The sequence below is a fragment of the Anas acuta genome, chromosome 1, assembly GCF_963932015.1.
Source record: "Anas acuta chromosome 1, bAnaAcu1.1, whole genome shotgun sequence".
NCBI lineage: Eukaryota > Metazoa > Chordata > Aves > Anseriformes > Anatidae > Anas > Anas acuta.
Window position 1 is genome coordinate 112876270 of NC_088979.1, and position 144179 is coordinate 113020448.

A 144179-nucleotide genomic window follows, 5' to 3' on the forward strand; every position below is an offset into this window, starting at 1 on the left:
AGTTTTGGTTTTCTCCCTTACCCCTTTTCTTGTCCTTTGGCACAAAACATGCCAGTATCTTCACAAAAATAAATAAATAAATAAATAAATAAATAAATGAATCAGGTAAACCAGTAAGTGCAAATCAACTGTCATCCCAAAGTCAATGGTTACCATGCACCCAATCAAGAATCAGCAAGTGATTTACACACACACATTATCCCACTTAAATGCATAGAACAAATGCAATTGTAAAATGCACAGATACACAGATAATTCAGAGCTCAGTAAATGGACTGCAGGCTCAAACTTCAGTTCTCATCAAGTACCATAAGCCTCCTGTTAAATAAAATAACTGTTGGCAGGACATCTCGCTTCAGCATCCAACACCACAGGTATTCAAAAGTAGTACTGCTAGAAAAAGTCATATGCTCCACATACAGAACCAGAGAATGAAACATGAAGAAATACATCGTGCCAAGAAAATGGGTAAATTTAATCTTAAATCTAAACAACATATAAAAACTTATATTTCATATGTTTATTCAAATCAAAATCCAAAGACATTTAAAGATATACAAAAATAAAAAGACATTTTCTACACCTTAAAAAAGCTGATCAAACTCACTTCTATGTGAGCAATCTTTTGTGCAATCCTAATTAGCATTCTCCTGTTATCTTCAGAGAATTCTACACAAAAATACCCTCCCCCCAACATCTAGCCACACTGAAGACTGTAGGCAACATTTCAGAAGAGTTAATACTCTAAATGTCCCTGAATATATTACAAAGAAATCCTCTCACAGGTAATAATTACGATAATACACTGCATTAACTACTTTAGGGCAAAGTACATGCTGATGGAGAGCTTACAATTCAAACTTTTACTTAGACAAACATTTTGTTGTTTTGAACAACATAGGAAGACTATATTTTTCTTTAAGCTAATCTTACATTTTTAGAAATAATTTTTAGAAATAACTAGAAAATGTACTTTTTTGCCAACATTCTCCCTCCCTTCCCCCTTTCTCCCCCATCTCAACTCCTCAAAACAAAATGCATCTGCAATTAAGAAAAGAAAGTAGAATAATGGTGTCTAAACTCACAAGTTTTTTTTTTTTTCATGTCATCATAATAGGAAGTTACTAGCTTTTCAGTATTAAACTTTTTAGTATTAAACTAATGAATTTACTGTAAGCATTACTACAACAGCAGTTTTGAACCTCCCTGTAAAGCACTTTCAACATATTTTTTGCATTAAGTCTCGCTCAATAATATTGGTCTAATTACCAGAAGCCAGCTTACATTGTAAACAGTTTTGGGGTGTACAAGCCCTTCTTCAGGTCTCAAATACAGCAGCAGGCCTCAAAATTGAAAACAGTTGCTCAGAATTTAAGTGAACATGCTCATCAGTCCACAAGAGAACAGACAAAGAAAGCTCCCAAGAAACAAGTTCTTCCCAAAATTTTGCTTTGTCATAACTTCAGCTGTCAGCTTCATCCACACATAAAAGCAAGTTGCTTAGCAAGATACCAGTTAACGCTGGATTTGTGCCCAAAAAATGGGCATCTAAACCATCAGCTTCTAGCTATTGCCTGTGCCAAACTGCAAGTGTTTACCTAACCCTACTGTAGTGATGTCATTAATTTTACTACAATTGAGATGAATACATGTTTTCCTAAAAGCATTCTGCCTGCAGCATATTTAACTGTACAAGGTTTCAATTCTATTGCTTCTGCAATGGGGAGTCTTCTGTCTCAAAAATCAAATCATGTCTGCAGGAAAAAAACACACTGATATTACAGGTGTTATATTCAATCTGTAACAAGTTAGTTCAGTGTGAAATAGCCATACTTCACGTTTTGTCTTAAAGTCATCTGACAAAGTCCTTACTCTGTACATACGTGTAAGTTTCTCCAAAACAATTTCAGTCAGCATCTTATTTCTTGCTGTCTTAAACCTCAAGATTGTCCCATGAGGTCATTTTGGCATTGGTAAACATATTTTTTTTTTTACTTGAAGAGTATTTTACTCTGAAAGAAAATTTACTTTAAGAAGCTCCTGAGCATGTTTTTCAACCATTACTCACACTCCTAAGACTTGATCTGGAACACCCCGTGCTGGTAACATCAGTATATTCACCAGTTATTTCACAGTACTGTTTAAGATGAAAGAACAGCACTGAAAGCTACTTGAAGACTACTGAAGCTTTCTTTTTCTTGTCAAGACGTAAGAATTTGTCATGGCAATAGTTTTATCACAAATTGAGAGGAAACCAAAGAACATGAAATATATTTATTGACAAACAAGAGCGAACTCTGAAACACTTAACTGAGAAAATGGCTAAATAGTCATGAGCTTTAACAGTCTACTTCCTGTAACTAAATTTCATGTAGACCTACTCTGAAACTATAACCAGAAAGTACACCAACTGACAGCCCGGGTGCAAATAACAAGGAACACAAAATTCCTGTTATAACAAAATTATGTCTGTTTTTGCAAGGTGGGAAGACACCCAACATGTTATGAAGCAGTAAATCAGTACTTGAGAGGTAGTCTAGTTGCTCATTTGACTGGGAGAGGTAGAGGTAGTGGAGAAACCAATTGCTAAGGCCAGTCAAAATGGTAATTACCCCAGGCTTTCCAATATGCAAAAAAACCTGACTGATAGCCTATTACTACTTAGGTCACCTGGAATTCAGTTGCTGGCCTTTTACTCATTTTTACATAGGCAATTTTATAACATCTGTTTAGGGAGAGAATATGCACTGATAACTGGGGCAACAGCCTAACCGCACTCGGTCATGGGTCAAACTAATGAACTGTAGTATATACATCTTAAGGCTATGAAGGTTAATAAGGCTACATCGCGCTCCTCATTTGGCAGGCTGAGGTTGTACTGTTAACTGCTAAAAGAAATACATTCCAAATGCTAGAATCAAGTTAAGTCAGAAATTCCATAGGGTTCACTTACACAAAATTGCTATGCAATTTCTTTCCACGAGAAAAAAAAAAATCTTTTAGAGATCAAAGCCAACAAACCATATTGGTTGTATGGTCAACAAGTACGAAAAAACTCATATCTTAAAGTTATCATCTGCATGTGGAATCATACGTAATGCTCCCTTGGATTGATGTAAACTTTCCCAGGTCCAAAGCTTTGAGGGTGTCTGCTGCTCCAATTTTTGTAATATGTGTGCTGATAAACAGGATATATATGCTGAAGACTCTGTTCTTCCTGTAGCTCTTCAGCTTCGCAGGTAAGTTGCCTTCCATTCATGGCTTTCTAAGCACATACAAGAAATAAACAGTTTCATATTTCATGTATAGAGCCCACTATTTCTGTTCTTGTTAAACCTTTGATGAAAATGAAAGATCTATGATCTCCAAAATAATCTTAGGTATAAAGAAACATGAACTTGAAAATTCCTATCACTAAGACTATTATATGGCAAATGTTAATAACTACTCAAAGTTGACCTTCTAACTTCTGTTTCAAAGTTAGAATTTAACTCAAATCTAAAAATCAAAACAGACTATCTAAGTGTCTGTTAGAATTTCTGTTCTTTGTTATTTTATTCAACAAGAACTTTAAAGTTCTAGTGATTATATGATTAAATTCGCCAGCAAAACTACTTGGCAAATACAGTATTTTGAAGTCCTATTGACTCATTTAACTTAATGGACAGCAAACCCACACATGCAACAGTTATTGCCTTGGACAGACAAGTATTTTGTTCTTCATGCCATAAAACATCCTCACACTTATTTTAAGAAACTAGAGGAAATCAGTTTTGCTTAGGAATTTGAGCCATTTTATTTACCATGTGCTGCAAGCTCCCAGTATCTCTTTCTCCACACTGGCTTTGCAAAGCAAAATGTTCTTTCTGAAAGAAAAGTTAGTGGAAGCAAGTCAAAACTGCAGAACAGGTTTATTTTACACAAATACATTACTCATCACAAAAACGTATTTGTCATTTTCAATTGTCTTAACCGACCACCTTTTACAGCACTCCTTACAAGCTAATCTCTAGTGGGAAGAAAAATGCTGTTGTCAACATACCAGTGTTATTTTCATGAATTTGACTTTAAATACAAGCATATTTGAGTGAGATTAAGAATCTTTTTAAATTTATGACCTTAACTTTAGACAAGACACAGTTAAAATGAAGTCAAATCCAACATACAGTACAAGTCTTCACAATAATCACTATCATCATATGGATAAATACAGTTTGATATTGCACAGAAGTATTTAACTGAGAAGGAATTTAATTGGATACTACTAACAGTAGAAAGGGATAACATGTTGGCTTCTCCATTTGATGAAATAAAATATTTTTTGATTTGATAAAATTAAATAAAGCTGTTCCTTCTGAAAAAAATATAAATTTCTAAAGGCAATATCCAATGCAAAAGTGCTTTTTTATTGTTAATTAAAGGAGATATATTTATATCTCATCTACTTAAGTTTGTTTTGCTGACTAGTTTTGCTATTGATTTTCCATGCTGCCTAGATCTATCTTCTGCTGTCAACTTCTTCTGTGGAGCCTAAACTTCTTCCTCAAAGTATGTCTCCGAAGTAGTACTTTAGACTCCTTGCAAGGCCCAATAGCTAGATGCATGTTAGGAGCTGTGGGATGTTCTATTCACAGAAAAGGACAATAACTAACAGCCATCAGAATTTCACAAAACACATATAGCATGAACATCTTACAATCTCAGTGTTAACTATGTCTGCTCCTATTGTTAAGTGTGGCTTGCTAATAAAAATACAGCCATATACAGCAGTAAAACTTGGGTAATCCAAACAGGAGTCCACTGCTCTTTTTATTAAGCCTATCAATCCTTTGGAATATTGGCTATGTTGTAACAGAAGAAAAGCCGTAATTAATTCATCTGATTGCATCTTGTTATTTGATGCCTTCTCCTACTTACATTAGTCAATTCACTTATTCCGTTATTTGCCTTTCATTGGATTCCAAAAAACAGTTCCATGACCAGAATCAATGTAGTTCTTACAGATCTCTTAATTTTCTAAACTTATGGCCCTAACGGCATATCCATAGTCTACTTCTTCATGTCTTTAAGAAACTCAATAATGAACACAGAGGTTCTCTGATAGCAGATAGAGAACAAGGACTATCTGCATCTACTACATTTCATAACAGAACTGAAACTCTATGTACCTGGGCTCTGTGTCAGCTCTGTTCACCAATACATTTAGCACTAACATAAATAGCAAACACCAACATTCCCAAGCGTATGACTGACGCTGCCTTGTTCTAATCTAAGTGCTCGTGCTAGCCCTCAGAGAACAGAAGCATATCAATAAAATTAGAAGTACATAAAAAGCTAAAACACAGATGTTATTCCTGTCCATCAGAATATTCAGTAAGGATCAAATAACAGTGGATTAAGTTCAAGACTGCAGAAAAAAACTTAGTGATACATAAAAAAAAGGATTTTAGATAGTTTCTGTATCTTATCAACTTGTCAACTCTATTGCTTTTGGAACATCTATGACTATTAGTACTACTAATACTGTAAGAAAGATATTGTGGCTTATTTAGGGTATGCATTACATATTGATGGCAACCAGAACCCATACTGAAGTACACAAATACACCATAACCAACTATGCTGAAATGATCTAACTTCAATGAAGTAATACCAAATGGAAATCCTCCTCACTGCAAACACTTGAAGAAAAATGAGCTAACTACAACTAACTTGTCTATGATTAGTTTATTGTTAAGACAGAAATAGATAAAGTAATATATATTGCTTTATTCTAAGAAAATCAGCATTGCTGGTATATACAGCAGCACACATACTGTGCTCTTGAAAATAAGCTAGAAAAGTATGGCAGGAAGGCACTTCCAGAGTTCATACAGACTTTTGCTTTAAGTATAATCACCCTTCCAGCCTGAACTGTGGTTGTAAATGCTATTCAGAGATATGCTGGACAACAAGCAAGATGATATGCTGCCTGGGAAAAATATTTCTCTTCTTTTGTATTAGCAAGCTTTTCTAATACCTCACAGGAAAGCCTCATTTTGGTAGATTTTTGTCTTAACCAAAGGGGAGAGAACAGATTTTTCTATTCTTCAAAATTGTTCTTCACTTGGTAGGTAAACACTTGTTCTTCAATATTTCTTTCAGAATGGCCAACTGTTTCCTTCAGTCATGACTTACATGTATGTTGTTCCAAATACCTATTTTAAACATGACTAAAGCACCCTGCATAACTTCTGATATTCTCAGTGTTTGAAGTAAGTTTGTTCCAATCTCAGAAAACAAACTTTCAGCAGCTGCTAAAAGACAAGAACAGATTTTATCTGAGCAATTTAACACACCAATCCAACAGGAGAAAACAGGCATCTGCATTTTGCTCGGGTCTCACTTAAGCAGGATCTTGGGACTTGTACCACTCAAATCACGATTCAGTATCAGCATTTCAAGTAGTTAGTTCACCAAAACTTCATCCCCAAATTTAAACCTTACTCAGTCAAGCTCAAGATCTCCAATCCATTCTATTCTGTCAGTCAGTTTCTATCCAAACAAAGAATCAACTCACTAAAAATAATGTAATAATGTGATTTTTTTTTTTTTATATTAGTTCCTGATAGCACTGTGGGAAGAATACAGAAGAACAGTAACTATCTGTCTACTCCAGATCTTCAGGCATGTGAGAGAGTCATTCTCCCATTTCTTTGTCAGTAGTGAAAAAAAGTTTGATTAAGTAACAGTTTAAAGCCCTGTTCAATAGAAATATATATTTTTCCTCAATACTAAATGCAATGTCTAAAAAGTGTATTGGTTAAATCTGTAATTTCAGCTTCTTTTTTTTTTTTTTTTTTCCATTTTGTTTTCCAATTCAGGAGCTACTGCCTCAAAGTACAATACTAACAATCACTCCATCTCTATGTTAAAAAGGAAGCTATGGTAAAAGTTGCCAGTTTTACATTTAAGGACTTTTCTTAAATAACACAGAGGACAGTCAAGCATAAGAACATTCCACTCCTGTAAAGAACAAGTCAAAATCTTGTTTTACTCAAACAGTCTACTCTAACACATCATGAACAAGAATATGAAAACATGAGGTTCCAGCACAGAACCATATAGCAAAGTAACAGCTTGCAATCATTTAAGATGACCTCTACGCTAATTGGACATTTACATTTTAAACTGGAGGCAAGTAAAGGACCTCAGGAAACCAATGTTTCCTAAAGAACAACCACGTCTTCAAACTGACAAACAAAAGTGAGGAGTGTTATTCTGCCAGTTAAAACTTCCTAACTTGAATGTCAACTTATTCCAGTGCCATAAATCTTCATAATGTCTTGTTTCATTGTTTTTCGCTGCAAACTTGGTATTTCCAAGTGTTGCTTTTCTTCTTGTATCTCCTTCCTAATGCTTTAATTTACGTATTTCAGTGTTTCCTAAGAGCACTGCATTTTACTTTCAATATGCTTCTTCTCAAACAGTCCTTTAAAAGGCTCAACCAATTATCTCATCATCATCTTATATTTTCTCATCCTTTCCAATTCACAAATCCCATTATAAATATGTCCTATCTACTCCCCATGTCTAAGAGATCTTATTCATAGGAATCCATCCCACAGAGTATATCATTGTCTACATACATTCAAGGTCCATTAATAAAAAGTCATGCCTCATTCTAGTCCCTATCAAGTTAATGTTTCCTTCCCGTTTTAAGATCCTTCATCAATATGGATGAGTTTATCTGCACACATTTTATGCTTCTTTCTATTCAATCCTGTTTGCCTAAACAACTTTGCAGTCTAAAGCAGTTTATAATAACACTTCCTTTTCCATCAAGGAAGAGAAATTCCTACCTTTATAAAGATCATTAGAGAAACAAGTAGAAGAGTGCAGGAGCGCCATGAAATAATCAATATCAAATGCCATAAATGAAGCAATATTTTCCTCTATTTAAGACTACTTTTTGCATATGGTCCAGAAATATCATTCAATAAAGGGGTGTTGCATAGCCTTATGTTTTTAACTAAGCTACAACAAGTTCACTTTTTTCCTATTTTGGAAAGGAATACTTGTATTACCACTGAAGAGCTTTACCATTTGACAGGATAGTTTGGTTATAGATGTTAGGTGTTTGAAGTTTCAAGACTCAAGTCAGCCTTTTCAGGGCTAGAATTACCTACTTGACTGTATTTCCTTTCTTTGCTTTTCTTTCTGCTGCTACAAAAGAAAATACAAAAGCAGCCCAAATAATTCCTGACTGTTTCAAGAATCCTGAATATTGATGCAATGCATTATATGAAATCACAGTTGAAGTATTATTTTTTTTTTTCTATTTCCTTTCAAAAGGCTTGTCAAGCACAACATAATTCCATTTTTTCCCATAATGTCACGGAGTTCCTGTCTCAGTCATGTTTCTAAATAAGTCAACTTGGCTTCTTAGAAATATATTCCTTTGCAATATATTCTATGAAATAGTTAACTAACTTGAATAATCAAATCATTTGTCTGGATTAGTGCTCCCTCTCCCACTCTTTTTATTAATATTATGCTACAGAGAAATTTATCTTCAAGCTACTGGAACTCTTCTATTGCTCAGCTTCTTGACTTGCCTCAAAACTCAGTTGCCAAGCAAAGATTGTGCCCTCACCAAGAATATAACCTTCAGGCTGCTTACTGCTCTTTCACATTGCACGTAAAAAGCCGTTCTGAGTAAACAAATAGTATTTCCGTGACAATGATTAGGAAAAAAAAGCACAAAAGCAAGACCTCAGAGATAGACGGTTTTCACAGTAAAAGCTATTTACATGGTCATTTTTAAATTTGTTCTGTTTACTGTCTCTTTGATTTAGCCTACTCCCTCACTCTTTTAGGGCCTTTTTTCCTCTGAATTTCTACATGAGTCACAGGAAAATACCAATTGGTATCCACAAACATCAGTATAAAAAATTAGGAGTGTTCACTTAAAACGTACTTCCACTTATGTGTTGAATTTTCAACATCAGTACAAACACTAACTACACATAAAGCTTCCAAGTCTGAAAGAGTTACTATTAAACCATTTGTTTTCAACTATTATCAAATGTGTATAACACTCCCCTTTCTTTTAATACCAACACTCATATGCTTAAATATGCATTAAGATCTACTTAAAAATCGACTACTGCACACAAATGGGAGCATTTCAGCTTATTCAGCTTTATCTGAAATAATTCACATGACCCTAAAAACTACTGTACTCTACCTGAGCACTAACTGTATCAACGATTAAAAATATTGCACACTACGTGTATCAACAGAATCAGCTTAAATTGCATTGCTCCTCAGCTACTCTAGACATGTAGAAGGTACCATTTAAGTTCATTCTCCTTCAGCTTTACTTTGCACTTTTGTGCAGCTTATTTTTGCTCAGATTTATGTGATCATCTGTTGCTGTTGTCAATACAGCAATGCTTCACCTGCTTTTCTTTTCAGCATAGCTATAAGCTTGTATCTGAGCTATATGGAAAGAAACCTACCAACAAGGTTCTCACTTCTGTCTAGACACTGCAGTTCAAACGGCATTTAGAACATAATTTACACGGCCACTGCAGACACGGCCAAACAGGACAAGGCAGACACACTAAGCCACTTCTCCTTCCCTATAGCTATTCAAGCGTTGGCTTATTATGACAAAACAATACAACCAATCACTTCTTGACTAAAGGTAGTATTTTGACATTTATGTCTATTAGATTAAGCAGAAGCACTTGCCTCAAGCATAACAGACAGTACATGTGTATGGATAGTATCATTAGCAGATAGGAAGACAGCCTCCAGCTCCATTTCTTTTAAATTTTACGAAATTCCACAGAAGAAAAACAAAACAGGTATACTAACAATGTTATGCCAACATCCATTAGTTCTAAATAAAGAATAGTGAACATGTAGCGTGAAAGAGAATTTGATGTCTTCTCCCTTTCCCAAAACAACTTAGGAAGTATTTATCCAGCTTGAGGGAAATGAGTATTCAATTGAATCTGGTTTTGGTATTCAGTTTGTAAAATGCATTTAGATAAAACATTTTCTTCTTTGTTCAACAAAGATTACAGCCAACTTCAGCTTTTCTTAGTTCTTAAGTAGTCGCTAACAAAAGCCACAGCAAGCAAAACCAGAGAGAATTCAAAGACAGTTCAGAAAAAGAAACCATGAACTTCAACACTGGATACTTGGAAAGCAGACTTCAGGCTGCTCAGTGAATAGTTAGTAAGGCCTCCTGCAAAACTGCTTTTGAAGATAATGGTGTCCAGCAGTGCTGGTCATTTTTCAAGTACCACCTCCTAAGAGGACAGGCAATGGAAATTCTAAAACATCACAAGTCAAGCAGGCACGGCAGAAGGATGGTTTGGCTTAGCAGGGATCTTCTAGAACTTAGGCAGAAAAAGCATATGGCTGCTGGAAGCGAGGTCAGGTGATGTGGGAGGAACTGCAGGGATGCTGTTTGCCTTAGTAGGGAGAAATTTTGTGTGGCCAAAGCTCAACTAGAGTTGAAGATGGACAGTACCGTGGTGGATAATAAAAAGGTCTTGTTAAAAATATCTGAAGAGCAAAAGAAAAGCAAAAGAATGGAGAAAACACAGGCCTGTCACTTTATGCAGACAGTCACCTCACAAACAGGAACATAAACAAAGCAGAGACATTTCATGCCTTCTTTTCCTCTGTCTTCAACACTAGCCATAGGCTCTAGGACTCCAGGTGCCCTGAGTTTGAGGACTGACTGCAGAACAATACATTCCCAGCCAACCCCAATGTTGTGTGGGATTTGCTGTTCCACCTGGATGCATACAAGTCTGGGTGGCCCCTTGGGATTCAGCCCAGGGTACTCAGAGCTGCCTGATGTCATCATGAGACCTCTTAATTCCTCTTCTGTGGTCTCGGCAATCTGGAGAGGTCCCAGTTGACTAGAAGCTGACAAATACTGTTCCAATTTTCAAGGACAAGAAAGATGACCCTGGTAATTACAGGCATCTCAGTCTCACTTCAGTGCCTGTTAAAATTACAGAGAAGATTATTTTGGGAGCTACTGAAAAAACACCTGAAGGACAATGCAGTCACTGAACTTAGCCAAAATGAGTTCATGACAGGGAAGGTCCTAACAAACTTAGTTTCCTTTTAAGAAAAGGTTACCCATCTAGCTGACCAAGGGAAGCCAGTTGATGTAACTGGGTTTTGGTGAAACTTTCAATATTGTTTATCACAGTATCCTTCTGGAGAAAATGTCCAGCATACAGCTACATAAAAACGCAACACGAAGGATGAACAATTGTCTGAGGGGTCAAACTCAGTAAATTATAGAAAATGGGGTTACATGAGGCTGATGGCCAGTCACTAGTGTTGTTCTGCAGGGCCCCATTTTAGGATCAGTTCTCTAATGTTTTCACAAATGACCGGGATGTAGGATTGGAAGGTGCTTTGACCAATTTTGCAGATGATGCTAAATTGGGAGGAGCTGCTGAGATTCAAGATGCCTTGCAAAAACATCTTTACAAATTAGAGGGATGGGCAATCAGCAACAGCATTAAGTTCAAGAGCAAGTGCCAGATTCTGCACCTGGAAAAGGGGAACCCTGTGTATACGTACAGACTAGGGGGTGAGGCTGGAGAACAGTCCCAATAGAAAGGGATCTGAGGATTTTGGTCAACAGCAAGGTAAACATGAGCCAGCAGTGCTCCCTGGCAGCCAGGAGAACCAACTTTATCCTGGGGTGCATCAAGCACTGCTGCTAGCTGGTCAAGGGAGTGATTGTTACACTCAACTCTGCACTGGTGTGGCATCACTTTGACCACTGTGTGTGGTTTTGGACACCATAGTATAAGGAAAACATAGAACTATTAGTGTCCAAAGGAGGGCTACAGAGATGGGAGGGGTCTAGAGGAGTGGCTGAGACCCCTTGGTTTGTTCAGCGCAGAGCAGGCTGAGGGGAGGCCTCATGGTGGCCCGCAGCTCCCTCACGAGGGGAGCAGAGGGGCAGGCACTGAGCTCTGCTCTCTGGGGACAGCGACAGGACCCGAGGGCACGGCATGGAGCTGGGACAGGGGAGGGTCAGGCTGGGGGTTAGGGAAAGGTTCTGCACCCAGAAGGTGGTCGGACACTGGAACAGGCTCCTCAGGGGTCATGGCACGGAGCCTGCTGCATTTCAATAAATATTGGGACAACGCTCTGAGATACGTGGTCTGATTTTTGGGTGGTCCTGTGTGAAGCCAAGAGTTGGACTTGATCTTTGCATGGTCCCTTCCAACTTAAGATATTCTGTGACTCTAAGATGCTTCTGAATATCCCTGTAAAGGATAACAAGTCACATTTCTTTCTGTTGTCATTTTGATATTTGACAGCATTGTAGATGTACAACTAACTTACAATAGTACATACCTTCTGATTCAGTAAGCAAGATAATATTTTTTAACATAATATTTCAAGCATAGGACTGTATTAGCAGAAGTATTCTCCATCACTATTGCATTCACTAACTATGGTAATGCCAGAAGAGTTACTCCATAGTTAGCACAGGTGTCAAACCCGAGGAACAAAAAACATTGTTTACTTTGTATCATCTTAGGTGTTACACTGCCTTCAAAAGCAGAAGACAAAAATCTATTACACTTTTTGTCAAATACATTTTTTGTACATTCATAATATTAGAATCATCTGGCTTCTACTAATAATAGCAGTGAGTCTTCGTTTCCTACTTCACTCAGGAACAAAACTAGCAACTGTTACTCAACACAATACCTGTAACACAATAATATTTTCATGCACTAATTGCTTTAAGAAGAGAAAAGGTTTTATTGTCAGCTTATCTTTGGTGAGCTTTAGTAGCCAACAACCCCCTGAAGAAAATCTACAGAAGTATCTTCAGTGCTTTTAAGAAAATCTGTAACTAAGATCTCCACATCAGGTTACAACTGAACAACCACTAAACACCTAGCAGAAAACACATGCCAATATTGCCTGGACAGCGTTATTTTAGATCACATTAAGCTACCCATGCAAATGCACTAAAAATTCAAGTAATTGTCACAGAGCTAGTATAGAATCTTTTGGTGCTGATGAAGGTATACTATATAAAAAATATATTTAAAAAGTTAGAATCTAGATAATTGCAGACAATTATTTAGCAACCCTCACTAAGAATGAAAAAAGCATACTAAGTAAACCACAGAGCCAGAATTTCCATGTATTCCAATCAGTCCAAACACAAAAACTTAAAAGAATGGCAATTGTTACCAGCAAAGATCACTACGTTAAAGTCTCTTGTTAAGTGTACCAAATATATCTGTTCCGTATCTGTTCCCCAGATTAAAAGCCTCTTATGAAGCTATGTATATTCTCTTAATCACCACAATTTCATACACAGCTTCAACATCAAGAACAGCTGACTGTCAAACACTATTAAAGATACAAAAGAGATCTATCCACTAGCTGTCCAACCTTTAAGTTTAAGGATCCCATTAACACCAAGAACATAAGATTCAGGTATCACATAGGCAGAGAAACCTTTTGGTTGTGAGTTAACAAACAAAAGCCTCGGTACTTTATCAGGAAGGCAAAATGAGACTGAAGTAATTCAATAGTTAGCACTTCTACCTCTGCTTATATATAACCCTTTACTCACCTGAAGCATAGCTTCTTTCTGTGGTACAGAGAATGCTCTCTCCTCACAAGAAGATGGTTTTTGAGTGGGTGGAAGATCAATCCTATATTAAAATAGAACAAAGTATGACATACCATGTTTATGAAGTCCAACTGAAGGGTCATAATATGTTTCTCCAGCTGCAAAGTCACACAGTGCTCACTTTAATGAACACACATTTCAGTCAGCAATAACCCAATTGTGGAACGTGGTAATAACCTATCCATCACTGGAAGTAACTCAACCATGCACTTTTTGTAGGAGAGAACTGCCCTCCTACCCTCCAACTAAGTAGAATAGGGACTACTGTAAGCAATAGGTAACCATCATTTATATGTTATGAAACAGCCTGAACAATGTTTTACCAGTACAAGCTTTCTTTGAAAAGCCTTACAAAGAATTACATGCAAGACTTCAGTTATGAGCTCAGTGAAAGCAAATGGCTATAGAATACAAATGTCTCAATCTTTTCATATAAATATGCTTCAGCTATTGAATTTGAGAAGCCAACATGAAAACAGTATTACTTCTACTTATGTTAGAAATTACTTAGTTCTACAAAAACACCTGACTTATTTTCCTAACTCAAGAGATTCAAGTCCTATAAGTTACTTTATGCTAAATACTTTATTTTATCCAACTCTTCATTAAGCATTCAGGGAGATGACAGACATTTTCATTTCTTATTCAGTTTAAGTGTTAATTGTATATAGGGACTTTTGTATATGAAGGGACTTATATTTGCAAATATTCTAAACCACCGTCACTTTTTATGCATGCTGTACGCACGCTCCGAACAGGGTCTAGACATCAGCTACATTAACTGACAAAATCTGTTTAGACTGTTCGCTTGTTTCTGTTTGACCATATCAGAAGCTTAAAACTCAAGTGCATGTCAGCATCAGAAATGTGAACAGCCAACCAACATGCCAGAAAGCACATTAAGTCACTTGTTTCTAACCATACAAATCAGAGTGCTTCATTTCACACACACAGCAGGATAAATCCTACTGGACCTTTACTTCTGCAAAGCATGGCTAGTTTACTTCCATATTAAACCTACGGTTATGATAAACTAGTAGTAACAAAGTTGAGATGGTCCTCTCCCTATCCTCCTGTTTCAACTACAAGCAAATACAACGAAAAGCATAAAGCTAATATCAACATGTTAAGAATATATACCACCTTTGAGCCCCCTCTTAGCTTCCTCATTTATTTTTCAGAAAGGCAAGTGATAACACATTTGAATACCTTGCAAATATAACTCTGAAATTATGACAGCTGTACAGCTGTTAAGGCAATTCAGTCATGTGAATTCCAATAAAACAAGTATTTTCTGTGAATTGCTTTCAAGTTTAAGAAATGCAGTGCATACTTACACTTTATCAAGATAAGATGGCCTTTTTTTCCTTGGGGTCAGCAGCACTGTCACAAAGATGGTAATGATAAAAAGAGCAAGGACTGCTCCAATCACAGCCCCTGCTACAGCAACAGAAGATGTCTGCTTAAATGGCACATCTGCAATGTGATAGCACAGATTACACCTTTATGAAGTTTATGCACTCTCTATAGTCAAGTAAGCTATTTCACTGTCGCTCTGAGATGTGTCTCTTCCATCACCGAACAACAGAAAGCCTCTTCTTGCACTAGCACTCGTTATCTTGGCTCCAGCCATCCATTTAAAAAATTGGTTAAATTAAGACAGTTCATAAATCATTAATATCAATTCAAACATTCCATTGGATTCCATTGGCTACATTTAATGAATTTTAACTGCATGCTCTAATTTTCGTTTTTAAGACAAAATGAAGTTACAAAACACATACTTTGCACTTACATGAAAGAACAGAGTGTTAATTCAAAAAAACTAGAAAACTATGGCTTTACCGGCAATCTGTCTTTAAAGTCACTTAAGTCTGCACAAAAGAAAAATATGGATCAAGGAAAGATATGCTATATGGAGCAATGAACACACAAAACGTACTAATACATGGCTTGCATAAAGCAACTCTTAAGACTACCTATCATCTCTAGCCCTTAAAGCTAATGAGAACCACTAATTTTGAAGTAAACTTTAACAAAGAAGAAAAACTGTTCTGTGAAAGAGGCATTTTTCATTTGAGCTTACTGGTGTCAAATCCTACATTTATCAACTCCCATATTGGATTAACACACTTGTCAGCTTTCTAAGATCACCTATTTCACTATGCTAGGAACCTTGTAAGTTTTAAATCTGTTATAAGGCTAAGCATGAAACACAGTAGCATACTTTAATTCAGTATTTGTCTGTTTCAAACTTGCATCAGGCTTATCGAGATGTTGCTGTTGCACAACAGGAGTAATTCACATCAGCTTCACTAAGACTGTTAATGCAGGTAACAAACAAAAGTGTTGTGGTGTATACTCATTATTATGCCAGAAAACTAACAGCATCAGAGCTTGAAGTTAACACAGCTCTATGCTTGTAACATATTTTTAAACACAGCATACTTTAGTTATGTCCCCTCAGAAAAAATCATACCGTTTCTCTGAACACTGTATACCCCTCCTCCGTTTAGTCTCATACCACAAGAAATTTTAGGAGCCTTTCAGCTATACATCCTACTCAAGTGTCCAGAAACAAAGCAACTAACCAAGCTGTTTTATTAATTACTCTTACTTCAAATACCTTTTTCTGCCTATAAGCTAGACTAATTTTTTTTCCATCCCTCACTTTTTAAAGAGTACTTCATTCCCAATCTGAAAAAGGGATTCCTATCCTCTTCTGATATAAGAAAGACTCTGTAGCAACACTCCCTTGATGTTCAAGTAGCAGGAAAAATCTGTATTGAACAGCTTTTTTTTTTTTTTTTAAGTAGCTCTATTAATTGATGACTTTATCCCTTAGTTTTAACGGACTTGTTCCAGAAGGTCAGCGTAACATAAAATAGTTGTCACCTAAAATGGTGTTTTTATCATACATCTTTCCTGATATGAGCTCAATTTGTTAACTTGCCCATAAGATACCAGCCTGTACACAGATAAACCATAATTCCACTCTTCTCATGAGGAATAGGCATGTCAAATAATTAGCAGGGCAATTAACTACTGCATTTTAATTGGCTTAGGGTTAATTTATATTGGGTTCCATCTTGCTTAGGTAAGAAAGCTGCTGGTAACTAATACACAGCACTAGGTCTAGAATTCATAAAGGTGCCTTGAAGATCCTGCTTTTGTCTTTCAGTTGTATTTGTCAGCAGAGGTACCTGCCTGTTTACAGGAACTAAAGTGCAATTATCAGATTGCTCACTTAAATTACTTTCGGAATTGCTCTAGCAACGAAGCAGGTACACAGATTTTTCACTCTAACTGGAAGAACAAGCAGAAACACAGACCAGTATGCCACATTTAACAAGCTAGAAAGTACCTAAGCTGTATGGAGCACACAACACAGCTATTTAATGACCAATTGGTTGTAAACAGATAAAAATTGATTCACTAAATGTATGTGGTTCAATCAGAACTACAGCAGCTGAGAACAAGGATTTTTTAATATTTGGTATTCTAGATAGCGTAACCTTTGTGCTTAAACTGCATTTGTTTGGATAGCAACTATCCCTGTTCATGACTTCTAAAGTACACAGACTTGAATCATTTCTGAAGCAACTCATAAGATAAGTATCTTCAGGAAGAGATGTTCAGAAGCCCATTTTAACAGCTTCATTATGGCAGCTCCTTCTAGCCATTTTCTTATGCTTGTTTACCTTCACTTTTAACAAAGTCTGTCAAACTTTAGTTTTTAACACTGCCTACATTTGAGAACGTAACAAAAATTTTATTCACACAAGAGCCATTTGTAGTTACAATCATTTCTTTTTACAGCAGACATGACCATGTACAAAACATTGCAACACTTGTAAGCCCTATATCTATTATCAACTTCAACTCAAACATTTCAACTTGTTAACCCATTGGAATTAAATATATATATATAATGTATTTATTTCTTAAAAAAACAAAAACTAACTCCACAGAGACAAGCAAGATATCCCATGTGGATAACAGGTTTATGGTTGTTTGTTTCTAAGTAACACCATCTTTTAAAGATGATACATCAAGTATTTTTATTTGAAGAGAGGTATAATATCTTTATTCTAGAAAGAATTTGGATCAGAACTTTCAGCTAGAAACTTCACTCTTTTCCTCAAATTTTGCTCTCAAGCTACTGATACACTGTCATTTACTTAAAAGTTTGAGACTTTGGTTAGTAATGTATCAGTAACCAATTAATCCAAATGTGAACTTAAGTTCTTTAGGGAAGTTATTTTCCATTTGAATTTCAAATAAGGCTGTTGTTTTCATCTTTTTTAAAGACATGCAGTCATATGCAATCACAGTGTATTGTCTACAACACTTAATACAACTACTTTTGTCAAGCTCTAAATGCTGTAAGCTATTGAAAATGATGAGGATAGAAGGAACTCCAGCAAGAAATTCCACTGATGAAGCAGTCATAAATACACAGCCCATTTCATTGTGAATGTAGTAAAGGTTTTGCCCTTCTCAGGTTCCAAATCTTTATAGGCCGATCCATTTCTTTTCTTCATGCTTAGCATTTGAAGATAGCACTTGAACACCATTCTTTTTAAATTTGAGTTTATCATTTCTGTACAATTCATCTTATCGTATTTCAGCCCAATTTGTCTTTGTAGTCAGACTTAGTTTGGTGCAACTACTCAAGACGAAATAGAACTACTTTGGATGTCAAATGATATGTCCTACATATGATGTATTTTTAAAGAACAACCACATTGATAAAACACAGAATTATTTGCAGGCAAAACAAATCCACTGCTGTACAGAGACTGTGAAGTTTACTGAAACTGCTGTTTCTTACATTCTGTAGTTGCATCATTGCATAGTAGGCTTTCAGCACATGAAGTAGCAATGTACACATCCACTTCCCTATTAATCTCAAATTCTCGTTACCCTCCTCAGAGCAACCATGTAACTTATGCAGAAGTAGGGTAGAACATCTGTTTTGACTTCTGGTCGTAGAAACTCAAGCAAGTGTTTTGACACCTCTTAGCACACTTCATGTTTAATGGCATTCTGGTAAATGTTTAAGTTGGCTTTTGCCTTCAGCTTCGAAATTCATTGGCGTTTTCTTCCTAGTTATGTCTAGTTCTCCAGCTTTCAAATTCAACGTTGTGATCCCTATAACACCTCAGAAAGTGGTCTTAAATTGTACTGTACTTGCAAAAAGGAGCCTGAAGTTTACTAATGAGTTGACATCCTGCCAAGTACAGGCCTAACAAAATACCGTACTGTTTATGTACACACAACCTTTTGGAAATCAATAACTAAAAAAATAGTTTCTTATTTAAAGACAAGCCTTTTACCGGTTTATACTTACTCCTCAAAATCTTCCTCATAGATAAGTTACTTTCAGTGCAATGACTTTTTAAATACATAGTTAAAAGAAGGCTCATTAAAATGCTAAGAGGTATTAATTTTTGTGCAGGAGAACTGAAAATAAAGCTTTGACTCCCCTCTAACTCATTTGAACTGGTACAGCATTTGCTATGTAGAAGCATTAGGTTTACCATAGATGGTATCTAGATGTGGCTATTTGATTTACTAGATCTGCAAAGCAACTGTCCCAAAATACTATATCACTACCTTATGTAAACTTTTTTTTTTTCCAATCACAGACCCAAGACAGTCACTTTTTATTCTTAAACAATTGTGAGTGGTAAGTTTAATTTATCTTTTCTTTAACCTGTGACATAAACCGATATAAGCATTCTGCATTTAAAAAAATCTTAAACAGTAGTACAGCATTGGGAAAATAAGCAGCTCAAATACATTTTCCCGAGACTGAATATTTGCATGTCAAGTCACAATATAAAAACCTTCAAAAAAATCAGTTTCAAAAAGTTTATTCCTCCTTATGCTTAAGTATAAACAATCTGAAAGTGATCAGCCAATGAAATGAATTGTAGATACAAGTTTAGCTTTCAGTGGTTACTACACATACCACTCCCTCCGGGATATTACCGAACCATCTATGTGAGAAACAAAGTCTTCTTCATTGTCATCATAACATTCACCACCCATGTATTTCATCCCCAATGTTCCACCTTCATAGTAATCCATTGGTCTTTCATAACGTTCCTGGTACCTGTTAATATTGTCTAGATTGTTCCACTCTGGTTTTTCAGGGTCTTCTAAATAATCTTTAGATATTAAGCTGTTCATTGGATGCTTTATTTCCTTTTTTATACTGTCAGGGTAAGAATCCACATCATCTGACTGAAGAACATCTATTTGAGACTCTTTCTGCATATCTGATGGTGGAATGTAGTTCTTAGCAAAGTAGTCACCACGGAACGTCCGTCTTCTCCTATAGCAGATAATTCCAACCAGAACACTGACAAGTATGAGGAAGAGGGCCCCACCCACCGCACTACCGATGACGGTACCCCAAGTGTCTTCCTGCATTGCTGGCAAGGTTGATGTTGGGAAATGTATTATTCTAGGTTCTGTTGCTAAACCTGTGATGCCATCAGTCGAAGGATGCCAGGGAACCGTGGGCAGTCGAGTGGTAGTAGTAGGAGGATCTAATGAAAAGAGCAAAGAGGTAGACAAGACACAGAAAAGGCACAGAATGTCAATGCAAGCTAAATCAGTTAAGGGTTTATAAGAAAGCAAAGTTGATGGGTACGTCCTACAATAGTTTTTCATTCTCAAGTTCACGTTACTAGAAAAAAAGGTCTTATAGTTCAAACGGTCTTTGAACCAGCTTCAGTATGATTTGTTTTTAGTTATGTTGCAACAGCATAGGAAAGTTCCTTGATGAATTTCAAAAAAGGTCATGTATAAGTAGTCATCTGGCCCTCCTCAAAGTAAGCAGATGCCACTTATCTGATTGTGCATGTTCACCATCATATTTAGCTCCCTCTTGGAGAAATGCTCTCTATTAAATATAGTCAAAGCAGCCTCCTACCTTTCCAGACAACAGTTTGGAATACCAGATCAAATTGATTCATTATGCCATAGAGGAAATTACTCTGCATCAAACTCCCCCTTCAGAAATTGTTTATGGCACTGAGTATTATAAGAATGAAAAACTATGTGTCGTGTGCTCAGTCAGCAGGACATGAATGACTGATTTTAAGCTATTCTCTCCAAAAACATGTTGCATTAATACATCTTACTCAGCTTTGCATTAGTTTTAGTGGATGAAGCATAACTAAAAATACAATGTATTAATTTGAAAATAACATTATTACTAAGCAAGGAGCTTTCAGGGTTTAAAATTAAAACTGGAACATTTTGAGCAAAAAATGGTATCTTGCACTCCCCTAAAGGCAATTTGATCCCTCATGCACAAAGAAAATTCCATATTACTTCCATGAAACAGAATATCAATTGATTTCATGTCAGATTATGCAAGTAAGCAAGAGATTGCCAGATACCGAGCTTGTCCATTACTCAGCATTCTCCTTCGTTCTTTAGATCTACTGGGGAAGATGCATGCATCTATATTGAAGACAAGGTTGCAAGTGATGGGCTGATGACAGACGCTTCCTGAGATTATCCCAGTCAACTTCAATGTGACATGCAACACCAGTTTCTATGTCAGCGCTGCACTGACTATGAAGATCTTCACTTTGCCCAATGCAAGGTAGTTGTTAAATTAAATCAGTGAATCAACAAACTCTAAGCATGTTATTATAGTTTGAATCTTTTAGAGAGAATATTACAGACAGCCAGGTAGATCACTAAGTCATGTTATTTAAATGCCTATAAGCAAGATTGATTGAAATACTACTATCATATTAGAGAGCAGAGAGTCACCCTGAATTTACCACCACAGAATAAAACAGGTCGAACTGGAGATTTGTTATGCTTCCAGTTACGTGACAAATCTTAAGATGAAAAAATTCATGGATATTTTTTGTAATCTTACTATCCAAAGACAGTCATGCAGTTCTCTCAAACTAGACAGAATTGCCACATTTGTCATGATCACTGCAAATCACACTTCGGACTGCAACTCATTTGAATTTAATATTTTAAGCCTGGCAAGTTCTATACAGGTTTCAAAGCACAAAATTTTATTATCTGATTATGTAAAAGAAGTGGTGATTTGTTAGGAAGGTATACATAAATGAAATTAATTTGACAGAAGACAGGAAACTGAACAAGGAAGATGCACTACCAAAATGAACAAGAGGAATTCAGATTATGATTTTAGTAAAATGGATTTAAAGTGAATTTTGTAATTTAACCAAGAAGTAGAGATTAAGAAATCCAAATTTACCAGGGTTCCCATGTCCTATAAATCCAAAGGTCAAGAAGTTATGCAAACCTCTCTTCCTAGAAAATGTACTTGCTTTAGATACAAGATTTGTTTGCTTAGCATACAATTTCAGGCAGCACCACCAATACATGTATTTATTTCCAGGATATAGATACACACACAGATACATACACTTGCTTCTAACTGGCTTTTTATTTCTTTATCTACCTTCCTTTGGTACCAAGGTTTTAGGTCTTACCCTCCACATTCTCAGCATAAAATACACATGCACAATTCAGTAGCGGTATCACCTTGCGAAGTTCAATTGCCACATGCGAAATAACAGCAGCAATTACACTTATAATAAATACCAGTTTAAGAAAGCCTTTCCTTTAAAATACAGTTCATCCACTAGTTGTCAGGTTGGACAACTGCATGATCTATGAACACTAATTCATCTTCAACTCACTACATATATACAATACATTCAGCGTTTATATGCATTCCTAAAGCATATAATTATTAATACTTGTCATTTGTGTCAGTCTTTTATTGTTGGAGAATAACATTAAAACCAGCTCTCCTTGCTTATAAAGCTAATCAGAAGTAAGAACAGGTGAAGTTACCTGCTTATTTCAACCAGAGCTTTCTGAGGGAAGAATTACATCCCCTCCACCTCAAATCCCCCCTCACTTCCTGTACCAAGGAAGTTTCCAAAATAGAAAATGCAATGAACCTTGCTATTCCTTTTCCCTAAATCTACTCCATAACATTAGCGAAACATGTCTTCATTTGGAGATAGCATTTCAGACAATTCCCCTCTGCATTAAACAATATTCGAAACAGACTACGTCTTCTGAAACCAGCCAACCAGCTGTTTTCATTATGGTAACATTTCAGGTCATCACCAGTATTTGTTTCTTAGCATTCTGATTTGTTGTAGAAAACATGAAGAAAGCACCAAATTGACTTGAATTTAACTGTTTTAGATAGTGATTTGTTCAAAAGCATCATTTGCTATCCATTTTTTCCCCCTTAACCTCTTAACTTATGACATAATGTTCAATATTCATCTTTTCTCTTTCACTGATGGAAGCTTCTGTTATTGTGCAAAGCATAACAACATACCAAATTAAACATGCAGGCCAGGCAGCTGAAAGCAGAAATTCTGAGAGAAGTTATCTTTAGGTTAAGCCTGTCTTGATTTTTGATTGTCCCTTACTGTGGGGCCCTATTCATATCCCTAAAATAGGCATGCTGTACTAATAAGGATAAATGAAGAAGCACAGAAATATTCTTCCACGATTTTATAGGTACTACCCTCATTAAAGTAAAATAAGAGTCATAAGTGATTTAACTAGAAGAACACAAAAGCTTTCCGCTATGGTAGAATAAATCCACCCATTCCCTTGGCACATAAACCAGAGCTGTTTGTCTTTTCATTTCAAAGCCTTGGTTCATTTTCTACTATGGAAAGTGAGATTGAGATTTGTTCTTCGCAAAAAGTGAAGCTCTGGTAGCTTTGCAAAAACACGTAGCGGTACAGTGTACTTGGTTCTTACTCTATTACTTCTTTCCCCCAGGTATTTTCTATGACAATCAGTACCAGCTTTCAATAGTAGTTTTACTCTACCTCAGTCTTTTACTCCTTATTTAACTTCTCCCTTCAGTGAAGGTTCTTGATACAGTTCTCCCAGCTCTTGAAGTACAAGCAAATTACCCTAGGTGGATTAAATCCACAATTAAGTCCACTAGAAATATCCAACTGCATGATTTACCTCATATCCCCCCATTGACATCTGCTCTTCTCAATCCCCCTGCAATATTTCCTTGTTCAGATGTTCAAGACCTATCCTTTCCTCGCCAGAAGTTCAAAGCCAGTCTAAATTCAGCCTCAAACACATAAGTAAATGGATGGGCCGTCTTTAGAATCAGACAGAGAACAATCTTCAAGTTCAGTTAAGCCTTATCTCAGTACCAACAAGGCTACCACTGTAAAAGTCAGCTATAGAACACAGTATTTTTGGACTGCAAACCATTTCATATTTTGTACTATCCGAACTCCTTCAGGACTACAGTGACCAACTCTATAATAAGGATAAGGTAAAATTGAATTCAATACTGGCAGAACTATCTTTCAGCTAAAAGTTGTCACTTAAGCATTCTTGAAAACATGTTTTCAAGTGCAACATATTTTGGCCTAACTGTGTGTTAACAGTAACAGTTATAGGCTGCATAGTTTCAAATAGCACAATGAAGTCTAGCTCTCCTTGTTAAAAAGAAACCCTATACAATTCAAGGCCCCACACTTGCACTCACACACCCCTTTCTTAGCCTTGGACACCCTGGACAAGAGGATGACTTGGTCTCAATTATAATTGCATGTCAGTTGTCTTGAGATATTCCATGTAAGAGAACAAGAAGCTCATGATTTCCAGTTAACAATGCATTTCATTTCTGTCTGAGGAATTAAGAGCAACAAATTCACTAGTCTTCATTCCACATTAGTGGAATCAGGCAGGATCAGTGCCACATCTTCATGCAGTGTGCCAGTGACTACCTTAGTCTCTATCTGCTATGGTGGTGTTTGTTATCTGCCTGCTGTTGTGAACACGGAACTCTAAATGTGTTGGTTAACTCTTCCCACTTTTAAATATTTATTTTTACAGAACACAAGAATATTTGTATTCCTAACACTCCCTCAAAGAAGAGGTGCATATAGGAAGAAGGAAGTCATAACAATGAACAAGCTCTGTTATGTTAATCCTTACAATATCCATCTTACAACAAGGCAGCTCTGAATTTACCAGTTGGATCATCTTACAACTGCTAGGATTGCCAGCTAACCCAGTCTGGCTTGACTTTCAACAAAAACAGTCTTGGCTGAAGGCAGAGATGACGACAAAGGAAGCAAATATGATTCTATATCAATGGAAGTCTCACAGGTCACTTCTCTCTCCCAGGTGTAGAAGAACGAGGCCACAGCAGCAAAAGTAAGGCAGCAGAGAGCCAGGACAACACAGAATTTTATTCCTTGTGTAAACCACTGAACAAACCTGTATTACAAGGTTTGTCTGCCTGGCAAATCCATCTGACAACTAATTTTGGAGACCTTCAACACTTGGAACACCTCTCAGGAGATTCAGACGTGATCTTCATGTCGTTGAGTAAGTAACTTGACATCACCGATTAAGGTATCTGTGCTTCCAAACAGTTATTACAACACCTGTAGCTTTAACATTTTACTATTTCCCTATCCATCTAAAGACTTACTACTAACTTGAATTAAACTTGGTCAATCATTTAATCCCTGTGAACTACTGTTATAGCTAACCATTTGACTTGGAGTATTAAGATAATTAAGATGAAGGTCAAAAGGAAAACAGGATTTTAGAATACCTTTTTTGGTCTCAACACGTATTAGCACTATACTTTTGCTCAGGTTTTACTGCAATCCTGACACATTTCTAAGTAGCTACTTATTTTCCGAAGCATTTAAATAGCTTTACAGCTATCAACACCATGACTCGCCAGTAATGCTGGCTTCCTAAGTTTTCTTAGACAGGTTTGTAATTAAGATTTAGAAGATGGTGTGATCACATAGCTTGCCTGATAGTTTCCAAATTTCATTTAATGTTTTTGCAAAATATTTTAAGTAAGTTTTTGTGGAGTGGGAGACAGCTAAGATACAAAAATAAACCAATGAAATCATTGCTGTAGTCTTACATGGTTTGAGTAAGATGGGTAACACTCACACGAGTACCATGTTCACCATTACTAGACAATACCTGATCAGTGAAGTTGAGAATAAAGTTGCTAAGCAGTTTAAGTTTTCTATTTGCCTTACTTTCTTATACTCTTAGCATCAGTCTGTTCCTTTAAGAGGAGCAAAAATTATAATTATGAAAAATGGATATTTCATATTCATTTACCTGTTCTACACCATTTTAAGTAGATGTCATTTATTTAATGAGACAGTCAACACTGAACAGCTATAGCCTTAGAGTCACAGTTAAATGGGTTTTTTAATGGGTTTAATATTAATTTCTGAAAACAATAGAGGTGCTATACTTTGTGAATGCCTCAACTCATTTCAATCATGTTTCCCATATACTGGCATTTAACAGTGCTTTTTATCAGTTTATTACTCTACATAGCTTAGGGAAAACTGCCAAGTGCTAGATACTTGGTATTAAACTGATGTGTATGACTCACACAAGCACTAGTTACACTGGTGTGGTGCCAGATTGTCTCAAAGTCACCCATATTTTCTTAGATGTTCATGATGATATACACACACCAAGATTAACATGATGAAGCTTTCAAAACAAAAGTTGATTTCAAGTGATAAGCTGTTATTATCCATTCCTTTAACTTGCAGAGCCATAGCCCTTTATGGTCTATCTAGCTACAGTTCAGTTTTGGTTCTCCCTAAGAACAGCTAAGTATTTGCAATGAAGTTACTCCAACAAAATAAAGTTACTGAACAAAGATGAAAAGCATGCATACCAACAACATCCATAAATCCACATCAGCAATTACTGCATCTTAATCATCTTTGCTGCAAACTAGTCTAAAGTTAGATTTTATTTACCATAACCTAGAACGTAAGCTTTCAACTGGCATGTATTTCTACTTTTTCAAAAACTCAATCGTTTTATGAAACCGAGAATTCAGACTTGGCCCATTTTAGTCTGTTAGCCAAGGCTGCAAACGTAATTTGAATGATAGCCTTACATTTTCATGCATAACTATCATACGACTGACAGCAAATCATATTCATAGAACTGACAACCTCAAGTATCATTTATTTGAAATAACCTTCTTTAAGGTTAGAACAGGGCTGAGGACATACCTAAACTTGAGAAATACACTAAGTATTTGAATGTTACACACAAGAAGGATATTGCACCAGAACTAATGATGCTTTTCTAGTTTTTGTCTGACTCAGTACTTCTTACAGTGTAACTGTCTTTATTTGCTTTCAGACCATTACACACCTGTGAGTTAAAGTTTATATAACTTTAATTCTGTTTACAACTAATTCTACTGCTTCATAGTACTTAAAAGTTTCCAGTACACTAACTCATTAGATACTTAATTGGAACATACTGGTTTTCTGCAATGGCTCTCAGCATAGTTACGTCACTATGAGAAAATGAAACCATCCCTTCTGTGCATACAGGCATCTACCAAATAGGAATTGTGATTGACACTGCTTCAAGCGTCCCTCCAGTTTCAGTCTTAAGTTTCCATTCTCATATCCATCTGACTTTCCTACTTAGTTTTACATGTAGGTGTCTTCAGAGTAAGATCACAGGATTGCTTTCATGTATCATGTAACTGGTCAACTTGCACTCTGATGCTATTCTATATTGTAGGACTAACATCAAATTATTGAACAACTTCAAAGCCCACACAAGAGAATGAACATTAATTTGTGTCTTAAATCCTTGGGAAGTACTGCTGTATTAGCACTTGATGATTTAGCTAGGTAGTAGTTAATTTAGGCAGTCTCTCATGGAAATTTGGAGAGTTTTTTTCTTTACACATTTGTACAACAGTATTCACGTACACCCTGCTACATTAGTTTTCTTTCTCAACAGAACTACCATGGTAAAACATTATTATATAGATGCACAGATGTTTTCCAACAGCACAGGTGCTAAACAGATGCACAAGTTTGCCATACTATACGGAGCTCATCAAATAGATGTTCTGTATGAGATACTTAACTTTATGATTATTGGATACCTGTACCCTGAGAAAAGCAAACAACCAGTTAAGGCACTGCAATGAACACATAACTTAAACTTCCTTGAAGGAAATCTCTGACTTTGCTAAAGCTGGTCACTCCTCTCCCCCTAATAACTGTTGTTTTGATTATAATATACAAGGTACTGTTGGTTGTAGTACATCTTGCCAAAACAGGTTAAGATTGGCAAAACAAAGTTCACCTACCAAGAAGTAGGTAGCATTTTCAAAAGCTCTACGGAGACAACCTCAACCACAATAACTTGTGCGGTATGCTGCCATTATGAAGAGTCAGTTTATTCCCAAGTTCTGCTGTAGGTGTTCACTCTGTATTTCTACTTCACTTCCATACTATGGAAAGGCTCATTCCATGCAACAGCTGGCTCTTCAGTTGTCTATTTCAACTACTGACAGAAGTCAGAGTTAACATACTGATGTTACCAAGATATAAGACTTACCTGATATGTAGATAGTCTTCTGATCAGTTCTCTGACCAAGTGCATTAGTCACCTTACAGATATAAGTCCCAGTGTAGTTGTAAGTCAATGGGCTGGTGAACTGCAGCGTGTTGTTGACAGACAGCAGTCCTTCAGGCCATTGTCCATCCAACCTAAAATGAAACAGTTGGCCATACTTGAGCTGCGAATCTTCAAGACTGAATTATTAATTTAACTGGGTTAAATATTATACAAAGGAGGCTGAAGTGAACTTGCACTGAACACTGATTCTCAATGGGCCTTCACTGGATGTTCTCAGTCTCTAACTGAATATTTAGCATTTTAAGTTCCGCATCAAATCCTTTAAGCATCAAATCTGCTGGCAATAGTAAAACATCTATTAACACTGCTTGAATTAAGTTTCTTCAAGTTCTTTTTGAGATTATTTTTTTTATCCAAATCAAGTTGTGAAGACTATTAGTTCAACAAGGTGAATTTAAATTACTGTCAGGATTATCTGACTATCTTCCAGACAGTTCAGCAGTCACAAATAATATTTCTGGCAGTGCAAGATGAAGTTACAGGATAATTTCACTAGCATTTGTCAGCAGGAGTTCAAGCAGTTTCTTACCCCTCAACCTGTCTTTTCTTTACACCACCTCCATAACTTACCTTCTAAATTACAGCACTGTAACTGGATTTGATGCTTAGCAATGCAATTAGGGAAACAACTGATTATAAAAAAAAAATTGTTCCCAACGTTTTCTAAACCTACTACTTACCTGAAACATTTTGTATATGGTAGCAGTAACAACTGTGTAAGGACAATAGAAAAGAAAGGGCAGAGGGACTGGAACTATTTTAACACAGCTGCCAACTACATACTAAAACACCTGTATAGTTTAATGCCTATACCACCACATTTTACTTAGCTTTCATCTAGTGATCTGTTAGAAGCTAACAAGGACTAACTTAATATTCAAACACGTGATCACCAGGTCTCCATACCATGGAAGCAGATGGTATTTGCTAAATATTAAGTTGTATCAAAACACAAGAGCCACTCTAACACTACACTAGATATTCCATCAGCTTTAGAGCCTTCCTTAACTTCCTTGATGATTACTGCCCAGAATTGCTGGACATCAGCCATATGAAGCTGATACACAAATGATTCACCTTATGATACCAGTGATGTATTTCAAAGAAGATTATAGAACAGTCTTTGAACGTTACATTGTCATGCTTATATTTCCATATCAACAGCAGTTTTAAATCTTGTTTACCAAGAGCATTTTACAATCCTAGCAAGTACAGTCCAGTTCCACCAGATAGAGCTTCTAGAACTACTACAACAGAAAAAGAATGGTTATTGTTTTTAAGTCAGTGAGATAGTACACAGTCTCAATATTATCTTAATATTCTTTCCTTTTTTCACATGGATTTCCTCTCCTCCCCTCATAGTTCCTCATTCATCAGTATTATAACTGCTTGGGTGGATTTTGTTTAAGCAAAGAGGTACACCCACTTGACTCCAGAAGGTTAAACTTCTCTTGTAAAATTCGGTTCACATGAGCTTTAGGAAGTTCAATAGTGACATCCAAAGCTTCAAGTGTTTAAGCATTGGGTGCATTGTTACTGAAGTTAGAATTGTATTGATTAGTTCCCATATATATCTCAAGCTCAAATAAAAGTGAGAGGCTGTAGTTCAGCTGAATAAACCAGCTGTATTGCTTTTTATAACCTGGCATATTTCTTTTAACACAAATCTTTGTCATCATTTCCACCGCATTAAATTTCAAATTAAGTAATGGAATGGCAGACTACTGTAGCATATAGGTAAAACATGTATTTTCGTTTTCCTGTTTTAGGTGTAACCCTACCATTACCTTTAGTGTTAACTGCAGTACTGACTTAAGATTCCTATGCCTGCATCTAGGATGGAGTTATTATAGCAATATTTTGGTTTCCTGTCAGACTGCCATCCAGTAGTTCTCATCTTATCAATACCACATTTTCAAACCATGTTATGAGTGCTCCTGTAGGCTATTATAACTACCATTGGGCAAGCAGGAAAATGGATTACAACTTTAGACCAGTAAGTGTTCCTGTGATTTTAACTACAAGATCACTGTGATGTTGTGACTTACAAATTCATAACGCTGAAATTCATAACCAAAGTTATTCCCTTGGTGCCAACAGTGGTACCACATCAACTTCAAGTAGCTGGCTTTATTTTATTTTCATAGTACAGATTGATTTGTTTGCTTTTGTCATCTTGTGTCTCTTGCCCCACATACATACGTGACTTCAAAAAGCTACACAGAAAGTTTCAGAGTAGAGCCATCCAACCTTACATTCGTGTAATGAAGCTGTTATTTAAGAATTTCTATGCAACTTTATTTACTCATTTGAGACATTCAAAGCCTAGTTTACATTAAGCTGAACACTGCTTGAAAAACATAAAAAGTTGCATAATTCACTAAGTAGGAGTTGCCATCTCAACTGTAGTTTACAGATTTTAAAATGCAGATATTGTGAAGTGTCTATAATCTTGAAGTAATAATAGGACACAGCTAATGAGGTAATTGGATGTATCATGCTTTGTATTATACTGCAACATAGTTTATTCTGAAGCACTCATAAGATAAAATCTTTCCAAGTTAATGATAAACTGTTCCAGGCTGGTAAACTTAAAAGATATCCACCCACCAATATTCATACATAAACATCTTGTACTCCCTTTTTAAAAGAGACTTGGTAAGACAATTACATCTCAATAGAAGTTACATAAAAAAATCCATGAAGAAATAAAGTTATTAACTAGGATTTTATACCACCACTATTATGTGGCATGGCCCTTTTTAGAAATATTTACCTGGTCCACATCAATTCCATAGGTAATGGATTTGCATCAGCATTACACCTGAGCTGAACATTCTCTCTTCCAACGAACCAGTTTCCATCATAGCCAGTTACTGAAACTTCTGGGGCATCTGCCAAAAGGTAAAACCCATTAATAACCACAGTATTTTCTTTAAACAAGCTCTGTGTAACAACCGGTTTGGTGCAGAAGGTAGTTGTGTTAGTTTTTAAATAAAAAAGCAGAAACAGTTCCGAGCTATAGCACGATATGCAGCAGTAGATAAAATGGGAAACAGTTGTTAGAACTGGTCCAACTGTCCCACTGCATTTTCCATGAACAGCATTTGAATGCTGTCAAAGACCTTCAGAAGAGAAGAATCAGTTTAATATTCTGTGTTAATTTAGAGCTAGTTCTCACTAACAAGATACAAGTAAGAGATCAGAATACTGTTTTGAGAAGCAAAGTGAAGTAATTAAGAAACCAATAAGGTCACAGATGCCAACTGAAAAGGTTAGCAGTCAGCCACTGGCATTGTGATGTGGCAGGATGTTATTAGGGCTCTTAAGAACAAGAAGGCCACTTCAGATTAGTCAGAGACCTATCTGAAATATTCAGAAAACACTGTGAAGAACCACCACTAGGACTATGTATAGTTGGTATAAGCTCCTACAGCCAAGGCACAGGAATATTCCCAACAGCTGTGAGTAGAAAGGAAGAATCAAGACCAGAAGAAGAAGAATTATATGCTCTGCTCACTTGCTGCTGTGTTGCTTAGCATACAATAGTGTTACAAGTTCTGAAACATGACCTAGCACTGCATCTCATGTATTTTAGTATCAACCTGACTAATTTTCATATATATAACTTGAGTCTCGTTCAGTGTCAGAAACAGAGGAAACCAGACATCTATAACTTCAATTCAATACTGAAAAGAGAAACCAGTACTAATAACTGTTTAGTACCCAAATAACTGATTTCTCAATTGTGCTAAGAGAAGTTTGTACATACTTGGCAATAACAAAAAGTTGATCCTTTAGAAATTCAAATGTATTAATCTTTCAAGTATTAATGTTCACATGCAGCAAAGTTGTCTTAAGTCCTAACCAGCATCATTTCCAAAAGGAGAGAAATGAAGTACAGCTCCAAAGGCCATCTCAGTTCAAAGTAGTACGCTTAGATGAACGAAGCTTCACTAAACAGTGAGAGTAACAAATCCACAACAGGTTTTCACCACACTAAAATAACAAGGTTTGTTTTTTCTATGCATTCTATTTCTTGTAATTGAATTGACAAGCTTATGTGATTTAGGAACTTTAAAGCATCACAAAGCTGAAACAAAAGACTATCAAAGGAAGAAATTGAACATAGCTCATCTTGGTCACACATTCATTGCTTAACAAAATACTGATCACATACCTGAAGCTTACTTGCCCTAACATGTTTTTATCAAAGAAGAGTTATAAGCCATTTTGCTTCATATTCAGGTGTTTTCAAGATACAAGTTCATTAAACAAGCCTGGTACACAAGTTTGAGTTGTATGATCAACAACTGTTAACACTGCATATTATATTTACATAGCATTATGTAAATTAGACTGGAAAAAGCTTAACATCTAATTTGAAAGTAACTTAATCCCCATAAGCCATGCTTTCCATTTGTCTTCAAAAACACACATCCTCATTAGAACTCTTTTTAACACTACTGAAATCATAGGACTCCAAATAGTTTATAGATAACTTAGTTTTGTCTGTAATCTTTGTTATATTAAATATAAACAGGGATAGTAAGTTCACCCATGAGTCAGTATCCAAAACAAACAGTGGAAATGTAACAGTATTCTAGTTTTCTGATGAGACTTATTTAAAATTAAAACAGACTCTAGACTCCTACTCTTTGCTGATCTACCTATTGTCACATTGTTTTCTTCAGTTTTCTTTTTTCCTGAAGCTGTAAATGCTCATCTCCCTGTGGAAGGTATGCATTGATAAAGAATGCAATCATAATAAATAGATACCCTGAAGTATACTTACACTGTATATCCAACACATGAGAGTATCTTATCTCCTTTTCCAAAGCTGGGTGCTTCACAATACAAGTTATACGTCTTCCTCTTGCAAATCGTGTAGGTACAATATTATACTGACTTACAACTGTCACTGTTTCATTTGGAAACAAAGTAGAGCTGGATTCCATTTCACCAAGACCTCCTTCCCAGTCGATCTCTGCAGCAGGTTTTCCAGTGGCTGCTGTACAAATTGCTGCTGTTGTTTGATTTGCACCATCTATTAGAGGGTTTGGTCCTTTTGTTAAGCTCACAACAGGTTCAACTAAGGAAGGGATAAAATTAAGTTTAATCAACAACATTTTCAAAAGTCTCTGTATATAGAAGAATTAAGCAGACATCTAAACCATTTGAAAAGCCCATGCTAATCAGTTATCCTGGCAACAAATAATGTGAGCTACTAAGGGTGAAAGCTGTACACTGGAGTTTAAGGTTGTTCACTCACTATGTTTAATGTGCTGACAGTGAATTCCTGAGCGGTTAGGTTCAAAACATCACCTACAGTGCTTCATTTCCAGTGTCTGACAGATTAGTATATTAGATTGAGAATATGCTGTTAATTTATAGAACGCTTGGGTTCTGCTGCACTTTGAAGTTTTGTACTTAAGCTATGAATCTATACTGCCGGTTCCTATCATTTTAAAGTTAGTGCTTGGGGGTTAGAAAACTGACTTAAGAGTTTAAGCTTCATTCAGTTAGTCATTGCAACAATACAGACGGATTCCAAGCTAAAAAAAGCAGTAAGGAATTACCCTTAAAAATCATTTTAACATATGTATATACACAATCATTATGTTAATTATAAACAAAAGTATACATGTACAACAACTTATGCATTTAAGTTAAATGAAAAGTTTCCATCTATGTAAAATACTTGGAGGCATAAATTTGAGATATAGACTGTCAATAGCTATAGAGGTAAAAAACTTGACCCCAATACCTTTGGCAACACGAAGAAAATTCTACTTGAAGAACTTAACTTCCTTTTAAGCCTATTGCTTACCCCCAGGTTTAGAGCATGCTTGTTTCTCAAGGTTAGGTTCATTATGCACAGACCACTGCATTCTGTAAAGCCTTTAAAAAGGACTCCTTCCTGTTTCAGTAGTCTCTTCCAGCCCCATAAGACTCATCCACCAGTAACTGCCTAAGTCAGCCAGACCATCTGCTGTTTCTGACGCAAACTAAGATTTTGGTGTTTCGGATGGTCTGTTTCAATATCCAATACTGGAACATATGGGTTTCCCTGTAGCATACTAGCTTATTTCAAAACCCTTGTCTTGTGATGCAATTAAGCTATCTGAGCCCTCTGAAGTGAAGCCATCAGTATGTACTACAATGCTTTGCAATCTACTACAACGGAGCAGCCTTCAATAATAACAGGCCACTAGCAACTCCTGCCCACTTGCATATTTTAATATCCTTTAAGAACACCAGTGAATTAGACCTCTGCTTCTTACAAAAAAGCTAGCCTGCATGTTTTAAAACATGACAGAGCAGAGTTCACAATACCTCCCAAGATACTTCTCCAAATAACAATACCTGTAAGACGCAACTAATACGTTATTTCAGCTAGATTGAGTTCATTTTTAGAATCAGTTTGTCTGCCTTCTGCTCACTCTATACCACTCTTCAGTCACTGAATTTGGTTTATATGTTCAATTACATTAAAAAGAAAGGCAACTATTCAATAGAAAACCATATAAAAATCTGTTCTCTCCTATGCTTAAGATATATCTGGTGCTTGAAGAATATACCTCCTAAGTTCAAAGTTAGGTGTTGTGGGGACAAAACATTTAGAACAAATTGCTTTCTGCCGTTTTTCTGAATGCCTACCCCTTTGTGATTTGTTAGTGACCCTACCATAAGTAAGCCAACAGCAGAGTTATTCCATCAAGTCCTACATTTACTGTTTTCAATTTGAACCATCTACAACAGAGCATCATCTTTCAGAGTTTGATACTGTATACTCCAACACTACCAACAACTGAAGCGTTCTGTAATAAGCTCGGATATTCAAACTGACGTGTATACAAAACATCCCATTGTCTGAAATAGCTTTCAAAACCTAGCATACGTAACTGGACATTTTTACAGTTTTACTATTTGGCAAACAATTTAATTTCCCTGATTTTACTTAAGTATTACTCCCTCATTCTCCCCAAATAAGCCTCTTCAATAGCTTTTGTAGAGGCTTTATCAGCAGCATTACTGAAACACAGAAGTAAACACCCGAAGTTACACTTCGGTCTCACAAGCATAAGGATACTTACTTCTATTGTACCACCCACTAACCTCCCCAACCTCCAAGATCTCCATCACTACAAAAAGATCCAAGCAACTTAGCAGCTAGCATTAGCTTTTCAGATCAGAACTTCCAGATGTATTTTGAGCTAGAAGTAAAACCTTCATATATTTTGTTTCTTTGAACTTTCCTCAAAGATACCAATACACAGCTCCCAAGTTGTCCCCTCTACCCATTTATGAGAGAACACAAGGCTCAATTACAAGTTTTAACAAGCATAATTGGGACCTCCAGATGCAAAAGAGACTACTCAGTATGCTGTTTCACTGACCATGCTTGTTAAAAGAAGCATGCTTCCTTTAAGCTTCAAATATTAGGTGCCAGAAGTTAGGATACGTGCTTGTTTTAAAAGCTTAGTTTCTCCTCATTTTTATCGTCAATTGAAAGAAGAGGTTAATTTAACATGCTCAAGTAACATCCAATATTTGTGAGGTGGCCCAGCTTCAGTTGATCATTAGTCTGACATTCATCAGAACAACACCAACTTCTACTATTCACGAACTAGTCAACTACGTATAACACCCATTTCTAGACTAGAGTGTTTTAGTGCTTTAGTGTTTTATACTTAATATTTAGGCTTCCACTGTCACATCTTCCTATAATTCATGGTTCTTGGACTACAACCAACTGAAAGATAACCAAATAACCACCTAACTTACTTTTATATCCTTCACAATTGCTTTGTCCCAGCAACTGAAGCGAAAACCAGCAACAGACAACTGAATACTCATTCTGTAACTTTTCGGGTTGTTTTATTCATGGATTAAGGAAAATATATTTTGAATGAATCCTTACTCACAAGTGTTTGCTATCATTGCCCAACCCTGAATTTCACTGAAAGTTTTTTTTCCTCCAGTATAGCTTTTATATGCACAAGCAGCAGTCCACTTATGCCCCAGGAGCGTTAAGTGTGCACTACATGAGTACAGAAATGGCATTCCTTTCATTGCTCAGTGCTAACAGCAAAGAGGATATGACACGGAATAGATTGGGATAACATCACAGAAGCTGCTTCAACGATCAGTTAAAACATTACATCCCAATCAAATGAAAACATTGTTAGTGGGTAAAATGGAACCACACCAGTCCTACAAATATCCAAAAGCAGAACAGATCTGCTTCCTCAGTGTAAGAGTGGAAGGACAGTGGCAGCTTCCCCCAACCCCCGTGAGTAATCAGGAGAATAGGTAATAACAGAACAGCAGTTTGACATTCTTATTTTTGGCCCTAGTTTACCAAGTTAAGTTTGAAAACACAGTGTTTTAGACAAGATTAATATACCTGTTTGACCCAAAAAGCGTTTGCATTTCTTCATCATCCTAGCCTCTGCTTCTAAATGTGCACTTCTTAACGTGACATGAAATACTAAGGTAAGCAAACTGTGACTAGGAAAGTCAGCACATGTGGTAACTCTTTAAACTTAGAATGCAAGATATGTCCTAAAATACCATCAATATCCTGTGGTAAAACATGACATTTTATGTTTGTTTTCCCTTTATTTGTTTTCTGTGTCTCTTCTATACAGCATACAAGCACCTTCTACACCATGGAGTTCAATGTACTTAAATGTACCAACTGTGCATATTAAGGCAACTGCTTGCTAAATAGATACCAAAAACCTAAGAAGGAGATTGATTGGATAGCAAATAAACCGTTTCAGCCCCAGGACATGAACTTTCCTCACTTAAGGGAGAGATTTTTAGAACAAGGGAAAACCACAGTCCAGATAAAGCTGAGTAAGTCACATTAGGTTTTTAGGTTTTGATTGGAGCTATTCCATGCCCTAAGATTAAGCTTGTGGTTGCTGAGCTCAGGCTATGAAAGCTGAAGAATTTGTTACACACATATTCTGAAGACCAGTCTGAATAGCATTACTCTCCTACTACTTTTAGTACTTAACTCTAGATGTCAGTGCAGGGACAAGTTCCCAGAAGGGAAAAACACTGAGACTGAGCAAGCCCCACAGCATTACCCAGCTCTACATGCAAGCCAAGCACCTGCTAACCAGGATGGAAAGGCAAGTTGCTTTAAGAATGATGATTAGAGGAGGAAAAACACCTATAAAGACTGTTTTGTGTCAGGAAGCACTAGCACTCTCATCCCTTCCTACTCCTATCCACTTAGAGAGCTGTACCTAGTCTTTTGTGGTAGAGGTACTACTCTCAAACATGCTTATTTGGCACTAACTTTTCCAAGTATGAGATGCATCCTTGCCAAGAACTGGAAAGTCTTTAAAATTCAGAGGTAGGTACCATGTTACTAACAAGCTTACAGCTATCAGCATCTATATCAACTACAAAAAAAAAGCTACTGATGAGATGACTGCATACCTGCCAGATTACTCCATCTATTCTAACAAACATTTCATAGTAGATGGCTCAAATGCATTGCAGTGCTATTCTGAAATGCTGAACAAGGAACACACAGGTATTTGCTTTCCAAGTTCCAGAGTCTTATCTTTTTTTTTTTTTTTTTTACAAACTTTAGATTTGGAAGACAATGTCCAACTATTAGGAAGGTTTGAAAATATCCCAGAAAGGAGGACTGACAAGAAAAAATGAGGGATAGCAATAATAACCTCCCATTGTATACCAATGGGATTGAACCCTAAAGCACAGAGATTTTTCAAGTAGCCATGGTCATTACTGCTTGTAATGCAGATGGGAAAGAGGTGGAAGAGAGAACCACAAGGCTACATACTTTGTATCACACAGCACTTCTTTGAAGTTAGTTGTTTCAAATTGCATCAAGTCACTTGCTTTGATGCATTTATTTTGCCCCACCTTGTGGTGAAAAATACAGTTCACGTATCACACTAAAGCCATATAACTTATGTTATATGGGATTCTACTATCGTGGAAGAGATCAGAGACCAAGAATATCCTAAAACACACATTTACTTATGAAAATAGAAGGCCAGCTCTACTGAACAAAATAGCACTTACCTACTTGCAGTAGATGCAGAAACAACTGATTTGATTACTTTAAAATAATCAAATATTATCCAGAACAGGTAAGTAATATGCTTTTAAAGTTTTAAAGTCATCATTTCATACTGTACAACTACGTAAGTCAGCCTAGAATTCAGTACTAGTCCTTCTGATAGCATTCCAATACAAAAACATCACGGGGGACAAAAAGTAGTTTAAATGAAATAAAGCGTGTTATTTAAGCTTCGCATTATAGCTACCCGTAACTAGACAAGGGTTTCAATTACCTCTCTTCCAACAGTACAACAGCAGTTTAGACAGCTCTGCTTTTATACTGCATAGGTAACAGTTTACATCACCAACCCAAAGCAACTACATTAGCTTACCATATTAGCAGCAAAGTCACAAGGGCATGTAGGCCAAGCAGTGGCTAACACTGCCTTCAACACCTTCACAGCACACATGCAAGTCCCTAGCAACAGCACGGCCAGGATTAAGTTCTGAAGACCTATACAAGATGTCTAAAAAGGATTTTCTCCTAAAAAGCATTAGGACAATCAAAGAATAAGTTCTAAAAAAGCAAGGCCCTAAAGAAGCCTTCTCAATGAAGCTGTTAATATCAAGATATCCGTTCTGAATGAGTATCAAGTATATTTTTGCATTTTCTTCTTTAACCTCCTGGCAACGCAACATCCAAGCCTGCAGAGTCTTGCTACCAAGTTAATGCTATTAATTCCATTTCCTTTCATGAAGATTACTTACCCAGTACTGTTACAGTTATCGATGACTGTGCATTTCCAAGTGGGAATGTAACTGCCTTGCAAATATATTCTCCTGCATCAGAAAAGCTTACATTTTTCAGGACAATTGTTGCATCGGTGAGCGAGTAGTTTTTAAATGACACTCTTCCTTGGTATTTTCCTTGAATAGAAATTCCATATTCAGGGTGATGAACAGCAATAGTCTCTGAATTTTTACCGTGCATCTTCTCCCACGAAACTTGTGTTATTGTTTCATTTACATCAATTATGCATTTCAGTGCAACCTTCTTCCCCCAAACTGCTGTCACATGTGGATCAACAATTGGTCCAGCTAAGGTACCTAAAAACAAAGCAATCATTAGTTTGTATACAAAAATGTTACACCTCCAAGACTTCATATTAAGCCTCCTTTATTAGTCAGCTTGCCTTTTACAAAGAGAAGTCCTACTTCTACTGAGGAACCATATTCTAGCTGATTCACAGCAAAATACAAACACGTATTTTGCTCTTACGAAAGACATGCTTTAAGTAGAAGCCAAACTAGATGTAGATCTGTAATTCTTCAGAGAACACTAGCATAACTGTGTAACGACCTACCATGACAACCTGATGATCATATAACTGGTGTATCCGTCTTTTATCAAGCCAACTAGATATGATATGACATCTAGATCCAGAGCAACAGGTTAAAAAAAGATAACTGCAGTTATTTCTCAACTTCAGAAGACTCCTAGGAGACCATTTAGTGCAAAATATATGTTAAGCCTTCTACCACTCATAAATTAATTTGATTTTTAAGTGTCTACAGGTAAAAAGCTGCCCCTTACACTACTTCATCTCCAACATTCACCATCAACTTAAGAAGACAATTTTAGCTTGAATACTCTAGTTTCCAGTGAAGACACACCGTCACATAAACTTCCCGCTAAACTATAGCACTCTCTTCGTACTACGTCTTTCCTCTGTATTAACACAGTAAAAACACAACAGTAGGGATGCTTACCATTCTCTTAAGATTCAATTTACTTCTATTCAAGACCTAAAATATTTCCCACAGTAGAAGTCTTATTCTAAGTCAGCATTTTGCACTACCTCCTTTCAAGACAGGAAACCCACTAAACAAAGTAGTTTGTACCTGTTCATTAAACTACAAGTCCCCAACTTCCTCTGCCAAAGATATGTTCCAGTAACTTCAATCATTCATTCTCCAATTAAACTAACACAACAAAAAAAAAAAATCAAGGTCTTAATCCACGCTGCGTTTATTTTTACTGTGCTTAAATTTTCAAGGTACTATTTCAACTGCTCTAATTTTCCCTTCAGTAGTCGAATTGGTACTTGAGCTGTTACTTAAAGAAGTCGCATGGGAACAAGACATGGGTCCAAATTTTTAGTAGCACAGCTTTCACATATATGAAGAGGTCATTCAACTGGAGACATGAACCATATTATTGGTCACAAAGTCTCAAGAGGAAAAAAATGTTTTCAGGAGAAATTCTCTATACAACTTTACATGAATCCCTTGTTGAAAACTCTGAATTTCCCATCAATTGATTTTTCAGTGCTCAATGCATAACTAAGTCAAAGAAGTCACATGAACAAGTAATTTAAAGACTCAGGAGATTCCATCTGTACAGAACTCCTGACTAAAAGCAGTACTTTGAAAATACAAAGTACCAGAAGTAAACCCAACTAAGGAGAACTTTACACAAAGACAGCTGACAGGCCAGTAGGGGCTGTTAAGGGGAAAAAGGTCAGGAAACTCAAAAAAAAAAACAACAACCACACAACAGGTGTAATCAAAGAACACTTGCTAGCCTCTTCACACTTCCACAACTAGTACACATTGAGACAGACACTCTAAACAAGGCAGCTGTCTAAACACTTGATTAAAGCAGGCTGAGTTCTGCCCAAACTTGGGTCTCCACTTGCCATTGCAGTTTACATTCAAGGACAAGTTTGGGTGTTCCTTGGAAAAGCTAACTATTGTTTTCTACTTCACATGTAAATAAGGCTCACAAGTTTTATTTCTGTGACACATCTCCGATTATACCATGTTGCATGTTTCACAATGTCCACAATGTATGTATTCTATGATGTCATGGACTCCACAAAGTGATTTTTGTTCTGGAAGCACCAATTCAGAATGTCAGGCCTATACAAAGTCTCCATCTGCACCAAACATAGAAAGATCAGCTGTATTAAGTGCAACCAGCTACTACTAAGTACAGAAAAGCCCTGCTATCTGACAACAGCAACTTGGACTTCTGGGAAGGCAACAAACTGAATAGGAAAATCATTCTGCTTTACAGCACAGCAATTAATTTGTTTCCTTTTAAATTACATCTTAGCTTTTTAAGAGTCCAATTGCAATAGTTACAGGCATTAGCTACATAAAGATGACGCAAGCACATTGAAAAAAATCATTACTGAACTAACAATTATTCCTGTTTTCTTCAGTTGTGAGAAATCTGATCTTTTTCACTATGGAATACATTTAACAGCTCATTTGTGCTTTGAGACCTTTGTGTTATTTCTTACATGGACTGCATGGATATTTTCAGCAGTCCAACTTCACCACTGCTACTTTTAAAGATGTACAAGCTGGAGCAAAGAGGCCTCAAATACACCTGCTTGCAGCTATGTAACATTCACCAGCTACATTTTGTTCTTCATTTACCTTTGACAATACAGGAAATAGAGCTAACAGAATATTAAACCAAGTTTTACAAATGTGTCTTGTCTTCTGATACATTCAAATTCCAAAGAAAAGATCAGCTCACCTATGTTAGTCATTTAACTTGCAATTACACATCCTTTGCATATAAGGAAATGAAAGAGGCAGGGGATGCACAAAGAAAATTAATCTGTTAGCAAAGGATTAGCAGAATGATCCTTAGTAATTTTGGGGTAACTAAGTATTGGCTGTGTTTAATATAGACTCTGAAGAGCCTCCCTCAAGTACACAGCAAGGCTTGTGAGAAGTCAGGTAAAACTAGTTGCTTCTCTAAAAATTAAAAGGAGTGCAGCTAAATATGTAGTGGGAAAAAAAGTTTCTGAAGAAGATGCCAGCATCTAGCACAATTAGAAGCAGCAATGTTCAAGAAAGCACTTGTCAACTGTGACCATTAACTTACATCAAGTCTAGGAGCAAACATCTGCACTACTTTACTATCACACAAAACAAGAAACATTGCAGTTCCAAATGTTTGTATACATTACTCCCAAGTGTACAGATTATTATACAGGCACATGAAAAACAGAAGGTACAGACTCTCGTAAATATAAGCTATTCTTTCCTGGTGTTCCATCAGTTTAGTATTTTCTCCTCACCACTCTGGAATTACCTGTGCACCTCACCTTTCCATCTCCAACTCAGAGCTGTTTTTCCTATCTACACAGCTATAAATTTGGGGGAATTTGTGTAGCTTTGTTTTGTCAAAGCGGATAGAAGTTTGTTACCTACACGATGAATATAACTTCAGAAGCACTACTATCCTTAAGTATCCTTTCAAACAGCCTTTGAGTAGCAACCAGAGAATTTCATGATTCTGTCAGTGTACACAACCACCTTCTCAGGAGCTCTTCCAAAAGTGCGAACTGCTTGCTGCAGATGTATCTTCCATTATACAGCTGCTAGAAACCTTATTGGAAGGTTACTCACTCGTTCTTTGTATTTATTACAACTTTTTCAGCATTGACATGAAGCTTAAACCATAATTCATCTCAAACCAATCCAAAATAAGCACACATGCAGACAGCATATACTAGACAGAACTTTAAAAGATCAAAATAGTAGTATGAGGCAATCATGGAAGACAAGTTGTCCTGGTTTGGGCTGGGATAATTTTCTTCCGAGTTGCTGATATGATGCCCTATTCTAGATTTAAGATAAAAATAAACTTCATAGATCTTTCAGTTGTTGCTGAGCATTGTTATTCTTTACAGAATAATTTTGGCTTGATGGGACCTCTGAAAGCCATTTTGTCAACTAAAGCAAAGGCAATTTTGATCAGCTTACTCACAACTGTCTGGTCATTTTCAATGTTTCCATTAAGAGAGATTTTACATGATACACCTGAGATTTTGTTTTTCCAGATTCTCTTTAACATTATGCTCAAGAGTCATCTAATACTGAGTCTTTCCTGCACATTTCCATGCACATTAACAAACACTACAGTGTTCTATCACTGCAGATACAGTTGAAATGAGAATGAGCAACCACACATCTTACAATCAAATACCAACAGATAAGACCATTTTGGCCACACGTGTTTTCACAACTGGGAATCCTGAGCTGGCCAACAGGCTCTCTTCCTTTATAAGATGTGGTTCGTTGCAAACCAGCAATCTAAAACTCCTATTTTGCATGATTTTAGGAACATATCTAGGAACTAGTACTGCATGAACAAAATGTAGTTGCACTGAATGTTTTGAACCTATTACTGGAAATGATAAAAATATTTAATGATCTTGTTAGGCTTCAAGTCCTAGGTCAGAGCAGAGCAAGACAGACAAGCTATGACTGCGTAAAATTTGTTGCTCCAAACTAAAATAACTCACGTAGGAAAGCAAGACTTAAGTTACTTCATGGGGAGGATGTTACGTACAGGCAAGTCTATATTTCTACCACAGATAGTTTCATCAAACAATGGTACACTTATCATCTACTTGCCAAGATTAAAATTCTTACAGTAGCTTTTAGAAAGCACTCATGTTTGCAAACATTACGTTGTATCATGCAGAACTTCTCCAAAGGCAGTGACTGTGGATGACTTAACTGCAAGTCCATACATCAAACACCTTTCTTCATTTCCTACTTGGTTCCATAAAGCAGTAATGATCCATTCATGATATGGTAGACATATATTTAATGCTTAGTACTGACAATTAGTAGTGGATAGAAACATGAAATAAAAGCTTCTGTCCTTGCTATTCAGTAACTTAAAGTTCTGGTCCTCCTCACCTCTACTTGTTGGTGTCTTTATGAAAGATGGTATGTCTACACCCTCCTGCCAACAGTACTCACCTTCCTGCTACTTCCTCCCCACCCCCAAACCAGAAAAGCTCGCATTATTTTCACAATGTGGCTTTAGTCTAGAGAAGCCTTTTCTGAACCTCATTGTTCTGCAGCTCCTGCAGTTAGTTCCTATGTCCATTTGGTGTTTGAAGGCAAAACCACCTTCAATTACACTTGTTGCTTTTCCAAGAAGTTCTGGTTGTAATGCTACCTCTATGCTACTACCATTCAGGTCATTAACCTGAACGCTACCAGAAATTAAACACTTTCTACAACAAAATCTGTTTTATTCAAATAAGCTGTACCTTGAAAGATCTCTTGAGCTCATGTTCTGATCCAAGGTCTTTTTTTTTTTTTTTTTTTTTTTACATTTAGCTCTACTTAGCCGAACACACATACTAAGTTGAACTACTACAGTTTGATTAACCTAAGGTAGTTACGTCATGAGATTTTAGTTGAGTAAGTTCTACTGCATGCTAACAAGCAACTTGTGTTCACTAAAAGAGCTCAGGCTTGTTGCTGCCTCAAGGATTTCTTCACACTTCTGACTCCCGTTGAAGTCACCTGTTCCTCAATTTTAAGTCATTCTAAGGAGGACTGTTTTACATACGTTATTGCTGAGGAGAGCACTTCAAACTCTCAGGGGCTCTTATTGTTCCCCTTAAATGGTTCTTGAAGGAATTAAAACAAAGCACAAATAATGAAAACAGTTTATTGAAGACATCTGAAAGATCCTCATGTTTAAAATGTCATGCTTAAACTATAGAGTTCATTAAATATTATGAGTAGGCTGCTTTTCCAAATAACCCAGGTAAACGTACCATAAGCCACAACTTAAAGCCTATCAAAATTGATTCATCTGCTCTGTTTCAGTTCCTTCTACACCCAGAAGACTTCTCAGCAAAAATCACTTAGAAAGCTCTTCACTCCATCCTGTAACATTCACATCTCTGTGCTTACTTTGTCCCTCCTAAAGCCTAGTGGAAACAACATCTTCCATTTGCACAACTCTCTGGTTTTAGCCTTCAGCTAGTTTCTATTATTTAACTACTTGTGGTTGCTGAACTAACTGTTCAAACTATTAAGTTAATGACTCAACTGATACTCAGAGCTCTCTATTAAAGGAACCGGGAGTCATGAGGACTATTTCCTTTGACACAAGTATTTCCATTCAAGAGCTTATTTTGCTCAACGACTATAATGAATAATAATAAAGTCAAAGCTGTTGCAGATCCATCTTTTCTGTTTGCTTGCTTACAAATTACCTAAAGGTAGTTGACACTACCAGGCATCTTCTACTGGTGAGTTACAATAATTACTGAGTTAATACAATGCGAAGTCATACCCAATCCCATTATCTTTAGATCTTTCAACTTAACTATTATCCTCCAGTTTGGACAGATGTTTTAGAACTCCTTGTCTCTACCGGTCAGCTACAACACCTCTCAGCCTGTTTCATAGACAGCTATGTTAGTTGCATGTAGACACCAACAGTTTCTCAAATTGGTACAGTCCCTCTCTATTTCCAATTTCACGAGTATAGACAACTTAAAAAAAAGCGCATTCATTTAGTACTCTTGGCTCCACACTTGCTCCAAGACGTCTCAAAATAAAATAGCATCACAGAGCTAGGGACTTAACTCCGTTGTGGATGCAGGGATGGAAAGGATGAGCAGCTTGTTCTAATACCTCAGCTGAAATACCTTCTAGGGGAACACGTTTTTTGGCCCTTTGAGTTGACGCACCTCTTTGTTCAAATGAACTGTATCTCTTCATCCTTCCAATTATCTTTTGCATTACCACAGTTGAAATGGAGATCAAATTTCAAGGCCTGGTATTGCAAATACATTTCAGTCCAAGCTAGTTGCATTTGTTTATTTTGAGGTGAAGACTAAAGTTTCACCTTGGTTTAAACAATGAACGTTTTATTTTTAAAGTAACATTTACATTGGGCTCTCTAACTCGCCAGTTTCAGACTGCTCCAAGAATCTGATTTGAAACAGCAAGGCACTTAGCATTATCATTTCACTCGTCAGAAAGCACTTCAAAGATGAAATCAGAGAAAAATCCCTAAGACTTGCTTTCTGTTGTGTTGTTTTGTTTTTTTTTTTTTTTTTATAAACAGAACTCAGGACTATCAAATGTTGCCATGATAACAGAAGCGGCTCGCTGGTAATTCTTAATCAAAATTCTCATTAGTTGAAAAGAGATAGGGTCACGAAAACAGTGACCTCCTTATTGCAGCAAAGCACTCATGCTATGAGAACAGAGTTTAGTCTCCACATGACCAACTTGGTTATTCACTGCAATAAACAGAAGATTTAGAAATCTTTCTTTAGGGAATGGTCATACATGTCTAATTACAACAGCAATCCATTTTTGTTATCAAGTATAGAACTGTGGCCTACTTACCAGTCCACCACTAACTAGTAAGGAAAAGGGACCACATGGCCACTTCCTAGCCACTCATTTTGTGCTAGCTGTCAACTGTTTCTACAAGAAGAGAGAGCCAAACAGTACACGAGTAGGAAAAAAATAAACAAGTTTTCCCCACATCAGCAAGTTACTCAGCTTCTGGGTGTATCCTGCTTCAGTGCTAATGAGAAGAGTTCCAATCAAGAGCTGGGCAGAACAAGCACATCCCATTTTGGTAGCAGCAAGTTGCTATGTCAGCACAGCTTCCCACAGCAGAGTTTTAAGGTCAGGCTAAACATCATTACCTCAGACTACTTTCAGCTGGCATCAGAAGGATAAGTATTCTTCTAGCCCTTCCCCCTCCCGCATCAGTGCTTATCAGGTGCCTTTGAGAGCTCACCCTACAAAATCATCACTTGATTTCTTCCTGAATTATCCTTCGGAGTTGGGTTCTCCCCTGTTAGTCAGTTACAAGTGGCAATGCAACAGAGACAGAAACAGCACAGCCACCCAGTCTGGTGGTATTTTCAGATTTGTTTAGCTAGAGAATGAAATCACTTAAGGACACAACAGAAAGCAACCCTCAAACCACCACTTGAGGCTTTATAAAAATATATTCTTAAATTACTAGGAAGCACTCAGTGTGCGTCTTCAGCAACTGAGAGAACAATCAAATTACTGTCTCAAGAAAAAAGATCACAACCACGGAACAGAACAGACTCACGTAGCTCAAAATGCTTCAACATCAGCTTCCAATTGTAATCATTAGCCAAGTCCTTAGGAGAAAACTGCACTTAAATCAGACAGCAAGTATCATAGCATATTCCTCTTCCGTGATCACCTGCCTGGTCACAATCCCCAGCTCAAGCAAAATGCTAGTTTGGAAATCAAATTTTTGGGGGGAGGTAGGTAATGAGGAACAGAAACAGGGAGTGTTACCTTCCATAATCCTTAGGTTTATTAACTCAACTTCCCCTTTTACCTAAAACATTTCCTTTTTTAATATAAAGGAAAGAAAGCAAGGAAACTAAGTATTATGCTTGTATCTTTGAAGAGCAATTCTTAAAACTTTGTTCAGTTTTTATTGCAACAGTATCACCGGCATGGAAAAGCTGATCAGAAGACAGTCTTGAAAATTAGGAATAGCAATTCAACAGACCCCAGCTAAAGCAAAAGATATCCTGTTGGCCTTTTTCTGCATTACACAGTAACAGAATCACAGACTGGTTGAGGTAGAATGGCATCACTGGAGATCTAGTCAATTGCCCTGGCCAAGCAGTGTCACCTGTAACACATTGTACAGCATCGCATCCAGGCAGGGGTTGAACATCTCCAGAGAAGGAGGCTCCACAGCCTCTCTGAGCAACCTGTTCCAATGCTCCATCACCTTCACAGTAAAGCAGTGTTTCCTCATATTAAGCTGCAACTTCCTGTGTTGCTGTTTGCGCCCATTGCCTCTTATCTTGCCACTGGGCACCATTAAAAAACAGTCTGGCCCCATCATCTTGGCACCCTCCCTTCAGGTATTTATACACATTCATGTCTTTTCAGTCTTCTGTTCTCTAACGTACACAGGCCCAGCCCTATTAGCCCCTCCTTATATGATACTAGCTAGCTATCAGTCTCCTATCCCCCCTAAAAAACAATTTTACTAGCATTCCAAGGACCCAAGCCTTTGTATCAAGGCATCTTGACCAGATGCCAGAAGAAAACCAGGAACATTAAAACAATTGTGCCATGCTATGTTCCTTGATTTCTCCCACAGCACTGATATATTAGCCCCACTGTGGTTGCTCACACGTTCTTCTCTTTGAAAGATTGCTATTAACTTCTGAACATTCACTTGTTCCAGGTACAACTGGACCAAAACTAAGCTCCAGTCTTAATTCCAAAATAGATGCAGCTATTCTATTTACAAAAGCAAATGTAACCCTTCTGTCCAGTAAATGTAAACTTTGATCATGGGAGGCAAGGAGGAGCATTAACAAGTGTTCTCTTATTCCAGTGTAACATACACGTAAAACAATATTCAGTTTGGAGTTCAACATTAACATAGCTTGATCCCAACTCCTACACTAATACTTCAGAGGTCTGTATATCTGAGCAATTATTTTTATTTCCCAACGCTGTTTTCTCCACATGTAACTAGAGCCGAAGCACAAGCTAACACTACCTCTACGTATGGCAAGCACAGTGCCCCTGCATACTCCGCATCTAACCGTTCTCTGAAGACCTTCAGCAACAGGCAGTAGAAAATTAAATACAATCTAAGACACAAAAGGAAAAAAAATTAAAGAAGGTTAGGCTCATGATTCAAATTGAGTTGTCAAGGACAGTCTCAGAAAGCCAGTTTTATAAGGTTAAAGCTTTAAATGTAACTACTCACAGAGAATGTTTACGAAGCCTTAGCAACTTTAAAACTTCCTCTGGAATTTCAACTTAAACCATGCTAGCATCACTGTGTTTTACATGCTCTTGAATTATAATCTTCTACACATGTTAACACACTGCAAATTAAAGTACTTGTGTTTACCCCAATACTAAGCATTCAGATGTTTACAAGACATGTTGAACTAATGAGTGAAGTGATCTATAAGGCAGCTGGAAGATGTTCTGCAACAAACATTCCAAACATCAGTTTAAACAGACATACCTCTCAATCCCATCCCCTTTAACGAAGAGCAAGCAAGACAAGGTGCTCTTTTTCCAGGAATTGGGTGAGGCTCAAAAGCAGGACTAGAGGAGAAAATACCTTCAGCCCTACTTCTTCCAGTCCTACTAGTAGTATACAAGTTCACTATAGATACATATACCTCTTCCACCCAGAAGCACAAAATGCTTCCTATTCCTCTTTGAATGCATTTATCCCAATACCAAATGAATAGGTATTAATATACTTAAAGAAAACCTAGGGAGATGAACAGGCAGTTGCTCAAGTTACCACTCAAACTTTCTGATGGGAAGGTTTGTTATGAAGTTCCAAATCATCTTCAAATTCTTTTGAAACACAACATGAGTATATAGTCCTGACACACTGAGCCGGAAGAAAATACTGACGTCCTCCTATGTGGCATTGAGTTTGAATACTTAACAGAAACAGCTAGCTAACAGATACAGCAGGAGGTCAAAAGGAGCGCTGTGCTTCTGTTCTGCATCTTTGTTGGGCTGCTAACTGCATTAGAGACAGAAAAAGAAGTTAGACGTAAGTCTTTCCCAGTCAGCTTGAAAAGCAAGGGAAAACTTCAAGTTGTAATGGGACCAAATTAGAACAGTAGTCAGTATGAACATGTACCAGTAACAGATACAGGATGTTACCGAACTGGTTAGAGAACAAAGAAAGTTCTCAAAGTCAAATGAAGTTTAAGTAGATGGTGATTATATTTCAATAATTCAAAGTCCCAGCCTAGAATACAAAGAAACTCTTTTCTAGCCAACGTAAGTAAGGTCTCATTTGGAGTTTTTCAGCCACAATACTGTACTTCACATAGTAGCCACCTAGGGAATCTATGTTTGAAAGCCAACAAAGCATGTTCCAAGCCCTTAAATATGATCCACAAGGAAGGACTGGAAGCAGTCATCTTTGTTCTCAGAGACAACACCCCAATAAAGGTCCTGATTTACACATACTGCCAACTACTACCAACTAAGAACCGTTCTACTACTGAGTATGCCTGTAGATGTGAAGCATTAAGTCACCAAGACCATCTCTGTAGCCTCAACTTTCAAAAATTGAGTAAGATGCTGTAACAGAAAGACCTTTGATGAAGAAGGTAGTTCCATACTGAGATTTTTTTCCCCTGCACTCCTCATGACCTGGTAACCTAATAGCTTAACTATCATACCAGGGAAACTGCAGTTGTGCTCCCACAAGGGAAATGATCAACAAGATGAGACTAGTGTCGAAGCATAGCAAACAGCAAGATGTCAGGACAATCATTTACTCGTAGTACTTTCAGGTAGCCCAACCCTAACCTGACCTGTCAATTTAACTCACCACTGTTTTCTCAGTAACAGTCCATCTCTCATTGGTATCACCACCTTTTTGCAACCACAGCATCCTCTGGCAAGGCATACCAATATCCTTGCCCTCAGTTCTTAAAAAAAAAATCTGTGCTTGTAGCTTCACCCCTTTTAGCTTTGAGGTAGCCCTGCTTTTTGTACTGTACTAGTTGACACATTGTCATCATATCCCTTCCTCTCCTCTCCTTCCTCCTAAGCAATCTTCTCCTCAACTAAAGAGTCTTTGCCTGCAATATACACAAGCCTCCTTCCATACCATTGATCCTTGTTGCCCTCCTCTGATTTATTCAACCTGAGGCTTTTTGTTTCAGTTTTTTTTTTTTTTTTTTTTTTTTTTAAGATCAAGGAAGCAAAACTGAATACAGTACCTGAAGGATGGGCAGACAACCTATTTACATGTAAGCACTTAACATGCTAAGTTCCCCCCTCCTCAACTGCCCCATATGCTCTTTCAGTGAGAATACAAAGCCATCACTTCAAGGAAGCATCCATCATGTATTCCAGATTTTGTCTTTAAGTACATGAACAGTTCAGAGGACATGAAGTATCTAAGTTACTCCTTTCCTCCACGAAGAAGGCCTTGTGTACATCAAACATCCATCTACACTAGTCAGATTGCTTTAATTATCTACCACTGTTTCTTAAGGTAACCTACCTTTATTCATACGTAACTTGTTGTTGCTGATAGCATGTTGAACAAGGTTTAATATTCCAGAGAAACACCCAACACAACATTTTAGTCCTCATCAGCATGACCCAGCACTGTAGCTTTCACTGAATGAATTCTTCCCAGGACAAGGCTTACAAGGCCATAGTAACTACTAACTGAAGGTTTGGTCAGATAAATACCCTCCCCACACTTCCTCTGAGACTTCCAGAGTTCAAACATATCTTCCTTTAAAGATACTTCATGTTATTAAAATACCTGCCAACTATTTTTTAAATGTGAAGAGTAAAGGGGTTTGGCAATAAGTCACACATCTGAGAAGTTATAGCCTACCACTCCTCCTTCACTGTGAAATCAGGACATTATCAGTGAATTAGCAGTGTAACCTACTTAACTTAGCCACCAACTTGCTAGAACAGGGGTTGTTATTTCAGCATGCAGACTTAAGTCCAACAACCTCCCTTTCAAGTTACATAGCTGTTGTCTCAGCACTACCATATAATAAACTTGTCATTACCTACACAGAACCACAAGGCAACTGCAGCCAGAACTGAAAACGAAATGCAAAATCATCACTAAGATGCTATTGTTGCAATTTGCTGCCTTTCACTGTAAGCTAAAACAACACTGTCCTGTTCCACAGTTATAACTAACACTGCTATAGTAATTGCAAGGATAACTGCAACACACATCCTACTAGATAAACAAAGAACACTGTCTATTTCTGAGTATAAATTGCATGAGCGTGTTCTACACCCATTGCAGATTTAACCTGTCAGACCAAGGCATGCATAAAGCCCAGGTCCCAGAAAGCATTGTTGATTAATATTATCTCCTAGAGGAAACGCATGCACCAAGTCCATGGCATCTTGAATGTCTTCAGCAAATCACCTCTGGCACAGCTAAGTTGTAGTCTTGATTCCCAGACAAGATGCCTACCAGTTACCACAGACACAACAGAATTCCTAGGTACAGATTTCTTCATAATACATGTTTCACTGGTAAAGTCATATAAGCTGTAATATTTATGTAAGAGAATGGTATCACATAGGTACAAAGGACTTCAGGAAGCCACCTAGCCCTGCTCAAAGTGTGTCTGGTTATATCTTTGTGCATGGAGCCTCATCAAGTCAAGGTTTACATGTTGCCATAGAATTAAAGTCCTCAGCCAATTTGGGAACCCTCTCCAGTATCTGAGATCCCTCAGAACCATTTTTTCCCTCCTTACATTGACTTGGAGTTTCCCACACTCCAGCTTATATATATTCCTTATAAATTTCTTGTGCTGCACCTCTGAGGAACTCCTGGCTCCGTTTTCTTGGCACATTCCCTCAGGCAGCTGCAGGCAGCAGGACTCCCTCCCCTCTTCCAGGAGGAGGAAGCCCAGCTCCGTCAGTCTCTCCTCATACACTCTTGCTCCAGCCAGTGAGCACCGTGGCCTGCCGCAGGGCTCACTCTGGTACTTCAGCACCTTCCCTGTACTCGCAAGTCCTCAGCTAAGCACTGTGCTCCAGTGTCAGAGGCAAAGGATCACTTCCCTTGACCTGCAGTCACGCTCAACAGCCCAAGACATGGTTGTCTTGCTTTGCCGTGGGGGCAAATTGCTGACACATGCTGTATTTATTGTTTCCCAGGACCCCACATCTGTGCCTGCCAGGCTACCTTTGAGAGCACTGGACCACAGCCCATGCTATTGCATATGGTTTTTCCAGTCCAGATGTGGGACTTGGCACTTGACATTGCTGGAGAAACAGGCTGGCTGCAGCCTCACGAAGCTCAGCAGACTGAGGTCCATTGAAGTAGCACTCCTGCCTCCTACTGTTAATGGTACCCTGGGTTGGCATCTCCCACAAACTTGCAGTAAACACTACCCTGTCTTTAAATACAGAAAGTTAAATTTGCCCCAATACCAATTAAGCCACCAGTTGGACACAGCTTAACTGAATACCACCCTTCAAGCCACTCCCAACCACCTTCTTGGCCATCACACGCCTAAACAGGCCTGGAGGTTGATTTGGTCTACAATCTTTCCAAAGACTGAGGCAAGACTGATCAGACCATAGTTTCGTGAGTCCTCCTTACCTCAAGATGGATGTGGTATTGCTTTTTCAACTTGCCAGGAACCTCAACTCATGAGCAGTTTTCAAAGGCAACAGCAGTGACATAATATCACTCTGCACCCTCAGAAGCAGACTTGTCAGCCCATGGTCTCAAACACATGCAATGACTTAAATGCTCTTCAACATTATCTTCCTCACAGTGCGTAGTGCTACATGTCAACAGCTCTACTAGTAGACTTGAGGAACTAGGAGGCCAGAGGGCAGAACTCACCGGTGAAAACCGAAACAAAATATATTGCACATCTTGCTGTTTTCCCAATATCCTTCCTTACTAGGTCCCCAACCCCACTGACTAGCATGCACACATACCCTTAATTTTTTCTTTTGTTGCCAATATAGTAATAGAAGCCCTCCTGTCAGCCTTTAGCATCCTTTAGTCATTCCAGCTGCACCAAGCTTGAGCTCTGCTGCTCCATACCTGCGCTCTCAGATACTGCCTTCATGCTTCTCCTGCTTCAATCTTCCACAGACTTGGCTTATTTTGCTGAGCCTCAGCCATGAGTTCTCCATTCTTCCAACACGTCTGACAGACGATCAGCATGGATTTCCAACACATCGCAGCAGCCATTTCTTGTAGTTTGCAGATTTCTTTCCCCCTTGAAGACAGTCAGCTCTTCTCAGATCATTTGCTCACTAGAGCAGTTTCCCCATGAGAACATGACAAGCAGATTACTGTCTAAGGTGAAATCATCTCTTCCACAGTCCACAATTACTACTATCAAGGCTATTTAGTCCTCTCAGGATTTCAAACCCAGGTCTCAAAATCACTCAAGTCAAGGCTGCCATCGACTGTTACAACCAGTTCTTTGTGTGTGTAAGTACAGGCTCTTGCTTAGTTAGTCCATGGTCACCTCCAACAACAAATTGACTTGAACATACCCCAAGCATCCCCTGGATGGTTTGTGTGACACCAGAATACTACCTCAGCACAAATGTGCAATTCAGGCCATTTATTTGCCATGCTGGATGCACTTGCACATGGGCAGTACAGATAGGATTCCCATTTGTGCTGCCTTGTCCACAGGAGTCAAAAGCATCTCCCATTATGTCCCCTTTGTACACTTGTTCATTATTCCTCATGTTTTCACTTTGGCTTACAGAGAAGCGTGCGAGTATTCCAACATGCTTGAAGTCCTCCTCAGAAGCTAACAAATCCATTGGAAAACAAAACTCCCGCTGTAATCTCCCAAATAGACCTAATCTCTGCCTCAGCAGTCCTTGTTTCTCAAGGAGAACAGTGGTCAGACGAGTCAAAGCCCAATCTGCAGCACCAGCCATGCAGCCAGGTGCTGACCTGCTAGGTACATTCACTGTTAACCCAAGTCTTTTTCCTTCATTCAGAAAGGCAACTGGCTTGTGGTCTCTGGGGGCAAGGGTGAAGGATGAAAGTGCAGAGTTCTTTAGTCACTCTTGAAAATGCTTAGGGTTACCATTCTTGGTGGGTGCAAGCATATCTCCAAAAGATCACTCATTTAAATCAAAGTTATTCTCTCCACTAAAACCTGGATCCAAAGGAGAAACCTCTAAAGACTTCACATCAGGTCAGCAGATGGGGTGCCTCAAAGACCCAGCATAAACTCTGGTAACTATTACCTCCCTTTTCTTTCCAATGACACGAAGTCTTTTACACACAACAGGAGACTATTAAGATGCACAGAACAAAGTGCAAACACACAATGAAACCACTAAGCAATTTTCATGTCTTCCATCTGATGATTAAAACTGCTAAGACCACGGTTTCAGTTACAACTCCATCAGGACAAACCCCAGCTAGCAGCCAGTAAGTTAATAAGCTTCCTTAAACATGAAAAAAGCTGTCACAACACCTTTCAGTTGACATTTCTGTGAAGGTCAGTCAAGTTCCCGCTATGCTGACAGGCCTAGCCAGTACTAATGGAGACAGAACGCTTGGAGACCGCCAGCAGCATTTGGTGTTGATGGAGTGAACAGTCCTTACAGAAAGCTTTAGCATGAACTAGCAGAAGAATTTGTACAGACATGAATTTTGAGTTTAAGTTAAGCACCCAACCATTTTATTTTTTTTTTGTGAAACTGATTTTAAGGAAGAATTTGTCCTTATAAGCATACTGCAACAGCTTTAAGCATTCAGCATTCCCTCTCTCCACAAGTATACCTCCCACAGGGATTACAGAACTACTAAAAAAAAAAAAACTTCTGAGGAACAGTGGTGTGTAACGTTTTTACAAGTGAAGGGATGAAACTCTCATTCCCCAGGAAAGCTCCAATTCCCTCAAGCAGGAGGCTACTCCTCCAGTCCTTCCCTTTCTATACAGGGTCTTGTCCTTCCTCAGCTATTAGGCACGTAACACCTACTCTGGGAACTGAGGTTTACAGGAGAAGTTATGTTGTAATTTGCACTACAGATATCAACAAAGTCACAAGTCCAGGAAGGTGGCTAAGCATAAGCTTTGCATTTCCTTGTACTTGCACTGCTGGAATGCTATCTGTCAGTAATTCACAACTTCAGCCATACCATGCAATATGAAGTAACCACATTTCGTCAGCAGCAAGTCATGAAATACAATGACTAAAGCTCAGCTGTCCATTGCAAGATCCAATTAATTTTCTATTACATTACAAAGTTACAGGGATGTGTGCTGCTCCCTGCATTGCTGACACTGCACTGGATGGCAGCATTACCAACCATTCCACCAAGTTAACCCTTTTTTTTGTCAGTGATCTACATCAGGACCATAAGTCTGTTACTGATAGCCAATCACAAGAAAGCTTTATAATTGCTTCTATATTTACTGCCAAAATCAATTTGCCATATTTGTCACACTACCAGCATTACTCTCAGCTGTGTGCTGTAAGAGACTGGTCTCACTGGCTACGTACTGAACTAGCAGAAATTCTTCCTAAGTTACTACATACTGTTGGGGTTAACAATGAGAACCAATTTTCATTTAAGCTTTTAATCATTCTTAATCTATAAGTCAAACCACTTTATAGGACAACCTTGTTTCAGACTCGACTTACACTTCACTTTTGTTTAAGCTTGAAATACGCAAGTAGTTCTACATTTCTTCCACAGCAAGCAACTACTAATTATTCTAGTTGCTGCCTACTCATGGGCAAAAGGTAAGGCTTATTTCGACTGGGACTTCTGTAGGGTATACAACCCAATCCCCAACCTAAAGCAGGACCAACTTTGAATTCAGATTACGTGGCTCAGGGTCATACCATCATCTAGTTCTGAATATCTTCAAGGACAGAAACTCTACAGCATGTTTCAGTGCTCAATCTGCCTTGTAGGAAAGAGCATTAACACATTACTGGAATTTCCCTTCATGTAGTTTGTGTCTGTTCCTCTTCCCCTTCCTCTGAGGACCTCTAAGGAGATATAGTCTTGGTTTTCTCTCACCCTCTAAGCCCCTGTAGCCAGGAATTTGGATTCCCCAGAACTGTGGGGCTATGCCTTCACCCCCCAAAGGTGTGCTGCTGACCCAATAAGGACTCCAGCTTCTCTCCTGTAAAGCTTTTTTTCTCCAGTTCACACCACATCCATGCTGCTGCTGCATGGGGTCATTCTGCCCCAGAAAGATTTAAGTTTTGCCTTGGTTGAATTTCTTGAGGTTTACGCCTGCAGACCTCTGACTCACTTAGCCCTAGCCTCCATAATATCCACTATCCCTCCCAATACATTACCATCCACAAGCTTAATTGAAGTTTCTTACTGATTTGCATGGATGGTTGGTGTGAAGACAGACTGTCCCATTACATATCCCTGAGGAAACATAACAGTAACAAGCCTCCAGCTGGACATGGGATAGCTGATACGCTCCTTCTAAGGCCAGCTGCACACACAGCTTTTTTTTTTTTTTACTCACTTAAGTCCACTTACTTAAATCATATCTCATCAGTCTGGCTACAAGGACTTTTTCAGCAATCTTGTTCAAAGATTATTGAAGCCTTAGTACTCTCATACTAAGGTAATACTGTTGTTCCTTTGCCCATAGCCACATCCTATGAACTCACAGAAATCAATTCACTATCTCTTTTCACACCAGCCTCAAATTGTGGAGACAGCAGAACTGTATTTTCTCACTTTACATTACTCACATATTTGCAATCACATCAGTTTAACACACCTGAAGTGTGCCTCCCAAGTCTCAGGAAACACAGCAGTAGACTAGCTCTCAAACTTCATCAACCAAGGGGACTTGTGTTAATATTTCCATTGAGTACCACAGGTTTCACCTCTTTAAAAGATACTCTCAGCAGTATTCTTATATGATCTTATAAGAAGCTTACATAAAATTTCTTCCACACCTGAGTACATTCACATTTGTCAGGAGCTAATGTACACTATTAGATGTTTATGCGAAACCACTGACTTGTCAGCTTCAATCAAGACATTTCACTATATTCAAGAGCCTGCTTTACAGCCATTGAACTGAAGTAATCTTAGACACACAAGCTATGTCCAAAAGCTTGAGCTATCTCTGATACCACCAAACGCCAAAATGCAGCTATGCAGAATGCCACCTAAACTTAGTACGCTCCTTCCTGTACAGGATATCTGGAACCAATTGGTAAATAGCACTTCCTAGCTGCCAGAAGCAGGCTCTTCTATGCTACCTCAGCTACCAACAACATACTGCAACTGTATGTGCTCCTACCTTGTAAAAAGTGATTAATGGTATGTTTACAGCCATTCAATTCCCATGTTTGTTTTCTTTAGCTGTAGAGATAAATGCTACAGTACCTTAATGAAGCCATAACAACATTGTTCCTGTTTCAAGGAAGTCTACCTTAGGAAGTCACAAGTGCACTGAAGTGTTTAAAGCACAGAAGTGACACCGCTGGAGAAGAGCTGTTTGGTCAGTTTTTATAGTACAAACAAACATCAACCATCAGAAGCACATACAGACACAGAATTAGGCTTCCCAGGTCTTTTCTGGCCTCACTGACCTCCAGTAATCATTTGTAGCGGAGTTGATAAAGCATGTTTTTTTATTGTTGCAAAGGCCAACAGGAAGGTAGGAGAAACTGAAGGGCCATATGAGGAAATCTCATTTAAGTAACTGAAAAAAAGAAAAAGATTAACAGAAGTCCAAAGTCAGTTCATCTGTTATCATGAACAAGTTCCTTGCATTTGATGCCATTTAACTTATACTTGATCAAGGCAAATACCGTTCCACCAGATGAAGTACACTGCAAAGAAATCAAGCAAAGCTGGTTACTTTGAAAAATAACCTCGGTTTTTCCCAGTTCGACCTCCAGCAGCCATTCATCCAATAGCATGTTCAGAAGCATGCTTGTCTCAGCAATAATTATTTTCCAGCTTAATCACATGCAACATTGTATTCCAATTAAAGCAGCGAAAGAAGTGGACAAAGATGGCCCACACAGAACAAGATTAAGAACTTAAGCCAAACTCTAGTTTGTAATCCTCTGACTGAAGACTAAGGAAAACAACAGGTCAGAAAGCAAGGAGCTCATCAAGCTAGTTCAGCTCATTACCTCCAATCTTTTATTATGCACTTCAGACATGGAAACCTGCTTGACTAGCCTTTCAGTACCTTTCTTGGGCAGAGACTGCAACTCAGATAACATTAAATTCTGTGCTTGCTACTGCATTACAATGATACCACTAGCACACTAAACATATAGAACAGTCACTCAAGGAAAATACCCTGTCAGTTCAAACTAACCACAGGAAGATACCGAGGACAAGCTTAAAAACTGTCATTTTTACTAACAGACTCATTGAGAAGAGGAAAATGGTCTCCTGAAACAAGAAAATCTGATATAGGAAGAACAAAAATGAACAGCAAGAACCATCCACTGCTGCAAGTAATTCTAATACTCCACTCAGCTCTAGACAAACTACACTTGACTGGGTTTCATGTGGCAGAGGCAAAGCCATGCCATTTATTTTTATGTATTGCAGTATTTAAATGGCTTTTACTTCCATGTAGTACTTGAGAAGGCTCCAAAGGCACAAAAAATATTGAACAGAAGAACACAGAAGTGATTAAGGAGGCGAGTCCAGGAGCTTATTATTTCTCAATACCTGAACTCATAGTGACCTTCTTGCTGTCTTGCAGATGTACAGCTTGATCATATCAGCTTCCCATACTCAGGAAGACACAGGTATAAGGACAGAAGACTGAGACCCAGGTTTCGGCTCTTCAGAAGTACTTTATTCTTCCCGATATTTTTGTTCTGCTAGTAACTCATTGACAGAGACTTATTTATCAGTTGATATTTGAAACTGTCCTGAGTCTAAAAGTTAATTAGCTGAAAGGAATGAGATGGAGAACAACTTGAAGTGCTTGTCTGTCTGATAGCATGAGAAAGTTTTGATTTCAAACTATGACTCGGAATTTATTGTGCTATGCCTTGAAGCTCTTTAACACAAGACTCAGTACTCAAAGTCATATAGCAACCCCTGGCCTTGCTTTCCCAAAGTCAAGGTAAATATTCACCATGAGTCCCCTATGGAGTCTTACTTGTACCCATCTGTACCACAGTTTAACCAGCTCTTTCACACTTGCATTGCCCCCCACAAACATCCAGGGGAGCAAGACAAGCTCTTAACCAAGACCTTTTTCATCGCTCCTTTATTTATAGACTGGAAACAATCAGTTTCACCATTGTTATCTTTCACTGCTTATTTTGCTCTTTAATTACTTTAACTATTCCCCTCCATTTTACTTATGTTCAGGTTTTCCCACCTTCCCCTTTTTAACTATTCCTGGGATTTCTTCCTAGACTTAATGCTACTCTTTCCTATACAACCTTTCTGCTTTCTAAGAAACAGTCAAGAGCATGACTGTTAAGCAGTAAACGGATTGCTGAATTTTGATCGATGTATTTCATGCCTAATCCAATAATTCATTATACTTTGAATAAATATGTATTATTTCATTTCCAATGGTTATGGTCTCTGAGGTACTAAATACCACTGTCCTCCAAATTAGCACCTCCAGAGAACACCAGGTTTGGATAAAGTAATCCTAAAAAATAAAGTAAAAAACCAATCACTCTTCCCCCTTACACATGAAAAAAAATCAAACACATGACATAAGTAACAGTAATTAAGCAATTGCATCTACAGCTATTTTTCAAGCGTATTTAGGAAAATGCAACCAGTAAGTATCCTTCGATATTTCTTAAGAAAACTCATCACAAGAGCTTCTGAATTACTATCTGTATGCTACTAATTTTAATGGTCATCAGAAGAAAGAATTCAAGTAGCCCTGATGCCACACAATATGGCCACTGAAAGCTGTAAACAAGACATCACATCACAGATATGGAGTTAAGGAAAAGTGATGGGTTACCACACAGCTCATCTTTGAGATGTAATGTACCAGGACTATGACACCTACATGCAACGCAACTGACATGAGCTCCCTCACTTCACTGAAGACTTGCCTAGTCAGTCAGTAGTCATGGATTGTGGTGCAAACTGTGTCTGCACATAGGAGAAACCCAAGGTTGCCTTCAGTCCCAAGACAGAGGTGAGGGCTACTTCCACAGCAACAGCAGTCTAGAATGGGACAGCAAGCTGTCAGCCATCAGTAAGATTAATTTGCACCAGTTTGTACAGCGGGTATAATGCCCTACTTTCATCCACTACTGACTTCATTTGAAAGCACTGAGACAAACTTGAGACCACAGAGCTCCTAACTGAGCTTTTCAAAAGACCCTAGAAATGCTCCTCGTCAGCCCCATATGGCTGATACAGCATATCCCCAGCTCCTTTTCCCAGCAGATGCATTTACACCCGTGATGTTGCATACTTTGAAAGCTTCGACTATCAGCATCCAAAAGGTAATCAGCTGATTTAGATGCTCTGCAGAGACAGCACACTTTTGCTTCTCCTGCTGTAGAGCAGTCCTGCTTTCCAGTATCATCCTGGGAGCCATGACACATAGAGGGGGTGGGAAAAAAAATCTACACTGATCATATATCTGAAAGAGATACATGGCACTGCAGTCTTAACAGAAATAAATCCTGCCTGAGTCCTCTTTTGCTCAAGAGGAAACATTCACGCTCCACGACATAAAATTATGTTATTTAAGGCAGCAATAAAAAGAGAAACACATTGTTTAGATCAAGAAACAGCTCCATCTTCACATAGCTTAAGTGGGTAACAAGTCATCACAATTTTTTCATAATACCTAAAGTATTCACATCTCAGCACCTCAAGGTAACATTACATTTCACTTCCGTATGTCTACAGGTGTTCTTGCATACCAGAAGCTAAAGTGTTACAGCAATCATGAAGTTTAGTATGAATGAAACATAAGGATGCCAATTAACACTGATGATTATAAAACCTACCACCTGCTTTCACCCTCTCCATGCAAGTTTTATAACTATTTCCACCAGCTAGAGCACCTCAGCCGTTATTTTTATTTACATGTTACATTGCATGTTAAAAAAAGTCTTGTATAATATTTAAATAGCAGTCAAGAACAAGCCTATACAATATATTTTATTAAATGTAGATGCTAACATTGTAGTTAAACTGTGGTGCTCACGTAAAATAAATACAGGCTAACAGTGATCTTAAACACAACAGACCTACCGCAACGAAACAGAGCGAAGAACTGTTCCAAAACTGTAGATTATTTATTATTTTGAGTTAAACTGAAGTATGAGCTGGACAAACCTCTGGTTTCATTTTTTGCTGATTATGAAACGATCCGTATTTAACTCTTCCTCTGTCAGAGGTTACTGTTGTGTCTTCCAGTGCAGTTGTTCTGTCTCCCCACACAGATGCTGCACGCACTGCTGTACCAGCTACATAACATACCAGTATTTCACTCTCCCCAAGTATTGAAATCCGTTCTACACTATTCCTCCTCCTCCTCTTACTATCGTCTTATTGTGTCTCCTAAAGCCTTTTCGAAGTGCATTTCTTTCCCCTCCATCTTCTGAAAACACATATTCAGACAGGAATTCCTAAGCCATTATCACTGTCCTTTTTCCTCCCTTTACACAAAAGGCTTGTATTGTCTTTTCAGTGCACGGCTGTACTTCCTCTTGCCCCACGTAGTAACCTTGTTTGTTTGACCTCATATTTTTGTCATGACTTAGCCTGAAAGTCATAATAAAATTCCCAGTCAACTTGACTGTTCTGGTCAATAATTACACAGTAATTTCCTTAGCTTTATTGACATCACTTCTGTATATGGTATGCTGCATACTTGTATTTGTATTGTTTTCACACCTTTCTGACCCAACCCATGTAGCTGTCCTTCCAGCTCCACTACACCCTGGTGTTCTGTACTGCTGGCTGTTTTAGGAGACTGTTTCTACCCCTCTAAAATTAAAAGGGTATGTCCCACAAATGCTTATTTTTTTCTTGTTTTATAAAGAAGCTAAGCATAACCAAGTACTCAAATTGCAAGATATATTTTTCCCCTCAACGAAGTCACTGAAAAACACAGTATACATTGTTTCTTTCTGGTCACCTTAAAACTCTGCCTGGTTTCTCTTGAATTCATGCTTACGCTCCAAGAACAACATCGTTACGAAAACTAGTTGTGTACTGAAATTACGACCAATTCCTTATTCCGTAGCTCACAGGTCCACCTACTCAGCATAGCTGAAAAATACTTGACAATACACACAGTATTTCATGGATCAAGACTTAGGGTAACATTTGCTATGCATGTCATGCATTTCCCCTACTTCCAAACCACACTACTTGTTATTGTATAAGCTTAGTACATACTTCATTGCGTCAAGCGGTGTTATATAGAGAAGTAACTGGTAGAATTAATTGTACACATAAGCTGAACTTGGTAGCCCCGTTTTACTGAAAAAAGGCAGTGTTTATTAACATAGCTCTGTCTTGACTCAGAAAATCCAGGGGTTGCTGTTACTTCAGATTTCACATACGTTTTCTCTTCCATCCCACTTGAGCTTTTTTGGGGTAATATTTCTCTTGAGGAAATACGGATCAAATAAATCATCATTTCTAGCTGTCAGTCAAAAATGATTGAGTAAAGAAAGGTTTGATTTTATATTGAAGGTTTTCTGCTAGGATTTTCTGGTGGCGCTGTTTTCAGTTCTCCCTTTTGCCAGCATTATCAGCGCTGACCAGCCAGCAGAAAGAAACAGTGATGAAAAGTAATCAGCAGTCTTGGGTACTGTCAACATCTAATCACATTCAGAACCAATTTATGTGAGATGACACCAGCATTATATTAAAAGCTACAGCCATTGTACATATATGCGTTCACCCCGCCCCTTCACACTTATCTTTGACAGTTCCAGAGAAAAGGAAAACAACTGTGGGAAATTTCAGGGGAAGGAAAAGAGTTCACTAAGATAGTGACCAAAAACTCTTTTCCCCTGCTCCTGACCTCTCAGTCCAGGAGTCATTTGTACTTTAAGATTTCCCCATTCTTTGCTTAGATTACACTTCAAAACTTCTGGCAGATGTTCTCAAGTGTTATCGGTCAAGTTCACATATGCCAAAAGCAATCTGGGCAGACTGACATCTGATTTACACTCATCAGGACTGAAATAGAAAGCCACCACATGACACAGCACATGGATGCTCTGAACTTCGCGTTACTATTACCTTCACATTTAGATGTAAAAACAGCTTCGGAAGGTTATGTCAAGTCTTAAAGCAAAACTTATTCACCTTAAAAGAGCAGAAATCTCAACCCTTTGTTTGATCCTGAGTGCAAAACGTGCTACCACAGCAAGTTCGCCAACCCTATGCAAACTAAGCCTTCAAACCTTCGCTTTCAACTGTAGCACCTCCTTCATAGCGAGGGAGTCACCGCAAACAAAGCCCAACTCTGCCCGATAAGCGCTTGCTATTGCCTAAGAGCTCCACAGCCTCACGCTGGAAGCTCGCTGCCGGACCAATTTACAAGGGGACGAAACGAGGTCTCCAGCACTTCCTGCAGCGCTCCGCCAAGGAGCCGCGGAGCGCACCCCGCCGGGCGACCGACCCCGCTCCGCTTACCCGGCGTGGCGGCTGACACACCGCTAAAAACCCCCAAAAAACGCCACGGGCGCGGGCCCCCCCCCCCGGCCCGGGGGCTGGCCGGCCGTCCCGAGGCGGCTCGGCTGGGGCAGGCGCTGCCACCTTCCTGAGCGCCGCATCGTTGCCAGAGGGGGGAGACTATCGCATGCGGGAGCGCAGCCGGCAGCCAGCCGCTCGCTCCCCGACCGCCCCCGGAGCCCCGAGCCGGGGCAGGACGGGGGCTGCCCGCAGCGGGCTCGGAAGGGGCCGAGGGAAGCCCCGGGGCAGGCCCGGGACACTCCCGCAGCCCCGGCCCAACTTCCCCGGCCCCCCCCTTCCTAACGGTACTAACGGCGCTAACGGTCCCCGCCGCAGCCCAACGGCAGCGAGCGCCGCGCCCCCCCCCCCCCCACCCCGTTCTCTCCTCTCCTCTCCCCCCTGGCCGCGAAGTTTCCCCGTGCCCCCGCCGGCCTTACCGCAGCACAGGCGGGACACCAGCAGCCCCAGCAGCCCCAGCCCCGGCCCGCCGGGCGCCGCCGAGCCCAAGCGCCGCCACCGCCGCCGCCAGGAGGCACCGGCCGCGGGGAAAAGTTCCCCGCGGGCTGCGGGGGGAGCAGCAGCGGCCGCAGCCCCAGCCCCGGCCCCGGCCATGCTCCGGGCTCGGCTCCCAGGCGCTGCGCTCCGTGCCCGGCTCCGTCCCGCTGCCACCGCCCCGCGCCCGGCTCCGGCCGCGTTTAGCAGCGAGCAGGGAGGCGCCGCGCCCGACTCCCCGCCCTCCGCCGAGCGGGCCGCACCACCCGCTGGGGGGGGGGGGAGGGAGAGAGAGAGAGGAGAGGGAGGGAGGCGAGCGCCGCGCCCCCCTGTCCCCGCCCCCGCCGTACCCCTCCCGCCCTCCCTCCCCGCGCCTCCCCCCCCCCACCTCGGGCAAGTCGTCTCGCCCCCTGTCCCCGCTGCGGGTAAGTCCAAACCCAAGGCGGGGGTTCCCCGTGGCAACGCGGCGGGTGCAGATAGTTTGGGGGGGCTGCCGCGGTGTTCTCCCCCCCCCCCCATTGGGGGTCTGTTGGTACGCGCCGCACCGCCCACTCCCCCCGGCCCCGCCCCACCCAGCCCGGGCCGGGGGCGCCGCGGCCCCCCCCCCCCCCCCCATCCCGTCCCCTCCCTGAGGGGCCCACAGCAGGGGCTGGGTGCCCGCGGGCCGCAGGCACGTGTGTCCACCTGGGGTGCGCTGTGCTTAAAGAGTGACCGAAAAATACTCAATATACCACGAGTATACCATGTATACGCCACCAATATACCATATACAACAAACATACCATGCATGTAGGGTGTATGTGCCACCAAAGTACCATATACCATGGATATACCACGTATACACCACCAATATACCATATATATACCATGTATGTACCACCAATGTACCATATACCATGAATATACCACGTATACACCACCAACATACCATATATATACCATGTATGTACCACCAATGTACCATATACCACCAATATACCACGTATACACCACCAACATACCATATATATACCATGTATGTACCACCAATGTACCATATACCATGAATATACCACGTATACACCACCAACATACCATATATATACCATGTATGTACCACCAATGTACCATATACCACCAATATACCACGTATACACCACCAATATACCATATATATACCATGTATGTACCACCAATGTACCATATACCATGAATATACCACGTATACACCACCAACATACCATATATATACCACCAATATACCACCAATGTACCATATACCACCAATATACCACGTATATACCACCAACATACCATATATATACCATGTATATACCACCAATGTACCATATACCACCAATATACCACATACACACCACCAATATACCATATACCACGAATATACCACATATATACCACCAATATACCATATACCACAAATATACCACCAATATACCATGCCTGGTGATACCACGCCGCAATACCCGCCGGTTAGGTGTTCCCAACCAGCCCACGTTCTCCACGCGGCAGGGCAATACTCACAGACTTCCCCCCGTGCTGGGCACCACGAGCAGCTCTCTCCCAGCCGTGCATGGCTAAGCTTATCAGAGGCTCACAATGTTCATCCAGTCTTCAGCTACTCCAAATGTTTTCCAATTAGCTGCCTTCATTATTTTTTAGCTGTGGAACTAAACCAAATTCAGGCAAAGAGTTCCTACGGGCAAACTTGGCCACGATGGGTGTTCTACATTTGTCGCCATTTTGGAGGGCCATCAAACGTAACTGAGAGGATTCTGAAAGTTTTGTGAAATCTCTTCCATTCCATAAATCAGCTAATCATAAATCAGCTAATACAAAACTCTTCCCATCCCAGTTTGCTCTGGGACTGGAATTTAGGATTGCTCAGGTGGTACGTAGGATCTTTTCCCAAACTGCATAAACAACTTTTGGGGACAGTTTGTTAAGAGGAAAAAGGGGTGTGCAGTGGCGTGGTCTTCCCGCTCTGCTGATACTCTCAAAGCCTGACCTCTTACCCTGTTGGTGGAATTTTTGCCATTTTGATTCCATGGAAACCCATATATCCCATCATGCCAATAAATCTGGATAAATGTAAGACTGAATTAATCATGAGAGTCCAATTTTTATTTATACTATATAGGGACTTTAAGATGAGAAAAGCGGTATGATGAGCATAGAATTTTAAGGGTTGCATTCTCAATTGATGAGCATAGCGGTAGGAGAAAATATTAATATGGCTTTGCTGATGTAACATTCCAGGCACATGTATTAATTGTGCGTAACTATTCCATTTCCCCATATAGAAAAGTCCTATATAGATAAATCCCTTCTACTTAACAGTTGAAGCAAATTACATCTCATAATTACATTTACGCCAAGTTCAAGGCAGTCTTAAGCTGGACAGGAAATATAAAGGGGCCACAGCATAATTGAGAGTGCAACCCTTAAAATTCTATTTGTGACAACTATAATCAAATTGTCATATGCTATATTATTTTCAGTTCTTCTCATTCCCAAATAACAAAAGGCATTAATTGCATTAAAATGAAATGTTTTGAAGGTCTGGCACCAAATTATGTACACCTATTCACCCGGGCTAAGGAAGCAAATGTGGTTTGTCATATTTAAAGCTGTGCCCAGTCTGTAGGTAACATCTTCTAGTGCCAAGTTCAGTGCTGTTGCAAGCAGGCATCCTGGGGACTATGTGATAGAAAAGGAAATTTGACTTCATGATATCAAGGCTAAATTTGGCTCTCTGATGCTTACAATACTCCTGAAGGTATGATGCTCCAAACAATGAATCCCGCATAATATTGAGTAAGTGTATATAGGACACACTAGCTCAGTTTCTGTAATTCCATTGTTACAGGCGTATTTTTCCATAAAAAGATGGTTTTTTTCCAGAGTTGGCAGCAGTCCTGTTTGAATGCATCTTTGAGCTGCAGAGCTACAAAAGCCTGTGCTCTCCTTCCCGCCCGCATTTTCCTCCCTCTCTGGCCATTGTCCATCCACCTGCCCTTCCCCCCCCATGAAAAAAAGCCCTTCTCCTTAATTTCAGCTTGGGGTGTTTGGCAACCTTTCGCTTTGCAGTTCTTAACCCTTTTGGTCATTTGAAAACAAAGTTCTGAAGCAGTGTGAAATTAACTTATATGCATAACATTTGAAGTGACGGCACAAATTCCCACTGGAATGAAGGTCCATTCACTGCAGTGGGAATTTGTAAATAGATTTGTAACAGAACAATGCACTTTTCTGAAAACTCTCACTTCCATTTGCATGGATGGGATGGGCCTCCCTAGCAATGTTTCTGCACCACCACCCATTATGACCTTTTAAAATAAAAATACAGTGAAACAGCCCAAAAGAAAAGCTGCCTTATTCCACACACTCAGCCAGACGATCATACTGCTGTTAGGTAGAGTTTCTGTGACTTGCTGACAGGTGCTTACATTTCTGCAGTGAGTGAAATCCTCGCTGCATCTTTCCTCCAGCTGAAGTCGGAGTCATCATGTCTCTGTCCACGCTCCAGCAAAACTGCAGCCAGAGTTAATATTGCTGTATGGAGAAAGGTGCCCGTACGATTCCTTCTCGAGGAAGCCATGGAAAAGCATCTCTGCTGGCTGTGCAGGCGTGATTGACACCGATTCCAGCAGGGCCAAGGATGAAAAGAAACGTGGGCTGCATATTTATCTGCACGCATCTCCTGTCCCTGCGGTGGGCTCGGTGCTCTGATCATCTGTGAACTTGTATGGGAAGGGCTCAGACAACTCCTCGCCACGCACAAAGTTCAGTTTATTGCCAGCAAAGTATGTTTTTAATAGAGTTGGATACACTTAGAAATCTTTGGGTAAAGGATGCTCTACCACCATGACTCTTACTAACAAATGACTAAGATTAGGAGTATGTCATTACGTTGGATTGTTCTTAGTTTTTTCCAAGCTTTTTGCATACAATATGATGCAAAATGATCTGGCTTGTCATCTCTTAGAAAAATCTATCACAATATTTTGATTTAAATCATAAGCTAGTCTAGCCAAGAATAACATGCATACAGTTGCATGGTATATGATATTTTTTAAAATCCATTTGCCAAATATTTTATTTATTAAAGATGACATTTAAATCTTGTTTCAATCAAAGACTGTCCCTTTAATGAGAAATCTGAGCGGCTCACTGCCTCTTTATTGCAAAGCGTGATTAAGAAAACTTTGATTCTCTTACACACAGAGCAGCCCCGCTCTCATGTGTTTGTGCAAGATCCTTGATGTGTCTCAGCAAAGTCTCAGAGCTCATGCTTTTTTTCACAAAGCAGTAATGTACTCACCGACAATAGTCATCCCCAACCTTACGTTTCATACCTGTGGTCAGAAGTATATATCATCCCCTCTTCAATTAAACAGAGAGCCGTATCGTCTCAGCCAAGAGGTTTAGGACTCCCAGCCAAGCAAGTAAATTCCTTATGCATTTCTGACAGGCAAAAAATAGTAGGCAAGGAAATGGCATGGTTTGCAGTAGGATCTCTGTGATTACCACTTACCTCTCTGAAATGAGGACAGAAAACTCAAGGATTCCTCTTGGAAGGACATTTGCAAGCCAAACAATGCTTCCTCTGTTTTCTCTCTGCTCTGCTTCCCTTTACGGTATTCTCGTGCCCTCTTTCTGTATACTTGTTTTCTGTGCTTCCTCACTTCCTCTTTAACTATTTAGGTATACTTACTTGCATTGAGTTGTGATATTTTACACTAATAAATACAAAAACACCCTTGGTTTGTATATATCTGCATGAACAAATGCACAGTTTTTGCACTTTATTGTAAAACAATTGCATTTCTCTCTAGGCACAGGCAAAAGATATTTAAGATGATCAAAAAGGTCTCTGTTGTGACCACAGCGATGCCCCAGCCACAGCTCTGTGGTCTGATCATTTTCCCTATGCAGAAGAGAGCTGCTGGCCTGCCTCCACAGGGCTGAGCTCCTTCCAGCCCTGCCTGGTGTGAGGTGGTGGAGGAAGAGCCTGGGGCTATGGCCCAAGGTGGTCCTGATGCTGTGCTGTTCTTCCCATCTGTCTAGATGTTTTGCTCATGGCTAAAGGAATCTCCTCTTCTAGAGAGTCAAAAAGAACAAAGATAAGCTCCTGAAAAAATAATAATAGCCAAGTGAAGTCACAACTTCATAGTGCCTGCCTACCTGTCACGGCAATCTTTTCATTGTCTCCATTCAATGACGTGATCCCACCTCTGGCAAGAGCTTAGTTCTTGATTCAAGGAAAAGGCAGTTTTAACATTCATTTTAAGGGGATCCTTTATTCATTTGTAGTATCATTATTGTTACACCAGCTTTACTTAATTATGAGAGAAGAAGCAGGCTTACAATTCCCCAGAGAAATTTGCTGTTTTTTCTTCTTAGACTTACTGTCTTTGTCTTCTCAGCTGCTCCTCCCTTAGTCTTTTAATTTTCCTTGAGAGTGCTTATACTTAGCCTTAGGAATAAGCACATTTTTGGGGAGATTTTAACTGCTGTAAATGGTGTAATCTTATTACTTTCCTTTTCTTCTTTTCCATTGTCTTTTCCTCTGTGCATTGATTGTTAGATGCTGCAGGTATTCCTCAGGATGAGGAGTGGACTATGCAAACCTGAAGGCTGTGCCTGCATGTGTCCTAGGAACACAGCTTGGATATGTAATATATGAAAGACGAATCGAGGTAAAGTCACAAGGCAACTGCAGTAACACACCATATTCCTGCTGCTTACATCCACATTTTGTACTTGAAACCATATTAACTTCTGTGAATTCAAAGACCTGTGAAAGACTGAAATATACCATGGTTCAGTAAGAAAAAATCACCCTATCATACCTGCAGGTTTCTGCTGTCTTAAGCCAGTGTACCTTGTGGTTTCTGTGATACTTTTGAATGTCTGTCCAAATTAGTGTTGACCTGAAACTAAACGAAAGTTTCAGTGTCTGAATGATTTTTAAGCACATTTTAAATCCTTTGCAGATCAAGCCTTTTAAAACTTTGAGTGGGAAAGAGAAATGTGTATTAATTTTAGACAGCTATTTTTGCACTTGTACATGCATAATTGAATTCAGAATTTGCCTGTCTGCCTTCAACCTGAAAAGAGTAGCCTAGAATGTGCCTACATACTTTTAATCCTTTGAAAAAGATTTGTAAACTGAAGGAACCTTATTAAACTTTAAAAGCTAGCCTCTGTGCACTGAATGCTTCATTTCTGTACAGCTTTGTAATAAATGCCTTGTAAGCATACTAATCTCAATATAATATAATATAATATTAGCATAATATTAACATAATATTAACATAACATAACATAACATAACATAACATAACATAACATAACATAACATAACATAACATATGTAATCTATAAGAATATATTATAAGGTCTGCTTAACATGAGCAGTCATTGCTCTGTCTCAAGGTGTGCCTTTGAACCAAGAGAAGTACACTGTTCCATACAGAAAATGTTATTGAAGTCTTTGTCTACATAAATATCTTGCACCACTTAAATTATTCCCATGTAGAAAAGAAAGATGCATTTATAGGGGTATGAATACCCTTTTTCCTGTAAGGAAGGAGTGCCTTTATTGATGAGAACATCTAAATTGTGTTCATGTATCACTTTTACCTAGAAATCTCATGATCAAAACTGTTATATAACAACAAAAAATCTACGTAGATTAAGGGCTCATAAGCAGTGGATATTTTTTTTGTTGGTCCAGCCAAAATATGAGGAAAAAAAAAAAAAAAGAAACTTCATTTGTGCAAAAAAAAAAAACAAAACATTGCTCAACTTTTTTGGCTTTTGTAAGCATTTCTGACCCCTTCAAAGTAGGTCCATTTCTAAACAAAAGTACCATTTAAATGTGAAGTATCAATGTTTCATTTTAGAAATATTTACTGTCTCATTGTTTCAGTTCTCCAGAACTAGACATTCTGCCATTTGCTGGAAACTATCCCAAATTCACAAATGTTTTCAGATTCTGCAAATATGAGGTTTGGAGTAATATTATTTTGTCAGCAGTGGGATGGGAGGGGGCAAGGGTACCTCTACACTACACTGTACTAAAGAGTTCACAAGGCCTTGGATTTTTTTTTCCCTGAATTTATTGTAATCCATTCAGAGAGGATTAAGAAACCCAAAACAGGCCACCCTGCAATAGAAATTCAGAAGCAATATTTTAAGCTTACATTAAAAAATCACTTTGCAGGAATATTTTACATGAGGTGTACAACACATAGAGACCTGACTTTCTTAGGATTTAATTCTTTAAGAGCCACAACTGAGGAACAATACAGGCTTAACTGGTAAACTGCAGATGTGTAACTTTAGGTAGGAAAAGAATCTAATTAAAAGAAAGGAAACTTGCTCTTTGTTGTATGTGCCTGTAAATATCTTGCTAAACAAGGGCTATAAAACATATTTCTCCTTCCCACAAGCTCACACCTGCTAATACACCTCTTAAAATGAGCTGCATCTTCAATAATAACCTTCAGCAGTGAGTTCTGAGATCTAATTATATGTTTAATTATATATTTTCTGTCAGCTCATTTACATCCAACTACATTCAACAGCATGTCAGCTGGGATCAATTCTTCAACAGTGATTTTATTATAGTTTCTATATAATCTTAGTTTGGTATATCCACCCTGTTCCCACCCCTGAGCATATGGTGTCTCTTTTTTTATGCAGCTGAATTAGAGAAAAGCATCAGCATTAAATGTGAATCTCTTGGCTTTTGATGGTTGCCAATCCTAGAGTTGTTTGCAAATGTTTTTGGTATCATTTTCACTTTTGTACCACAAGTGCTTTGTTAACATCTGCCCTGCAGCAGATGATCACTTTTATTTACTGATATATTCATATATCTATATTTTGGTGTGAAAACACTCTTAATTCTTGGGCTTTAATCTGTGGAAGGGATATAATGTAATGAAACACAGCTATGCTTTGCACTTGAAAGGAAAAATGCCAATATTTCTTTGTTTTTCAAGGTAATTCTAGGTATAACAGGTAGGATAGTGATAATAAATTTATGTCTTTACTGAAATTCTCCCTACGTTGGCTAAAGAGCCATGCTTTCTCTCACGTATGTAGTCTATCAAATGTTCTTGGAGGATCTTTTTGCACCAGCTGCTATCCTGTTTCACTTTTTGCTTCAGATTAGCTCTTTAAACGTTTTGATGAACACAAAAAGCGATGCCAACTTGTAACTGACAAATCCTGTTTTTCAGATTTTTCTTCCAGAGCTGCCCAGTCGTGCAGCACCACAACAGAGGCTGTGTTCACTATGGCCTCAGCAAGAGCTTTAAGTCTCATAATCTTATGCTTTTCCAAGGCTAGAAACAAGTGTGTGAAATTGCATGATTTTCCGTTAGTCTCTTCATATGTTAGCTCTTTATAGTTAGATGAATGACACAAATGTGCTAGTATTTACGTCTTGGTTGTGTAAATGACTGCCTGTAGTTGACAAAGGACAGCATCCAGTCCGTGAGTTGTGTTTTCAGTGAAGGCTCCACATTCCCACCAAAGACTGTATCATTTGCCTTTAGCCTTGAGTGGGCTGGGTTTTTCACTTAATTGTTTCAAGCTGAAATGACCATTTTATGTTAGTTTTAGAGACACTTTCATTTAATAGCTATGTTTTTTCCTCTGCTTGCAAGTCCATAGAATGGAACTCATGGTAAATAAGATAGATACAGAGAAGTATCAGATTGTTCCAATCACACTTAACCCCCACCTCTGAGTCTGACTTTCAATATTTCAGAAATTGACAGTTTTCCATAAGGTGAATAATGGTACAATGCTTTAGAAAGGTTTTACAAGCATGGGTTTTAAATAAGCTAAGTTTTAAATAAATAGTTGTGATTACATGAGTAATGTCATGATTCTAACAGATACTGTGAGAATGGGGGTGTTCAAGAATAAATGCCAACTTGAAAATTAGCCCAAATAAACATATATAATTTCAGTGAGATTAGAAAACAGTTTGCATTATGCAAGCAGAGACAGTTTCACTTGGACAGAAAATGTTCACACTTTGATAGCACAAAATGTTTAACCAATAGTAATCAAATTTTCCATGGATCCTTGGCTGAGACTAATCTAAAATACTCAATCCCAAATCTGATAGCCATTTTTAGCCTGCATCATTTATTGGTTCTAGCACTTCAATTTCCCATGATTACCCCTCATTAAGGCTGTAAGCTCTCAGACAGAAGAAATAAGTGTCTCTAAAATCAGAATATCTGATATTCTTATTGATAACGCTCACCTTAATAATACAAGAAATGCCTATGAAAAGTGACTTAACTGAGGAACCATTTCACTTGTGAGGGTATACATCCTGTCTAAGAAGTGGGATATTGTCATTTGGGTGGGTTGTATGAGAAGTGAAGGTGGCTTTGGTGCTGTCTCTGCCTGTTCTGTGCAGAAGATATCGCTCCCTCTCGTATGTGTGGAAAGCAGTATAAATTATAGGCTGTGCAACTCCTTCCCAGAAGAAAAACTGCTCTAGTACTTAATGTTGGTGGGTTATAAGCAGAGACTTATGCCCTTAATTTGTAATAATAAATATTTATTTCCATGTCCCTGTCCAGTAATATATAAGTATATCTTTTGAGAGCTAAGGGCACAGAGTTAGAAGACTAGGTAATTTATGCTTTTCTTGTTATGTATTACTAGAGGAACATTTTTTGTGTTCTAAGCAAAATAGAATTACAACTGAAACCCAGTCATCATTCTAATGTGTGGCATTTATTTACCTATGTACGGACACATTTATCTAAATAGGTCTGGAAGTTGCAAATTTTCTTATGAATGACCTGATCCTGCAAAGACTTAAGCATACTCTTTATTTTATAAGGTTAGTGAGACCAGAACAGTGCCGCTCACACATGTAGAGTTTGGTCCATGTGTTAATCACAGGAATGGAGAAGCCCTGATCTGTGTTAGCTAGAGTGAGCTGAGAAATTAAAATAAATAAATAAAAAAATAAGAAAACGTAGGTGAGTTTAAATCAAATCTCCCAATGTGAGCATATGTGCTAGTTTGAAAAAGGCCGAAATTTCCAATGAGAGAGATCTGTAAGAAAAGTTAACTATATGTAAAACCACTGAAGGCACTGGAGTATTCACGTTAGGATCCACATGAGGGTTTGCTACTTGAGACCCACATACAGACTCTAGCTAGGGCAAAAAAGGCACTTGAGCCTGGGTGGTGAAGGAATGTGGAAAACAAGGGGCTGGAAGGCTGGCTTTTAGAGGCAGCTGTCTACCACTCACCACTGCTAAGTGTAGACATGGAGTAGGGAGCTTGGAAAATGCCTACTAGGTTACTTCCATGAAAGAGAAATACTGTTTCTTATTCAGCTGTTATGACTATGTCTATTGTTCCTGCTCCATTTTAAAGTGAATATTTTTACATCCTTTATTGTTATAACAGCAGGGATAGATAATTTTTTTTTTCAATTACTGGAAAAGTCGCTGAAAGTACAGTTGTAAAGTGACCGAAATTGCTCACACCATTGAGTGTAATTTGGCAAATACTTACGACTGAAAAAATATGGAAGCAGTATAAAAAGACCTGAAATGTGTCATTTCAGAAACACCAACTGCTTATTTTGACATTTTTTAATGAATCATTTTGGCTTTTCTTTTCCATTGCAAATAACATTTTTCATTAGTGAGTTGTATGTATCTTTCAAAGAAGAAAGAATAAGAGGTACATACTCTGGGATCAAAATACAACATTTTCATGAAAAACACACAAAAAATCCATTTTGATTTCAATGGAACAGGAGTTTTTTTTCCTTTATTTTTAGTGTAATAAAAATACATAATTTGTTCTTCTGCATTATTAATGACTGAAGGTGTCAGTAAGTCAATGTATGCACCTCAATTTAGATCTAGTTGCATTTTGGAAAGAAAACAAACAAACGAAGAGAACTGTGTGTCAATGCCACTATACATTTTCTCAATGCTCATAGGCAACACAAAGAAATAAAGGTGCTACACCGTGTGTAAATGCATGACAAGCCTAACAAGTTCCTGAGAGCTGAAGTATGTTAGCACAAGAGCTCTGAAGAGGTCTGCCTTAATTCACTCCGTCCTTTGTAAGATGTGCAGGGTATGTGGCAGCTTTGCAGGAACAACTGTCATAGTAAGGACCTCATCAAAAGCCCACAGGGTTCATTGCAAAACTGGCTAAAACTTGTACGGTATATACGGTTATAAGGGAAGGCGTGGGTTTATTTATTTCCTCGAGTCTTGGAGATCTGCTGAAGAAGCAGAATGGAATAGATACAGGAGCAAAAAGCCTGATGTTCTCAGAAGTGAATCTCTGAAAGACGTGTTTGAAACACACCAGAGCCCACTTTAGAGCTTTGGCATGGAAGCATAACACGCAGATCTCATAAATTGGGCAAAGAAGAGTTAAGATGCATGGCGCAATTCCAGGGTATACAAGTGTTAAGTATTAAAGAAGCTGTGCTGATGCAGAAGAAAAAAATAGAAAGGAGGGGTTGGAGCATGTTCTTTCACTTATTTTTTTTTTTCTGAAGTGATGTAAAGCGGATCCCGTGGAACTCCACCAAGCATCTGTTGGCTCCCGGAGGAGCACGGAAATCCTCTCTACAGAATTCTCCCCATGAAATGGCGGCGTTCAGGGACCTTGCATCAAGCCCTGGTGCAGAAGGCCATGTTCCCCCTTTCAGCCAACAGACACCACTCTGCAAAGTTCAAGCTCTCTCTCCTATATTACAGCTAAAGTATAACAGTTTTGTAACTGCTTATGCAAGCTCCTTTATGAGTTGAAATGGCTCAGTATCCCCCTGGGTTATTGGTAGTGAATTGAACTTTGCATGTGCCAACTTTTTCACATTTGTGTGAAAGAAAAACTGAGGGGATTAGTCCTAATACCTCAGAGCTAAATAAATATTTACCAAGTTTGATTCTGCCATCATTTCATGGCCAACGCTAAGTACAAGGTGACTGCAGAACAGCTGAAAATATACAAACTGCTAATCTGCTCATTTTTTCTCCATTTTCAAATGTACCATAGAATCCACTTTCATGGCATGCTTTGATTTTATATTTCTCCCTTCCCAGGTGAAATAGCCATTTTTTTGGTTACTTGTGATGTTGTCATTTCTCATATGCGTTTCTCAAATAACTCTCAGATTTCCCATTTAGATTCCCTTTATGTAAAAATACAGCAGAAATTCACTGCTGCAGCAGCTACTTTTTGAGTGTGTCAGGCAGCCAGCTATCTTCTGCAAAACTGTTCCAGTTCTAGAGCTTCAAACTAGAGCTTCAAACTAAGGGGATGACTCCAGACAAGAATATGAACATTCAGAAACATCTCTCCTGCTAGCAAATAGAACTTCTTTGTTGTTCTCCATAGAGTGTTCAACTGATAGCCAGAACCATTTAGAGTAGATCCTAATGGCATTAAAACATTTAAGTCTACATGAACGTGTAATTTTCTGATATCTCATATGAGCAAAATTCACAAAATTATTGAAGTACCAGGGAACAATGATTTTTTATTGTTCACCTCCATGCAGGATTACTGTAATCTGGAGCTTGATGTGAGGATAAAAAATAAAATTCCTGTGTTGTAAAATGTAGCACCTTACATTGACCAGTGTCAGACTTTTGCAAATAAAAGATTTGTGTCTCTTTCCTTCCTTTGGCTCCAGACTGTTTCAAAAGTCAGCTGCAGGCCTTAGATGTAATCCTTGGAGTAATTAATGGATCAAACCCCAGCTACACAGCAGATCCCATTTCAGCCTTTGAATAGCTGGGACAGCTACTTCCTCTGGGGGTGAAGCAGGGCACTGAGCTTGAGAAACTGCATTCTCACACTTATGGGACTATTACCCTACAGCACATCCAGCTGCCACTAGGAAGCCTTGCAAAGGTGTTTGTCAATGCCATCATAGTTATGGATAGCCTTCTTTTGGAGGATATGGCTTTATCAGAGTCATGTAACAGGTGGTAACTTCTAAAAAAATTCAGTAATTTAACAAGCAGTGCCCTGCCCAACATATCGCTTCAGGAAAAACAAACAAAAAAATAAAAAACTAAGGCCACTGTATTCTCACATGGACTCTACATAAAGACCCCAAATGTATTACAGTGTAGGATGACACCACAGACACCTAGAAGAAGTGTCTTGTATCATATGCAAGGTGTTCTTGGACTTATAAGGGGATTCATCTAATGAAAAGTAAATATATTTTCCCCATCCTTGATTTTCTCCATAGATGCAGGACAGGAAAAAGCATTTCTGTGGAGGAGTTCATCTCATTATGAAGTGGGTATCTGAAGTAGGGTGGGTGAACACACCCTTAAAAGTGTCTGCTTCTTTCTTGGAAAATTAGAAAGCCTGAACTAACTATCTTAGTTGTAGGCATTTGCATTACAGGCATACAAATTAGGGAAAGGGAAGGCCTGCCCTTGTGAACATATTTTGGACTAAGACATCATGATTTATGCAAGTTGTTTACATATGAAGTTTGTATCTTTTTCTTAAGAACAAATATGCCTCTGAGCAGACATTATGTGACTGGAGGCAGACAAGTGCCTCCTGTACAAGTGTGAAAAGGAGAGTGAAAAGTGCTTGAGCATGCTTTAAGTAAAAGCTGGCACAATGACTTACAAGACAAAAGGAAGAGGCATTGCACACTCTGACTGAACTTTGTTGCTACTCTATTTGGTCACTAGTAAGTACATGCGATGTTGACTGCGTTAGAAGGCCAGTTGCAGGTACCATGTGTGTTACCCAACCTGAGCCCAGGACAGCTTTGGAAAGAACAATGCAGGATTTTGTTCAGTATTGTTCCCAGCACTGTGCCACATCGGAGTACTAACTCCGCTAACATTGCCAAAAGCAATTTCTGTTTTGTCAGCTGTAAAAGAAATGCAGTAAGTCTACCTTTTGTAAGCTCTGATCTTGCTTACTTATTTCCACTTAACTACAGTTAGACTCCTGGCAGATTTTTCTTTCTTTGCTGTCCCCCGAGAGCATATCATCAGCACCAAGGGAAACTGTTGAGACCAACAATTTCACGGGCTACACAAGAAGTGACTAACAGCCTGATGTTGAAGCCTCGGAGGCTCTAATAGCAATCAGTCTTCTTTCCATGCTTTGACATGAAACCCAAACATAACTGCGTCTATGCAGCATTTGTATATGCATCTTTTAAAACGACACACCTTCAGGGGGTTGGGCTCTAAAGCATGCACGGGTTTGTTTGGATGTTGGTGTAAGGGATGCTATCTGCTGGTTCTATTCTCTCCACATTTATAAAGACATAAGCATACACATGGATGACTTAAGGTCTGAAATCACTCCTTCCTGACATTTGCCCTTAACTGATTACAAAAATGGCACTACAAACCCATTCTCCACTCTAATAATTCTCCCTTCTGAGGCATTCATCTCAAATTTGAAGTCTCATGCCTTTAATTTTTTTTTTTTTTTCCCGTTCTCTGGCACCCCACTAGGGAAGTAACTTACAAAACATAACCCTACATTTTTAATTTATGTGACAAACCCTTTAGTTCCAGTGGAGGATGAAGCTCAGGAGAGATTAACATTTTGGAGACCTACACACACTGACATACAATCATAGTAATTTTTACTGATCTCCTACTAATTTATTTTCCAGCTTAGTGCCATACATAAAGACTGTTGGCATGACACTGGGTTGTAGTTCCTGAACCTGAGCCATGTAACACTTGTCCAGTTATCATGAAAACTTCGTATCAATATCAAACAGTACTGATTCAGCATCAACTGACTTCACTGACTGTTTTAAAATCTTAGATTTGCCAGAAGGGAACATTTTGCTCATTTTACCACAATTAAGATTTATGTTGAGATGAACAGTGAAATGTCTTGACATTTTGATAGACTGCAACCAAGTTCTATTGAACAAAAGCTAACTACCAAAGAAAATAATAGAAAGTAAAACAGTAATAATAAAAAGCCTCACCAAACTAAAATCAAACCTGCTGAGGTTTCACAGGTGTTAAAGTTCTCATCAATCTTCCTGAGATGAGATCAACTTTGCAGTGTTAAAACCATGGCATTTAGAAGGGGTGGCATGGCTGCACTGTTTTAAAAGAGGAAGTAAAATGTAAAAACCCAATGGAAAATTTGGAAGGACTTCAATTTCTGAAATAGTATTTGACCTCAATATTGAGATCTATACTTGCAATTAATTTATTAAGTACTTTTGTGGTCATTGGTGACCAGAGGCTTGAGTTCTTTGAATAAGCTTCTCTGGAAAGTGTGGCTATTTCAACAGAAAAGATCTCCTGTTGCCATGATTAATAATTAATTAAATATTGGCTCAGAAAATGTCTTGGTTGGACTTTTATAGCTGCTTAAGTATGCTCTAAAATTTTTTATCTCATTACTAATTTTGGTCATCACTTACTCATGAAACTAACAGGTAGACCTAGTCAAAAAAAATACATAAAATATATATATACATTTAAATAGATGACATATTCCCCTGAGAATAAATCACCTTGATGTATCTTGATGAGGTACATTATAATCATTCTGTTACATGCATCACCCAAGATGCTTATTTTTGTTATTGCAGTTTGGGTCATTATATGTCATACATAGCAGCTAAAATCTTTATTATTTTAATTATATTATTTTTTCAAAACAATTTTGTAATGATTTCTTACTGTTCAAAGTACTGAGCTACAGAATTACAAAATTCCACACAAAGATGGCAAGCAAAAATAAGAAAGTGTTTTAACCATAAACACTAAGATGAATACTTGTGTATAAACTGTGAGTCTGATTTATGGTCCTCATGATGAAGTAGTATGTGGCCAAATTACAAAATTATGAGTTTGAAAATGAAATTCAGTGTCTAGTACTGCTTAACAGCCGTATGTTTGAGAGAACTCAGTTTTTGCTCCCTTCAGAATCCTTGCGCTAAAAAGCCAGATCTAAAAAGCAATTGCAGGTATTAGAGTCTCAGATATTTATCATACTTCTGAGATGACATTGATATAATTTCAAACCTACGTGAGTAATAAGCATAATATTTATCTCAGATATTTTGAGTTATATCCAGAATGTAATTTACATTGCCATCACCATCAATTATATCACAGTTCTGTCTAGGACTTCAGTATAAGTGCAGGAAATACAAGTGCACACTCAAGCACTCTGTAGAAAAATAATTTGTTATCTCACCATTCGCTGAGCCCTGGGAGAGGTACAAAACAGTGTGCAGTGCGCAGCTGCAATCATATTTGCAATATTTCCTGTAACATGGAAGCATGGGAATTGGTTGCAGGTCTCATCACAGTGGTGCTGGAGAGGGAAGAGCAGGGGCACAACACCCAAGGGCCACAAGAAAGGCAAAGCTCAAAACTCCATGCTTTGAAATCCTTACAAGCTGCAATTTTTGAAAACAAACAAGGTGGAGAGATCTAGAACCTCATCTCTCCAGTAGACCATATATTTGAAGCACTCCTACAACTTGCTATGGGCACAGAGAAGACAGTGGTTCCCCCCATGCCTCCAGTTATCATTCCAATGATGTATGTTGCAGAACTGGTGCCTGGGAAAGTAAAACTCTTAAGTAAATTATTTGAGAAAATAAAAGCAGTTCTGTTTTTGCTATTCAGTGTAGTGAGAACAGATATTCATGATTAAACTTTCTTTTCCATCTTGCCATGGGGTGGGACACAATGTGACCCAGAATAAGAAAAAATATAACTAAAAGGTGTAAGAAAAAAATAATGTGTAAATTTTTGCCTCCTAGAAGTCAGGGGGAGGTTGCTACACTTAATGCATGTACACCCATATGCACATTTCTTTACACAGAAAATGTTTATTTAATTTGAGATTTCTCTTTCACCTAGCAACATTTGTATATAATTCTCCCATTTTTAGTGTCCATGTCATTGTAATACCATGCTAATTCACACTTGCTCTCTGTGTTATGAGTCACTTCATTACGTCCTACTGAAAAACAAGACTGACCCATGTTTTCATTCCCATGACTGAAATTGCTTTGAAATCTGCACGCAGACTTCTCATTCACTGCTTGCTTTTGTGTCCTCAAACTCCCAGTAAAGTACATTTCTATAAAATGCCCACTGTATCCTATGTGCCTGCACAACGTTGTACCAATATTACTCAAGTATTACAGACATCTTTTGTGGATGCCTACGTACAGACCTCTAGGAATTTCTGATCTTTGTCTTCTGTTGCAATTTGAGCCTGCACAAGTTTGTCTGACATGTGAACTGTGCAAAATCTTTTCTGAGCTTTTTCTTAAGCTCTGGTTTTGTCCACGGGAATGCATGGCATTTTCTCACTTCAAATGGGAAGATGTTTGTTATAACAAGGACAGAAAAGCACAAGCTAAAAACTTAGTAAAGGAATGTTAGTTAAGACAACTAGCTAGTTAGGAGACAGATCTCCTTCACGTTTACCAGTCTTCAGTGTAAATTGTAGAATAATAAAGATAGAACACAAACATTACAATAATAATAATAAAAAAAATGTCTCTTCAGACAGACGATCTGCTCTGTTTTACTGACACCATAGTTTTTCATTCCAGTAAACTTCATCTTGTCTGAGGTGATTTAATAAATCAGTGAATACACTTTCTTTGTAGCAGGACAAACCTAGATGTGATTAGAAAGCGAGGTGTATAGCTCTAACTGATTTCTCCATAAATCACTATGTTGCCAGTGATTAAGATGATTTGCATTTTCAGTGATTTCTTGGATTTTATCATATGGTGCTGGTAATAAGTTAAAACAAGACACTGATGTGATGATCTGTGAAATTGCACAGAATAGCGTACCCAGACTACTGTACTGTACAGGTCGCTGCAGGAAGAAGGAATAGAGTGGGCTTATTCCCTAAGAACTATTTCAGGAAACTTTTCACCCCTTCAAATGACATGCTTGTCCCCTAGATAATCCTTGCTATCCTTGCTTTTATTTTGAGTCCAGCAATTTATTTTAATATTTTATTAGCTATGCATAGAGGAAAATATCACCAATCTTCCAGGAAAGCTACAGGACTTGACAGAATGTCATATTTTGAATCTTCATGTAAAAAGACAAAGCTGTCTGAATACCTATGGTTAAGAATTAGTAAGAAAACATTTCATTTTGCTTTGATGCAAAACTATTATATAATTTGGAAATCAGCAATGTTCCTTGTCTTTACCTGCATTATTAAAGTAGATTATTAAAATACTTCAACATTAAAACAAGGAACCTGATTCTGTGAAGGTCACACCCTTTCCACTGGGGAACTGACAGAATCCGTATCCAAATGAAGACATTCACGTCATTTCCCATTCACTGCATGTTTCCTGCTATGTTAGCAGGAACTGTCCCAAAGAACATTCACTGGAATATCTACAGAGGAGTTACGTGATTGCTGATCTGTTTCAGTAAACACTGCTGTTGTACAGTAGAAATCCTGTAAAGCTCGGATAAAAGCTTTGAAGATAAGAAAGATTACCATGTAAATGTCATTATTTGAAGAGGAAGAATTAAATGTACTACCAAGAAAACCTTTAAAGATTGTTTTATGTGCATATAAAAAGAGAAAGTGCCAGGATCAGTGGGTGCTCAGCTATCTGAGTTTTTACATGTTGATTCAGGTGGTAGATACAGGCTTAGATTCCCAGTTACAGACACTTCAACTTAGATCTTTCTTCAGTGTGAAACAGTGTAGTTTTGCTGGAATAAGTGATACTACATTGAAATGTACAGCAAATGCCTTCTTCCCTCCCACTTCCTCTGCTTCAATCCCCACTCTCCTCTGTTCAGACCATTTTCTGGGTGGCTCTTTTTAGAAACGCACTCATTATGAAAAATGAGTATCAAGAGTCATACTTTATAGGATACTGTAACTCTCAAATATGAATAAGCTAACTTCATCTTAATAAATCATGTCTCTAGCAGAATAATGATCAGACTGGATTTTTCTTCCAGTCTTACTGAGAATTGAAAGATTCAATACATTTTCAATTAAAAGCAGACAAATGGAAGTCCAGATCATGCTTGCAATTCTGTCTTGTCTCAAATTGTAGGAGATAACAGGTATGCTAGAACTGGAATTTTACCTTTAAAGTACATCAGAAATCAGAAATTAAATTCCAGCTTGCAGCTCAGAGTTCAGTCCCCACCAGTATCTAGAAGGAGGACAGACCAGTAGCTGAGTGATCGTTGTGATCCCTCCCAGCTATTGCTGAAAAAATTATTTGCAAAAAAGACATTCTAATTCAGAGAAGGATTTATCGTCATCAGCAGAAAAACTTCATGTCTTCATCATTCCACATCCAAGACAGCTAGGTATAGCAAGAAGTATGAGACTGAAGTTGTGAGTTGTAAATAGATAAATCAAGTTTGTCGTTTAATTATAACAGTGGCATAGCTGGGTTACAGGGCTGTGCCTGTATGTACACTGAGTGCTCTCAAATCATGAATTTCTTGGGTGTTCAGGAGTATCCCAACCATCTCATTGTAGATGAGATAATAGGTTGGCTCAAGACAATGAAGCAACTTGAAACAAGGTGAATGACTGGCAGAATGTTGTTACAAGAGCCCATTGAATGGGAATATATCTTCTAGAAATTGCCCCCAGGGCAACTCCTGTGGTGTCTAGTCTAATTTATATACCTAATTGCATTTATTTTGGATGGAGTGTCCCAAAGTGTCCCTACTGCAGAAGTAATCAGACTGTACATAGATAAGACATTGTAAATAGTCAATAGAAATCATCCCTCCAGAAATGGCCATGTAGGACAGCCTGAAGTCTGTAGCTAGGATATTTGAAGGAACTTTTTAATATAGTTAAGGTGTATGAATAGGGATGAATAATTCATCACTACTGGGCTGGTCACATGGGACCATGGCCTGCTGGATTGCAAGACATGAGCAAAACAGTGGTTTGAGGGGTCTCCCCTGATCCTGTTGAAGACGCAGCTCCAAAGACTCTTGCAACAGACACCCCCATCACCACTGGACAGTGACTGAGTGCCCTGTTTGGAACATTTGGTTCCTACTGCAAGCCTGGTCCTACCAAGATCCCAGTACTTTTTGTTTGATTTTTTCCTTTTAGTAACCATGTTATCCAATGCTCTGTCTCATGTTCTGTCTATGCATTAGTCCAGGTCTGAACAAACACGAAAAGAGATAATTTTCTGAAGCCTTGTAGCCAGAGAGGGCTAAGAAATCTGAAACAAGCATGGCTTGCAGCAGCATGGAGAGCAGCATGAGCAATCTCAAGTCAGAGCTCCTTTATTTCTTCCCTGCCTGCTCGGCTGCTTCCCTTCTCCCTCCCCTCCCACCACCATGTCCCATTTCCAAACAGGCTGCAATTCCAACAAACCCATCCTGCAGGCCCTCAGCCCTGCCTGCTGAGGTGACTTTGGAACCAACCATAAAGAATTACACAGGATCCGCTGGCTTGTAAATCTGAGACTTTGGCCACTGAACAACTTCCCCCTCATTTTTAAAACATTTCCTTAGCTGCTCTGATCTCCAAAGGCTTGGGATCCTTTTACTTAAGGAGCTAAGCTGTCTAGAGATGTAGATCTGTAATGAAATCCATTCTCAGTCTTCAAAATGAAGACACAAATGCGCTGTTTAATGCAACACAAAGCAGGTTTTTTTCATTAAAGGAAAGGTAAAAAGTTGAGAAGCTTAGGCAGTCAACATAGAAAAGAGATTCAAGGGCACAGCTGTTCTCAAACAAGCCCGATCTTTTGGTGCTCAGCACACACAGGTCTGAGTTGCAACACCTGTGGCACGTGCTGCCTCTCTCAGGAGCCTTGCTACTGCAATTGCAGGCATCTGTAAAGAAGCACTGTGTGTGCTTTTTCACAACCAGGGGCAGAGAAGGCCCCCCTTGTAGACCGTGATTACAGGTTATGCAAAGCTGCATTTGTCAAGTAATTTGGGACCTTATGAAGTGCTGTAAATGTTTACTGGAGGGCCATATTTTCCTTTCAGAGCAATCTCCAAAACACAGAAATATCAAATAGCCAAAATCAATAACAGGAATTGTTCTTTACAGAAACTGCAGCTTCACAGAGATCAGCTCAGTTTGGCCTTTTTTTTTGTTTGTTTGTTTGTTTTCTTCTTTCTTTTTTTTCTTTTTTCCTGTAGCTATTGTAATACTGCAGTATATTACAGTGCTGAAAAGGTGACTGAAACTGAGAAGATTAAAACTTCAGCATCCAGGCTGAATCCTGAGAAACACCACACATCTAAACATCTCAGTTACTCCCTCTAGAAATATCTATAGCTGTCCTGGACTTCAGTGCATTGTGTCGCTATGGGGAGAGGAGTCAACAGAGAGCTAGAAGGCTTGCTCTTTGGTCTGCTGGAATCTGTGGGCATGCTGCTTTTGAAGACATAGGAGTTCTGACACTTATTGTAAGAGGAAGTAGAGCAATCATGAACTGTGGACCTAGGTCACAGGAGGAACTCAAACGAGACGCCAGACAAACATGAAGTGAAAGCAGTAGTGCTTCCTCTTGACCAGCTTTAGACACCGACATCATCTGTACTGGGGACATAGTAAAGTAATTTACATCATCTTCCAACAATGTTTTAAATAAAACAGGAACTGAGGAATAAAATAGAAAGAGGGTTAAAAAAAAAAAAAAAAAAAAAAAAGCTGGAGGAAAAATCAGAGGATCTGAGGACCTGATTTCCAGTCACGTGCAGACTCCATTCCTTAACAGTGTAAAAGGTCCTCAGAGCAAACAGGAGCTCAGACTGAACAATGCATGCATCACAGCTCATGTGAAATATCTGCGAACTGGTCATATGGTCTTCTCTGGCCAATTTAATAAATAGTGAACTGCAGAATTCTTGGCATGCAAAGTAGCACCATCTGTTCTCAAAGCATGGATTCTTGTCGCGGAGAAGGGAGCTGCTGTTGTTTTTCATGGGAAGGTAGTTGCCTCACCGTAGGTGAGACTAATGGTGAGTTCTCAGAGTATCAAGTACAGTTAACTGTTTTATTATTCTCTTCACTGTTCCTCTTCTGATAAGCCCCAGAAGTTATTTACAGTTTAAATCATTCCAAGGTCGCTGGTTATTACAGTAGGAGAACACATTGTCAGGCAATGCAGATTACATGCCTTGGCTGCACGTTGCTACAAGTAAATAGGAATTTCTCCCGGCTGCTCTCCTGTGTGGGACAGATTCATTAAAGTGAATGCTGGACCAAAATTCCTACGGGGCAAGAGGTCATAAGCTGAATTCAGCAGTGGTATAAATAAAGTAGCATGTTTTCTTGGAGGACGTCTGCATTTATTCCATCTCAGCCCTGTTGAAAAAAATCCTTTCCTACCACTACTCAAGTACTTATCTGTTGTTGGGTACCGATGTAATCATATTTTGTAAAAGTCCTTGACTGCATTGACTCCCAAACATCTCCTCATTTGTCTGATCACCATCAATTCTTCCTCTAACATCTCTCCTGACAATCTGTGCTGCACAAAAGTCAGAAATTTTGGCTCACAAAGATCTCCTGAGCCTCAGGGATCTGTATGCTTCCTCATGGCCACGTGGATGGACACCAGCCTGTCTGTACAGGCCACCATCAGTGTCTGCAGATTTCCTCCTCTCCCCCTGTTCACATTGGGTCCAACTCCAGCACTTTCTGTTTCTCACCTCATCAGGGTCGTGTTCCTGGAACATACTTCATCTGCGCCAGTGGTGTAAAGTAGGCCACTTAATTTTTAGCTCCGTTTCCTATGGAAACTGGATAATGTAATTCCACCGCATTTTTCCCTCCATTGAGTAGATTTGAACTAGCCATCCAATTTCAATAACCTTTGATAGAGAGGTACAGGTTTAAAAGATAGTTCAGGTCCTACAAATTTAAAGAAAATAAGTGGTCAGAGAGGTGAACAAGAGCCTTTTTGTGTCTTTTTATGGTAAATGTTACCATTAAAGCTCTCATCTTTTTATGTACCTGAGAATGCACACATCAGAGAGTGTGATAAATGCGTGCCCATGGCAGGAATTTCACCTTGAGCTCAGAATGAAAAAGCCAGAGACAGTCAACCACGAGTAAACTCTTCACAGAAAATGAAGGTTCACGAGGCTGGTGCTTGTGGGATGTCCCGTGTGAGGAATTGCTCACTGGGGGCTCTCTTCTACCTCTGTGAGTTGCATCCGATGTCCCATGTGCAAATAACAGTGAATAAACGGAAAGGCTGCGAGACAGCCAGCCCTATGTAAATGCTGATAACAACAGAACAATAACTAGTGCTGAAATGTATCAGTTCTCAAGCACTTTTATTAAACCAGGCCTGGGCAATGGCTCCTGTTAATATGGCTCAATGCTGCACTCAGTATTGGTACAGTGTAAGTGAGTGGGACTTGTTTTGCCACCTAGAGTATCAGAGGGGCTGTGCATAGTATTTTTTTTTTAAGTGTTCAGAAATGTACCGATTGCTATGGTATCAATTGCGCTAGAAGATTATCAAGAGCTTTCTATCCTGAAGTTTTTAGCAAAATAATTAAAGATTTGAACCCCCATGAGTCCAAAAATTCTTTATTGTTTAATACCATAATCTTCTTTGTTATAAATAAGGGGTCTAGTCATACAAAATAATCCAAAGCCTTTTGCAATGCATAATCCAGTGAAAAGACTCCGGTTTTAGTTCAGAGTTGGCTAAGCTATTTGTAGCAGGTAGGGACAATAGCAGGATTTTATAGCGGTCAGCAGTCTGAAAGATCCTCTGATAGAAATCTGTGAAGGAGAGCAGTAGTTCACTGTCTAGGGAGGACTTAGTGAAAGGCAAGTTGTTCCCATTTGTGTATTTAACAAGAAGCATCTCTGGAATGAGGGTTTTTAAGGCTCCATGACAGGAACTGCAACTCTGTGTCCAATTTGCACCTGCATTTACTTAAGCTTAAATACAAATAAAATCCCAAATCATCATAACAGCAGCAGCTGAGGATGCAGCGCAGATAAACCAGGGAAAGGATGACAATTGTCATTAGTATTCATGCGTTTGTTTTGCCAAATTGCCACTTTTAAAATAAGGGTGGAAGGTCAAATGGAGATTTTTAATTGGACAAATAACTTCACTGCTGCCTTATGCTGCTGAAAGGAAATTCAAATGTTTTCCAGGCATTAATCTTTTAATTAATCCAACGGAAATCCTGGGATGATGAGAAACAGTTTCAGAGCAGACCTCAGGGATTGCCTTGTTTAAATCGCAGGACTAACCCAGGGGCTAGTCCTTGGCTATCACGTCCTGGTTTACCGCCTCTTCAGCTGCTGCTTAAACTCTTCCTGCAGATTCTTAGTCTGAAGGATGCTCAGCGTGGCTGCAGATGCACTTTTGTGGACAGTGTCTCTATCAAAAGCCTCCATCAGCTATTTACATGACAGTCCTCTCTGCTCTCCAGACCTCTTTGTTCTCTGAGTGCTCAGCACTTTTGTCAGGCCCTTTCTGCAAGAGATGTTCAAATGCTGATACGCAAAAGCAATATGTTAATCTGGACCTTTAAGGGCTCACAGAAGATGTGCCTAGATGCAGTGACTCCAGTGTGAGCCGAAGGCCGTCAGCTTTGCACTGATCAAATTCATCAAGATCAATAAAGCAGCTGGCTTCATAACTCCCGTGAGGTCCTATATGGTGTTTCTAGGAACCTGTAAGTAAGGTTGCTTACGTCCCCAGCATGCCTGCTGGTGACTTTAACTGGCTGAATACTCTTGGATGATTTTCAGACTGTTTGGTCACTATTAAAATGTGTCGAAGTGGACACTGCTCTCAGATGAAACTTAGAAATACCTATAAAAAGAGCTTCATAAACTTTTCTGCAACTTGGGGTTTTGCCATTGATGTGAAAAATTGCATGAGTCAGGAAGGAGTTATAATCTAATTTTTCTCACAAATAGATGCATTCTAGGTTTTTAACAAGTGAAAGTTTAATGGATAGAATAAATTAATAGCAGTTGTCTCAGGCGAATTAAATTATATATCCTCTGCTTGGTGTGTTTTTAATCTTTTCACTAAATTGTCAATGATTCAATATTATAAAAGATTTTTGCCTTCTGATTAGAACGGAAACCTACAAGACTGTTAGTTTTCCAGAGCAGCACAAATACAATGAAGTTCAGGAAACAAAATAACCATTTAATTTACTCTCTGAGCTCTTTGTACATTGCTTGTAGATAGACAAACAAAAGAATATTTAAAGGAATATACAGAAGAGAAGCAAAGTGCTTCCTAGGCTGTCCTAGGAATTGTCATGGATTTTCCTCCCAGGGTCACAAACACCACAAACTCTGAACAGGTGAAAACAACAAATGAAATGTTGTTGGACTGTGTTGTTTTTCTCCAAAGTTTTTTTTTTTTTTCTTTCTTTTTTCCTTTTTTTTTTTTTTTTCTAAACTTTTCGGGCACCAAGGCTACAACAGCAGATTTTGCGGCCAAACTTTTCATACTTGGCTGACGACTTGGCATCTGGGCTACTAAATCCATATTTTGGCAGCTGACTGGGAGCTGACACAGCACCAGTAAACCTCACTGAAAACATTGCCTTTGAAAACCAGTCCTCCTTTATTTCTGTGCTGAAAATGGATTTAACAGCCTTCGTTTAAGCACCTAGGATTGAAAACATTGTCTAAAGGTTTTACATTAACCACAGATTAAACAGAACTATCAGCTAGCAACAAAATAAATCAAAGTCATTCCCTTCCCTGACTAATGTGGCTTTTTCTCACTCACAAAAGATCCGATTCCTTGTTTTGTATGTGCCCCCTGAGCAGTTCACGTGTTTTCAGAGCCTGGGCTTGTTTTCCTCCTTCACTTTTCACAGTGTTGTTGAAGCTGGGCTGTCAAGAGATCATTGAGGGCCTATGCGCTCAGTGACAGACAGGCAAGTAGAATACTGCTTTTTCTATTATTATTATTATTTTTATATTTTATTTTTTTTAATCCTCCTGCCTTAGCATCATTGTAGCAGCTTTTTCATACCCCCGTTTGCCTGCATTCCTGTGGACAGCATACTACACTCAGAAACCACTTTCTTCCTTTCTTTACCTCAGTCCAGAGAAGCTCACCCTAGCTTTTCCTTTTGCAATATTTTCCAATATTTACAATATTAACCAATATTAACTTATGATGATACTTTCTCAATTTTTGCTTCACTTAGCATTTCATTTTTGTTAGACCCCAGGAACATGAACCTTTAAACTACATCTTGCTTTAATTCCATTACACTTACTTCTTAACACATGTGATCCTAATTCAGTACCCTTATTTTTGGAACTTCCTAACTTTCCCATGCAACTCATTAGATGTCATTCATCACTTTCTGACCCATTTTTATTTCCCTTTTTTATCCTTCTTTCCCTATTAAGAGAAAAAAGCAAGCAAAAATAAAATAAAAGAAGAAACGGAGAGACAGAGAGAGAGGGAGAAAATTTCAATCAAATAAGACCATCATTTATTTTCTATTAAGTCATCATGTGAAGTGGTCAACAGAAAAATGTCTGTATTAAGTGTTGGAAGCATATTGCAACAGTCACGCAGCTGAAGTGGTATGTTTGCCTTGCAGGTGTCTGATTTTAACATTTGCTTTAGGGAGGGAAGACAAACAGAAAGCTGTATGTGAAAATGAGAATAAAAAAATACCTTTTCCTTTAAAGTCTCATCCTGTCATGAATGCTAAATGCCAGTTTCCTTCTGAAAGCAAGCTTGGAACAGGCAGACAGCCATTTCAGAGAGCTGCACGCTTTGTGGCAGCAGCAAAACTAGGAAAATTCCCTGCAGCTCGAAACAGAATAACAAAACCTCTATCTGTCTATCTGTCTATGTTTACATTAATGTGATGATGAAAACAGCCTGTGCCACCTTTAGCTTGCAGGACAACATGCCTTTTCCACTCCCCACAGAAAACAATACAAGGAATGAAGCAGCAGCACCAGAGCACAAACAAAAAACCCCAGCAAAGCATGGGGAAATGACTGAGTGAAACCCTCAGAAGTACCCAAGGATTGTTTCAGCAGAGAAACACATGTTGAGTATGGTGACACGTGAAGAAACTGGCTAAAGACCAAGCTGGTGCCTGTCTTCTCTATTTTCTCCTGAGAGCTGCAGGGAGCAAACATCTTTCTGGTGGCAGAAATAGTTACCCTGAGGACAGCAATAAATTAGGCCTCCAGCGCAGGGACTGCTACAGGACATCCCCAAGGCAAAGAACTGCTACAAAGCATTCCACCATCATTTCCCTAAGTGCTAATGAGTAATTACCCCTTTCCACCCCTCTGCCCTGGTGGGCGAGGCCCCTGCAGGAGGCTGCAGCCTGGCACAGGCCCTCCAGCAGCGGGAGAGATGGGGCAAGATTTTTCCTCTTGGAAACAGCTGCCTGGGAAATGGTCTCCAAAGCGAGCCACACAATGAAACAGAACTACACTTCCCCTCTCGCAGTTATTTTTCCAAGTCATGCAGATTCATCAGCTTTATGTTGGAAAGCCTCTCGATGCTCGCCGGAGGTGGTACAGTGCTGATGTGCCTCCACGCCAAATATGCGGAGAGAATTCCTACTGTGAAAAAAAAATGGGCTGAGGAGAGGACAAAGGAGCACACATATGTACTCCTAATGAAAATATAAACCCCACAAGTCTGTGGGCTGATATGTTGGAATCATATTGATTCGACAAGTTCCTGCTGTCAGCAAGAATGAAAGAGAAGTCCGCCAAGTGGCATGTGTATGTGCTTACAAACAATTTTTTAAAACCCCGTTAGATTGCCTCAGGCTTCTGTTCTAAGGACAGCAATGTCTTTAGCCCAAAACATGTCCAAAAGCTTTGGCAGAGAGGATCGACTTACTAGCTTCATAACTTGCAACTGTGCTTAACAACTGCTAAACATAGCCCGCATGTTTCAGTCATGGACAGGAGGACCTCGGCCTCCTTGCTCAGTTGGTCACTTGGCCTATGAAGACTTAAAGTTCCTGTTCATAGGGTTCATTAAGGGGTTTTCACTCATACCTGTTTTTCCCTGCTGAACCGAAACTTGTTAACTCTTCTAATTTCTTAACAAAGCTTGTAATCTTAATCCAAAGATCAGCTCTGTGGATCATTACCAAGCTGTTTCCTTGACTTGTGCAATGCAATTCTTTCACCTTAAAGCAACTGAAATCTAAATTTCAGAAAAAAAAAAGGCATCTTTCTGTAATCAGTTTAAGCTGCCATACATGAGCCCTGCAGCTGATAAAAGAAACCCTGCTTTGCTCCCAGCTTTGGTGGTGATTTTAACACTTGGATTCAGTATTCACAGCTCTGCTGTTCTGGGGCAAGGAGTCAGAGTCTGAAGCCTGTTCAGGACATGGCCTTGGGTTCAATGAAGCTGAGACTTAGTGACTTCACAGAATTTCAGATGGGAAAGCAGACGTGGGGGAGGACAAGATGAAACCTCTCAGATTTGGATTCAGTTCAGAATCCACTTCAGATGGCAAATGATAGAGAACTTTGGCTCTCCATGAAACTAAGGTGCCCGGTAATATCCCTTTGTATGTATTTATATTCATTTATTCTTTTGAAAGGTTTGTTTACATTCCCACTGCTGTTACTTGTGTTCAAAATCCGCTGTGATATTGACACAGCCAAAAGGAATTTCCCTGGGCTCAAAGCTCAAGTATAAATCCCCTCTCCAACTTCAGAAGTGAGAGGTAAAGTCTCACAAAATTTAGAAAACCCTGTCATGGCTGGTTTTGTTAATATTCATTTAACCATCTCAATGAAGCCAGCAGGAACCTTGGCTCCTGGTCAGCGTCTGTATTTATAAGCATATAAATACTTCCCAAGCTTACGGAAGGAAAAGTGAGGAGTGCTGTTTTTCTGATGTCTCTGCAAAAGCCTCACCAGCCTCACAACCAAAACAGACATTGTCAGTACCACTGGTTTAACAGAAACTAAATATTATGTGGCTGTTTAGCCTTTGCTAAACTGGATTTCAGATCTCTTTTGGGCTTGCTATGAAAAAACTAGCAAGATGAACAACAGGCACAGCAAGTGTTAAATAGCTAAGCATTATTTCCTCTGATAAACAAGCTTTATATAAGGAAATAGTAACATATACACTTACTAGAGCTCATGGAACGGGATGCGCATTTGTATGCCAAAAGCAAGTCACTGGAAATGACAAGTCGGCATTAATTACTCTTGTTAGCATACTGAGCACATCTAATACCTTTTACAACACAAACAACAGAAAAATGAGAAATCAAGTAACACTAGATGAAACCTGTTAATCTATTACATTTATATAACTTTTTTTTTTTTTTTTTTTTTTTTTTTCCCACTGAAACACACATTGCATTAGAGATTTATAGGTCAAATATGGGCTGCTTTACAACCCTCTGCTTATGAATCCTGTATGTCTTGTTTATCCACTCAGAGCATCTCACTCCACTGCTGGGCTTCCAGGTGGCCCTGAGCTACCACCCTGCTGCAAGACTGTTTCTGTGTCACAAGCCTAGTGATCACGTCTTACCAGGATGTCACCAGCAAGGGTAGATGCACTCCTCTCAGCTGTGAGGGGCTGATATCAGCAGGTCAGGGACCATTCTGATGCACTGGGGTCAAGACCAGTTTCTGGATAGGTAGGTCAAAAAGTGGGTAGGTTCAAAGCATTTTACCCCTCCTGTTATTCTATCTTCAGTACTTTGTAACTTGTATGGAGGAGTTATCTGCTCAATTTTTCTACCTCTTGTCCCAAAACTAATAAGTACAGCTCATTTTTATTGTTGGCACTGTTATTATTCATCATGTTAGAGGATGCTGAATAGTAAATTAAAATATGTATATATAAACAATGTGTGACTGCCTGAAATGGACAGTCCATACACGCTTCTAGACTGGCCCGACAGATAATTCTGCTTCGGTCAGCTGGCAGCACCTGCCCTGAAAGCAGGACTTTATCTGATAGTCGTTGCTGAACGCTCAGTCAATTAGTGGGTGCTGCTACATCAAAGTGGATTAAAGAGGAGAAAATCTAAGGTTTGCTGCTAGGAATGGAGTTGAGAAACAGCAAAAAAGATGGAATAGACCAAGACAAACTGGATGCAAAGCTCTGAAACACTGAGCAACAGGCTGGCCAAGCACACTGTGCAAGAATTAGCAGGTGTGCCAGTGTTACATCCAGGATGTGTAGAAACTGTATATTTTTCCAAGAGGATTAAGATAAAATAGCATAGTTAAGATAAGACCTCGTAATATTTGAAGTTTCCCTGAAAGAAAACACCCATGAGATGTTGCTTTGCAGCTAATAAGGGTTATGAACCCTACAGGTATCTCTGATAAAACACAACCACTGAAAACGAAGTATGCCTGTGTGGCTGGGTTCCTGGTATTACTTTATTATTGGGTAAAGGACACCTCCAAAAGCACACTGCTTTCTACTGCCAAATTAAGGTCTCAATTCAATACTGACTCAGAGAAATGTGACACCTGCTGAAGCAAAAAGACTCTATAACATGCATTCATATAGATCTCCCATCCAAGCTTGAATCGTGCCCTAGGCTGCCAGTCTTTGAGATCATAGCCCATCTCACCAGGAGGCACAGACAAAACTGTGGCACAGCTTAATGCTGCTGCACACAGCAAATGAATCACACACTTGGGTCATCTGAATAGGCTGAAAAAGTTCTGTTACATGAAGATATGGATCTCATTCTTCTGAAAAAAGCAAAATATTTAATGAAAAACTGACGTTTTCTTAATATAAATGAGTAAGCACAGTAATTCGCACTTTTTTTTGTAACTCTTTTCATCTCCTCCAAAGCTCAGAGCTTCTTAAGAATGAAAGGTTATTATTACTTTTTTTCTTTATAATACAAAAAAACCTGAAGCACTTGTAATTGATTTTCACAAAGAGTTGAGTCAAGACTCAGGTCAGTCTCCTGCTCTCCTTCTTGTACGTTGCTTCATCCTCCTCACTACCACTTTAATTAGTTTATTGTTCACCTTTGTTGTTTTCATATAGAGGATAAGTTTAGAGCAGTTGCAGAATAATTTGTTATTTCATTGTATGGAGTTATCCTGCAAGCTTCAGAATGTAAAAATAATTTCTCTACTATGCAGTATAGTTAATATATAAATACTTAGGAACAGCTTCATCAGAACTGGCACGTGATGAACCGAGAACATGGTTACACATATTTTTCTTTAGACATCAGCACTGGTATATGTAACTCTCACTTTTCTTCTCTCCTTTAATTCTTTCATGGCACTCTATTTTTTAACTTGGTTCACTGCACAGTTGTTGACACACAATGGAGGGAGTGGGACGGAGAGAGGGAGTGGCAGTGGGCAACAAGAACTGCCCTGGCCAGCTTTGTTGCTGAAAAAGAAATCCATGAATATATCAGTGAATTTGGTGTGTCCTAGACTTAGTGAACATAAAACGATCATACATTTTAAATGCTGAACCTGTCTATCTCAAAGGTTTGATAAAAGCATACAAAGTCTTTAAGTCATCAGTTCAAATCACAAGTTCTGAGGTCTGTTTCTTAGTGGAAGAGTGCTAATAGTACTGATTTTCGCTCTGCTCTGTGCTCTTACTAAAGAGTCAGCAGCATAGGGAATGCATTATCCGCTCTGCCCTGGAGGCGGGTCAAGACTGAGCACATTGGCAGGTCTGTGTGTAGGATGCTGTTGCTTGCTTTGTCTCTGCTGAATAACTAGGAAATTAATCCCTTCGGTAGTGAATGTGACACCTCCCAACACCACAAATTCTCAGAGGGAGATAGAGGGAAAGAATGCAAAGTGCATGTGCTTAGATTCATGTTGCATAAATCAAAAGCCCCTCAGAAGCAATTTGTATTGGACAGGCATAAAACTGGTGCAACCCAGAGTCATGCCACCTTCTAACTGATTGATAAGAATACGCAGTAAAACCATTGCAGATGTCTGACTTTTAATTGGCAAATAAAGTTTTATGAAACTAGATCATCACATAAACAGTAATAGCATGCAAAAAAACTGCAACAAACACACCAACTACAGCTTAATAGTAATTTTGACAGACCATATTTCATAGGAACCTCTTTACTACTGATATCCTTCATGAACTTATATTGGAAATATAGGCTATTAAATTGCAGTCAACCCATGAAATTATGACTACAAACATTCATTATTTTATGAAGCAGCCTATTGACATTCCTTAGCCTGCAGAAAGAATTATGAACTCTTGTTACACTAATACACTGTAGCTTGGATTTAGATTATAAATTCATCACTTTGTTCATAAGCTTCAGCTAGTTTTTCATTGCTTATGTGTAATATATGCATACATTTACCAAGCTTGCTAGAATCACCACTGGATAGAAATGATTATGCTAAAATGCCAGGGCTTGACATTCATTCAGGTGCAAAAACTGAGCTGTAGCTCTGCTGAAGAAGAATTACAGGACTGTATAAAGCAAAGCATATTTTTCACTGTGTTAACCAATATACAGTAGAACACTGTACATCTATGTCTGGTAAGTCCATCTATAGTCTTGTGGGTCCTATTCATGGGCCAGCTATCCCTTAGGGCTGAGAAATAGAAAGTGAAACTTATATTCAAAATATTTTCTTCAGACACTCATGTAGCTATGCTGGCATAGCCTCACTACCTAGATCATGTATTTAGGAGATGCTAACTGTTGGCCTAATTTCTCTGGCTCCAAATTATATAAAAATAATTTCTTTTGGAACAACTGTCCACAATAATATATTTATTTTATTATTATATTTTTTTTCCTGGCATTGTGATGTCAAGAAGAAGTTGCCCTTTTACTGCATGGACTTGAGTATATCAGCAGAACTTTCTGCATGTAGACCTAGCCTGACCTAAAGTACAGTAGGAGATGTAGATATAGGGGATCAACCAAATAACCAACTCATAGATTGGATTTAATTTACTTGTATTTTCTTTGTCCTTTTTTTTTTTATTTAAAAAAAAAAAAAGTTTTCCTAGTCAGTGGAGTTTCCTTTTTTTTCCCTTGGCCATCTATCTCACAGCTTTACTTGACTGAAGGACCAGGAAGTTATTCCTGATTTCTTATTTTTTTTTTTCTTCTTTCCATCCTTCAGCAGTTCTTTGGTCTCCTTGAAGTTTTAACCTGTGACTACTTGAAGGTCTCTCAACTTGGTGATGTTAATCTTTCCAAACTCTCCCAGTGATACATAAATAAAGAGGTTTGAAATATTCTGCATAAAAAGAAGAAAGACCAGAAGGTCAAAGGATGTGATTCTCCCCCTCTACTCTGCTCATGTGAGACCTCATCTGGAGTATTGTGTTGAGCTCTGGGGCTCCCAGCACAGGAAGGACATGGACCCATTGAAGAGAGTCCAGATGAAGGCAACAGGATGACCAGAGGGCTGGAGCACCTCTCCTATGCAGACAGGCTGAGAGAGCTGGGATGTTCAGTCTGGAGAAGATAAGTCTCCAGGGATACCTTATAGTGGCCTTCCAGTACGTAAAGGGGGCTACAGGAAAGCTTGAGGGACACTCTTTGTCACGGAGTGTAGGGACAGAAAAAGGGGTTGTGGCTTTAAACTAAAAGAGGATAGGTTTGGATCAGTAAGAAGGAAGAAATTATTTATGATGCAGGTGGTGAGGCCCTGGCACAGGCTGCCAAGAGAAGCTGTGGATGCCCATCCCTGGAGGTGTTCAAGGCCAGGTTGGATGGGACTTCGGGCAACCTGGTCTGGTGGGAGGTGTCCCTGCCCATTGCAGGGGGCTGGAATTGGGTGGTCTTTAAAGTCCCTTCCAACCCAAACTATTCTGTAGTTCTGTGATTCTATGATACATAATTGTAAACACTGGAAAAGTCCAAAAGATCCTAAAGATTCACACTGGCTCTGGGGATAACCTTGAGGAGATCCTAAAGAAGGAAGCAAAGAGTAATGGAAGTTATCCCAGTGCTGACATTTCCTCTCCACATTCTTCCCAAAAATAAATGAAAAAGAAAACAAAAACAAAAACAACAAACAACAAACAACGATTTCTGGAGCTTGTGAGTACACCCAGAAGCTGTCCTTAACTTTACCCCCTTTAGAGAAAATTATTATGTCCTGTCGTACACTTTATCACTGAATAGCAAGAGTTGGTGCTGACCACTGTTAAGCATTTTCTTGCTCTGTAAGTTATTGATTTTGTTTTTCACCATACAAAATCTCCAGTGAAGTATACTTAGAAGAGTTGTTTTGGCTGGGTAATTTCATTGCCACACTTTTGCTGCAAACAGATGAATTATTGGCGATGTACAGTAGTAAAACACTTCTCTCATCTTAGAGTATTGCAAGATACCAAATGTGCTTATGCAGATAACAAAAGACAGGACATTATTCCAAATGGGCTGAAGACATCTTTGATATGAACTGATAAATTAGTCCTGATAAGAGCAAACAGAACAGTAGTCCAAACAGAGATATTCAATTACATGAGATTTTCATTTGTCGATACACTCTGACAGATCCATTTTATATGCCGATATCTTTTCAAAATGGGATTGGATATTACTGACAGCATGAATGACATCAAAATATTTTTCTGATTTATGTTGTTGACTTGGTTTATATAAGTCTTGTAAATTTGCAGAGTTACACATCTGCTAATTTCAGAAATGTATTTGTATAACACTTTTTTTTCAGGTTGTTAATCCAAGACATTAAAACATAATTGTTAATCTGCTTGAGAGATTTCTACATAACGTGTATTTGGATGAGGAACACAATGTGATCTCTGCATGGATAAAAATTGCTGCCTCTTTCAGGGTGGAGATGAAAAATTCCTCTCAACTCTGCCAAAACTTGCACCAGTGGTCTGAATGGAGGGGTCTGAAGCTCTCATGGCTCACACTTGCCCCAGAGCAGCAGCTCAGCCTCTCAGAGCAATGCCCAGCTTTTCTGTCCAGCTCTGCCTGCCTGCCCTGTCACTGTTCAGCTTCTCCTTCCAAAGGATTGCCATGTAGCACCACAGGAACATTGCTGTGCACAAACATGCGGAAATAAGCACCATGAATAACAGCCCCAGGGGGACGCTGGCTGCTGGGCCCAGACAGAAGGGGGGTTTTCACCTGGACATGCTGGAAACACTTTTAGGTTCAGGTAACAGCTGGTAGAAATTTGTAAATAACATTCAAAATGTTTCTCCTGGGCCTTTAAAGGAAAAGACTAGGTGATGTAAGTATTTGGGACAAATGTAATTGTGGATCACATGGGTGAAAAAAAAACAGAATAAAAGTAAAGGGAATATTTTGGCAAAGGAAAAAGATTTGTTGAATAATTCACTGTAGAGTCAAAGACATTCCACAGATTTAATACAGGGGATTTGGGTAGATCTCTGGAGTATCTGCGAATATTTCCACGCAGAACTATGCACACAGATTGAACCTCATAATTTGGGCAGCCAGGCATGAACCCTCTCTTAATCTCTCCAGTGGGCTAAGCTAAACCCTGCTAAAATTCAGTATATGACTGGGTTCAGTGTGGCTATATGACCCACCCTGTCCCACTGCTCAGGCAAGCAAACTTGCATGTGCTTTGCATAAGGGCAAGCAAGGACCTTTCTGCCAGCAAAACACATTGTTTTATTCCAGGTGTTACAAACGAGTGCCAAAAGACTTTTCTTGCTTAAGAATAATGCCCCATGTACCAAGCCAATATTTAGATACCAAGGTTTTGCCCACTATTCTGGATTTTCTTTTAAATTGACCCTGAACCTCGTTCTCCAAGAAAATTATCCTTTTTGTTTGAATGAGGTATCCTCCTCCCATTCCAATTTATTGTGTGATCAAATATTTCTCTTTCTATTTGTATTTTTTCTTTTTTTTCTATTCTTCTGTCAAAGAATGTAGTTTGCGTGCTACTTGGAAGGACCTGTTTTTCTTTCTTTCTTTGCATCTCTGTTTAAAGACATACTGTCTCTTATACTTCTGCTCGGATGACTTTCTCCTCAAGCTGCAAATGTAAGTCCAGCAATATTAAAAGGACTGCACACTTGACAGGTAAAGCATTTTACTAGTCAATATTTGATATATGAAGCCTTTGAGGGGTAACTATATATGACACCTTCTTCCACAACGTAGGATCACTGGCATAGTGCTACTGGCTTACTACAGGAAATGTGGAATCCTCTGTTGTTTTTGATGTACAATTTTCTCAGCAGTAACTAGGGCTAAAGAAGGTTTTCTTCTCCTGGGAATCACTTTCAGTTACTTGTGCAAACTATGCTACATGTTAACAAAATACAATTATGGTGTTGACATAAATATATTTTCAATTAATTTCTGTTTTCTTCAGAAAACAAAACAAAACACCACACCCTTATATTTCCATTAAGGTCTAAATCAGCATTTCAGGTTTGCAAGTAAACAGAAATTTCAGAATATCAGCAACATAAGGTACCTGCACATCAGGGAGACCCCTGGAGCCTGGGGCTGAGGTAGGTAGCTGGCGGTGCCAGCAGCAGGGCCAAGCACACACTGCCGTGGTCAGGATGCTCCCTGGGCACTGCAACAGGGTACCTGGCAGGGCCAGCCTAGGGGGTGACATCTGAGGTGGCTAGTGGAAACAGCAGACTGGAAATTACTGCTTTCCCTCAGAAAACAGTCAGCTTAAATGAGTGATGGATAAATTTGGTGATGCTGCTTTTGCAGAATTATTCTCAGTTGCTTCATTAATCAGGAATGGAGCTCATTTTTCTGTCTTCACTTATTAGTTACGCAGTTGTATAATATAAACTGGAGGTGAATTTGCTGGCTCCATAGTTTAGCTTCCAAGATGTTAATATTTTGAAATTTTGTGGTGAGAACCTATGTTCGTGTTTATTTGGGAGGTATGTGCTAGGTTGGGAAATAGATCCTTCAAACAGACAATAACTTAACCAGAATCAGTAACATATGTAATTTTTGCCCCAAGTTAGCCATGTGTTTGGGGGGATATGTGTGTATATTTCAAAAACTGTCACAAAACATTATAACTGATTTCCTTCTAATATGTTTAAAACATTTTCTTATGCTGTGTAAACTTGCCTATAAGAACAACAAGGCTTCTGGTGAGATAGCAGTTTGCCCAAATACAGAAATTAAAAAAACAAAACAAAAAAAAGAAAAAAAGAAAAGAAAAGAAAAGAAAAGAAAAGAAAAGAAAAGAAAAGAAAAGAAAAGAAAAGAAAAGAAAAGAAAAGAAAAGAAAAGAAAAGAAAAGAAAAGAAAAGAAAGAAAAGAAAAAGAAGAATTATCCTCCACTAGAATCAGAAAGCAAAAGCATATGTGTATACTTCATCCAGAAAATATTGTGCTGTGGTCATTAGAAGATGGCTGATATTAGAGTTACAAAGTGGATCCCAATGTGCTCAGGGAAGCTGTACCTGTATCACTAAAAAACAGAACAAAAAGAACACCTCCCTTTTCAGTGAGGACAGGTGCAGAAAGCTTGTTTCTATATAATAGGGCAGAAATAGGCTGATGACTTCCTGCTCTTCATCTTAAAACTAATAAAATGAAAATGTTTCTTTGTTTGCTCTTGTCTGGAAGTTTCAAAGCTTCATTGTTGAAAGGAAAGCAGTGCTGAAGATATTTGGGATAGGATTATTTTATTCCTGGCAGTGCTTGCAATTTCTTTTTCTTTCTTTCTTCCTTCCTTCCTTCCTTTCTTTCTTTCCCTCCCTTCCTTCCTCCCTCCCTTCCTTCCTTCCTTCCTTCCTCCCTCCCTCCCTCCCTCCCTCCCTCCCTCCCTCCCTCCCTCCCTCCCTCCCTCCCTCCCTCCCTTCCTTCCTTCCTTCCTTCCTTCCTTCCTTCCTTCCTTCCTTCCTTCCTTCCTTCCTTCCTTCCTTCCTTCCTTCCTTCCTTCCTTCCTCTCTCTTTCTTTCTTTCTTTCTTTCTTTCTTTCTTTCTTTCTTTCTTTCTTTCTTTCTTTCTTTCTTTCTTTCTTTCTTTCTTTCTTTCTTTCTTTCTCTCTCTCTCTCTCTCTTTCTTTCTCTTCTCTCTTTCTTTCTTTCTTTCTTTCTTTCTTTCTTTCTTTCTTTCTTTCTTTCTTTCTTTCTTTCTTTCTTTCTTTCTTTCTTTCTTTCTCTCTCTCTTTCTTTCTTTCTTTCTTTCTTTCTTTCTTTCTTTCTTTCTTTCTTTCTTTCTTTCTTTCTTTCTTTCTTTCTTTCTTTCTTTCTTTTCCTTCCTTCCTTCCTTCCTTCCTTCCTTCCTTCCTTCCTTCCTTCCTTCCTTCCTTCCTTCCTTCCTTCCTTCCTTCCTTCCTTCCTTCCTTCCTTCCCTCCTTCCTTCCTTCCTTCCTTCCTTCCGTTATAAACTGAGATTTAATATTGCTAATCTACTTTTTCTATTACTTTTTTTGCCAGCACAATGAGATGCATTGGATTTGGCAAGCTGGCCACCAAAATCTTATTTTTTTTGCATTTTTAAGTTTTAGAATGTGCTGGCAGCCCTCTCTAATGAAAAGATGCTACCTTATTTTCCACTTAAGACTTATGCTTATTTTTTTTGTCTGTCACTCTCTGTTTTATTTTTCCTGGAGTGACACATAAGCCAAAGCTTCTGATATACAAACGATATATACTGCAAAGAGTTAAGTGAAAATATTTCTATCAGAAAAAGAAGAAATAGGTTATCTGATAATTTTTATTGCAGTATGTAAACAAATGCTAGTAAAAAATAAAAGCACGTGGGGTGAAGGGTTAGGTGCTTTATGAGAGTGCTCCTTCGAATTCTGCTGACATAACAAAAACATTGCAGCTCCATTTCTATCTGCTTCCTAAAGCCTTCAAGCAGCTCCTCACGAACAGGCTTACAATTTGAGCTCATCTCATAGCTTAAACATGCTGACATTGACAAATACTTAGCAGTACAGCTTCATTTGGATAAATCGAATATCATGCCTGTTTTCACTCTAAAATTCAGCTTAGTGTATTACACTTCTACAGTTGACTTCATATCCAAGCAGCCCATTAAAAGGCTACAGAGACAGACTGAGAGAGTTAGCTGTACCTTTTGTGTAGAGGTGAGGGGATGTGAACAAAAAGTGGGTTTCCAAACAAAAAAAAAAAAAAGACAATGGCTATTTTGTTGTTATTATTGTTGTCTTGTTTGTTTTGTGTGTGTGTTTTGTTTTCCTCTGGCTTTGACAAAGAATGATCTATTGCCATTAAATTGCTAGCTGTTTTAAAAGTGCTTATGTAACACCTTGTTGCTATCTTACTTGGCATAATGACTGATATTTAACTGAACTCTACATATTTCAACTTTAAATTTCCAGGTTTTCTTAGGCCTCCTACAAGTAACATATACTATTAATTTATGATAATATATGAATGTTCAGTAATAGATAGTGTTTCCTTGATTATTGATGAAAAATGTGAGTTAGAGCTCATAACTATGCTAATACTTTTGCAAATTGTCAGGTTAATAATTCCTAGAGGAAAAAAGTTCTTTTCAATAAGTCCCTCCACCCCCTTTCCGGTAATGCTGACTCTAAAATTCACTAATCTGTACCACAGTGTTTCACAGTGCCATATAGTAAACACATGACTGTTACAAACCCCATTATTTTTTCAGTTCATGATTTTCTTGGTAACTTTGAAACTGAATGATTCTCTTCTTAAATGGAAAAGAGTGATTTTATCCAAATCATGAGAGTTAAATATTTTCAAGCTCTTGTTAATGTATGGTATGAGGCCTACACCATAGTGGCCAAGCAGCTACTGGGCATTAGAATATGCCAATCTGCACTGTTCACCCGGAAGATTATTGAAGATTATTGTCTGTGCTAGTGAATGCTTCCCTTTGGTTCAACTGTAGGATAACAGATGATAGCACTGAAAATATTGGAGTTGGTGAAGAATCATCTTTAGAGAGAAGGTAACTACAACCCTCCAAATGGTTTCTGAACCACCATTGACCCATGAACCATGACATACATCATGAGATCAGTTGGTTGCTAACCCGTGGATGTCTTAAGCAAGGTGTCAGGAAGACAAAACAATATTTTATATCTGTTTGGGAAGAATGAGAAGCACTGGTAAACTTGTTTTAGTGGTTGAAGAGAAGATGATTGTCAGTGGCGACAGGAAAGAGTTTCAACACACAAGTTTACTTCTGTAAAAAGCAAAAAAGAGTTATATCATCAGAAGAAGCTTTATCATTTCAGTTGAGGATAACTTTTTATTGGCCATAAGGGAAGAGATGAATGGGATATAGAGATAAGATTATAATTAGATTACACCTGATTAGCACTGGCAATATGAAGAAGACTGGTGCTGCTGATTTACTCTTATTCTAATAGACACATAAACATAGTTTTACTGTATTAAGATTTTCTTATCCTCTTTTTGGGCATGGTTTCGATCACATATAGTAAAACTAAATGGTAATATTCCTAGCAGGTGATAAAGACAAAATATATACTTTGCCTATTTAACCCCTTGCTACTGTGTTGACAAGACAGATTTCTTAGAAACCTGGCTTGGTCAGAGCCAAGCAGAAGTCAGCACTGTATGCACATGAAAATATAAGCTCATACCACTATAAATTACAAAGTATATTGCTATTATCTACATACATCCTAGGAGTATGATCAGTAAGCAAGACAAATGATCTTTTGTCTGTCTCACATTTCAGTGGTCAGGAGTTATTCCCACCAATGTGTTTTAAGAAAGACACAACGTTGCACATGCCTACGATGAACTGTGGAAAAATAAAAAAATATATTTTCCCTTTCAGGCTTGTGAGACACTTGTAAATATATCAAATACAGTATAACTGACCACTGATGTGAGTGCAGAATGTGGGACTGGTGTTATATGGATATACCTGGCTATGCCAGTTCTACAGCAAATTCACTGTGCTTACAGCAGTGAAGAGAAGGCATTGGAGTCTGTTCCCAGAGTAGGTTCCCAGGATCCTCCATGAGTTATAAGCCTGATTTACCACATCTACTGAAGCTGTATAAGATGTGCCTAGCTTCCTGCAATCATAGTTTGTTTGATTTTACTCTGTAGACCTGAATTCCTTTTGGGTAGGAAGGCTTGTAACAAGAAAAAAGTGACTCACTCTTTCTCCCAGAATGGAGACTTTTTTTTCCACCGTTGAGAACTGTGGCTCATTTGTTTGAAAGAGATGAAAAGCAATTGGTTTCTTATCACATTTCTCAAATGTGAGAGTAAATTGTAGTGAGGTGCAATTTCAGTTATATAAAACTTTAACTAAAAATTTGCCTCCTTTTTTGTTGCTGTTAATTATTAATAGTATGCACCTGGAAAATAGAGATCTGCCTGCCAATTTAAATCTTTGTAGTGGTGAAAGAACTTTAGAAGACAGTACATATCTTTGTCCAGGCAGAAAGAGTACCCTGAAGATATCGATGGAAATGAGCCATGAGACAAATGATTATTAAATATAAGGGAGGGATTGTTGTCTCAGGTTGGGCTGTGACTTAGCAGTGCTATTGTACCTGTTACAAGCTGGTCATGGATAACAGCTAATTCACTGCCTGTTCTAGGACTAGCAGGGCAGTACAACTCCTGCTTTTGTAATTTTTATTCTTAGAAATCAGCTGCATGACAGATTATATTTAATAATAGAGGAATGTAATTCTTTGCCAAAAGGCTACTTCAGCAAAAAAAAGATAGTAGAAATTTATGTTATCTTCAACTGTAGACAAGAGCATGGGAATATGATGATACATCCCAAGCATAACCAGAATAAAATGGTCTGTGAAAATATAGTTTTGGTATAGATAGTGGAAAAACAAACTTCCCAGTGTGGTCTTGGTACATCTGCAAGCATGAAAACATAGTACTATATAAAAAATCACTTTTATTTTATTTTATTTTATTTTATTTTATTTTATTTTATTTTATTTTATTTTATTTTATTTTATTTTATTTTATTTTATTTTATTTATTTTATTTTATATTTCATTTCATTTCATCCAAATTTATCTATGACCAGAGAAGGTCATTGTGATAAAGAAGAAATATAACGATGCACAAATTACATGGAAATGATGTAAAATATAACCATTTTCAGTTATGAATATGTTCAGTCATGGTTCAGATTCATTTCTAGTTCAATGCACATGGTATTAGGCCATGGTACTGGCTTTGGTACAGAGGGACAAACTTAAGCTTTCTCATTCCAGGTCTGAATACAGGGAGACAAAAAAAACAAACACTCCAGTGCTTTCCAGTACCAGAGCTACACTAGAGCTCCCACCAGTGTAACTCAATGATGGGAAAAGAAGATGGTTCATCATAAATGACGCCCCAGTTGACTCAAGTATTTGAGCTATAGTATAAATATGGCAATATTTTAAAGACAACACAGCTATTAAACAGTAATGAAGAACTGAAAAGCAACTCTGCATAATCACCATTCAGCTAAATGATGATTTCACAGATGGAAGAGCAGATGAAATTCAGCCAAATGATTTTAGGGGCAAATGAATAGGCAATAATGTACTTAGGAAGCATTAGCCTCTCTTCATTCTCAGAGACAGTGACCCATTGTTCACAATTAACAAACCCTGAGGCACAAAGGGGACAGAGATGGTGCCTGCCTAAGATCTGTTCAGAGCCACATAATAAAACAAGCATAGAAAATCATACATTGCACTGTATCTTAACATAAAATGGAGTCTCAAATTACTTTCATATATATTCAGATTAAAATGCAAGACCTGCTAAATTATGACAAGTTACAAGTCTCCTTCCAGATCTGATGAAAGTCACTTTTGCTATAAGTTAAAGGATCAGTGGTTAGGTAGCAGTTTAGCTTTCCTTTGCTCATTGGCCTTCCTTAGGCTGGCACAAAGAAGCGTGCAAAAGAGTCACCAGCCCTTAAATGCCAGCTTGTCCTTGAGAGCTGAAAGCTCAGAAATGGAGCACTATTATCTGTTAGCAGCAAAGCAAGTTGAAAATGAGGAATGTATTGTGTGGCAAGCACCTGAGCCAGTAAAAACCTTAACTGAAGGCTTCAGTTACTCCTTTCATTTTGATAACTGACACATCAGTAACTTTGAAAAAGGAAAAATGTCTGCCTGTAAATAGATAATGCCACTGCAAGGAAGAAAAAATGCTAATAAGAAGTTCATCTTCATAAATAGGTGAGATTAGAAACAACTGCTACAACTTTTTTTTTCTCTTGGACGGCCAAAAGGAATTGTCTTTTTAATTATTATTATCATTTTGTCACCTAGCAATGTAATTACTAATTTTGTCATGGAAAAAATAGGGAATTACATTCTTGTTCTTTTGAGGATATTTTACCCATGACGAATATGTGCCAAAAGTTGGTTACAATGCTGAGGCTGTCAGGTTAGTATTCTAAAACCTTCTTTACAAGATAAGGACAAGTAAATGCTTTGCTCTAACTGTACTGTGGAAAAAAAAAAAAAAAAAAAAAAAAGAAAAGGCTTTGTAAGTGACTACTGTTCTGAATACCTTACATTTCTGTGTGAAATAGGATACTTCAGGACATAAACAAAGTAATTTAAGAACTACTATGATCCTTTAGAACACTTGGCCTTGACAAGCTGGATTTCTTCTGTAGTTCCCCAGTAGTTAGTTCTGTCCTCTCTACAGAAATTCAGACCTGTAAAATCACTGATATCATGGAGATGAAAAAGAGGGGGTTGCTACTTCTTTATTTGCCAGATACCAGACTCACAGGTCATCAAACTAAGTCATCAGGCAGCATGTTTAAAAAGCAGTTGAGGGAAATACTTTGGAGATGAACAACTTGTACAGCTAAATGTTGGTGGATGAGTGCTGATTGCGGTTTTCTGGCTAAGGACTAAATCTAGGAGGCTATAACCAGGATTATTGTGCTATACATGGCTTTGTCTTATATTCTTTCCCTGAATGTTTTTACTGGTCTGTGTCTGGTGGCATACTGCAGGATGGACACATCTTGGGTTTTTAACCCTGTCTTAGGTCAGATTGTCCCTGACATGTCATCTTGCTGGTGACTTCATGCAGTCACTGCCTGCATGACACAGTATATGAGACAGATTTGCTACATGCTCCTCTCCTTAGAGGCAAGGAGGAGGCTAAGCTCTGCATTCATGTTTCACTGTAAGTTTGAAAAGTAAGCATGAGAAAATTTGGTGAAATCATCCTAGATGGGACCTAATCCACCAGATTCCTCAGAAAAGAGGTTCTCAGAAGCACCCTTAGGGCACAAAAGAGCCAAGAATTAGTAGTGTGCATATATGACACATGTGGCTTCCAGTGTCTTTCCAGACACAAAAAATCTATACAGGTAAACAACACAGCTTGTGGTATGGCGGTGGGTGGATGTGAACAGGCAGCGTAAGAAAATTATTCCTCTATGACCAATATGTGAGAAGTGACTAAATGAATGTGTCATTGCAGCCGTTGAACCTGACTTGCCACCAGCAAAGCTAAAATGTAGAAGTACTAATATTACTGTGTTCAGCTCTGGGGCCCTCATCACAAGAAGGACCTAGACCTATTAGACTGAGTCCAGAGGAGGGCCATAAAGATTGTCAAGAGGCTAGAGCACCTCTCCTATGAAGACAGGTTGAGGGAGCCAGGATGTTCAGCCTGGAGAAGAGAAGGCCCCAGGGATACCTTGTAGAGGCCTTCCAGTACGTAAAGGGGGCTACAGGAAAGCTTGGGGGACTCTCTTTGTCAGGGAGTGTAGGGACAGGACAAGGGGTTGTGGCTTTAAACTAAAAAAGGGTAGGTTTGGATTAGTTAGAAGGAAGGAATTATTTCGGATGAGGGTGGTGAGGCCCTGGCACAGGCTGCAAAGAGAATCTGTGGATGCCCTGTCCTTGGAGGTGTTCAAGGCCAGGCTGGATGGCAATCTGGTCTGCTGGGAGGTGTCCCTGCACATGGCAGGGTGTTTGGAGGTAGGTGATCTTTGGTTCCTTCCAACCCAAACCATTCTGTGATTCTTCTGAGACCTGAAATGTGATCTAGACTTGCAGAATGCTCATGCTAGTGTTTTAAGATAATGTACAGCTGTCTGTATGTGGCAAACCTATGGCTAAGAAAGCTTCAGGGTACCTATTGAAATATTTTAGATGGAGAAGAGTGGTGGAACTATTGTTTGAACTCCAGATTTCCAGAAGTCATGAAGGACTGGAAGAGTTTTGCTGGAAAAGGGAAGAAGGTCTTGGGGAACACTTTTGCAATAACTACTTAACAAAAATAGACTCTAAAGCTAATTAGCTGTATTTCACATGCACAAAGCAGATTTCTGAAATAGTACCCTTGTTGTTGCTGTAGTAGTTTTTATTGTTATAGAGAAAAATACAGCAGGTAATTATGGGGATACCAAGGACGGAAAAATAGTGAACATCGAGATGCCTAGCATAAGTTTTCTGGGTTTGAGTGGTTTTCCTTGCAATCATTGCAAGGAAATCATTGCACTGCAGAACAAGGAGGGGAGAAAAAAAAAAAAAAGAAATGTAACAGTATTTTTGGCTTATAGACAGAGACATCATTTTTGTAGGACTTAGAAATACATGTAAGTAGCAGCACTATGCTCATGGAGATAAAGAAAAAAATGTTTTTTTTTCAGCCTGCGAAATGAACTCGACAGAAATGCACTCACCATATTATGCATACTGTTAACTGCACTAAGTTAAAGATTAACAAAATGTGACAGTATATATTAAAATTTTATTAAAAATTCTTGTGCCATGCTCTCACAAATGATAAATATCTGAATAGCAGACACTTCATAAAGAAAGCTTTCTGTTCCTGTTTTGGTAACACAAAATATTTGTGTAATATTTGGTAATACCTCATGTTTTCTTTGTTAACTTCTCTAATCTCCTTATGTCTAAGCAATCCAAAACTGGAAAATATTATGTTCATTGTGATTTTCACATCCTTAGTTGAAGATTTTTGCAATTCAGTATCTCCACTATTCTTCCAGAGAATATTCCAAGTTACAATCTCACCACAAACTAAATTTCAGACAAATTAGTATTTCCCTCCTCCACATGACATGAAAAAAAAAAAAAAAAAAAAAAAAAAAAGATTTTTTTCCCCCTGTATTCTTGCATCTTCAGAAGTAATAGAAGAACCATATGGTTTGGCATTCTTACAAAAAACAACAACAGACTACTACTGATACAGTGAGGGGAAAATGTTGCGCTTTAATACTCAGCAAAATATCTTGAAAAATTTGTGTTAATGCTGTAATAGAGGTTAAATTGAAAGATTAACATACGCTGTCCTCCCATCCCATGGTGTTCTTAAACTTAAATGTGTCTGCTTTTTGTTGTTGTTGTTATTGTTGTTGCTTGTTTGCTTTTTTTTTCCATTCTGTTGTAGACAAATTCTGGGAAAGGTTAAAAATAGAATGTTGTGCATTTAACTAACACAAGCAAAACAAATGACCATATATTAAAGAGCAGCACAGGGCAGGCGAAGACAAACATTTTGGACTTTAGGTCATAAAAGAGGAATTTTTGACAAATTTACATTGTCATATCTTTACCTTTTGAAAATTACATGTCTATAACAATGCATGTTTGAAAGCTGCTGACTCTGACAGTCCTAAAAGTTGTACAGGAAAAAAAAATATACATTTCCAGACTTTATGCCATTAAGCTAAACTTAAATTAAATCCTTCAGTACAAGCCTTGTTGCATACGAATAACAACTTTTTAACATTGTTCAGAGGGTGATGAGAAATCTATACTGGAGGGGAATAATTAATGAGGGCTGCCTACTGATGTAGGCTGACCAGCTTTAAAAGCCTTAATGTCTAGAAACATTGGGATGGAAGAGATGACAGGATTTAAATTCAGGGTCCTTTCATGTAAATGTTAGCCCTGGCTTCTGAGCTGGGAAGACGCGACTGCCAGGATCCAGAGTCAAAGCTGCTCATGGAACTTCTCACATCGCTTGTCTTCCACACTTGTGCAGTGCCAGCATCATAAGTTTAGGTGCAGGTTTCAATGTTGCTTGCTGGCCACTGGGGCAGAACCCCCGTGCTATGGCATGGATACAAGTCCATCACAGCCTGCCCACTCTGGATTGGATAGCAATACAGCCTGGCTAGAAACCTACTTGGAAAAAGAAAAAAGGTCCCTGTTGTCAAGAGAATAGGAGTCAGGCCACCTGTGGAATGATCCTGAATCATTCAGGTTGTCAGAAAATGACAATTACTATCACACCATGCCCTAGATATTCTGCTTGACAAGAAAGCTATAGGTCAGGGCAGAAATAAAATTAGACAAGTTCCAGATCTCCACCGGAAACTAGACATCTACATTCTGCAGAGAGACATTCACTACTCTAGAGAAGCATAAACGATTATACAGAGCATGATTCAAAGAGAAGTAACAGACAGGTGTCAGACCATCAAACAATGCATATTCCACCATTATTCTCTCATTCATTTAAGTGTAATTGATCCTATTGCAAAGTTTGCTGAGCAAGAAAATGAAATAGCATTGCCAGAAAGCAGGCTTGACCCTGGCTTCGTTACGGAAAAGTTAATCAACCAAAGAAACTGAAAAACTAGCTGAACAGGTTTGCCAGGGCACACTGTAAACTAAGAAAAGTGAGAATAAATAGAAGGGACATCCTGGGAGTGGGAAGGACAAAGGAATCTGAAACGTGGACCTTCAGTGTTTTATGAAACACAAAGACTGTGTGATATTCAGTGTGATAAACCCATAAACTCTAGTATTTGTACACGAGGTACATGGATCAGTATGGCTTGTCAGGCAAGAGGGAGGAACATCCTGGAAGAGAGCACCAGTGTTTTCCTTGCATGGCAGCTGGGGTTACAAGAGTGGAGCCTCACCTGCAAACTATGTCAGAGGAGTGAGAAAGTGCACCCTAGTACTAGGTAGTCCTCAAAGACATGAGGGACCTGGCATCAAAACCTCATCTCTGGTAGTCTGAAAGACTGAAGAAGAGTTTAAATATCGGGGTCCTGAGCCTGTTGTCATCTTTGGGTGAAGAAGTTGAAGCCTACAGAAAAGATGACAGAAGTTCTGGATGAAGGCCACTTGGTCACTTCTGCCATATAGTGCTTAGAAACACAGTAAAAATAGAAACGGCACTATCAACAGTGGAGAAAACAACAACAACAACAGCAACAAAAACACAACACTTACTTTGATTCATGCTTTCTGGTGGGAAAGTGTGACAGTCTCCACATTCATCGCTCATACAAAATGCTGAATATATAATCCTGGTAGATATATGAAAAATCCACTTCTATTGAAAGAGCTCAAACATAAACATGGTACACTTTCTGCCTAATACAGGGAATTTGTTCCTCAAAGGCAAGCTATTTTTGATTAGTCTTGGAGAACACAAAGAAAAAGATGGGGAGAAGTTGTAAAGGAGGTTACAGTCTCTGGGGCATGAGTTTCTAAAATGTTATTTGAATTTGTGGAATCTTGATGGATTAAAGTATTTTATGGAAGTTTTTTACCCCTTTCCTTTTATTTTAAGGACAGTGTGACAATTCCGTGTTAGTGGGAGTCACCCATTTGAGCTCTGAGTGGCATTTCAAGGGTCAATTTGTTCAGAATACTGTTTTGCTGAACAGGTGATTACATCAGGATGTGTGTGGGGTCTATTTGTATGAGGGATACCTACAACTGATGTTATATACAAATCTTTATCTCAGTTCACGGAGACTGGCTAGTTAACTCATGCTGCAGTTTGGGATTAGACAGGTTGTTCAAATAAGGAAAAAATGCAAAATGCTGGATATTTGATACCTGACAAGCAACTGGTACCGTCCCTTTAAGAAAATTCAGAATTAAAAACTGTACACTAACATATACTTCCATTGAATAAGCATCACTTGCTTCTGACAAGGTGTGAATTGTCATGGATTGATGGAACAAACAGTTCTTTAAAAAGCAGAAGCTTCATGATTCAAACTAGTTTTGTAGCTTAAAATAAGGATTTGTATGTTAGTGCTTAACTAAAGATATGAAGATGAAGGGAAATGGAAGAATAGCCTTGCAGTAACCTTCATATAGCCTTGGACTATGGATAACATTTAAGTGTCAGGCAACAGGACATGTGACAACATCACACAAGAATATAAAGTAAGTTCTTCCTCTGATACTTTTATTTAAAGACTGAAACAGTGATCCACATCAGAAGTTTTAAATTGACCTATCAATTTCTTATTAACTCTCTACAAAGGATACAAAACAGTCTTTGCTCTATTTGAAAAGGAATCATTGGATGTTCATTATTTCTCTTGGGAAGCAGGTAGAACAGGTAGCTCACTTTTTTTTTTTTTTTTAATTTATTTATTATTATTTTAAGGAGCACCTTGATATTGCTGAGTTGCATACAGATTTTTCTTCAGAGGCATCAGAGACCAGTAATGAAGCACTTTTTTTTCACTGATGTCTTGCTGGAAAGGAATATAATATAGAGATTTTTTTATTTTTTTTTTTTAAGAAAGTACTTGAACCATAAACTTGAGTTTTGTCTTCAAGAAAAAAAGTCTACAATTCTTTCTAAAGAAATAGTAAAGGGTAAAAAAAAAAAAAAAAAAGAAAAAATCTGACCAAATATCCTATTATATGTCTGTAAGCAGACTTTCCAAGCTGAGTAGGAAATTAAGTGATCAAGCTGAAAATTTGACAGAAACTTTTTTCCAGCCATTTTTGTGCTGTGTTAACAAAGAAATGAACACAGTTTATGCAAGCACAGGGCAGCTGTCTGTGTGCAAGAAGGCAAATGAATGAAATCAAAAAGATGCAGGGCAGACAAAGATAGAGATTTGTAGAAGAAATACAAAATAGGTAATCATTGTTGATGAGGAAAGAATGGGAAGTGTTGGAATTGTAAGGGGGAATTGATTAGTTAAATTCTGAAAGGATTAGTCATGGGACCTTTATTAAAACTGTACATTGAAAAAAATTGATGAAACAACTAGTAGCATGGAGACAAAATGCACTAAGACGAAGCTTGGAGGTGTCTTTGATGGAAGAAGTAGAATATTTTGCACAACATTGATATGGCAAAAATAGAATAAAATTCACAGCACAAGTAACCTGGTCTAGTGGGAGGTGTCCCTGCCCATGGCAGGGGGCTGGAACTGGGTGGTTTGTAAGGTCCCTTCCAACCCAAACCATTCTGTGATTCTGTGATAGGCAATATTGTAAGTCTGTTATGGCATGAAGGAGAAATGCCTGTCTGTAACAAAGTATTCCAGGTTATTACAGACAATTATGGGATTTTCCAAAGAATCCCTGAAATGAATGAAGAAATAATGGTTCTGTGTACAGCATTTAGGAGACTTCTTCAACCTAATTTAGAGAAACTTAGGTACTGAAGTTTATGTTACTTCAAAAGCATGCTCATTTACACAGAAATGGGGATGGCCAGCATAATTGGGAGGTTTATTTCATACGCTAATGAAAACTTGAAGAAATAATATAGATTATATATCTCTAACATGTAGATACATCTGGTGTCACCATCAGTTTGAGTTTTTAAAAATATACCACAAGAGCAACCAGAGATTCAAGGAACGTGTTTTGTTTTCTCTTGGGTTTTCTGTCTCATGGTAGTTCAAGCTGAATTTGATGCCTGTTTTCTTCTATGAACATTCTATAGAATGTAACTTTCCCACGGTTTACAAGAAGCAGGATGAGAATAATGGGAATGCAGAAAACATATCAGTAATGAACACCGCACTGAGCTACCTATTAATTCAGGTAGGATTATGAACTTTGTGTTACCTGCCACTAAGAAAAACTGGCACATTCTTCCTGATCCCAGGCATTCAGATGCTTGTAATGCTCTCAATAAGTCAAATACAATTCAGAGAAATATAATGTGGTGAAAACACAGGCTAACCATGATTAACTTGGGATTAAGAGTTAAACAGTGTGAAAACCAGTAAAAATATCTTTTACAGTTAAAAGAACCAAACTCTTTATTTATATACCTATATACCCACATTTATATACCTATATTTATTATTTATATTTATAAATATATTTATTATTTATTATAAATAAATGTATTATTTATATTTATAAATATACAAATATAGGTATTTATCTGAACAATTCAGGCCAGACAAAGCAGTGGACATAGCTTGGGGCCAATCTGGGGCTGTCTGGCTGTTTTGTGGAGATCTTGGTGAAGATCTACCTGCAGCTGCTCATCTTTACATTTATGGGCAAATTTACACCTCACGAGGGTAAGCTATTAATAAGTTTTAAAGTAAGTGAACATGACTAGCTGAATTTAGGGGATTAAGTAGCATCTTTTAAAGCTTTACAGACACATTACATTTAATTACACTTGAACAACTGAATATCAGCATAAAGAGCAAATGGAGCCACATCATCCATGTGAGCAGTCTTTTGGCACACAGTTTATCTAGGTTATATGTAGACCAACAGAGCTTCTGTTAATCGACTTATATCTTAGAAACCTTTAGCTCATGGTTCTAAGTAGACATAAGGTGCCACTGGTTTAAAAAGCAGAGTAGTACTGTTCATTATCCTTGTGGTTTAAGATCATGGGTCAATGTATCTTTCTGATAGGTCATCTAGTGGATGCCAATCTCAACAGTAAATGTGCAGGAGTATTCCTTATTCCTTATGTAATTGCAAAAGAAAAAAAAATATTTACATTTTGTGGTTCTTAACATGAGAAATTTAGAGGACTTTTCAACTTCAGTAAAGTCATGTTCTTGTTCAGTTTTGAGGGTTTAAATTTGGTTTCAATTAGGATGTGATTAAGGTTGAAATATACAGAATAAGTTAAGGCAGAGTCCCATTTTTCAAATGGCTATTTGTTCTTAAGTATCCACACTGCATGCTTCAAACAATATGAACTCTAAGTTGATTGACTGAAGTGTTCATTTGATAAAATACAACACAAAATAAAATTACAGGCGTAAGAAGGCATTTAGACAGCTTTAAGTATTAAGTGAGAATTAAGACAAGCCTATAAGAGAAAAATAAGAACAGACCAGAAGTAATTAATATTTGTTGAGAAGAAATAATTTGAACAGAGTAATACATGTAGCAGTAGACATGTATTGAGGTGTGCCATGACAGCTAGGATGGAAGTATGAAAAAAGAAGCAAAACAGCAATTTTTTCTTTAAGAAGGGTGGTTCTTTGGCAGATGTTTACAGCTGGTCGTTTATGTATTGAATGTCCTGCTGAATTGCCACCTCTCCACTGATGAGAACCAATTTGGTAACAAAACAGGAAATTATGATAAGTTCATAGAAGGAAAGAAATGCTTAGTAAGGTTAAAACTCCTCAAAGAAAAGTGATATCTGACTTAGCTCTATAGTTTAAGGTCTGATTTTTCTGATTACCATGTTCTTGCAGACTCCTATGGTGGATGTAGTTATATGAATGTAGCAACTTAATGAACATGGAGAGAAAAGAGATAAATATCAGAGAAAGCTCTGCTGGTGTGCTGAGAAACTAATTACAATGGGGGAGAGGAGGGGAGGCAGAGCACGACTTTAATCCAGAGTGGTAGAACTCTAAACTAGATTGTGGCTGATAGAAAAGATGTGCTTCATACTGTGGTAGACAAGGAAGGAGACCAAACTGTCAAGGTACTTGAAAGGGATATATCCATACCTATCTGAGACATGAAAATCGTGGACCACAGTTAGAAATGGAAGTGTACAACATTTAAGAGACAGCTGAAGAGACAAAAGAGGAAGTTATTTGAAATACAGTCCATTAAAAGTTAAAGATTTCATGGTTAGTTAAATTACTCTGAATTACTGAAAGATTAAGAAGCATGCTTAAGCTGAGTATTTGTCTTTCACACAAATACATTAACTATAGCCAATTAAATTTGCCTAATCAAGCTTAACAAAGCTACATGCTGTTTCTCATTAGAAAGTCAGTATTTAAAAAAAAAATTGTCTACTCGAAATGTAATGGTAAAGAGATTCTGTATGGATCTCCAAGAGTGCAGCCATCTGACTCTCGCTTAAGAGTAAGTTAATTTCACTGCTTAGCATTTGTCCCAGGAAAAAATAAATTTTGGTGTTGCTGTTGCTATTTTCTTTCTGAAACTGAAGCATAAGGAAAAGAATACCTGCTTCTTGTAAAACAATGAAAGTGATACAATTTTTATCATGTCTCAGGTAATACTACAGTGCACTTTCACTTATGTTCATTGGAACCAGTGCTGCAGTTCCAGTTTTCTTATGACTGGTAACTCTTGAGCCTTGGAATAAACCTCAGTTTGAAGCTTTAGTGCTAGACAAATATTGCCAAACCTAGTAGGAAATCCAGAGGAAGACTGACCAGACTTAGGAGCATTAGATGATAGAGAAGTTACAGCTCTTTTTAAAGGCCTAGGAACTATTATGTTATCTATTTCTAAGTGCCCTACTGCAAATACATATGGATTAAGATTGCAGGATGCTTGCTAAGGGCTACAGGTGTGACTCTGTTTCCAAGAGCATGTTGAGTTGAAGAAAGGTCTATGCTTATTGATGAAATACAACTTGCCAGCAAGGCAGGTAACTTCTCAGATCTTTAGAACTTTTACTGTAAGTATATAATAAAAGCTGATGACATCAGTAAAGCTGATTTTACTTACTGCCTCCAAATTAGGAATGAATCCATATTACTTTCCAGTCCCACTGCATGAAATTGCTCCAAGGATCTACTCCATAGCTTCTGTGAGGCAGACTGGTAAAGGACAGAAGCAGATCTGTCAGGAGCAGCACACAGCTGCTTGGTTTTATTCTATCTAGTCAGAGTGGTGAGGAAGAGGAACATCTTTATATTTTGCCATAGAAGAGTCTGCCTGGAGACTTCCTGGCATATGGATTCAAATTCATGACCAATGTTTTCAATTTGATGTTGAAGACAATGGGGTGTTTTACGGACCTAGTAGGTGATCTGCTCCCTGTGCCTCTCCACGGACCATCTCAAGGTGCATGTTCACAGGAACTGATGGGGACAGAGCCAGGCTAAGGGCCAAAGCAGACCTTGTTAGTTGGTGAATGAGTAGCCCCTACACGAAGAAGGTGATCCCTATTGGAGACTGGGTTTGAGAAGAAAGACTGCTCATTTCCACAGTTCAATGGAGGGAGGATACTCAAGAAGGACATTCATAACCATGTATATGAACAGAAAGAAAAGCTACAGGCAGTGACAATAGTGTGAATTAGAACCTCAGTTCCCTAAAATCTTAACTAGCAGTCAGTCCTTACTAGCACTTGCCTTTCTTTGAGCATCAGGTATCTTTTTCTGTTAAATAAAAAGCAATAAAAAACAAACTCTAAACTGGTCCTTCTTCATCCTCACCCACCTGAGCACAGTACAAATGCGGAAGCTGTATTTTAATGTGACCTCTACAGAGGAAATAAATATGTGGCCCAGGGGGATTTGTTAATAGCTGGAGATCCTCCCTCACTGTCCCACTAGGTTCAAGATTCTGTTGCATTGGCACACGTTCCTAGAGCTGATACACTAACACTAGCAAAGCATGCTTGGACTAGGAAGGTTTATTACCATAAAACTGAAAGGAGGTGTGCTCCCAGAAATAGCTTCTTACACTACAGGGTGGAGCAACCAAACAAGTCATCCATGAGTATGGTGCAGTTCATAAGAACATATCCCTCCTCAACACATCTGTTCCTCTGCTCCCACATTTTGGAGGAAAATTGTACCTGCAGCTATGCTAACAGACCTCGCTAACCCTTTCTGTCCTATTCACTGAGTGGGAATCCTATCCTTTAAATGAGGAACCAATGAACACAGAGTCATATTTAGTGGGAGATCAGAGATCACAGAGATTAGAGATCTCTGAAATCAGAGATCACAACTGTCCAAAAAGATCTAAAAAGTCAAATGTGGAATATGAATCCTAAAATACAGCCCCCTTGAATGGGTTTTGTAGCTCAGATGAGGTACGCAAAAGTGATCTTGATACCTAAGAAGAGAAGAGCCACAAGTGTTTTTAACCATGCTCTTGGTTACATGGCTAGCATGTTCAATGCTAAGACAAATAGACAGTCTTTTATGTAGACTACAAAATTGAAAGGTTAATATTTAATAATTAATGTTTTAATAATATTTTAAAAGTTAATAGAAGATCAGGATGTGTCTCTCCTGAAGGAGCAATACTGCCTGTATTCTCAGAGTTTGCTCAAGTGATGAGTGAGTAGTTGAGTTAGAAATGAGAATTATTCATAAACTTACACTTCAGAATGACTCTTGTCCATTTTTGGAGAGACAGACCAACCTTTGAGAGACTCTAATCTGTTCTGAGCTGCCAGTTCTTGAGGGTTTGCATTTTGCAGTTTTGGCGAAACAGAGAATGATTACTGCCTGTCGGTTTTATTCTGTTTCATACATTTACACAAGCTTACAGTGAAGACCACACATTTTATTCTAGCAAAGAGAAAGGATTAGATTCTTGATTACACAGATTAGAAAATATTGCCCTTCTGTTATTGTGAGGAAAATCATCACCTGAGGCTTGCCCTTGGGTCCGGTGAGAAAATGAATCATTTTCTGACCTTTTCTCTGCCTGCTGGCCTGATGGACACTGGTATTTTTCCATGGCTATATTTCTGCAATGTGAAATTTACACAAAACTTTTGACTGTGCCTGTGATGTTTCAGTGTTGTCACCACGTTTCTCTGGTAGCCCTCTGCAATAAATCTAAATATGACTGTCCTATTGCCTGTCGAGGTGAAGTCTCCTTCTCAACCCATTCAGGTCTTTGGACATCAGAGGTCCTATAAGCCTATATTGTGGATAATAATCCTAATGCAGCTATCCAGAAGTATTACCTGTAAAAATCCCAAGTTATTTCTCTGGAGCCACTGTATCAAAAATGATGCTGTTGATAACAGTTGTGAATCAGCGGTCAGCTTAAACAAATTTAGAAGTGAAGTCTGCTAGTGTTGCAACAATTCAAATGAACCAAAAGTTGTTTATTGGCAATTAAAAGCTCAAAAGCTTAAACTAGGCCTATAATCTGCACTCTTTGTAGAAAGCACAGCAGATCATACAAAATGAACCATGTGTTTAACAGCTTGGAGATAGCTAATAGAAGTAAAACCCAGAAAGCTATGGTTTTACACCGTATGCATGGATGTTTGGCAACTTGTACCTTTAACCTAGGCGGCTATTTGTTCATAGCCTTTTCTGGGCTTTCATAAAAGTTACTTTGGCAACTGACAGCAACCCAGATATTGTACTTGTTTGAAATAAGCTCCATCTGCTTTGTGTGCATGTTGTTGAATAAAGATAAATAGATATCATAGAATCATAGAATATTGGTATTAGAAGGGATCCACAATGGCGATTGAGTCCAATTCCTGGGTCTCCAAAGGATCACCCCCCAAAAAAATCTTGTTAAGTGCAGAATCATTAAATACAGCTTGTTAAACAAGCCAAACTAACTGTATTGGATGTAGAAAAACCTGAATAGTCTTCATATAGGAAAGCCAAGGTCAAGTTCGAATTCACTTGTGATAGTACTACAGATAGTACCTAATGCCAGAATCACCCTGCATTAAAATATGTTCATATAGAAGAGCATTAACAAAACACTGAATTTTAGATTGATCCTGGTCACCTTGAAAAGTCAGTGAAAATATTAACATCCCTCATACTGTGCTCACAAGGTAAAATGAGAATGCTTATAACAAACATTTTGATAGCTTCCATTTAAAAGCCTTTAACTTCAAAGGTACCAGTAAAACATTAAGTTACTGTAAGTAAGCAAATGCAGTACACATAAAGAATTGAAAAAGAGGCTTCAGTCTGTGAATTGTAATATGTAAATAACTCTAGACCAAGTGAACAGGCACATAACTGAAACTAAGCAAGAACTGACAGCTCTGTTTATCCTTTTCAAGAACTGTATGCAGGCTTGACTCAACTTATTTTTTTTTATGCAAATCTCCTGAAAATAACTTTATATTTTTATAAGATATATATTATCACTTGCCAATGTTTCCTGCTAGCTACAATTTTTGTTATCTTCAGTCTGTCCCTTTGTCCAGTCTCCTCAGTCTGCAGGGGTGAAGGAATAGGAGGCAGAGTATCTTGGAGAAAAGCAGCCAGCATATTATCTCACAGTTCTTCATTCAATTTATTTTGTCTTAGTAACAGAGTTTTAAGAAATCCCATAAATAAAATACCAGCAAGTGTTTAAGCAAAGAAATGAAATCTACATGCAAAACCATGAGTGTGAGAATGGCTATATCCTGTATAACTTTTAATGATGAATTGTTTTGAAAATGAGCTGTATTGCTATCCTTTTCTACTGTAGTGGTGGTGGAACTAAAGGTCGCTTGTTGTTTAAAGGATTTTCCTCTTCAACAATGCTGTGATAATCTGACCCGGGTAGAGTAAAAACAAAATATGTCTGTTTCATCCCTGTTGGAATAAGCAATAAGGAGAACAAAGGAGATGGTAATCTTTGTAGAATACAAGTGAATCAAAGAATATCTTGAATCAAAATAGTTTCCACGACCTTCACTATTAATTTGTAATTTCTTTGGGGAAAAAAAAAAAAATATGTTGGAATAATAAAAGGAATCAAATCAAAAGTACAGACAAGCACAGTATAGAGCTATGGAGAAATGCACTTTTGAACTTTTGACTTCTCTGAAGCCTTTTGTCTGCTAATCCATGTGTCAGAACAGCGTCCAGAATTTCTGAGCAGAGTCCTTTATGGATTTATGCACACCTGACTGAATTTTGGTCACTGTGACCACATGCTCTGCATGCATGACGAGTCTATGTCTCAGCTGCTTTATTTAGCACTCCGTTTCACTGTGTGCAATGGTCTTGGAGCAGTAGTTTGCTGACTTGGTGTTGGCTAACTTACACATTTCTGACAATTCTTTTAATGGCTGCTTATCTGCACTGATTTACTGGGTCACCTCTATACCCTCACTGTGCTTGGATCATTTTCATAACATGTGCCTTGTTTTAACAGTAGCAAGCTGCTAAAAAATGTTCATTGTGTACAAGGGACTGATAACATCAATAACTAAGAGAATGACACCTGGCTATCCACCAGAGCTGATGTGCAAACCAAGATGCTTTTCTGTGGAGAAACTGAAGAGTAGTCACTCACAGAAGCAATTCACTTCTTGTATGTGAGGAGGAGATTCTCTTTTGAAGATCACTTTTTCCTTTTTTACTCCTAATATTCGAAAGATTGCAACAGAACTCTTTGTACTGCTCCCGATAATAGCCACTACTGTGAAAATCTAGAAATCTGTGAATGTTAGCCTAAGTTGGAAGACAACAAGTAACAGTACAAATGGATGCTTGCTTTTCTCTACAGTGGTTAATTGAAGTGTATCTGCAGTGCTTTAGTGCCAGAAGCAATAAGCTGTACTGCGCTGCAGCACACAACTAATAGCAGCCTTGCTATGGTTTTTGTTTGATGCTACCCACCAAGAGTCTGCATTAAGTCAACAGTCCCTTCCCATCGGCTACACACTGTATGATAAGCGTAGCACCTGTAACAAAATGGTTAAGCCATATAGCTTTATTTGTAACACTGATTCATCTATAGCTCATCCTGACTGGCATGAGAGCTCTTCCCCTTTCTTCTCCTGGCACAATACAAGAGACTCTCATTAAAAATGGCACCAACTGTGAAAACTGTGAAAGATTTTAAAAGCAGATAACTTGACACTTACCCACTGTCTGATGTGATTTTTGCCCCACATGCTCAGAAGTATATCTCACCAACTAGACACAATCTTTCCCTGACTGGCCTGTTACCTCTGTTACCTTCCTAAAATTAATCTTTCATGTCCAGAACACTTTCATATTGTACTCTCTCGCTCTCTGTCTCTGCACAAATGAATTCAGAGAAGAAACACAGAGAGAGAGGCAATAACTTGACACTGCTTCTTTTCAGCTGTCTGAGCAGTCTTCTAACCTCAAGAGCTTTTCTGCAGCTTTGCAAATCTAGAGCACAGTTGTGAAAATTATTTGAGACAAATTTTCTAGGTAGACCCTGAAAGAAACCAGTTCACTCCGGCTTATTTACATTTCATTGCATTGCTGTTCTGAAACAAAATACTAGGAGGTATTTCTGGGCATTGCCTGACAGCACATTGCATTCCTCCAGTTCCACATACTTACACTGTCTTCAGTACACTGTGAGTGCATATGCAGTTGTACCTCAAACAGCTTGCCTGAGGCTCAGCAAGCCTGAGAGGAACATTTTCATGCTCAAGTTTTATTCTCTAATTGCCACACGATTAGGAATAGACAGATAGGTAAATATTTAATAACTTTGTTTTTTGACCAAGCTGGGGAAACAATCCAGAATTTGAATCTCCGGTGAGATTTATTCTTGGTTTTGATACTTAGCAATTTTCATTTAAGGAGCTAGCTTACCTACTAGTTCCTCAGTCCTATGGAGAGATTTAACAAAGACAACTTTTATGAGCCTGTTTCACTGACAGTTATAATCTCTTAGTTTAATTTTCAAACTAAAAATATTTCCACTGCTGGGAGCCCATTGACTACGTATCTAATCTTCAGTATAAGCATGATTTGAAATAGCATCATACAACAAAGAGAAAATGGAGCGAATTAGTTATGTGAGCAATGACTCAGCTCTGTTGTCCAAATTAGAAGTGTCTTAGTTATATTAAATAAACAACCAGGTTGGCCAATTTTCCTGAGCCCTTGCCGTAGTCACAAGCATATGCAAGAGAAAAGGAGTGTGGAAATAAAGCATATCTTGATTTCAAAGACTATATAGTAACTTCAGGCTGTATGTAAAACTCGTTAAGTGTTGAAATGACAAAAGATATTCCCACTCTTTCTTTCAAACTGTAAATAATCCGACAGTCAGAACCTTGCTATGGAAATGTTAAAAGCTCCTCCTATACTCACTTACAAGAAATATTTTTCCAGTAGAGAGGAAATTTTAAATTGAACTGTCACATTAGAGTAATTATATCCTGGAAGGTCTACTGCCACCTTCTTTTATTTTTTCTAAATTCCTTATCAGTACATCACCTGCAGTCCCACATCTAAATCACCATCAGGAAAAGATCTGAGTGATCTTGCTGTATTGACAGATTTGACAGACCTAGTGAACTATAATTATTCCTGTGGTTTTCTTCCTTCCCCACACGCAAAAAATTTGCACTAAAAATCAATTTTTATTTGGATACTTTCAAGAAAAATCTATGTTCAGTCAGTTAACCTCATTTCTACATTGTATTTTCCCTAGATTTTGCTCCCGACTTTTGTAATATCTTTTTCCTTAAAGATAAAATTTAATACATGTTTTCCATATACAAAACGATTTTGAATTGCATCTTTTTAATCAATGGTCACTCCAAGTTTTGCCATGGCAGAGCTAAACATGTTTCCCTAAGATTTTCAAGCTGAGAGAAGAATAAATGCTTTATATCTCCAGCTATAATTGCTTGTAAATCAGGAACTTGACACACAACTTCAGCTGCTACTTTAATCTGTCTTTTTCATTGATACATGAATACATTCAGTTACATGAATTAAAGGAAGAATTCTATTTTTCATCTTCCATCATGATTGTCAGCCACTTTTATCACAATCTGCTGTTTAGACACTGGATACAGAATACTTTGTAATTTTATAGAGGAAACTTTTATAGATTCTGCTAAATATTTCTTTGCTTTCCTTGCACTTCCTAAGAAATCAAATTCTTTTCTACTTGATCTCTAAAGGCAGTATTACCACCTTTTATACATACTCAATTTGTTACATGACTCAGCAATACACAGAAGGAAATGGAGGCCATTAATTTTGAGTCATTTGAGGATATCATGTAAGCCTTTTATCCCATTTTAAAATAAGTTGTTGAACCTTCACTCCTGCATGGTTTGATCTGGAGAACAGATGCCAAATAGAGGCACTAGAATCAATTTAAGAATGCAGCAGCAAGGACATCTTAAAAAGCTGAAAACAAAATCCTGTCTCCCTGTCTCTGCTTTAATTCCAGTCACCAGTCAAGATCCTAATCAATGCATATAAATCGTCACAAGACTACAAGGGCTGAATTTTTGAATCTGCAGTTTAGGTATTACGTGCGCTTTAGAAAGAATTAGTGCTTATGGTTATTAACTTTTTTTTCTGAACTTTTCCATTAGCATTCCACCTCGAGGCCACCCAATGCATTCATCTTACTAAAATATTGAAACATTAGACTGATAAAATCAGACAACCTGCTTGCATATACGAAATCTTGCATTGCTTTTACAGCTTCTTCCCAAAGAATCTTTAGGGGAACTCACTGACTATGTCTAATGGTTTCTTAGTTATGTTAGCTGTCTTTTTCTTTCCACTAAGTAAAGGTTTGTCATCTGCAAACTTGAGCTTGAAAGCAGAGTTATCTTATTCCACTTCCCTTTAACTTTTGGCTCATTTTCAGAGCAAAAACTGTTTACCTAGCTTTCCTCAAGTGTATGTCTCGTTAGGTTGATTCAACTTGCCAAATCTTTACTCTATTAATTTCTCCTCTCCAACTTGAATTCTCAGTGCTATGCATATACAGTTATCTTTTCTTATGTTATTACCAACATCTATCAGTAGATTCATGATTCCTCTGCAATCTGAAGATAGAAGCGTTATTCTATTGCTCCTGTATTACTCCTGCTTTTAAGAAACAGCTTTCATCTCTGGAGATCTAGAATTTCATTGGTTTATTCTTCTTTTATCTTTCCTTCTGAATATATTACCAGATTTTTATTGCATTAATATTCATTATGTTCTCCATCATCATTCATTCTTTCAGGAAAGTAGAAATTATAGGTGTGTTGATCTCAATACAAACAGGTAGCTCTTTCTAAATGTATCTTATCTTCCTCCTATTAAGTTAAGTGTATTAGCTCATTTAGGAGTGAGAAGTCCTCATTTAAGAAATGAGGACTATAAAGTCTATTTGAATTTCATATTTGTGCTTCCCCCTGAACTAACTCAATTATGTTAACATCTGAAAGCAGTGCCCGCGTACAAAAGCTAGCTAATCAAATACCAGTATTTGAACTCCTAGAGAATAAGCAACAGATTTCTCCTCAGAGCCCAGTATACCAAAATCTTTTCTTAAGAATCTTCATATCAGGACCCTCCTGAATAAAAGCCTTCCTATAGTTCAGTGAATCTAGTGTAACCAGACCGCTTTAAAAGATCATTCTGTACTTTTCCCCCTACAGTATTACCTTCACATTATATCCTTTATGTTCTGTACTTTTCACGCTTCAGAGAGTTGTGGAATGACTTTAAGAAGGTGACCCTTTAGAAAGTTAGTAAACTTTCAGAAAAGCCTTGCTGTATCTTGTTAGCTTTAGCTTATAATAAAGGATTATAATGCACCAAGGAAGTGCTATAAGCAAGGATATATATATATATATATATATATATATATAAATCTTGTTTTCCTACTGTTACTTCTAATTATTCATTTTGCTTCTTTATAACATTGATTCTCTGCCCTTTCCCTCCTCCTCTCACAACACAAACATATGTGCACACATTTTATCTGCTAGCTGTTCAAGACTTTATTTAAAAATCTGTAGGCTGTGGGATGAAAAAGGATGGTTAGAAGCAGCCACAGCTGATCAACAGCCCCTACCAACATGACTCTAGGAACAGTACGTTTCCTGAAGCAGCTAGGCTTGTATGAGTTACCTGGCCTTCATTTCATTCAATTCTGAATGTGTGACCTGCCAGATGTAGTGTTTTGTGTTTACAGAGTTCCTTCATGTTAGAGAGCAATGGTACTCTTGGTACGTGAAAATCTCTCAAGAGCTGAACCAACTGAATATCACAAATGCCTAATATAATCTGAACTGATGCTGAAATCTCTTTGTGGTTATATCAACAATCTGGAATAGAAGTAAAATATATTCTAGTATAGTTGTGAGGGTACCTTCATGGTTATTTTCCATTCAAGTTGTTGCATAACTTCTGTAAGATTTTTGAGATGAGCTTGCTAGATTAAAAGTTGTGAAAGTCTATAAATATCTACTATTAATATATTAATATATCATTAATAATATTAACATATTATTTAATTTGGTACACCTGCAATACTTACTAAAATTGTATACAGTGAAAACCAGTGGCTCATAGCTGATGAGTAAGGAGTAGAGTATCTCAGATTATACGTCTGTCAATTGTTTAAGATTGGCAAATTGGACTGCTGAGTTTAATGTCTGAAAAAATTACCACTGAATGACTACAACCTTTCCTAGTTGAGGAACACAGGAAAATCAGGTAGTGAAAATAGTGACTGAAATTAAGAGGGAAGGTTTCAGAGAGATAACTTACTAGGTTTTCAGCCAACTGTAACATAGAAGTGAATAAGAAAAATTACTAAGACCATAATAACAAAGTTAAGAGGTAAAATTTTAACCAAAATGGGGAGGAGTCAAGGTTAGAAAAGGAAATGCAAAAATTAAGATGAGATTAATGATACAATAATGTCTAAAATTGTTATTCACCATTATGCTGCCATGTTTGGCTTATGTGAAAATTAGTAGGAAAAAAAAACAACTGATCAGGTCTATGAAGAGAAATGTATTATGCAACTTACAAATTGCCAATTATGACTGAAATGTTGTGGTGTCAGTCATCTTACTAAAAGGAGAAAAATGTCAGAAGAAATAACATCATGCCAAGCATCCTTCTGTAGATGAGATGGGAATCAGACTCAAACTTTAAGAATATTTCATTAGCACACTAACAAATGCCAAGTAGCTTTTGAAAATGTGTTTGCTTCCATAGCAATGAAAACTAATGCCCCCAGACAAATAGGATCTATAAAACTAGAGTCATGGTTCATTCTAAAAGTATCCCTCTGAAGACAGACTGAAGTTGACTTGGTCATTTATTTTGGGGCATGTCTCAAATGGACATGATAGTTGGAGCTAGAGATTAACGTTGGCTATATATTTAGGCTTCCTCTAAGTGAAAAAGTGCTTTGAACCACTTCTGTAATGTTTCCAAGTTGTGATCTAGAACTTGGTACCATGTGTCCTAGAATAAATGTAGCATTAACCTTGCCTGGTGTTAAATTACCAGGGGTAACATGACAAGCAGAGTACTGTACATTTACATTATGTGTTTTTGGAGAAATCTGAGCTTCACAGATAACCTCTTTGATTGCTTGTTTTCAAAGACAATAAGAGAATAATACAGCAGAGGATAATTCTCACCAAACCATGAGACTTGGTATGCTGGATGCCTGGATACGGATAAATATGTTTCCAGGTGATCGCTGTATTGTACTTTCTGATAAAGGCAGCTGGTGAAGCGATGTCTAGGAGTAAAGGAAATCTCATCTCATCCTTTGATGACTTGAAGGCTCCATATAGAACTTTAAATAGCAGTGCTCCATGAATGAAATACAATGATTTAAATAACGCTTCAGAGTTTCTTGATGTAGTTAAATGGAAAAACCCACTACCAGCAATTTATGTTAAAGTAATATACTATCTGGACAATGAAACTGAAGAAATTTCCCAAGTTCTGGCTGTTTTGATTTCTGAGAAACAGTGTCCATGTAAAACATTTAAAGAATTGCCTTTACCAGCTAATAGGCTGGGCTGCACAGCTGTCAGTACATCATACAAGTAGGTTAGCAATTGCTATGCTATTTTGCTACAGCTGAACATGTAGTGTTATATGCTAGATCTGTGTCTTGATTTAGTCTGACAATTTTAATAGCAATGTAGAGCTTAGTGTATCATACTCCTTGATGAGAATATAATACTGGCTTACAGAAAAGTAGGTCCCAAAGAAAGATGCTAATGACAGAAGGAAAATACCAACTACTGTCTTCATATTTTTGTCCTGCTATACTACTGTCCTTGTTGTGTATGTGTTAATGAGATATTGGCTGACAGAAAATTCCAACTTAAAAATCTTGCTTGGTTAAACAAGCAAACTCTTTTCTAACTGGCAAATACAGAGATCTTATTAACAAAAGATACCACCTTACAGCTACAGGAAAGGACACTTTTTAGATTAAAAAAAAAAAAAAAAAAAAAAAAACAAACAGGAAATCATTCAGACTTTAAAAGAAAATAGGTAAAATAGATAAAACTGCCCGGGGAATATTTTATGCATGTTTGCCTCTCTATTTTTGACAGTTCTAGGTGGTTGCTTTCAAGTCAGCCTTTGCAATCTGTAATCACAAACTCTTTTGTAATATAGCAACTAATGTTTTTCTTCTTCACGGACATTTCTGTGAACAGTTCCAAAACTCTTTCTGGTGTCCAGATGATTATATTTTTTTATGAGAATGCACTAGAATTGTAAAGAAATATTGAGATTATTGCAACTATTGTCTTCAAGTTGCATTGACATCATTACTGGATAAAATACAATAAATTATGTCATATAGTGCTCTAACAAAGATTACTGTTAGAACAAACCAGATAACATAAAAATACATTGTCATGTACATTATAATAAAAGGCTAAGTTCGAACATATTACGTACAATGCCCACATTTTCTTTGTATTGTGCTTCAATCAGTTTTCTCTATTTAATTTCCTATACAAGGGCATAGAGAAAAAAAAAAAAAAAAGAGGGATATCAAAGCTCATCATCAAACTATAATTTCCCAACTGCAAAAGCAAGTCTTTGGCAATAGTGTATTAAAGTTTGAACTGGAGATTTAGAAGTGATTTTTAAAAAAACTACTTTTGCCACAAACACTTGGAAAGGGAACCACGTCCATGGAGGGAAAATCCAACTTGAAAAATATTTTGATGAAATTTACTAAAGGCTCAGAATTGCTAGGTTTTGCATGCACTAGTTGAGCAAGAAAACATTCCATTATTCAGATAAAACTAGGTATCTCATCCAGACTTGGAGAATGAAAAGCAAATCAGAAGGGCATATTAAAAGGCTGTTACAATCAGCATCATGTAGTGGCAGATGATGTTAACCTGAGCATGAAATGAGGAAAAAATGTCTCATTAAAGATATATCTGCTCAACAGATAAGCAATGCTTAGCAATGAGGAAAGAAGTTCAGTTTGATGAAGATGCACCAAATGGAAGCCAAGTATTCACCTCCTGCAACACAATCACTTGTTGCAGAACTTATGTTGCATAATCACTCAATAAAATGAGTGTAGCAGAGTATAAAAGCATACAGTGCATACCTTTAGTTAATACCTTTACAAAATAATAAAGGACTATCTAGAAGCTACAGGAATGTCCACAGCAAGGAATTGCTGGAGTGTCTTGCTTTTAACTGTTGCACATTGAGAAGAAAGTAAATAAAATACAAAATACTTAAGCCCCTTGCCTTGTATTTTATTTTTTCTGTGTGTGTGTGTGTGTGTGTAGTTATGACCATTGTTAGAAATTGGATGTTAGCTTGTACTGAGCCTTTATCTGTATTGCTATAACCATGACATGCTCTCTTTGCTCATCCTTCTTAACTCAGCTCTGACGAACTCCACAGAGCACTCGGCACAGACTTTGCACAGACCATTAGGCTTATGAAAGCTGTGTTTTTTTTTTTTTTTTTTTTTTTTCCAGAATTAGGTTTTACTTAAGTATTTGAAGGGTTAAAGATAACATGTTTAATATATTAAAATGAATTGTATATACAAAGTCTATGTAGGGATTCCCAAGTCACCCTTTACCCTAAATTGTGGCCTTAGGCAGTATAGTTTAGATTTGGATCTCTGTAATTTATTTTATTCCTGTGTGAAAAAATATTTGTTGAAAATAAATTATTTGTGAGACATGAAGACCACAGTAAGTTTCCTGTGGTACATGATTTTTCTCAGGTACACTCTTAAGTATGGCCACTGTGACACTCAGCCATGTGTGAAATCTGTGAGGTAAGCTCCTAAATAAGGCTTTTTTTTTTTTTTTTTTTCTTCTCCTTATAAAGACTGTCATCCACGTTAGAGATGTTTCAGCTGGAAGAATTTCTGGATTGGTCAGTAAATTGATAGGTATTGTGACTACGCAAACTAATGGGGACCAGGCATATATTATTTTTATCTTGAGGAAGCTTGCAGTGGGCAACCCTATAACCACACAACAGAATAAGAAAGCAAAATGACTGTGTCTGACTGGATACAAATAATACTCAGAAACAAAAACATCAGTAGCTTGCATGTATTTTTCCAAAGAAAAATTGAATTAAGCATTCGCTCTTCAGCAACAAGAAATTGCTGATGGAAGAAGTGTATGCAAATACAGGGTTTAAAAAACAAACAAACAAACAAAAAAAAAAAACAGTTCAAATCAGCTAACTATGAAACCACTGGCCCCACTATCTAAAATTAATTGAAATCTCTACTAATTTAAGTTCTTGGCACTGATGAAGATAAGAGCTCTCTTAAGACTTTCACAAGCCAGGATGGAATTGCATTCTTGGTCTCAGCCCTGTTCAGTTATGTACCACAAGCATCACTTCTCATCATATTTGGCACTAGAAAGCCTTTTTATAGAGCAGTAGGGGTAATGATACTCCAGTCCTGCCAGCTTGGGAGCATGCACAGTGGTCTCCACCATGGGGAAGCTTACCTCCTTTGCCAATGGGTGCAGGAGATTTGCTCAGGAAGGGGCTCTTAAAAATACTTATCAAAAAGGCATTGTCTCATCACATCTGCGGGAGCTCCTGGAGTGAACCTGGGCACAGCTCATCCAGTCACCCAGTCCTCATGTTGCTCTGAGCATAATTTCAGCCTGAGGTATGACAGGAGATGATGTTCCTTGGGCAACTGCCAGGAATATGTTCTCTGAGAGATGGCTTTTCATGGGGGTGCAGATCCCCTGGCCAAGAGCCAGCTGTGACAGCAAGGCTGCTGATGCCTATCTGCTGTGCTGGGGGTTGTCCCAGAACAGCTTGTTAATGCACCAACTCTACAGGCTGATTTAAGTGATTTTACTGGAAGACTGTTTCAAACTCCCAAGGCTTCTAGTTGCAGTCAGTCCCAAAGCTGCTGCCACAGGCCTGATGTTTTCAGCTTGCACTGGGAAATATTCCTTTAGTTGCACAGTTGATTTTTCTTCCTTTTTCCTCCTTTCTGTGTATCTGTACAGGACCAAGGTTTTAAATTATTTATCTCCAGAAACATTGGCCATATGAAGTCTTTCCACTGGCAGGAACTATCAAGAAACATATAAAGATTTTTCCCATGCAAGACTGTTGCTGGCAAGTTCTTTAAGCAAAAATCAAGAAAGAGGTGGAAACTAATAACTGGAAGTTTAAGCTATGAATTATTCTCATACTGTAGATTGTTTGTTGAAGCTTGAAGACTAGGATCCTTTACTTCATACATCACATTTTCTTCTAAGCAATAGAATGAACAGAAAAAAAAATCAGCTCTGCTTCCACGTGATACGAGTCTTTTGATGAGAGGTGTTCTTAGCTGACTGCTTAGACATGTCCCCAAATGAGAGCACATATCAAAAATCTTATACAGAAAATGAACTAGAAAGCCCTTAGGACCAGAGTAAATACTTTCTCCCTAGAAAATAAATTCTGATAGGTTCCTATCAACTATAATTGCTATGAGTTTAAGACTATGATTCATACAACTAGATTCTCTTGCATTTCTAAGGAACAGATATATTTAATAAATGAAGAATGTAGGAAAAACTATTCCTTAATTACACCTATTATAAAATTTAAGCTACAAAAAATACAATAAAACTGCCTCTGTATCTCACAGACTGTAATTAATGAGCAGTTATCTTAAGTCTGAATTAGCAAGCACTCTTTTCTTTCTTGAATATGATACCTTAGGCATCATTTCACTGAAGGAAAATGTCTTTAGCAGCAGAGCATATTCTGATTAATTGCATGCTAGTACTCAGTCTGCAATTTGAATATCATGTTGCTACTAATTAATGATGCACCAGTGTCAAAATAACAAATATGTAAGTGAACATATTGAAGTCACATATGTAACCAAAAGAAAGACAAAAGATGAGCTACAGAAATGTTAATTTTGATTATTTTTAAAAGTCCATAAGTGAAATAGTGTGTGGAGTCACTCACTATCACACAACTTACTACATTGAAAAATGTGTAGAAAAGAATACATTTTTTCTGCTTTTTCACACTTTCTTAATCATTTTTTTTTTGTCTGATTTTTGTCAATGCAATTGTAATCTCTAGCAAAGATGGCACATGAGGCAATGTTTCTGTTGGATGTCAAGGGAGCCAAAATATTCTTTAGTATTTTGATTTTACTTCTTTAGCATGACATACTTAATTTCTCTGTCTCTTCCTCTTCAAAAATGGGCAGGACCCTGTACGGCATCTTACACCAACCAAAGCTTAAGGTAGGCAGGACTTTAGTGCTAATATATTTGAAATGTCACTAGGTAGCAAAAATTATTTGATTTTTAAATAAATATTTACTACACATAGTAAGAAACTCTTCAACTAATTAAACACCTTATGCCGTAAACACAAAGTTAAGCACTCGAACTGATCAAAAGTGCCTTAAGTAAACTGTTGAGACAATCTGGTGCTAACTACCATTTGAACCAATTACACGTGGTTTTTTTTTTCAAACAGTGTAAATAACCTCTCACCATTTGGTTTGATAACCTTTCTCCTTCTCAACAAAAGGTCATTTAAGGTTTCTGCTTTTCTTCCAGTTTGGTCCCTCTTGGAAGCAGTACAGACTTCAACTCTCCTTTTTAGAGCTTATCTAAGACTGGTACAGGAAAGGGATGAAAAGGTCATTCTAACCTTTTCATCCCTCTATGTTGCCCTGAAGAGTGATATTTTGTCACTGGGCTATATAATTAGGACCTCCCTCTCTTCATTAGATCTAAGGCACCCTGTTGGGATAGCAACAAACTGAACTATGTCTCCAAGGAAAGCTTTCTCTCTGGTGGTTAATGTCTTCATTAAAAAAATGAAGTCATTCTGAACCTTAAAACTTGGACAGGCTTCATTTTGATCACAAAGGATGCAAAAAGAATTCTTTCCTTTATATAGGGAAGGCAAAACAAAACATACTGGAAATGTGTATTAATCTACCTTTACTGGAGAAAGGCCTTTGAATGTTGAGACAGAAAGCTCTAGTGTGCAAAGAACTACTGCACAACTTTCATAGGTTCCATAGAAATAAGGAAAAAAGGTGAAAAGTAGAGTTCTAATTCCACTACTGCATTTTTGGAAGCTGCTTACTAAATGCTGAAGTGTGAAGGGGGGAGTCAGCTTTAACCAACGTACTTGGTATCAGATCCTTTCTGATCAAAATATTAGACACTGATTTTACAAGGAAAGTTGAAATTACAATTTCCTCTCTTTAGTAAAGCACAAGTCAGAGTAAAGTTTATGAACACTATTGCTAATCAGTGCTGGAGGTCACTTAATCTTCTGGCTATGTAGCTGACAGAAGGCAGATCTTGTGCAACAAAACCTGAAAACATTCTTTGGTAGTTCTGTAAGCAAGGACGGTAAGTCAGAAAACATTTACACCGACTTATTCTTACTGAAAGAAGCTAAAATAATTGCAATTATCTGGAGATGTACAGGGGCTTAACCTTATATTTTAGGATTTTTTTTTTTTTTTTTTAATAGCTTAGCCTTACTACTATGGATGTAAAATAACTTAATAGGCAGCAGAAAAAATATTATGTAAACAGGAGAAAATATCCAGCTGGGCATACTTTGCCAAAGCATTCTACTTGAATCCCTGAAAAGACCAGAGGGTCATACACAAAGAGTGAAGTAAAACCTTATATGCTGGGTATCTTAACCTCTATCTGCTATTTGAAAGAAAACTATAATGTGCAGCAAATAGCTGAACAGAAAAAGTCCCCAAAAGCATGCTGTTAAGTTACAAGTCTGTGCTAAAGAACATACAAATACTCTTAGTCTAGATCTTGGCCTGCTTTTAAAGAGCCTGATGTGGAAGGACCTGCTGACATGCACATTTTCAGCAGATTATGAACATTCACAGCTTGTGTCTTTGATGCACATGCAGTTTTTGTGCTCTTCACATGCAGTGATTGTGCTTTGGGAGATACTGGGCCTACTGGTTTTGGTCCTATCAGCACCTGCAAATCTGCAAGGGTGAGCTCAAAGGCAGTAGTAATACATCATGTGGGAGGGTGGAAGCAGGAGTAATTTTCTAACTTACTTATAATAAATGAATTGTGGCAAGAAGAGAAGAAGAAAAAAGAAAAAAAAAAATAGTCTAAAGCAAACACCTGCAGTCTGGGGAATTGCTACTGATTGGAGAAAAGGTCAGAGATTTTGAAACAAACAGCACTGCAATACAAGTTTAACTTGTCCCAAAAGCGAAAAATGATTTTTCAGCTGTGGAATTACAGTACTTGCAGTGATAAAAGTTGTACCTGGGTTAACCCAAATGTGATTCATCTTTGGATGAACCTCTTTTTCTTAACAGTTTAGCCTCATTCAGCAGTCACATTTTAGAATATTACTCTCGGGATTTAATGGTATCGTATTATTTTTCAAGGCAAAGCATAGTTTCTAAACAGACAAGAGAAGGTAGAGAAGATAGATGCATTTCAACTGCAGCCATCTGAATGAACTTGTACAAGCTAAAATGGGTTAAGTTCCCCTGACACAATACATACCAAAGGACTAAAATTTGGTGTCATCAGTGCAACAGATTTTCTGGGTCTTGAAAAAGTTTTCTACAGGTTAGGTAAAAATAGCAGGAAGGGAATGGTTCATGAAGCTTCACCACATGCATTTATGACCAGAAGGCTTAAAGTATTAGTGCTGATTACCTTTCTGATTAAGACAAAAATTATACTACTTTAAACTGAGTACTACCTTAGTTTTCTTAATGTTAATGAGCAAGCTATACACGGGTACATGCCATACGTGTGAAAGTATTTGTAACTCAGTAAAATACTTACAATCATATCACTACCAACACAACTAAGTTGGTTAGCTCTTGTGTTTAATGCATCTTCTAGCTAAACACGGAAAGATGGGAGGTAAAATAAAATCAGTAAAACTTAGTAAGGTTGGAAACAGGGAGCCTGGAAAGGCAGATTACAGAATTAAAGTGTTTCTACTTGGATTTGTACATGCAAGCAGCTTCTGGTTCTTCTGCAGAAGTTTAAGCATGCAGATACAATCAGAGATTGCAAGGGATCACATATCAGCAGTGTTTAAACTTACACAGTTGAAGTTATCATGGCTCTGTTTAATGCTTAACAGATCCCCTTTAGGTCTTGATGAAAGCATTCAAATATATACATTAGGTTGTTATGACATTAGGAAATAGTCACATAGATAACTGAGCTACTCATTCTGGTTTTATTCTCAGCTGAAATTTCTATAGGCAGCTATTTTTCTGTGTGACAGACCTAGACATATTAGAACAAAAAATCACACCACTGCTTTTAGTAAGATAGAAGGCTGGAAGATGGGTAGTTGTGGGCACTGGGAAACTCTTAAGATCTTTAACTGAGGGACTGAAGGGTGTTAAAATCAAAGTGATGTAAAAGAAGAAAAACAAATTATTACCTCTGCTGTACCACTGGCTTAGCTGGAAATGTAGTGTGCTGAAATAAAGCATAAATGAATTGAGTAAATCTCCAGCTGGCAGGGGGTGGTATTGTTTCTGCTTTTTCCTGCAGGTTTTAAGTGACTCAAGCAGTTGGCCTTATTGCTGAAGTTCAAAGGCTGTGAACTCAACAGCTTATATATTTTATGTGAAAATACTGTAGAAGCAAAGCTCCCTTTAGTCACAACAGTGAGGCCGAGTGACAGGTGCTCATTCCCCCAAATCTTTCCTGAGCTGAACGCCTGCTTGAGTTTCTCACTGATGGGATTTTCAGAGGGGCTACTAGGAGTCTGCAGCTAAGACCTAGCACTAAGATAACAAAAGACAGTCTTCAGATCTGCTGAAACTGTTGCAAATACTAAACATGGAAGAAAACTTTCCTGGTTTAAATGTTGTTGTTTGAACCATTCATGAGAGACATATTAACCCCTCAGTTTTCAAAAGCCTTTTGAATTCACTAAAAGAAACTTAGCTGCCTCCAGAAGCTGACACTCAGCTGAAGATTTCCTAATCCTTGCAGCAGCTGATGCGTTAGTATTTAATGAGGAGGGCCCCTTGTAGACCCACTGAACAACCTACATGTATTGCACAAGCAACAAACATCTGTAAACCTTTTACATATGCACGCTAGAGGAGAGGCTGCACTTGCTGACCAATAAGTGGTAAATAGCTGCAGAAGCTAGATCAGCATGGGAGAACTGTGGAAAATCTATTCTGGTTGGGATTGCTGTGACACCTACAATAAAGATGTGTCACTTAACTACCATTGAGCATCTGGCTTTTCCCACAGCGTCGTTTGTTTGGGAATGTGATCTCTATAAACAGCTTCTTATTTCATGGCTGAAGAGTAGTAACTGAACACGTTCAAACAAATTTACCATGAAAGTATTGTATTCCTTTTATCTTTGGACAGAGAAAATTCTTCAGGCAGTGTTTCTTTTGATCAGTAAATGTCAACCCAGCAGTCTGCTGCTGGCAATGATGAAGCTGTAGGTATCTGTCTGTTCTGTCTTGACAGTATGGCCTACAACAACAACAAAAGCATGAAATTCATTCTCCAAATGCCTTGACAATACCAGCCAGGGAGCAAATGATTATGACAGTAAAACTAACTGTGGCAATGGTGCTCTCCTACACATACAGAAAGGTGGGAGGCATGCTCATAGCATACAGGCTGTGGGACAGTCCAGGGACTGTACAGAAATCCAGTTAACAAGGGGAAAAAACTTCACTGCCACAGGGCACAGCTTGCTTGCTTTTATCCGTTTCCTGAAACTCAACCTGCAGAATAGCAGCATTTCTGCCACCCAGCTAAGACTGGTGCTTTCAGAATTAAAGCAGCATGAGTCATAGGTAGAGGTCCAAATGTTAAGTGTTCACCTCTTTGGTATGACCACAAGAAGGATTTGGAACTGTTAACCACTGTTCAGGGAAATACACATCTTTTTCTCCAAGCTCTGTTGAAGGAATGAGTCTATTTGTGGCAGAAATTTTATGTATGATTATACAAGATAAAGAATTTAATCTAGATGTAAGAGATTCTTTCATTTCTTATTCTAAGAGACTGGTATTGACATGGTGGGATGAACTACAGATTGGTAGCAAAAATATTACAGTAATGTATCTGAGTAATTGATACGATAAAACAGACTGCTTATTGTTCTATCTGGCACCAGGGCGTTGCCAATACTGCTCAGGCAATTTTATTGAGAAGTTTACCCTTCTCAGTGGCTTCAAAATCAGAACTTAGTGATAATCAAGTTTACAGTCCCTATAAAACACAAAATATTTAAAAATCAAAAGGCAAGGGAAAAGAGCAAAATAAATATGCACCATACACTGTTAAATTATATAATCTGTATAAATAAGGGATGAGTAGTATATGTAGTCAGTTAAATATTTGACAAGTAATTTCTAATAAAGAGCAAAAATCATAATGGTCCTCTGAACAACATTTTAAGGGATAAAATAGAACAATTCAGGTGAACCTTCTGGATGTTAGTTTCTAGCTGGAATAGTAGGACTGACAATACCACTAACACACAGAGGTTTCAGAGATCTACTGGCTGAGCTATGTAGGCAAGTCTTTCTTTTCTTGAATGCAGAACTGCAGCCAGTGATTAACTGTTCATATGCTTCTTTCAGTCACAAACCTGCTTCTCATAAGTGTGTCCATAGCTCAAGCTGAAGTGAAATATCAAAAGCTTAGAGATAAAAGTTGACAAGAATCAGCTGTACAACAAATGATTCTGCAAATAAAAATCTCAGTTCTGAACAGATGTTGTGATGTCCTGTTATCTGTATTCATATTAGTTGTCAAACATATCAAAGTCTGGTACCCCCCCCAAAATATAATAGGTAATGGGCACATTGCCATCCAACCACTACAGGATGATATCTATCTTAACTATACCATATAAAGAACAGGCCACAACATAAAAAAAGATGCTAGTTCTTTTCAGGATGAGGTGTAGGACCACTACAAACATGGTATGACTCAGAATTGTGTGGAATACTGTTCTTCTGTCCCAGAGCTAGTGAAAAAGTGCTTTGTAGTATGCAATGAAAAGGATTCAGTGCCTCCAACTTGAAACTTGCAGGAGAATTGAGCACTGAACAACATGGAGCTCTTGAGCTCATGACCATACCACAGTATGTCACCTTAGCTGGGCATTTTAAGTACACAACATGCTACTGGATTTGAAAGAACCTGCCACATTATTGTGGTAACAGACTGTTTTAGTAATAAGTACTTAATTTATTTAGATGAAAAAAGAATGTAAATACAATGAAGAATAATGAATAATATTCAGACTTAATGCTTGGTTCTCCATTTTTATTTCTGTATCATATCAGTCTGGTAACTATTTCAGTTTAATCAATGGATCAGCCTATGTATTCTATTTTAGGATTCAAAGGGTATCAGAGATAAGATATATCACTCAGGCAACAGAAGTATCACAGTTCATACACCTGAAAAGAAAAGAGAAAGTTGCTTCCTTTGGTTCAAATCCTGCATGCTATAAATACAGAAGCTGAAAACCTGATTTTATACTGACTGTGAGCAGAGAGTGATAAAGACTTTTATATTAATCTGGATTTCCCTTTCAGATTGTTACAGCCAGCATGGCCTATTTTCAAGTTCCTTAGCAAAACCTGCTGCTTTGTGGCTAAGGCATCTGAGGCTGTAAACAAATACTGCTTTGCACTTTGGATTGTGATTCTATTTCTATTTCAAAATCACATGGATAGCACTTGGTCACTACTTTTGTGATTACCTTGTACCAACATAGCCTGAAATCATACTTAACACCTAAATTTAAATGCTAGATATTACCTATTCCTCTTGCCACATGAAGATGTCCTATATATACAGAACCACATATGACAGACCCTCCCTTACCTCAATTAGCTAAATATATCATCTTTAATAGGAAAAAAAAGTAAGAGTGAGACATCCCGTGTTCGCTAGATGGCTCTTGAATATTGATGATGAAAACACAGGTGGGAATTAAAGTTACATCAAACCATTATAGACATAAGACAGATAAGATTTTTCATAGAAAGTGTAACTCATCCTTGGAAGGGCTTTCTGAAACTTGTGATGGAGTCACCACCTAGTAACTTCCAGAAGCCAGGAGTGACAATCTGGAGAGGTGCACATTGGTTCACAGATTTCTGAAAAAGCGTTTCAGCTCTGTCTCAAACAGCAGGGGATATAGACTGAAAGAGTGACCCCTTGTCAATCAATGCCTGAAAAACACTAGTCTAGGATAACAGACTTGGAATTTTGAGATATGAAGTCTTGAGATATGAAGTATTACACTTCAATATGTAAGGAACACTGAATGAGGCACCCAAGCAGGAACTTCACTCTTGGAGCGTCCAATGGCACGACAAAGCTGTACCCAGGGCTTAGTCTTGGGCACAGACAAGGCAAGGATATGAAATTAGACAGCTTTCTTGTAAGCTGCTTAAAGTAAAATGCGTTTATACAGGGTCACAATGTGTATATAAAAGCTAAGTATACTCAAGAAAAAGGTAGTAAACTCCATTTTCTTGCCATATAACCAATTTCTTGAAAGATAGTACTGCAGCTTCTGGTGATTAATAACAACTGGTTAAAATAATTGGTTTGATTGTTGAATTAGTTTTTTTTTTTTTTTTTATAACAGTAATTAAACAAACCTCATCATTCCTTAAACACCATCTTGGACTTTGAGAGAAAGAATTTATATAGGCATCCTGAAATTTCATGACTTTAATGCTACCTTAGTGAAAATGTCTTGGCTTTATACATATCCTTGCCAAAAGGGCAGAAACAAGTTTCTACATTTAAGAAACCACAACATAAATTTGAGAGGAATCTTTGCACCTTTCAATAAAGATAGGAACTGGTTAATCTAACCAAAACTGAGGGAAGAGGTGATCATTGAAATTGATTGGAGTGGAAAGGAAAGAAGGTTAAAGAGTTTTTAAAAAATCACTTAAAATGTTTTCTCCAATTGAGTATCTATCTATAAGCCCGATGAAGCAAAAGATAAATTTCAGCTAAGAAAAAAGAGAAGTTAACTGCTGTGTCTTCATTTGCACTTTTTAATGTTTTACACTTCAAGTCATGTCACTGACTGGATTTTGTTAAGTTGTGAGTAATTTCTATTGTGAGTATGATGCATTACAATATGCTGGACTGTTACAAGAATTTAATTTTCTTATGGAATTGCCAAACAGGGGATACAAAAGGAAGAGAAGACTAAATAGAGTGAAGTTGGAACGTGCTAAATGGGTATGGAACTGTGCAGGATAATGGTGGCAGGAGGAAACCCCTTGTGATTATAACATTAGCTTAAGGCTAGCCTCACATATTGAGCTGTCAAGTCTGGGGGAAAAGACACAAGGAACTCATTTTTCTATTTGATAGGCCATGGTGGGATTGAGGAATGAAAATGAGAAGTGAAATTAGATTCAATCAGCAGTACTTTGGAGGTAATACAGTAAAAATGGAAAGGATACTAGCACCCTTTGGGAAAGAAGTGGGTGTTCAGTAATACAGGCCATTATTTGCATTAGTTGAAGTGTCTCCATTTATGCGATTCTACCTTTTTCTCTGACATGCTCATTCATGCTCATGGTAATTTAAGATACTAATTCCCTTTGTAGCTGATGTGCTTGCAAACATAACAGCATCAAACAAAAAAGTAACCATTCAAACAGCAGATAATGTACAAGAGAGGCAAGTCTAGATTTTGAGAAGTGAAAATGTGATACAATTTTTAATTTTGTGAAACTGACAACTCATAATGGGAAATTGGAACAACCTTAATATCTAACTTCAAACAAATGTTCAAATGTTTTGATCAGCTGCTCAATGAAAACCTTTTTTTTTTTTGTGTGTGTGTTTGTGTGTGTCAGTCTTTAGAAAATATTAAGTCTTGCAGTAATCGATACTTTCTTAGCCATATAGTAACTTTGACTATTTAAAGTTTATGCAGCTTCAGGAATGCCACATGAAATCATTCACCTTAAAGTCCTTAAGCTTAAGCTATGTCAAAAGACTAACGTGATTTATTTTATGAGGGCAGTAATACATACATCTTAATTAATAAAATTAGGTAAAATAACTAGATATCCTTTCTCTGCTTACTCGAGCAACTGCCCTCTCTAAACTGAAAAAAATACAAATGTTCTGTCATTTACATTCTGCACACCCTTTCTCTACTTATTAACGAGGAATTGAATTAATATTTACTTGAAGAGATACTCCTGAGATTATCTATATAGTTAAAATTTACAGTTTTTTATATTGAAGATGAAGTTATTTATATAATTTAATCACAGAAAAAGAAAGCCACGTTTCTTGTGAAAGCAAAGAGCCAGATGCCACTACACTTATATTATTCTGAAACATTAGTTTTACTGCAGGTAGTTTTTAGAAAAATTCCTATAAATATACAGTCTGAAAAGAAAAAAAAAAATCAAGTAACATTCCTGAACATTTCAATTTAAATGACCTCTTCACCATTGACTAAATCTGTGTAAGGTAGATATTTTGTTTGATTGTGCTTGCATTGTTTTCTCCAAAGAACATTTCCTCCAGATCAGGCTCTCTTCTACCATCAAGATGGTATACCAAGCCAATTTATGCCAAGACAGAAAAAAAATAACTTTCATTTAAGTGAATTAGTGTATCACTGAATGCTGTGATTTTGCATCTTTTCAGCAGTTTTCTCTTTCTTTTCAGAAGGTGAAATAAAAGACTGCCGCTGGAAACTGGTTATGACTCTGAAAAGGTAACTGAAAAATAGCCTTTTCAACAGATCAGGTCAGCTGTTCAAGTTTGGGAAGTAAGAAGTGGTAATCTTCTTTCTCTGCATTTCCTCTCTTTGTCAGAGGAAGTTGCTTGTGAGAAAGGCTGAAAAAATTGTAACCATCTTGGACTATGTTCCAAAATGTGTCGGTATCCTGCTTCCCTCAGTCCCTCATGGTTTCAATGACAACTTCAGTCTTGAGCTATTTCAGTAGATGACCTATTTAAATGAATATACAGCTGAGAGTGGGAAAAGGTGCAAACTGACAGCGTTAAACCTAAGTATATTCTTCTGAAAGTGTTTTTTTTTTTTTTTTTTTCTCTGAAATTTAACATACCCCAGAGCTTACCCTGTATTCCAGTGGTTTCCTACTCATATCTGTTAGGCTTTGATTGTTCCTCACCAACTGGGAAAAAAAAAATAAATAAATAAAAGGAAATAATTAAGCTTTGATAAGGGAAGTAGCCACCTTGAATTTTGAACCTGAAAAAGT

The 144179-nt window shown here is 38.1% G+C and overlaps 1 protein-coding gene and 1 long non-coding RNA gene across 4 annotated transcripts; one reads left to right on the plus strand and one right to left on the minus strand.

The window, feature by feature from the left end:
• Positions 1-2259: 2259 nt before the first annotated feature.
• NECTIN3 (nectin cell adhesion molecule 3) lies at positions 2260-65063 on the minus strand. 3 transcript variants are annotated; one of them, XM_068693561.1, is made up of 9 exons: positions 64742-65063; positions 39056-39394; positions 33030-33326; positions 31011-31128; positions 28154-28305; positions 15034-15172; positions 13637-13718; positions 3804-3866; positions 2260-3265 (listed from the first exon to the last, which is right to left on the minus strand). In XM_068693561.1, exons 1-9 carry the CDS (start codon positions 64914-64916, stop codon positions 3089-3091), a joined length of 1542 nt encoding a protein of 513 aa, XP_068549662.1. In that variant the 5' UTR covers positions 64917-65063; the 3' UTR covers positions 2260-3088. The 3 variants fall into 3 exon arrangements, with proteins under 3 accessions (XP_068549662.1, XP_068549665.1, XP_068549657.1); XM_068693564.1 differs by lacking the exons at positions 2260-3265; positions 3804-3866 and adding an exon at positions 6020-11011 and having other exon boundaries at positions 64742-65061; XM_068693556.1 differs by lacking the exons at positions 2260-3265; positions 3804-3866; positions 13637-13718; positions 15034-15172 and adding an exon at positions 19560-20256 and having other exon boundaries at positions 64742-65059.
• A 25516-nt stretch (positions 65064-90579) lies between these two features.
• On the plus strand, positions 90580-99556 carry LOC137861926 (uncharacterized). Its single transcript, XR_011099926.1, has 2 exons — positions 90580-90742; positions 97950-99556. It is a non-coding gene; the product is annotated as an uncharacterized lncRNA (long non-coding RNA).
• The last annotated feature ends 44623 nt before the right edge of the window (positions 99557-144179 follow it).

What these genes read in the sequence shown, in the direction of transcription:
- NECTIN3 (XM_068693556.1), bottom strand. Translation starts at nt 64,916, where the DNA reads ATGGCCGGGGCCGGGGCTGGGGCTGCGGCCGCTGCTGCTCCCCCCGCA. An exon ending in ATGGAATTGATGTGGACCAG is followed by an intron (nt 28,306 to 31,010) that starts GTAAATATTTCT and finishes GTTTCATTTTAG; the next exon opens with GTTGGATGGACAATGGCCTG. An exon ending in GAAGACTATCTACATATCAG is followed by an intron (nt 20,257 to 28,153) that starts GTAAGTCTTATA and finishes TCTTTTCATTAG; the next exon opens with ATCCTCCTACTACTACCACT.